This window comes from Physcomitrium patens, chromosome 10, assembly GCF_059467195.1.
Source record: "Physcomitrium patens ecotype Gransden chromosome 10, ASM5946719v1, whole genome shotgun sequence".
In the NCBI taxonomy this organism is placed as follows: Eukaryota; Viridiplantae; Streptophyta; class Bryopsida; order Funariales; family Funariaceae; genus Physcomitrium; species Physcomitrium patens.
Genome location: NC_143419.1, coordinates 3,974,272 through 4,088,020, shown reverse-complemented (window position 1 = coordinate 4,088,020; position 113,749 = coordinate 3,974,272). Strand labels below are relative to the sequence as shown.

At 36.4% G+C, this 113,749-nt stretch overlaps 13 protein-coding genes and 2 long non-coding RNA genes across 45 annotated transcripts; 8 read left to right on the top strand and 7 right to left on the bottom strand.

Moving 5' to 3' along the window:
* Positions 1 to 6,347: 6,347 nt before the first annotated feature.
* LOC112287315 (NADH dehydrogenase [ubiquinone] 1 alpha subcomplex subunit 1-like) lies at positions 6,348 to 7,983 on the top strand. The gene is made up of 3 exons (XM_073536680.2): positions 6,348 to 6,606; positions 6,780 to 6,863; positions 7,659 to 7,983. Exons 1-3 carry the CDS (start codon positions 6,508 to 6,510, stop codon positions 7,662 to 7,664), a joined length of 189 nt encoding a protein of 62 aa, XP_073392781.1. The 5' UTR covers positions 6,348 to 6,507; the 3' UTR covers positions 7,665 to 7,983.
* A 2,409-nt stretch (positions 7,984 to 10,392) lies between these two features.
* LOC112287784 (bystin) lies at positions 10,393 to 14,824 on the top strand. The gene is made up of 11 exons (XM_024531185.3): positions 10,393 to 10,948; positions 11,170 to 11,243; positions 11,498 to 11,627; positions 11,770 to 11,908; positions 12,089 to 12,143; positions 12,358 to 12,685; positions 12,933 to 13,012; positions 13,345 to 13,392; positions 13,745 to 13,891; positions 14,194 to 14,266; positions 14,454 to 14,824. The coding sequence occupies exons 1-11, from the start codon at positions 10,775 to 10,777 to the stop codon at positions 14,607 to 14,609; spliced, it is 1,404 nt and encodes a 467-aa protein (XP_024386953.1). The 5' UTR covers positions 10,393 to 10,774; the 3' UTR covers positions 14,610 to 14,824.
* Positions 14,825 to 16,863: 2,039 nt separating this feature from the next.
* On the bottom strand, positions 16,864 to 18,500 carry LOC141045820 (NADH dehydrogenase [ubiquinone] 1 alpha subcomplex subunit 1-like). The gene is made up of 3 exons (XM_073536520.2): positions 18,241 to 18,500; positions 17,984 to 18,067; positions 16,864 to 17,188 (listed from the first exon to the last, which is right to left on the bottom strand). Exons 1-3 carry the CDS (start codon positions 18,337 to 18,339, stop codon positions 17,183 to 17,185), a joined length of 189 nt encoding a protein of 62 aa, XP_073392621.1. The 5' UTR covers positions 18,340 to 18,500; the 3' UTR covers positions 16,864 to 17,182.
* Positions 18,501 to 25,074: 6,574 nt separating this feature from the next.
* LOC112287325 (RNA pseudouridine synthase 7) lies at positions 25,075 to 28,051 on the bottom strand (the record flags this gene model as incomplete). Its single annotated transcript, XM_024530226.3, has 8 exons — positions 25,075 to 25,491; positions 25,743 to 26,272; positions 26,440 to 26,622; positions 26,983 to 27,039; positions 27,179 to 27,244; positions 27,410 to 27,492; positions 27,683 to 27,761; positions 27,965 to 28,051. Coding segments are annotated over 8 exons (1,182 nt in total), but the record flags the coding sequence as incomplete, so codon positions are not given.
* A 1,763-nt stretch (positions 28,052 to 29,814) lies between these two features.
* LOC112287998 (protein CANDIDATE G PROTEIN-COUPLED RECEPTOR 2) lies at positions 29,815 to 35,379 on the top strand. Of its 3 annotated transcripts, none has more exons than XM_090253487.1 (3): positions 29,815 to 31,568; positions 32,319 to 32,602; positions 32,809 to 35,379. In XM_090253487.1, the coding sequence occupies exon 1, from the start codon at positions 30,370 to 30,372 to the stop codon at positions 31,282 to 31,284; it is 915 nt and encodes a 304-aa protein (XP_090109613.1). In that variant the 5' UTR covers positions 29,815 to 30,369; the 3' UTR covers positions 31,285 to 31,568; positions 32,319 to 32,602; positions 32,809 to 35,379. The 3 variants fall into 3 exon arrangements, with proteins under 3 accessions (XP_090109613.1, XP_090109614.1, XP_024387486.1); XM_090253488.1 differs by having other exon boundaries at positions 32,796 to 35,379; XM_024531718.3 differs by lacking the exon at positions 32,809 to 35,379 and having other exon boundaries at positions 32,319 to 32,668.
* On the bottom strand, positions 33,029 to 34,067 carry LOC141044304 (NDR1/HIN1-like protein 10). Its single transcript, XM_073536729.2, has one exon. The coding sequence runs from the start codon at positions 33,869 to 33,871 to the stop codon at positions 33,209 to 33,211; it is 663 nt and encodes a 220-aa protein (XP_073392830.1). The 5' UTR covers positions 33,872 to 34,067; the 3' UTR covers positions 33,029 to 33,208.
* LOC112287999 (uncharacterized) lies at positions 34,635 to 38,835 on the bottom strand. 10 transcript variants are annotated; one of them, XM_073536732.2, is made up of 9 exons: positions 38,300 to 38,834; positions 37,923 to 38,063; positions 37,091 to 37,172; positions 36,870 to 36,938; positions 36,538 to 36,674; positions 36,249 to 36,317; positions 36,012 to 36,100; positions 35,725 to 35,809; positions 34,635 to 35,472 (listed from the first exon to the last, which is right to left on the bottom strand). In XM_073536732.2, exons 6-9 carry the CDS (start codon positions 36,256 to 36,258, stop codon positions 35,375 to 35,377), a joined length of 282 nt encoding a protein of 93 aa, XP_073392833.1. In that variant the 5' UTR covers positions 36,259 to 36,317; positions 36,538 to 36,674; positions 36,870 to 36,938; positions 37,091 to 37,172; positions 37,923 to 38,063; positions 38,300 to 38,834; the 3' UTR covers positions 34,635 to 35,374. The 10 variants fall into 10 exon arrangements, 5 of the variants coding, with proteins under 5 accessions (XP_073392833.1, XP_024387494.2, XP_073392831.1 ...); XM_024531726.3 differs by having other exon boundaries at positions 36,446 to 36,674; positions 38,300 to 38,830; XM_073536730.2 differs by having other exon boundaries at positions 34,635 to 35,335; positions 36,446 to 36,674; positions 38,300 to 38,824.
* A 21-nt stretch (positions 38,836 to 38,856) lies between these two features.
* On the top strand, positions 38,857 to 42,713 carry LOC112287997 (mRNA-decapping enzyme subunit 2). Of its 3 annotated transcripts, XM_090253486.1 has the most exons (4): positions 38,857 to 39,621; positions 41,458 to 41,636; positions 41,770 to 41,849; positions 42,403 to 42,713. In XM_090253486.1, exons 1-4 carry the CDS (start codon positions 39,074 to 39,076, stop codon positions 42,439 to 42,441), a joined length of 846 nt encoding a protein of 281 aa, XP_090109612.1. In that variant the 5' UTR covers positions 38,857 to 39,073; the 3' UTR covers positions 42,442 to 42,713. The 3 variants fall into 3 exon arrangements, with proteins under 3 accessions (XP_090109612.1, XP_024387485.3, XP_073392829.1); XM_024531717.3 differs by lacking the exon at positions 42,403 to 42,713 and having other exon boundaries at positions 41,770 to 42,124; XM_073536728.2 differs by lacking the exons at positions 41,458 to 41,636; positions 41,770 to 41,849; positions 42,403 to 42,713 and having other exon boundaries at positions 38,857 to 41,049.
* Positions 42,073 to 43,376, bottom strand: LOC149988213 (uncharacterized). The gene is made up of 2 exons (XR_016505018.1): positions 42,811 to 43,376; positions 42,073 to 42,645 (listed from the first exon to the last, which is right to left on the bottom strand). It is a non-coding gene; the product is annotated as an uncharacterized LOC149988213 (long non-coding RNA).
* Positions 43,377 to 47,380: 4,004 nt separating this feature from the next.
* LOC112287996 (uncharacterized) lies at positions 47,381 to 49,661 on the bottom strand. The gene is made up of 5 exons (XM_024531716.3): positions 49,576 to 49,661; positions 49,286 to 49,300; positions 48,871 to 49,199; positions 48,488 to 48,560; positions 47,381 to 48,173 (listed from the first exon to the last, which is right to left on the bottom strand). Exons 3-5 carry the CDS (start codon positions 49,102 to 49,104, stop codon positions 48,007 to 48,009), a joined length of 474 nt encoding a protein of 157 aa, XP_024387484.1. The 5' UTR covers positions 49,105 to 49,199; positions 49,286 to 49,300; positions 49,576 to 49,661; the 3' UTR covers positions 47,381 to 48,006.
* Positions 49,662 to 73,452: 23,791 nt separating this feature from the next.
* LOC112288059 (ASI1-immunoprecipitated protein 1) lies at positions 73,453 to 76,975 on the top strand. 6 transcript variants are annotated; one of them, XR_002971465.3, is made up of 6 exons: positions 73,453 to 73,802; positions 74,953 to 75,051; positions 75,361 to 75,788; positions 76,027 to 76,288; positions 76,456 to 76,690; positions 76,845 to 76,975. XR_002971465.3 is itself a non-coding variant. In XM_024531857.3 (5 exons), the coding sequence occupies exons 3-5, from the start codon at positions 75,382 to 75,384 to the stop codon at positions 76,606 to 76,608; spliced, it is 822 nt and encodes a 273-aa protein (XP_024387625.1). In that variant the 5' UTR covers positions 73,453 to 73,802; positions 74,953 to 75,051; position 75,381; the 3' UTR covers positions 76,609 to 76,975. The 6 variants fall into 6 exon arrangements, 5 of the variants coding, with proteins under 5 accessions (XP_024387625.1, XP_024387620.1, XP_024387621.1 ...); XM_024531857.3 differs by having other exon boundaries at positions 75,381 to 75,788; positions 76,456 to 76,975; XM_024531852.3 differs by having other exon boundaries at positions 76,456 to 76,975.
* A 12,467-nt stretch (positions 76,976 to 89,442) lies between these two features.
* LOC112288050 (uncharacterized) lies at positions 89,443 to 94,789 on the top strand. 6 transcript variants are annotated; one of them, XM_090253485.1, is made up of 7 exons: positions 90,078 to 90,216; positions 90,380 to 90,495; positions 90,780 to 90,850; positions 91,187 to 91,590; positions 91,792 to 91,947; positions 92,184 to 92,939; positions 93,219 to 94,789. In XM_090253485.1, exons 4-7 carry the CDS (start codon positions 91,270 to 91,272, stop codon positions 94,248 to 94,250), a joined length of 2,265 nt encoding a protein of 754 aa, XP_090109611.1. In that variant the 5' UTR covers positions 90,078 to 90,216; positions 90,380 to 90,495; positions 90,780 to 90,850; positions 91,187 to 91,269; the 3' UTR covers positions 94,251 to 94,789. The 6 variants fall into 6 exon arrangements, with proteins under 6 accessions (XP_073392683.1, XP_024387603.1, XP_090109610.1 ...); XM_090253484.1 differs by lacking the exon at positions 90,780 to 90,850 and having other exon boundaries at positions 89,604 to 90,216; XM_024531832.3 differs by lacking the exon at positions 90,780 to 90,850 and having other exon boundaries at positions 90,049 to 90,216; positions 90,374 to 90,495.
* Positions 94,790 to 95,797: 1,008 nt separating this feature from the next.
* On the top strand, positions 95,798 to 101,370 carry LOC112288051 (glutaminyl-peptide cyclotransferase). Of its 2 annotated transcripts, none has more exons than XM_024531836.3 (12): positions 95,798 to 96,112; positions 97,017 to 97,385; positions 97,843 to 97,899; positions 98,188 to 98,223; positions 98,365 to 98,429; positions 98,974 to 99,037; positions 99,218 to 99,335; positions 99,448 to 99,545; positions 99,927 to 99,997; positions 100,181 to 100,208; positions 100,566 to 100,620; positions 100,877 to 101,370. In XM_024531836.3, the coding sequence occupies exons 2-12, from the start codon at positions 97,089 to 97,091 to the stop codon at positions 100,993 to 100,995; spliced, it is 1,008 nt and encodes a 335-aa protein (XP_024387604.1). In that variant the 5' UTR covers positions 95,798 to 96,112; positions 97,017 to 97,088; the 3' UTR covers positions 100,996 to 101,370. The 2 variants fall into 2 exon arrangements, with proteins under 2 accessions (XP_024387604.1, XP_073392685.1); XM_073536584.2 differs by lacking the exon at positions 95,798 to 96,112 and adding an exon at positions 96,351 to 96,488.
* Positions 101,371 to 106,582: 5,212 nt separating this feature from the next.
* On the top strand, positions 106,583 to 109,591 carry LOC112287717 (glucan endo-1,3-beta-D-glucosidase). The gene is made up of 3 exons (XM_024531046.3): positions 106,583 to 106,966; positions 107,656 to 109,080; positions 109,284 to 109,591. Exons 1-3 carry the CDS (start codon positions 106,876 to 106,878, stop codon positions 109,307 to 109,309), a joined length of 1,542 nt encoding a protein of 513 aa, XP_024386814.1. The 5' UTR covers positions 106,583 to 106,875; the 3' UTR covers positions 109,310 to 109,591.
* Positions 109,592 to 110,158: 567 nt separating this feature from the next.
* Positions 110,159 to 112,844, bottom strand: LOC149988212 (uncharacterized). Of its 7 annotated transcripts, none has more exons than XR_016505010.1 (3): positions 111,804 to 112,844; positions 111,260 to 111,372; positions 110,159 to 111,148 (listed from the first exon to the last, which is right to left on the bottom strand). It is a non-coding gene; the product is annotated as an uncharacterized LOC149988212 (long non-coding RNA). The 7 variants fall into 7 exon arrangements; XR_016505006.1 differs by having other exon boundaries at positions 110,703 to 111,132; positions 111,804 to 112,790; XR_016505009.1 differs by having other exon boundaries at positions 110,703 to 111,148; positions 111,260 to 111,390; positions 111,804 to 112,228.
* Positions 112,845 to 113,749: the final 905 nt, after the last annotated feature.

Here is a 113,749-nt window from a genome sequence, read left to right as displayed (position 1 = left end):
GTTTGGAATGTAGTGGGGAGAAACTATTAATCTTCCCTCCTTTCTCTTTGTATAAGTGAGATAACCATATCAATAAAACTTTTTCCTATGCATATGTGTGCATTTTATATGTGTATACACATTACTTCTAGCTACTCTTGTTTCACTTTCTAAAACATTCTTAACATGTTATCATCATGATTGTTCTTATGCACTAGTCTTGGTTCATAAAAATATATGTACACTTTATCCTTCGTTTTCTCCTCAATTTTTTTTCCTAACCTTATGTTGTTATTATTGTTATGTTGTGTTGTTGATGTTGTTGCTATTATTGTGCTATTGTATTGTTACCAAATTGCTACACCCTGTTGCATCTTGCCACCGATTGTCGCACTCTATCGTTGTCTGCAACATCTTGCCACCAACTACCGCACCCTACTGTCGAGTTGCAATGCCATGCCATAGTCCATCGCAAATCCTTATTTTTGTAGACAAAAAAAAAAAAAAAAAAAAAAAAAATCAAATTTTCAACACTTTTAATTTCAAGTTTCAACTTTATCATTTTATTTGGCTTTACATTTTAAGGTGCATTTTATTCAACCTTTTCTACTTGATCTTGTATTTTTATTCATAGATTTATTTATAATGAGTGCTTCAACATCCTCAACTACCTCTACTATGTTTCTAACTATCACCACTACATCCCAACATTTTCAAGCTCTTCTATTTCCACCATTGGCAGCTGATGGAAACAATTATCTATTATAAGAAAAAATGACAAAAGCAAATTTATTTGCAAAACAACGCTCGGATGCAATTCTATTTGAAGAATCTCTTACTATGAGTACTTCAATTCCTCTTGCTATCTGTTGGAAAGCACTTCTTTTCTTTTGTTGTCATCTTGTACCTACATTGTAATATCAATATTTAAAAATGTAAGATCTAGCCAAGCTTTGAGAGAATCTTAAATTTGGATTTGATCATCAAAATCCATTTTCCTTCCATATACACATCATGATTGGATACATTTATATGTCTTGGAATTTCCAAATTTAAATGCTTTCAACAATGAAATGTATCATATTATCTCAGAACTACAGTTATGTAGACAAGACATCTCTGAAGAAGAAATGATTGAAAAAAATCTCTCTATGTTTCTTCCTGCATCTACTATGCTTGCACAACAATATAAGAACATGAAATTTTAAAGACATCGTAATCTCGTATCCTATCTACTTCTTGCAGAAAAACAAAATAAGCTACTCTTGCAAAATAGAAAAGCTTGTCCTATTGGAACTACTCTTTTATAATCTCATATACTTAATATTTCAAATTCTAAGAAAAAATTATATAAACATAGAAAAAGTACTCACAAATACCAACTCAGTCATGGTTGTTACCATTTCTGCCTACATGGAAAGAATAAATATCTTACAATTAATTATAGTAGAAAACAAAAATCATAGATGCATTCTTGCCATAAATGTGGAATGATTGGACATTTGGCAAATGTATGCCATATTTCAAAATACTTTTTTAAAATATTCTAAAAAAATAAGAAACTTTGAGTTGCAGCTTATGAAGTTCATACCATGGATGTATCTATGGACTCAATTGGTGTTGATAATTTAGAAACTTATATGAATGACAAAACCTCTAATAATGAGTCAAATGATGCGCTCATTGATTCTACAACATCATATACTATCTTGCAAGGTAGATGATTTTTTTATTGAAAAATCTTCAACCTGATAAACTAGAAATTTGATGACTATGGTTGAAACAAATTCGTTTTGTTTCCAAGAGGGAATAAGAATGGTAAAATTACCTACAGACTCTATCATAAAATGTAAACATGCAGTATTTGCATTTTCAACATCTTGGAGTCTGATTAGGTACCAAAATGTGTGAGCTAATGGTTATCAATTTTCAATCACAATTCTATATAGGTGGGAGGTTTTGGCCCTTGAACAGAATCATAAAGTTGTAAATAAAGCCTTTGCTACGACAAATCGTTTATACCAAATTGCAATTCAACCTCCTTTTATATTTAATTTTACATCATTTATCTTAGAGAGTTGCGTTCTTTTTTGCCATGGAAAATTGAGACGCCTAATATCTACATTATTTTGGTAGATAATTCAATCTATAACTAAACATAATTTAAAACTTTCAAATGTAGATTCTAAAGAATTATGTCATGCATGTGTACAAGGCAAGATAATTGCTTGGCCTTTAATTTGAAAATTTCCATAAGAATTACCACTAATGCTTGAAAGGTTGCATGGTGATATTTGTGGTCCTATTAATCCAATATTTTGACTATTTTGTTATTTTTTGGTCCTTATTGATGCATCAGGCAAAGAATTATATATTTTATTATTATTAACTCAAAACATGGTATTAGCCAATCTTATATCTATGCTTATTTATTTCCAAGCATAATTTCTTGATTATTGTATCAAAACATTGCATATGGACAATGCAAAAGAATTTCCATCAAAGTCTTCTAAAGACTATTGTACTAAAATACGAATTGAGTTGACATATTATGTTCCATATGAACATGCTCAAAATAAACTTGCAGAATCATTTATAAAGCATAGACAACTCATTACCTAGCTACTACTTCTTTAGACAAATTTACTTACATCTATGTGGGATCATGCAATTTTGCATGCTGCAACATTAATATGCCTTTGTCCTTCTTTTCTTGAAATTATAACACCACAAGAGTTCATTTCAGTTTGTGTTTCAAATATATTTCACCTATGGGTGTTAAATTGCCATACTTGGATTCCAATATCAAAACCTTAATGACATACCTTTGGAGCTCATCGACAAGAAGGCATATATGTTAATTTTGATTCATCAAGCATTATTCATATACTTGATCTATCAAGTGGTACATTATTATGTACACATTTTCAAAATTGTTGTTTTGAAGATAATATATTTCCATCTCTTTGAGGAGGAATATTTAATCAATAAAGAAATACAACACTTGTATTTGGAGTACCAAAAACATCTACAATGAATCATGATCTTAGAACATCTTTAGCTGAAACTGAAGTTGTAAAGATTTTGTATCTAAAATAGATTGCAAATAAAACACCTGATGCTATCAATGATGTGCTTCAAATTACAAGAGTTCGAATTAATGAAGATCAGAATGAACTTGCTAAAATTACATTACTACTAATTAATATACCTTTACTTAAAACATCAAAAATTAAAAGGACTCATGGACCAAATAAGCAACCACAAAAAAAGAAAGCTATAATATGTGGTAATTCTGCTATTATTTTGTAGAAGTTCCTACTAAACCTATGGGACCATCAATTAATGACAATATGTCCATGCAAATTATACCTTCACCTCATGCAATAAAAAATCTTAAAATTAGGAGGTATAAAACTACGTTGAGTACAAAATTATTTGTTCTATATTATGCTACAATGACATTTGGAATAGACCATCTATTATAATAGATAAATCATTTGCATTCATGATTGTAGAAGCTCTTTCTTAGAAAAAAGAGGATCTTGAAGCTCAAACCATCCTAAAAGCAATGTGTTGCTCTTATTGGTTAAAATAAAAAAATACCATCAAGGTGGAGTATGATTCTTTGCCTGAGAGAAAAGTCTTTAGTCCAATTTTAGACACTCTTACTTCTTGCCTTGTAGGATATAAGATAGTATTAATATGCAAGCAAGATGCTAAGGGTCAAATAACCTGCTATAAAGCTCGTCTTTTTGCCCAAGTATTTATCCAACAATTTGGCATTCATTATAAATCCATATATTTTCCAGTCATGAATTTAATTATATTTCAATATATTATTGAAATGGCAACTCATGCCACCTTTAAGATGCATCTTATAGATGTGGTAAGTGCATATTTATATGGTTTTTTTGATTCAAATATTTATATATAAGTTCCACTTAGTTTAAAAGCAAGAACTCTAAATACACCTACTTCAAGATAATATCATGGTATTAAAATTCACAAGGCCTTGAATGATCTAAAATAATTTGGATCCATGTGGTATTAACATCTTAAAGATTATTTAATTATAAATAAGTTTATAAATGATCTACTAATTCCTTGTTTGTTTATCCAACAAGATAAAATTGGATTTGTGATCATCACTATGTATGTTGATGATTTTAATCTAATGGATATTAGATCTACATGCATTGCAACTATTAATCTTGTTATCTGTGAATTTGAGTTGAAAATGCTAGAAAAAATAACTTTTTGCATTGGTTTTCAGATTATGTATCTCACAAATGGTAGCATTTTTTTTCTATTAATTAACATATATTAAACAAATCTTACAAAAATTCAATATGATTGATGCTTATCCATTGCCAACACCAATGGTTGGACATGGTCGTGATAGCCATGATTCATATTATCTATGCAAGGAAGAGGAAGAAATATTGGGAGAGCAATATCCATATCTCACAGCAATTGGAGCACTTTTATATTTAGCCACATCTATAAGACCACATATTGCATTTGTAATTAGTGTTCTTGTAAGACACAATGTACATCCAATATTACGACATTGAAATGGCATCAAATATTTATTACATTATTTAAAAGGCACTAAAGATTTGGAATTATACTACACACAATCTGCAAATCTAAAATTGGTTGAATATTTTGGTACAGGATATAAATCTAATATTGCAACAATTAAATCTCAAATAGGCTATATATTCTTAAGACATAGAGCTGTAATATAATAGAAATCAGTGAAACAAATTATAATTGCAACTTCATCCAACCATGTAGAAATCATTGTCTTACATGAAGCATCTTGGGAATGTATCTGGTTGTAATCAATTGATAAACTCATTTAGACAATCTTTAGACTTTCTTATGATGATTCTCTAACTATCTTGTATAAGGACAATAGTACTTATGTTACACAAATTCAAGTTGGTTTCATTAAAGGCAATAGGAAAAAGTATATTAATCCAAAGTATTTTAATTATACCTATGATTTAATTACCGATCAACTACTTAAGATTAAGAAAATCAAATCTGCATATTACCTTGCTGGTCTCCTCACCAAAGTTCTCTATTTGTACAGCCATCACTAACTTACTTATGGCATTAGCATGCGGCAACTTGGTTTTCTTGAGGAAGAAAGTTAATGAACTCTTAAAATAATATTGTATTCTTTTTTTTTCATCTATGGTTTTGTCCTCAAATACAATAAGATTCTCTTAAATAAGGTTCTAATGATATATCAATTATTGATCTTACGAGAAGACATAAAAGTATAGATCATAATTCTATGTATATAAATATTATGACAAGCAAGGAAGAATATTGAGATCATAAAATGTAGTCGGCACTCTCAATACTATTTATTGTAGTGTATAGTAAATACTGTGGCTATAGTGTTTGGAATGAAATGGGAGAAACTATTTATCTTCTTCTTCTCCTCTTTGTATAAGTGAGATAGCCATATAAATAAAACTCTCTTGTGTGTGTTTTACATGTGTGTGCACATTACTTCTAACTACTCTTATCTCTCTCTAAAACATTCTTAACAAATTCAAAGCAACTCGCAGCTCATAGCAAATTCCAAGGTTGTCTAAGGAGGAAACTTAAGTATTCAATTTAAAAATGCAGATCACAGTACAACAATCAGTGCTTCAACGCCATGATAGCAAGAATCAAGCTAGAAGGCCATTCACGCCTTGAGGACCCACGGCTACTCACTCTTATTCTCTTAATGCGCACGCATTACAGAATCATGATACTGTCACTTTACTGAAGCATTTGCCCATTGTAATTTGCGATCACTGGCAATCCATACTATTGAGAGCATACTTGAATTTTGTGTATCAAAGAGCAGCAAGGAGCTTCGCATAAGGCAGTGCAATTTCGATACTTCTAACCTCGACTTAGTATATGGCTACTAAGTGCCAACCCTAATAAAGTTCAGACGAATCTAAAATGTTCACAATGTCACATCAACATGCTACGTGAGCACAAGAAATAGATTTTCGGCAATTGTATGAGCTTCAGCATATAAACTCTAATCTTTTTCGTAGTGAAAAAAATAATAATGGATAAAAAATAAAGTCATGAAACTATCCTTTGAAAATCCATGCACAAATAAAACTGTAATAGGAGTACAATAAGAATACTAACGAATTATACAGATTATATTAATTTCAAGACAGCAGAGAAGTTCACACTGAGATCTACGTTCCATATTCGTATCCGTACCCACACAATAAATACAAATACGATACCAACACCCATCCATACGACGTGGTATTATACGGAGAGTTCTTAAGAACTAAACGGCGAATCCGATTTCCAGCTGCAATTGGCTTCGTTTCGTGTCGCTCGTTGTGACCCGTGAGACAACTTTGTTACATCGCTAGGGTTTCGCCATATCCGCCAATTTCCCACCTCCATTCTCGTCTTCTTCTTCTTCTTCTTCTTCTTCTCCTCCTCCACGCATTTTTTTTTGGTGTGTATAGAACAGATATCGCAATGTCGTGGGAGGCCATGCTGCCCATGGGCATCATCTCCGCCATGATTTTTGTCATGGGGACGTCTCAGTACGTGGTTCACACGTCCATCTACGGCAAGGTGAAGCGATTTCTCCTCTGGGATTTGTGATTCTCCGGGAGTTTGAGGTTGAGATCTGACGAGATTGAGCAAGGAGGAGTGTTTTTTTTTTTTTTTTTTTTTTTTTAATTCGCTGCCTTGAAGCTCTGTGTGATTTTCTAGTTGGTTGACCTAGTTGTAGAATTTGTGGACAGCCAAAGCATCCCAGACATGATGCATGGGACCGGGCGATGGACGAAAGAGATGCTCGATTGAAAGAGGAGTACGAAAAATCTCAGGTTAGGGCTTGTTTTGTTTGTATTTCTGCAGACGATGTTCCTTTGTGAGAGAGTTTCCGGTTGTCATGGATCTTGAGGACTTACCTTCGGGTTCGGTTGGTTCCGAACGAAATCCTTCCCGTATCGAGAACGAATTCATGTGGAAACTTTGTAGGCGAACATTGATGTTGTCCTTAAAGTGAATCTTCCGTCCTTTTGGAAGTGGTGATAGAGAGCGGGCTGGAACTGGGGTTTGGCGTTTTCTGAGCGTGTAGGAATTTTTGGAGAGAGGCTTCACTTGGAAACAAGAATTAACTGTTAATCTCTCTGAACGACCGTAAACATTTCGGTTCTCCTTAGTTATCCGCGGGTGCTAATTTCTGTGACTTGAATATACTTGAAGAATTAGATGAGAATTTATGGAGAGTCGGGAATTTGTGGAAATCATCAAGGGATAGTGCATAGAAATTCGCCGAATGCACTGTGGCTAGACGCGTTTTATATTTGTTTATGTTTTTTATTTTATTTTTGTCGTTTATTTGTTGAAGTGCACCCTTGTGTCTTGGTAGTTTTGTGTTGAATCAACAGAAAGAGGGTTTTGGTTTTCAATGAGGACATGATTTTGTGGATTTTTATACCATTGACACAAGTAGTCTGAGGACGCATTGTCTTTGCGTGAAGGAAATGAATTGTTAGTGAGGGGGTGAAGAGTGCATCCAATGTGACAATTGCAGCTGGCTAGTCGTCAGGGTCATATTATGTATCGAGTAATGTGGAAAGAATATGACGATTTTCTCTTGACGTGTGCTCTTGCAGAAGTAGCCACTTTTTCAGCTTGTGTGAGAGGCATTCGGCGAGTTACGATGCAAAGCTTATTGCACATTGTATGCTTCAGCAGCTTGACGAGCTTCTGCATTGTGTTGCATTGGGAACTTTGCATGCATGCTGAGTAGTTACTTTTGACACGATACATCCTTGCCTCAAGGTTTTCATCACGTTTTCCTGTCTGGTGCTCGAAGGAGTTCAATGGGTTGAAAGAAATAATGTATTGATATTGTTAGGCTTCCATGTGTGTCCGTCTTCCGAGGTGGAGGTTCACACGACATGCTTGAAAGCTTTTGAAATGATTGGTCCTTTGAAACGTCCAGTGTCGAATATATGTTCACTGTGTCTATTTACATTTCCATGTCAAACAGGACTGTTTGTTGTGAATGAATGAGTTGATTTGGCAAGAAGCTAAGTTGTTTATTGAACCATAGACAACTTGGATTATTAAAGGAACTGTAATAGAGTTGTGGTGAGTAGTGAATTCTACGTGTTCATTGAGAAAAATGGTTGAAAAGGCAAACGAATTTTTGTGGGTGGTGCATATTTGAACGTAGTGTCATGCTCTGAAATAGCCTGTACGCCTGAAGAAGCCCACGTAGTTGACAGGCTTATTATTCTATCTTCTGAGTTGTGTTTGCGTCAAGTCGGCTTCAGAACGACCATTGGTAAACAGTATGTAGCGAAGATGTTCGAAGGGGATTAGAACTGTAGGGGACCAGGACGACGGTGGAACCAGACTGACAGTAGTCATCGTCACTGCAAGGTCATGGGCATAGTTCATGCTTTCTAATCACTTTTGTCAGCTTATTTGATGTTTTTGCTCTCCTTAAATCAACTCATTCATACTTTCAGCTTCATTCGAGAAGGAATAGATGTTGTGAACCTGGAAGTCAGTGGGTCTAGTAAAGATGGATTGAAAGAATCACATTCGGAGCTCTGAGAACGAATACTATCTGCATGGAAACGCGTGATCTACTGGTGGCTGTGATTAGGATCATTTCGCAGGAGGGAATAGTTTGCTTTTGGGCTCCACATTCGGAAGAGCTTTCACGCACTGAAGGGAAAGGCTTGTAACCGTCTTGTGTTTCTGAAACGTTCGTGAATATTTCACATTCGCCTTTAGTAGTGGACGGTGAGTGCATGTGCTCCGATTGCAACCGTGACTCGTCTCCTAATCTGTGTCACCGGGTGCTGAAAAACCTTATCTGAGAGTGCAATTGGCTGATGTGCGGGAACCCCAGTTTCTTCGAGTTAACAGATGTTTGGGAGCTTGATTCTACCCCCAGCCACTGCAACAACCAGATTTCTGAATGGCGTCAATGGAACTCATACTAGAGTTCAATACTACTTTCTTCAATACTTATTCTTAGTTGTGGAACTCTTTTGTTGTATTTTTTGGACATGAGAAATTTCTAGTATATTTTTTTAAGGACATGTAATGAAGATCCTACTCTATAATCTTAATGCATTCTTGATGTTTGTTACCAGATACATTATTTACTGAAAACCTTTCTTTTTGATCAAATAATACAAGTATTCATAGAAATAAAAATATAATTATGTAATGGTTTACCAAGAAATATACCACTATCAAGATTTTGCTGTGCAAAGCAAGATTTATAGTTTTTATGAATACTTCTGTAGAAATTTAACCTTTCTTTGGACTATTGTACAATTATTATTTTTTTCTAAATTTGATTTGGGATAACTACATACATTTCATTAAAAAAAAATTAAAGTTAAATGTACTATAGGTTTTCTAGACATTAGAATAAAGAATATCTTTCTTTGAGGGGATAAGGAAAAAAAGAAAAAAGAAAAATGCAATTTAGTAATTACAGTTGAAAATATATTGAAATATGCATATTTATTGAGATGTTAATGGAGAGTAAATTTATTATTTGCAATACTTTTAGAACTTAGGTGTGAATTTGGTGACATTCTTTTTAATTTGAATACCTTTGTTATTTGATATAAGAAATAGAATCTACAAACGATTTCTATTTTATTTATTTTTGCCTTTCAAAATCACATAAATATTTTGTTAATAATTCTTTAAAAAAATCTTGTCAAAGTTACAAAGGTTATGACATGTGATTTAAAAAATCCTTAATTTAAATTAAAATGTGCTTATACATACATACATATATATATATATATATATATAATACATATAGAATTGATATACTAATAATCAAATATAATACACAATTTGAAAAATTATTTATATTCGTTATTATTATTTTTTAGTTTATAAATATAATAAATGTATGATAAATTATAAATTTGAGGACAATCAAATCAATTACAATTACAAAAAATATAGCATACATAAATACATATATAACAGAATGTATCCATATTTATCATAAAACACACTGGAATGATTTTATATTAGAACAAACATGCTTACAATATATACATTCATGTATATACATATATATATATATATATATATATATATATATTCATGCATATAAATGGCCTTTAATTACAAATGCAAGCCTCTCGGCACAACGCACACATCCAAAATGAAACTTTGATTTTAAACTAGTGTGTAGTTACTGTACGTTCCAAAGGAATACAATACATGGATTGCGTACGAATGGCTCAGGAAGACCAGCTCAGCACTCTACTTGTCCAACTCAGCATGTCGTCCAACGCTTTCACACCCCTCACATGAATGAAGAAGGGGTCCTTAACCCAGGAACCTAATTCTACTTCAGGGTTTAGGGTTTAGCATAGCCTCCTTGGTCGCGCTGCCCTTGAATCCCCTCGCTTGTCCTTGAATTCCCTCGCCTGTCCTTGAATCCCCTCGCTTGTCCTTGAATCCCCTCGCTTGTCCTTGAATCCGATTTTCGTGAGGCACCTCAAGTTTGCGACTTTCGGCGTGTTCTCGATTTTGCCCTCTGTAGTAAGAATTTTGAGAACGAGCATGTGATGGGAATTTCGGGGAGGAAGACGGGTAATTCGGGAGTTGTTTTGAGGTGATTGAAGTCGGCAGGGACGGTGAAGAGAGAAGAGACGAGGGGCGGTCTGTTGTGAAGCCGTGGTGCCTGAAGGCCACAGAGTTCCCAGTGTTTTCAGCGGCGCAGTTTATTATCATGGCGAGCGTAACGAAGCCCAGGGGCCCTGGACACCATAAGAAAAAGCGAAAGGAGACGGGGCCTGAGAAACATGAACTTGGTCTAGCTGAGCAAATGGAGCAGAACCTTGAGGCTGCGCCGCCTAAGCGCAGAAATCCAAGGAACCGTAGCCGACAGCAACCGACTGATGAGGTGCGAAATGCTTTTAGTACTGATCTGCGTCGATTTTGCGGGAGCCTAATGTTATGTTGAGGCAGCGTTATCTCGTCGCGCCACTCGCTTGCGAAGTTCAATGTCAGGAGTAACTTCTCACCGGTTATGGCCTCTTTAAGCTGGTTTTTTTGTTCATCTCCTGTAGGATATTGTGTTTTTGTTCTCACCGCCGGTAAATGCATTTGTGTGTTTGGTTGCAGTATGTGACTCCAATGATGAGTAATAAAATTCTCAGCGAAGCACGGATGCAGCAGTTGGAAATTGATAACGAAAGGTAATCCTTGTCTTGATTTTTTGCCCTGGTAGACAGTCAGGCAGAGGTAACAAGTATCTGGTGGACAACTCAAGGTTGTTTTTAGTGTATTGCATCTGATTTTAATTTGGAAATTGTGATTATATTTTTGTCTATTTCCAGGCTCTGGAAAGTTGGATGGAATAAGAGCACATTGTTAAGCTGGCTTTCAGAATATTTCATGAAAGTTACACCTGGTTTGAATTTGTGAGATCTAAGAATGTATCATAATTCAGGGATGAAGAGACTGGTGTAGCAGCAACTAGAAGAGCCTTCTCTGCTGCTGTGCCAGATCAAAGGATGGATAGCGATAGCGATGACGAGGAGGGATTTTCTGATGGAGAAGAGCAAGCTGAAGAATTTGAAGTAAATTTCTACTATCTGTTAGGAATATCATATTGGAACGTTGAATCTATTGGTTGTCTTGGGACCTTTATGTCTACATAGTTGGACATGGTGGTATAGATACAGCGGTTTTATCTTACATTGATGTGAAACTGTATCTCAGGAAGTGACAGAAGAAGATGAAAGAATCATGTTGAAGTTTATGGCCTCTGATGCAACCCCACAACGAACATTAGCTGACATTATAATGGAGCGGATTAATGACATGGGCGGGAATGGAATGACTGCTGTTGAAACAGAAGGTTAGCTACATTTCTTGGTTAAACGTTTTAAACATTTACGCGCGAAAACACTATTTGGCGTTTGCCGAATGTGTTCAGACGAGTGTATTTCGAGAAGTAGTGCTGGTTAGGAGGGTGTTATATGAACAATTTTCTTCGATTGAAAACTTATTGAAATTTCCTTTGCTTGTTGCAATGCAGGTGAAGGCCGAACAATTCCAGGCGTAGATAGCAAAGTCATAGAGGTTTACCAAGGGTACATTTTCTTTCTACTCTATCTTCAGTAGATATGTGCTAGCTATGCGCTATATTTCAGCTATCAAACGCTGGCACGTATGTTGAGATGGTTTTCTGTGCTCTCTTATTATCAGTTTATTATAGTTTCATGTTTTATGAGACTTTCGCCTTCAATTGTGTCCTTGGTACCGAACAAACATCAATTACGTTAATTACTTATTTTGGTTGTACAGGGTAGGCAAGTTTCTGAGTAGGTACAGAGCAGGCAAGTTACCCAAGGCTTTCAAGATAATTCCTTCACTTTCCAATTGGGAGGACGTGCTATTTCTTACAGAGCCAGAGAAATGGTCTCCAAATGCCATGTACCAGGCCACTCGAGTTTTTGCCTCCAACTTGAATGCTCGTATGGCTCAACGCTTTTATAGTCTGGTACTTTTACCAAGAATCCGGAACGACATCAGGGTGCATAAGAGACTTCACTTCGCACTTTATCAAGCTATGAAAAAGGCTGTCTACAAGCCCTCAGCATTTTACAAAGGCCTATTGCTACCCCTTTGCCAGGTAATGTTATGGTTATGTTGCATATATATTATTAAATTTCTTAGAGTCTCACCCCAAAGGCATTTTCGTTTTTTGAAGTTCTTGATGGATGCTCCTAAAGTGCGTTTATCTCAATGACCAGTAGCTGAAGTTTACAATGCCAAAAGTCACGGTCATGGGCTTAAACGTTTCTGAATGCTTCCGTGTTGTCATGTGCATACTAAAGATTCTATGTCAGTTACATGTGTTAGCTTCTTGTTCCTTGCAGACCCGAACATGTAACTTGCGTGAGGCTGTTATTATAGGAAGTGTACTTCAAAAGGTTTCTATTCCTGTTTTACATTCCAGGTTAGATAAGATCTATCGCATATCAACTTTTTTTTTTTTTTTTTTTCGTTTGTTGTGAGCATTAGTCACCATTGTACCTAAGTGAAATTTTACAAGCATGTAAAGGATTGTAGCAAGCCCCACGGATATGGTGACGTCCTTCGATTCTGAGTCAATTTTGGAATCTCGCTGTTGAGCAATTTGCAGAGTGATCTATGTTGATGTTTAATGGCGTTTCGCAAACGGCACTTGCAATGTGAGAATGTAGGTTTGAACATAAAACGTAGATAGAATATTCAAATTTGACTTGGGTGAGGATGGTCATTCAATATGTGGTCTGCTTGTTTGAACAGTGTTGCACTTTTGAAAATCGCTGAGATGGAGTATTGTGGCACGAACAGGTACATTTTTTCCTTAAACTAGGATTGTATTTGGAATGGTGATCGGTGCCCCTTTCTGGTCAAATGCAGCATGAAAAAATTTCTTAATGCCAAACTAAACTTAGTAATTTGGTTTGTTCCTTGGTGCTGTTGCTACTAATACTGTCTGAGTGACAGTTTTAATGCTGGCCTTGAAACTGATGTAAGATATTTGTCATAGAAGCCAAGGAATGCTAAGAGACCAATGCGGAACCACAGTTCTTGACTAAAGCAGTGTATGGTTAGACATGCACATGCTCGTGTTTGGAAGAATTTAAGAACATTATTTACATCCTTGCTTATAACTAAGCACTCTGTTTCAATTGTATTGCAGTTATTTCCTCAAGCTTTTATTGGACAAGAAATATGCTCTCCCGTACAGAGTTCTGGACGCAGTTTTGTATCATTTTGTGAGTTTCGTTGAGGATGAACGTGACCTTCCTGTTATTTGGCACCAATCCCTGCTCACATTTGTTCAACGGTAATATTTTGAACATTATATTTGGTTTGGTGCTCAATAGGTTGGATTTTTAAACTTGGTTTCGCTATGCATGGTCTTCCTCGTTTTAAATCTTCAGTATGGTGAATATAGTATGTTGGATATTTTGGGTTTATTTTAATTTGTATTGTGGAAGATTGTATGCTCGGAGACACGGTACTTATCGTAATGGCGCGCTACGCACTAAGCTAGAGTCGAAACCATTTTTGTAGCTACACAACCGTGAATTGTGACCCTTAAGTCCTGCACCCTTAGGCTTCACATCTTCACACACATCATTGCAGGTATAAGAACGAGTTGAGTGAGGAGGACAAGGAGAAGCTGAAACAGTTGATGCGGAAGCAAAAGCATTATCTGGTATCTTATTTTCCGCTTTTTACCTACGAATGTAGAGATCATAGTCTATGGGGCTATTAAAGTTCTCTCCGACGTTTTAGCTTGTCATGCAGTAAACTTTCACACGCATACGGAAAAATTAGAATTGAAGAAATTTGTTTTCTGTTATTCCTAATCGAAGGTTGGACTGCGTTTTTACATTGTGCAGGTTACTCCTGAGATTCATAGAGAGTTACTTAATAGTCGAAATCGAGGTCAGAAAGACGACCATATGACAACAGTTCCCATGAAGATTGAAAAAGCTGTTGTCGAAGAAGATATGTGGAATCTACCAGAAGTTCAGATAGGCATGGATGAAGACTAAATCATCGATGTGTAAACCGAGTACGGAGCGAGTGTGAGCTTTCGTTCGTGCTCGGAATTGTGATAATGAGTTGGCTGTCAACCAGCCAGTTAGAATAGAAGAAGACGGTTTCTGCTTCTTTTAGTGTTTTTCCCACCAGCAGGCGGAGGGCACATCCCAAATTCATGTCCTTATCAATGTTACAGCACGCAATTGTGAGAATTTCTCATTTTTTATTTTCTTTGTTAAAAGTCTTCATATATTCCTCGCTCAAAATATTCCGACCTGCGTTCCGTTGCATGAGCGATTCTAGATGCCATGCACTGCACTGCATCACCATTGAAGAGTTGTAGCATGAGCGCGGAAATAGCAATACTCATTGTAATCTACTACTCAACCTACGGCCAAGTGCTAGAAAGTTTACTTGATGCCAAGTTAAACTAAATTACTTGCAGCACTTCATGCTGCTGCTGGCGATGCTGACACGCTCACCTGGGTCTCTGATAACTACAACCTCCTCGTAGTCCGTTACTCCCAACAATTCTATGTTAACACGGTCAAAGTGCCGGTAGTTGCCAGCCAGTAGTGACTGGCACTTCGCGCGTTGACGCGAGGTCGGATTATTGGACGGAAATGCCTACTTTATCGTGGCGCTGGTCGGCAGGACAAGCCGGGATAGAATCTTTTTCCGGCCCTCTTAATTACCGCATCTGCCCAGATTTATGTTCTATACAGTCCTCTCTTAGGGCCCAGGATTCCACTTCACAAGTACTACGTAAACCATACCTGGCCTGAGAGAACCCTCAAAACTTTGACGTCCTTTCGTACATTGTCACGCTCTATCTCTTGTCTCCACTCAGGTCAATGCTTCCGAGCTTAACAAACTTGTCTTCGCTTTCTGCACAAGGCTTGGTGGGAAAGATATTGTTCTCATTAATAGTGTAGATCGAATCCCGATCTGCCAAACCGAAATGCAGTGCCATCAGTTTTGCAACTGTTCTGCCCGTGATGATTCCTATACGTGAATCCCGATGTGAACACCAACGAAACCCCATCGATTTGTACTCCTCTACCAACAGAAGCATGTTCTTCATCTGCTCAGTGCCTTCATGGCATCGCACTCATGTATTCTGGCTTTCAACAGAAACACATACTTCGAAAGCTGTTGAGCGGAGGAAATTGCAGTTGTCCTCTCATGTAAATACCGAGATACCCGTTAGCAGTTCGCAGCGAAAATTGAAGAAAAAAGTTATCAAACTCAAGCGATAGTTTGACTGAAGCTATTCAGAAATCTGGCTGTAGCCATGCGTAGAATCAAGCTCCCAAACATCTGTTAACTCGAAGAAACTGGGGTTCCCGCACATCAGCCAATTGCACTCTCAGATAAGGTTTTTCAGCACCCGGTGACACAGATTAGGAGACGAGTCACGGTTGCAATCGGAGCACATGCACTCACCGTCCACTACTAAAGGCGAATGTGAAATATTCACGAACGTTTCAGAAACACAAGACGGTTACAAGCCTTTCCCTTCAGTGCGTGAAAGCTCTTCCGAATGTGGAGCCCAAAAGCAAACTATTCCCTCCTGCGAAATGATCCTAATCACAGCCACCAGTAGATCACGCGTTTCCATGCAGATAGTATTCGTTCTCAGAGCTCCGAATGTGATTCTTTCAATCCATCTTTACTAGACCCACTGACTTCCAGGTTCACAACATCTATTCCTTCTCGAATGAAGCTGAAAGTATGAATGAGTTGATTTAAGGAGAGCAAAAACATCAAATAAGCTGACAAAAGTGATTAGAAAGCATGAACTATGCCCATGACCTTGCAGTGACGATGACTACTGTCAGTCTGGTTCCACCGTCGTCCTGGTCCCCTACAGTTCTAATCCCCTTCGAACATCTTCGCTACATACTGTTTACCAATGGTCGTTCTGAAGCCGACTTGACGCAAACACAACTCAGAAGATAGAATAATAAGCCTGTCAACTACGTGGGCTTCTTCAGGCGTACAGGCTATTTCAGAGCATGACACTACGTTCAAATATGCACCACCCACAAAAATTCGTTTGCCTTTTCAACCATTTTTCTCAATGAACACGTAGAATTCACTACTCACCACAACTCTATTACAGTTCCTTTAATAATCCAAGTTGTCTATGGTTCAATAAACAACTTAGCTTCTTGCCAAATCAACTCATTCATTCACAACAAACAGTCCTGTTTGACATGGAAATGTAAATAGACACAGTGAACATATATTCGACACTGGACGTTTCAAAGGACCAATCATTTCAAAAGCTTTCAAGCATGTCGTGTGAACCTCCACCTCGGAAGACGGACACACATGGAAGCCTAACAATATCAATACATTATTTCTTTCAACCCATTGAACTCCTTCGAGCACCAGACAGGAAAACGTGATGAAAACCTTGAGGCAAGGATGTATCGTGTCAAAAGTAACTACTCAGCATGCATGCAAAGTTCCCAATGCAACACAATGCAGAAGCTCGTCAAGCTGCTGAAGCATACAATGTGCAATAAGCTTTGCATCGTAACTCGCCGAATGCCTCTCACACAAGCTGAAAAAGTGGCTACTTCTGCAAGAGCACACGTCAAGAGAAAATCGTCATATTCTTTCCACATTACTCGATACATAATATGACCCTGACGACTAGCCAGCTGCAATTGTCACATTGGATGCACTCTTCACCCCCTCACTAACAATTCATTTCCTTCACGCAAAGACAATGCGTCCTCAGACTACTTGTGTCAATGGTATAAAAATCCACAAAATCATGTCCTCATTGAAAACCAAAACCCTCTTTCTGTTGATTCAACACAAAACTACCAAGACACAAGGGTGCACTTCAACAAATAAACGACAAAAATAAAATAAAAAACATAAACAAATATAAAACGCGTCTAGCCACAGTGCATTCGGCGAATTTCTATGCACTATCCCTTGATGATTTCCACAAATTCCCGACTCTCCATAAATTCTCATCTAATTCTTCAAGTATATTCAAGTCACAGAAATTAGCACCCGCGGATAACTAAGGAGAACCGAAATGTTTACGGTCGTTCAGAGAGATTAACAGTTAATTCTTGTTTCCAAGTGAAGCCTCTCTCCAAAAATTCCTACACGCTCAGAAAACGCCAAACCCCAGTTCCAGCCCGCTCTCTATCACCACTTCCAAAAGGACGGAAGATTCACTTTAAGGACAACATCAATGTTCGCCTACAAAGTTTCCACATGAATTCGTTCTCGATACGGGAAGGATTTCGTTCGGAACCAACCGAACCCGAAGGTAAGTCCTCAAGATCCATGACAACCGGAAACTCTCTCACAAAGGAACATCGTCTGCAGAAATACAAACAAAACAAGCCCTAACCTGAGATTTTTCGTACTCCTCTTTCAATCGAGCATCTCTTTCGTCCATCGCCCGGTCCCATGCATCATGTCTGGGATGCTTTGGCTGTCCACAAATTCTACAACTAGGTCAACCAACTAGAAAATCACACAGAGCTTCAAGGCAGCGAATTAAAAAAAAAAAAAAAAAAAAAAAAACACTCCTCCTTGCTCAATCTCGTCAGATCTCAACCTCAAACTCCCGGAGAATCACAAATCCCAGAGGAGAAATCGCTTCACCTTGCCGTAGATGGACGTGTGAACCACGTACTGAGACGTCCCCATGACAAAAATCATGGCGGAGATGATGCCCATGGGCAGCATGGCCTCCCACGACATTGCGATATCTGTTCTATACACACCAAAAAAAAATGCGTGGAGGAGGAGAAGAAGAAGAAGAAGAAGAAGAAGACGAGAATGGAGGTGGGAAATTGGCGGATATGGCGAAACCCTAGCGATGTAACAAAGTTGTCTCACGGGTCACAACGAGCGACACGAAACGAAGCCAATTGCAGCTGGAAATCGGATTCGCCGTTTAGTTCTTAAGAACTCTCCGTATAATACCACGTCGTATGGATGGGTGTTGGTATCGTATTTGTATTTATTGTGTGGGTACGGATACGAATATGGAACGTAGATCTCAGTGTGAACTTCTCTGCTGTCTTGAAATTAATATAATCTGTATAATTCGTTAGTATTCTTATTGTACTCCTATTACAGTTTTATTTGTGCATGGATTTTCAAAGGATAGTTTCATGACTTTATTTTTTATCCATTATTATTTTTTTCACTACGAAAAAGATTAGAGTTTATATGCTGAAGCTCATACAATTGCCGAAAATCTATTTCTTGTGCTCACGTAGCATGTTGATGTGACATTGTGAACATTTTAGATTCGTCTGAACTTTATTAGGGTTGGCACTTAGTAGCCATATACTAAGTCGAGGTTAGAAGTATCGAAATTGCACTGCCTTATGCGAAGCTCCTTGCTGCTCTTTGATACACAAAATTCAAGTATGCTCTCAATAGTATGGATTGCCAGTGATCGCAAATTACAATGGGCAAATGCTTCAGTAAAGTGACAGTATCATGATTCTGTAATGCGTGCGCATTAAGAGAATAAGAGTGAGTAGCCGTGGGTCCTCAAGGCGTGAATGGCCTTCTAGCTTGATTCTTGCTATCATGGCGTTGAAGCACTGATTGTTGTACTGTGATCTGCATTTTTAAATTGAATACTTAAGTTTCCTCCTTAGACAACCTTGGAATTTGCTATGAGCTGCGAGTTGCTTTGAATTTGTTAAGAATGTTTTAGAGAGAGATAAGAGTAGTTAGAAGTAATGTGCACACACATGTAAAACACACACAAGAGAGTTTTATTTATATGGCTATCTCACTTATACAAAGAGGAGAAGAAGAAGATAAATAGTTTCTCCCATTTCATTCCAAACACTATAGCCACAGTATTTACTATACACTACAATAAATAGTATTGAGAGTGCCGACTACATTTTATGATCTCAATATTCTTCCTTGCTTGTCATAATATTTATATACATAGAATTATGATCTATACTTTTATGTCTTCTCGTAAGATCAATAATTGATATATCATTAGAACCTTATTTAAGAGAATCTTATTGTATTTGAGGACAAAACCATAGATGAAAAAAAAAGAATACAATATTATTTTAAGAGTTCATTAACTTTCTTCCTCAAGAAAACCAAGTTGCCGCATGCTAATGCCATAAGTAAGTTAGTGATGGCTGTACAAATAGAGAACTTTGGTGAGGAGACCAGCAAGGTAATATGCAGATTTGATTTTCTTAATCTTAAGTAGTTGATCGGTAATTAAATCATAGGTATAATTAAAATACTTTGGATTAATATACTTTTTCCTATTGCCTTTAATGAAACCAACTTGAATTTGTGTAACATAAGTACTATTGTCCTTATACAAGATAGTTAGAGAATCATCATAAGAAAGTCTAAAGATTGTCTAAATGAGTTTATCAATTGATTACAACCAGATACATTCCCAAGATGCTTCATGTAAGACAATGATTTCTACATGGTTGGATGAAGTTGCAATTATAATTTGTTTCACTGATTTCTATTATATTACAGCTCTATGTCTTAAGAATATATAGCCTATTTGAGATTTAATTGTTGCAATATTAGATTTATATCCTGTACCAAAATATTCAACCAATTTTAGATTTGCAGATTGTGTGTAGTATAATTCCAAATCTTTAGTGCCTTTTAAATAATGTAATAAATATTTGATGCCATTTCAATGTCGTAATATTGGATGTACATTGTGTCTTACAAGAACACTAATTACAAATGCAATATGTGGTCTTATAGATGTGGCTAAATATAAAAGTGCTCCAATTGCTGTGAGATATGGATATTGCTCTCCCAATATTTCTTCCTCTTCCTTGCATAGATAATATGAATCATGGCTATCACGACCATGTCCAACCATTGGTGTTGGCAATGGATAAGCATCAATCATATTGAATTTTTGTAAGATTTGTTTAATATATGTTAATTAATAGAAAAAAAATGCTACCATTTGTGAGATACATAATCTGAAAACCAATGCAAAAAGTTATTTTTTCTAGCATTTTCAACTCAAATTCACAGATAACAAGATTAATAGTTGCAATGCATGTAGATCTAATATCCATTAGATTAAAATCATCAACATACATAGTGATGATCACAAATCCAATTTTATCTTGTTGGATAAACAAACAAGGAATTAGTAGATCATTTATAAACTTATTTATAATTAAATAATCTTTAAGATGTTAATACCACATGGATCCAAATTATTTTAGATCATTCAAGGCCTTGTGAATTTTAATACCATGATATTATCTTGAAGTAGGTGTATTTAGAGTTCTTGCTTTTAAACTAAGTGGAACTTATATATAAATATTTGAATCAAAAAAACCATATAAATATGCACTTACCACATCTATAAGATGCATCTTAAAGGTGGCATGAGTTGCCATTTCAATAATATATTGAAATATAATTAAATTCATGACTGGAAAATATATGGATTTATAATGAATGCCAAATTGTTGGATAAATACTTGGGCAAAAAGACGAGCTTTATAGCAGGTTATTTGACCCTTAGCATCTTGCTTGCATATTAATACTATCTTATATCCTACAAGGCAAGAAGTAAGAGTGTCTAAAATTGGACTAAAGACTTTTCTCTCAGGCAAAGAATCATACTCCACCTTGATGGTATTTTTTTATTTTAACCAATAAGAGCAACACATTGCTTTTAGGATGGTTTGAGCTTCAAGATCCTCTTTTTTCTAAGAAAGAGCTTCTACAATCATGAATGCAAATGATTTATCTATTATAATAGATGGTCTATTCCAAATGTCATTGTAGCATAATATAGAACAAATAATTTTGTACTCAACGTAGTTTTATACCTCCTAATTTTAAGATTTTTTATTGCATGAGGTGAAGGTATAATTTGCATGGACATATTGTCATTAATTGATGGTCCCATAGGTTTAGTAGGAACTTCTACAAAATAATAGCAGAATTACCACATATTATAGCTTTCTTTTTTTGTGGTTGCTTATTTGGTCCATGAGTCCTTTTAATTTTTGATGTTTTAAGTAAAGGTATATTAATTAGTAGTAATGTAATTTTAGCAAGTTCATTCTGAGCTTCATTAATTCGAACTCTTGTAATTTGAAGCACATCATTGATAGCATCAGGTGTTTTATTTGCAATCTATTTTAGATACAAAATCTTTACAACTTCAGTTTCAGCTAAAGATGTTCTAAGATCATGATTCATTGTAGATGTTTTTGGTACTCCAAATACAAGTGTTGTATTTCTTTATTGATTAAATATTCCTCCTCAAAGAGATGGAAATATATTATCTTCAAAACAACAATTTTGAAAATGTGTACATAATAATGTACCACTTGATAGATCAAGTATATGAATAATGCTTGATGAATCAAAATTAACATATATGCCTTCTTGTCGATGAGCTCCAAAGGTATGTCATTAAGGTTTTGATATTGGAATCCAAGTATGGCAATTTAACACCCATAGGTGAAATATATTTGAAACACAAACTGAAATGAACTCTTGTGGTGTTATAATTTCAAGAAAAGAAGGACAAAGGCATATTAATGTTGCAGCATGCAAAATTGCATGATCCCACATAGATGTAAGTAAATTTGTCTAAAGAAGTAGTAGCTAGGTAATGAGTTGTCTATGCTTTATAAATGATTCTGCAAGTTTATTTTGAGCATGTTCATATGGAACATAATATGTCAACTCAATTCGTATTTTAGTACAATAGTCTTTAGAAGACTTTGATGGAAATTCTTTTGCATTGTCCATATGCAATGTTTTGATACAATAATCAAGAAATTATGCTTGGAAATAAATAAGCATAGATATAAGATTGGCTAATACCATGTTTTGAGTTAATAATAATAAAATATATAATTCTTTGCCTGATGCATCAATAAGGACCAAAAAATAACAAAATAGTCAAAATATTGGATTAATAGGACCACAAATATCACCATGCAACCTTTCAAGCATTAGTGGTAATTCTTATGGAAATTTTCAAATTAAAGGCCAAGCAATTATCTTGCCTTGTACACATGCATGACATAATTCTTTAGAATCTACATTTGAAAGTTTTAAATTATGTTTAGTTATAGATTGAATTATCTACCAAAATAATGTAGATATTAGGCGTCTCAATTTTCCATGGCAAAAAAGAACGCAACTCTCTAAGATAAATGATGTAAAATTAAATATAAAAGGAGGTTGAATTGCAATTTGGTATAAACGATTTGTCGTAGCAAAGGCTTTATTTACAACTTTATGATTCTGTTCAAGGGCCAAAACCTCCCACCTATATAGAATTGTGGTTGAAAATTGATAACCATTAGCTCACACATTTTGGTACCTAATCAGACTCCAAGATGTTGAAAATGCAAATACTGCATGTTTACATTTTATGATAGAGTCTGTAGGTAATTTTACCATTCTTATTCCCTCTTGGAAACAAAACGAATTTGTTTCAACCATAGTCATCAAATTTCTAGTTTATCAGGTTGAAGATTTTTCAATAAAAAAATCATCTACCTTGCAAGATAGTATATGATGTTGTAGAATCAATGAGCGCATCATTTGACTCATTATTAGAGGTTTTGTCATTCATATAAGTTTCTAAATTATCAACACCAATTGAGTCCATAGATACATCCATGGTATGAACTTCATAAGCTGCAACTCAAAGTTTCTTATTTTTTTAGAATATTTTAAAAAAGTATTTTGAAATATGGCATACATTTGCCAAATGTCCAATCATTCCACATTTATGGCAAGAATGCATCTATGATTTTTGTTTTCTACTATAATTAATTGTAAGATATTTATTCTTTCCATGTAGGCAGAAATGGTAACAACCATGACTGAGTTGGTATTTGTGAGTACTTTTTCTATGTTTATATAATTTTTTCTTAGAATTTGAAATATTAAGTATATGAGATTATAAAAGAGTAGTTCCAATAGGACAAGCTTTTCTATTTTGCAAGAGTAGCTTATTTTGTTTTTCTGCAAGAAGTAGATAGGATACGAGATTACGATGTCTTTAAAATTTCATGTTCTTATATTGTTGTGCAAGCATAGTAGATGCAGGAAGAAACATAGAGAGATTTTTTTCAATCATTTCTTCTTCAGAGATGTCTTGTCTACATAACTGTAGTTCTGAGATAATATGATACATTTCATTGTTGAAAGCATTTAAATTTGGAAATTCCAAGACATATAAATGTATCCAATCATGATGTGTATATGGAAGGAAAATGGATTTTGATGATCAAATCCAAATTTAAGATTCTCTCAAAGCTTGGCTAGATCTTACATTTTTAAATATTGATATTACAATGTAGGTACAAGATGACAACAAAAGAAAAGAAGTGCTTTCCAACAGATAGCAAGAGGAATTGAAGTACTCATAGTAAGAGATTCTTCAAATAGAATTGCATCCGAGCGTTGTTTTGCAAATAAATTTGCTTTTGTCATTTTTTCTTATAATAGATAATTGTTTCCATCAGCTGCCAATGGTGGAAATAGAAGAGCTTGAAAATGTTGGGATGTAGTGGTGATAGTTAGAAACATAGTAGAGGTAGTTGAGGATGTTGAAGCACTCATTATAAATAAATCTATGAATAAAAATACAAGATCAAGTAGAAAAGGTTGAATAAAATGCACCTTAAAATGTAAAGCCAAATAAAATGATAAAGTTGAAACTTGAAATTAAAAGTGTTGAAAATTTGATTTTTTTTTTTTTTTTTTTTTTTTTTGTCTACAAAAATAAGGATTTGCGATGGACTATGGCATGGCATTGCAACTCGACAGTAGGGTGCGGTAGTTGGTGGCAAGATGTTGCAGACAACGATAGAGTGCGACAATCGGTGGCAAGATGCAACAGGGTGTAGCAATTTGGTAACAATACAATAGCACAATAATAGCAACAACATCAACAACACAACATAACAATAATAACAACATAAGGTTAGGAAAAAAAATTGAGGAGAAAACGAAGGATAAAGTGTACATATATTTTTATGAACCAAGACTAGTGCATAAGAACAATCATGATGATAACATGTTAAGAATGTTTTAGAAAGTGAAACAAGAGTAGCTAGAAGTAATGTGTATACACATATAAAATGCACACATATGCATAGGAAAAAGTTTTATTGATATGGTTATCTCACTTATACAAAGAGAAAGGAGGGAAGATTAATAGTTTCTCCCCACTACATTCCAAACACTATAGCTATGGTATTTACTATAGACTACAGTAAATAGCATGGAGAGCGCAGGCTACATTTAATGCTCTCAACATTATTGAAGGGACTATAGGTATTGGTCAATTTCAAACTGTATTTAATGCTCTCAACACAATTGAAGGCACTATAGGTATTGGTCTATTTCAAACTGTAGCAATACCTGAATCACACTGCACACTTAATACACTTTAAAGCCATTTAAACCTCATAGTTTGAATTCCCTGTTTGCTTCAGATTTATTTCACCTAATCAAGGTTGAACTGCACATCTGGATTTATATTAAGAGACGGCAGAGTTTAGAATTGGAATGTAACTAATTAAATGCAGAATACTTTACACATTAAGCAAATAAAAACTAGAATGGGACAGTTATAACCTTGATGAAAGAGGTTAATCAGATTCTGGATGGAAGGGTTTTATCTACAAAATTCTTCTAGTTGAGAGTCCTGCTCCCACCATGGAACAAATTTCATAATATCTAAGAGTGAATATTCTTGGCGCTTCCTATAATAGAAAACTGAGCCCTTATCACAGAGCCCATTCGGGTAGAGGACATTCATAGGTCCAATTGCTGCCTGAGTAGCGGATGCAGTGCAACCACAGTCCTTCGTCGTCACCAGTATACCTGCAACCCCCACTTACTTTTCAGCCTCTCTGACCCCACAATAATTGTTCAAAAAGCACTCAAACATAGGTAATTTACGAATGAATAGCATCATGACAAGATCTCAAATTACACACTAAGTTCATGTCTAAGCTCATCAAGCAGCCAATATTCGAGCCTATTCAGGTGGTTGAGATGAAAATCGATATGAAGACTTGCAAACTCTTAAAAATGTAGCCCATCCAGAAATACAGGTCAAAGATAGTACGCACCCTGTAGGTGCCATGTTGGGGCAGTGGGTACACAGAGGATCGACCATGAAGTTTGGATTTATACTCTTAGAAACAAATTGGGAACGCTCCTTTTGCAGTTCAGGAACTTCATTAGCTTCTATTGACAGTGATACACCTGGCTCTAATAGATCACCACCATTGGAGCACGCGTTTTCCGCATCCTCACTTGATCGACGGTCGATAATTTCAGCATTCTTGCTATGCTCCTGAAGTTTCTCTCGTTCTGCCTCACGAGTATTATCACCCTGTTTGGTGTTTGTGACAGCAACACTCGGAGCAGTCACATTGCTTGAATCTAATCTCTCATCGCTGTAATTCACGTCTACAGAAACAGTAGAAAGAACAGCAATGGAGCTGTCTTTAACTTCTGATATGGTTTCTGGAACCTCCGGAATTTTAGCAGCTCTGTCTGCTGTCGTATTTGCCTTGGAACGCTTGGTGACGTTGGAGTGCAGGTAGAGATCATCATTTGCTATTGGAAAGCCCAAATATTGTAAGTGTACCCTAATCTGCAGAAGAAAGCACTATTATTAATTATGAGACTAATTATTTTTTACTCTCAAGAATTGATTGGAGAGTATGCTGCATGTTGACTTAGTTTTCATAAGTGAGAAACTTGGCACCATCATCTTGAACACATGGACTTAAAGTACTGCAAGTAACGAATGAATGTCACCTGGTGTGTGCGACCTGTTAAGGGCATGCACTGTACGATACTGTCAACACCATCGGTACTCAACCTCCGAAATTTTGTACATGATTCCTTGCTTTTAGCATCACTTTCTGGGGTCCTTTTTGAAGCTCCTTTAAGAGTTGATTCAATCTCAACTGCGATCTCTTTTGCAGGACGGGCTCGAACCTGGCGATCCAATTACAGCGTACAAAGTAAAAATGCAGAATTCGGAATGGACTAAAACTTGACAAATCTAAATCTATGATACAATTCGAAAGATACACGACAAACTATATACAAACATATTGGAAATCAACATCCAAGATGTCTCGTTTAATGTGCTGAAAGTTATTCAGGCAGTATTCAAAGATTTCCTGATAAACGCTCATGTCATTTGGCAGTAAAAACTGTAGTATTGGTTCGACCAAAAATCTACACAAGTTGAGAGAGTGAAGGAAGAATCGAGTAAAAATCGCATAGCATTGCTTTAAAGATCAAGATAACAAGACTAATAATGTTTACAAACACTTCAAGGTTGTTTTGTACCTCCACAGAACTTCTGCCTTCACGAGGATCATAGATCACTGCAGCATTCAGCTCCACCTGTGCAACAAACACATCATCAAGGTACTTAGATATGAAACGATTTCTTGCCTCTGTAGGACATTCATGATCTTCCAACCCATAAACAGCAAGGTTGCTCGTCAAAGTAGAAGGACTACAATTACAGAATACAATGTACCTCCTCTGCTGGGAAAACGCCCTTCACCTTAGCCACATATTGCTTCTGAACAACTCCAGCTTCAATCTGCCAATTTCAAACATCCTTGCATGACGTGATGAAGAAATAGGTTTACAAACTTAAGGGAACAAAGAAAACACAACATGAGTCTTGGAGAGAAGCAAATGCAACCATGTGACGGAATAAAATAAGTGACAACTAACATAAAATTACGGAAAGATGTGGTCATACCTCTTGCCGAAAAAAATCTGCTGTACGAGAATTCCGTGCTAAGATGAGAAGTCCTGAAACTAACCGATCCAAGCGGTGCACAGCTGTTATTTAATTTCCAATAGTAAAGGAGCTTCATTTCGGCTTTGCTAAAGATATTAAACTACAAACAGAAATATCACAGGTTCTGGAGAAACACAGGATAATATATCACGCGATGGTGACACAACCTATTAATTGGTTACACAGGTTATGGTACAGGTGACCTAATGCTGTGAAATTCTACGAGGATACGAAAGAGGGGACCGGTCTTATGTTCAGCCTCCAAAATGCTGATCACCGAATTCTTGCGATACTGACCACAAGGATGCACCTGCACAGAAGGAAACACCAGATGGTACATATCGAGTTTGAGATCTCTGTTGCTCAATAGAAGGTGCTTCAAAAATTCGGAATGAGAATTTATTTCAGCGATGATTAACCAAAGGTGAATTTCCTTCAACCAATCGTCCATGAAACTTCCTATTAATTCAAGTATGCTCTCAATAGTATGGATTGCCAGTGATCGCAAATTACAATGGGCAAATGCTTCAGTAAAGTGACAGTATCATGATTCTGTAATGCGTGCGCATTAAGAGAATAAGAGTGAGTAGCCGTGGGTCCTCAAGGCGTGAATGGCCTTCTAGCTTGATTCTTGCTATCATGGCGTTGAAGCACTGATTGTTGTACTGTGATCTGCATTTTTAAATTGAATACTTAAGTTTCCTCCTTAGACAACCTTGGAATTTGCTATGAGCTGCGAGTTGCTTTGAATTTGTTAAGAATGTTTTAGAGAGAGATAAGAGTAGTTAGAAGTAATGTGCACACACATGTAAAACACACACAAGAGAGTTTTATTTATATGGCTATCTCACTTATACAAAGAGGAGAAGAAGAAGATAAATAGTTTTTTTCTTTTTTTTAATAAGCGGATTCTTATAGTAGCATCACTAGTATTTTTTTCAGCTATTTTATATATCATACATCCAAACTCTTCTTACTACTATATCAACCTTACCCATTTTTTTTTAGGAGAGTTGATAATTTGATGAGATATATGAAAATAATTGTTGTAAAGAATAAGTATTTCAATAAACATATATATATATATATATATATATAGATTCCGAGTGAATCAAAATCATAAAAAAATGATGACAAATGTAATACCTTTTTAATTGAATAAAATATAAATTCAGGTGTGATTATCAACATATAAATGTAAATATTTGAATGCATAAGCACTTTTAATTATTATTGTAGATTTTAAAGCAAAGGTGAATCAATTTTTAGAGGGACATAATACAAACAAGATTTTCTACTCATCTCTTGTTTATTACACTGCATAAAGTTTTAATCAGAAAAGAGTGTTGGATGTAGCAATAATAAGTGGACATAATGTTGCCAATAGTATTTGTTGTTTAAGGGACTCAAATGTTTTTTTTGTAAAACATAGCAATTTCGTTAATTTATAAATTTGTTGAAGACTTTACTAGTAAATTAAGCACATCTATCACAACATCTTGTTATTTCTTAAATACTATATTATTAAAGCATATAGAAAGAGGACCACCTCCAATGTAAATGCCATCCTAAGTGTTTGGTATTTACTTTTTATTATTAGCTACAATATATTTAAAGAAGTCTAAAACTTTGCAAGACCATTTAATCTGTTTGAGTTTCTTTAATGTACATAGAGGAGAGCCGTTTATGTCTTTATAACTAATTAAAGTGATGAATTAAATGTATACTTATATATTCGAAAATTGGCTTAATTGAAAAACTTAATTGAAAAAGCTAAAAAGTTCTTGACATTATGATTTAGAAGTGGTAGAAAAAAGAGATTGGAAACCCTGAACGCATAAACAAGAGTCTACAAAAGAATCCTTGTCACTCCAAAGATATTCCTAAAAATAATTTTTTTTAAAAGTAAACAGTAAGGGGGACAAACTTAAAAATCCCAAAACCATATAAGCTCTTATATCTTTTCAGATCAACTGTAATATCAACACTGGTCCATATTTAATATAAGCCCTTGCCAATCTAAGAGACCAACTTATATCACCTGTAGAATGTTGTTGATATGCTTTGCTGTACCCCTCCTCATATTATGTTTTTTATTCTAAACGATCAGGTACTCAAAATTTTGCAAATATCTTTTGATATAAGAGGTGGGTATTTTGATATAAGTGCTTATATCCTTTGAAATCAATGCTGCCATCAGGAAGGTGTATATCATATGATATTAAAAAAAACCGTGACTGAGAACGTAGATGGTGAAGGGGGAGGGTGGACGGAGAACGAGGACGGAGAGGGTGGACGGAGAACGAGGACGGAGAGGATGGACGGAGAACGAGGACGGAGCACGTCAAAGGCGGGCATTCAGCCACATCGCTGCTTGAACCTCAAAGCTGCTCGATGTTCAGGTCAGTTGGGATACTCAATTGTGTTGCTTCACTTGAATCCTTCGTTCTGTCCGGTGCGTGCTGTCGTATTTTTTCAAAATCTACGTCTATTCCATTTGATCCGCTTCAGATAGATCGTGAGATGAGAACTATTCCAGTCTACGAGAGTTTTTGTTCCTGGAGCTATTAGGGTTTGAGGGCTCAGTCGATTGCTCCGGTTTCGATTGAATTTTTGTAGGGTGTGATGCTTCGATAACTGCGGATCTGTACCCGTGCAGCTCTTCGGGCGACTGTATCTTTGGGTTGTTTTTGATGTTGTTCGAGTGATTAGAGTAGGAGATTGCGAGAGATGTTATAGTTTGGTTGTCGGCGGTTAACTTGGGCGTGGTTCTTGTCGGCGTGAGACTTTCATCGGATGTGGCGGGGCATTGCTGTAACCAACGATCCTCGGCGGTATTAACGGATTTGGCAAGGGGTTGGATACGTGGGAGCTGGTTTTTAGCTGTAAAGGAATTTGAAATTTGAAGAATAGAAGCTATGGCGGGCTTGGTATATGATGCGCCATCATTTCCTCTTAGCCCCGGTGACAATCCTGAACAGGATCTTCCTGTTTGTTTGCGACTGATAAGCCCTCCAGCGACAAATGGGTTTACCGGGTTGCTGTACAATGTGGTCATGGCGCTCCCTGCATTGCTGTTTCTGCTATTTCTTCTCGCGCATCTACGTTCTAGTGTTAGGAAGCTTTTACATAGTCAGTCGCACATAATGGCAGCTTACTATGCATTTCTTTGGGTCATTTGCGTGCTCAATATTTGTTGGTGTCTCCTAGAGATACAACAAGCAAAAAATCATGATCAAGAAACAGCATGGAACATTATGTCTCTCCTGACGAGGTTTGGCTTGGTTCTTCTCGAAGTGAGCGTGGTCGTGTTTATGTCTCAAGGTTACCTCATCAGTGGTTGGGATGCGCTTCTTCGCACCCTCTTGTTTTCGGGAATTTTCGCCACGGTCGATGCCATAGTGAAAGCTGTGTACATATTTGGCCTTGGGATTCCACTTTTCACCAAACAAGAAGATGCTGGAGATTGGAACAAGTGGGGCTTCTGGTTGTTGCAGAACCTTTTCTTTTCTGCAGTTTATGTTATCATCTTGGCTCTGCCATACACACGATGGAGAGATCGACTACCAGCTCGTCCATCTTTCTACCGCTACGTCACTGTCCTGTTTGCCTTGAATGGAATTGAAGGCTTTGGGAGTTTGCTATTGGGAATTGGTGCCAGTTTTGGATACTGCGTCTATGGGTTTGCCAGCTTCGCATACTACGCCCTGTATCCGCCTCTCCTGTACTCGACTTTCCTTTCGGAGTTTTTGGGAGAAGAAGATGTGCAGATGGAAGATGCGTATTACTCGGAGATGAAGGATGCGGGGTATTTTGACGGGGATTGGGAATGATCAAATGTTTTGAACATGCACCACTTTAAGCCGGTTCTACTTCAGTATCACGAAGTTGACATTTACGGAGTTCGTGATCTCAATGTAAAGTGGCCACATCCGTTTGATTTATAGAGCACCTACACGTGGCTGTTGGTTGGACTGGTTACGAATCGCGAGGAATAAGCCCTCAAATGGATGATCGAGTCATTATTGGAGCGCCAAAGTTGAAAGGATCCGGGATGTCCTTGTTTTTTTTTGAGCTCTGCCTCGTCGAGGTTTTTGCAGCGCAGCGAAGAATACAGGTATGCCCGATTCATCTTTTGAACTTTTCGCTCAATTCTCCACGACTGAGGTGCAGCCTTAAATAGTGAACTCGAAATTTTCAGAGTTGTCATTTTATATCTGTGTTGGCACTAAATTGTCCGACGAGCTGGAAGTCATCAAGCATGGACCATGAGTTTTCAAGCGCGCTTTTATGATTTTCTTGTCTAATGCCCAGTTAATTTGGTCGCTCAATTTCTCGTAGAACCTCTACCCTAAAATTTGTATACACCTTTGTTGCGAATAAGCCCGTCTAAGATTGTTATCGTTATCATTCAACGTCTTCGTTTACAGTGTCTACTGTAGGTAACCATTTATTTCCAGCTTTCGATTAGCCTTTACACTTCATCGGGTGTTAAAACTGGATGAGACTATTCTAGGTGATCCGAGCCTAGTACTGTTGAGTTGCTATAGAAGGCAATTGCTTGTCGCGCTCTTTTTCTTTTGGCATTGCACATCTGAAATCACTTATCTTTCTAACTAGCATGTACCGTTTCACTAATTCTCAGTATGTTTTGCATGGTTTGGACACTTAACTTGAGAATGTCTATGCTTTCTTGGTTAGTTCGGGCATTCGTCGGTGATCGGCAGTCTTAATTTCGGCTGCACAAATTACGTCTTTGAAAGTGTGAATACGGCTTGCATGCCACTTACCACCTTTCATCCTATTTATTTGAACCTGGACGCTGTACTGGGATCGTTGTGCTGATTAGATGGTGTGTTGCGTACAGGTGATTGAAGGCTGTGAACCTCGACGATGTATCGAGCTACGGTCAGGATTTATATTTGAACGAGCAAATTGAGTAATTTAGTTCTACATCACATCAACGTAAATTTCTTGTTCATCGATCTGTGAAGAATTGAACTACACAGATTAAGGTTGTGCCGACCATTGTTGCCCCACATCTCCTAGGTGCTGATAGGTGCTATTTGTTGGGGGCGAAGGACTTATTACGTCCCTTCTTTTCTCCGCTCTGACACTGAACTCAACTCACACAAGTAGCAGTGCGGATGTGTACGTGTTAATCAATCTGTTTATTATATATATTTGTTTATATATATATATATATATATTAGTCAATTTGTTAATCAATTTATATGTTTATTTATAATCAATTTGTTATATATATATATATATATATATATTTTAATCTTGGTTTCCAAATCGTGATCCACATCATATTGACGGTGCTTGCTCACCAAAGCAGCTTCGTGCAACAGACGAGCTCTTACGCAACTGTTTCACCAACTCAGAGTACATACCTTGAAGCTTGCAGTGCTATCTGTCTTCTATTTGCATGATATATGAACAGTGACGCAGACATTTGAACATATGAGGCGAGCTGCTAACTGCCATCTAGAACCGTACAGATTTGACAGATTTGACACACAGCACCATCACTAAAAAAAAATGAGTATGCATATTTCTCTAAACGCATCGTTTATCAACCTTCTTGCTTGGTAGTCTTTATTCAAAAAATCGTTGTGGCATTCAAAGAAAGCGAGCAACAGTCACTGCATAGATATATACATGAAATCAATTGAACTGTTCTCAACTCTAATCAGTAAGTAAATAATCAGAAAACCTAGGCTAGTTTCTACATGAGGAAATGCGAGAGCTCTAACTTCGGCGCTTCAACTTGCAGGATTTGCTCTTGAGCAAGACGGGGTTCACCCCCATCGTCACGTCGCAGTCTACACGGACCTTGAATCCCGGGGACGTGTAACTTCCAATCTTGACATGGACTTTGGCGTTTGCGCGGAAGTGGAGCGGGACGCTGTTGCTCTGGATCTGTGAGGCAAGAGTAGTTGCGGAGGTTGAAGTAAGCGCGTAGTCATTGACGAGGACTTCAGACGTGATGGTCGTGATGTTCTGGTGACCTTGGTAGAAGCCGGGGATGGTGCTGCGCCCGAAGACTTGCCCGTCATACGAGGATTGTATGTCGATGTTGTCGTATTTGATGCCGATCTTCTTGTTGGGATTGTTAGCCGTGATAGTGTAGAGGATATCGGCATTAAGAGTGCTGTTCTGTCCCACACTGAAGCTACGAAAATCAACGTTGTCGAGGCTATATTTGGGCAAGTGGATGGGCTTCAGCACCAACCAGAGTACCAAAATCGTAATCCCTGCTAGAAGTAGTAACACAAACAACAACGAACAGAAGGTGGATAACAAGCAGCAGCAGCAGCTAGCAATCCCGCCGCGACGTCCACGATGGCGAGGTTTAGCGTATGTAGCCGGAGGAGGGATCGATGGCGATCCGGGGTGCACTTGGTCTCCCATGACTGCTGTAAATTCCACACTGCAAGCACTTCACAGTTTTCCGATCAACTCACGAGAAGACTCTTACCGAAGTCCTACTGCGCGCGAGTTTAACCAAGGGATTGTAATTTGCACCACGGGCTCCCTTTCCGCACAGAAGTAACTTCGAGCGCGACCTGTTCCCGCTTGCTCCGCTTAATTTCTCCTCAAACTCGTTGCTCAATAATGTGGAGAACCCGAGCTACGGCAGCTTATATTGGTTTACAAAGGGCGAAAGCGGCCTTGAGCGGAGATGTTGAGAGAGTGATGAACAAGCGCGTCATGTGCGGTCATGACACTGTCCAGGACGGTGCATGAAACCGCGGCGATTTAGATTAACTGGTGTCTGCGACGCGGTCCGGAATTAAAAGCGCGCCCGGATGCTATTTTAAGAACTATCGAAGAACCTCACGGTGGGCCTCGACGTCCGCGTGGATTCGGACTTTGAAGTCGGAGGTATTAGAGTTTGTGGGCCACGCTGCTTCCTGGTTCCATCACAATGGCGTAATCCAGAGGTGCTGCGTCGCCTTTGCACCAACTCCTGCAACAAATTCCACGAAGGCTACCGGCACACAAATTGCGTGCTCTCTGGAATTGGAATTTCGGGGGGTGTTCTGTGTGTGGTGGTTATTCTGTCAGCTATGGTTGCATTCATATGGTCAGTGTCGACATTGCAAATTATCGAAGGTTATCTTGGACACGAAAGCAAGGGTAAACGTGTCATGAATGCTCGTGACTTCAAGTGTTGACAACAGAAACTGTCATGTTACTGAAAGTTGCATGATGTTTACAATACCGCGCCCGGTGAGTAAAGACAAGGTATCACAACTTGTGTCATTTCAGCGCTCAAGAGTATACCACGCCATGTTAATCGTATAATCCTTGCGGAACACTTCTATTGAGTCTAATATGCACGTAAAGCTAAAAGTTCACGAGGTCGAAACTTTTCAAGACCCTTTCTAGGAAGAATGTCTTGACGACGCTCGAGAATTGAGAGAACACTTACAAGCCTTGGACCCAACAATTGAAAGGCTTTATCTCCGAGAGGTTCTTCTGGGGGTTGTGTACCTGATGAGTTAATGCAGCTCGTCAATCAAATTCTGGATTAGCTGGGCTTGCAGCACTGCATTTGTCATGACAAGGGTGCTTCTCCTATTTTTTCGACGTTGCTGCAGCGTGTGACGTAAAGCAAGCATCATGACTGCTATGCATTCCTCTACGGCATTGGGGTTGCTTGGTATGTAGATAGTTTTTCATTTTGTTCCGCGGTCCCATTTCTAAAAGTTCGAATCAGGTAGTACTTCATTGAAGTTCTTCGCTAATTGGTCTGAATTCAGCTCATGGATTTCAACTAGATTATAGATAGTCTGATCATACCAAATTGAATCCTCGAATTCTAGCAGCTGCTCGTGAAAGCCTTCACAGATTTGTCGCAGCAGGTGTTATCTGTAGAACGTGATAAAAAAGAACGACGAGATTACTTACTCACCTGGGCACACCAACAGCAACAGTGCAAATTTCCATCTGAAATTTTCGCCAGTCAACTTTCACATAAGAAAAAGTCGTAGTGATCCGATAAAATCCTCGCATTTTTGATAATTAGCCAATTTCCACAGAAATAGTTGTTGTGGTCAGACTTTGAAATAATATAAAAACACAGATGTCGCAGGCAAGAAAGAGATGTAATAGATATAGGGCAGCACCAGGTCAGAAATGCTCACCAAAAGCTAATATCTCGAAAAAAACCTTAGAATCTAACAATTCAGATACCTTAATGTCACGAATCACATGTACCACAGGACAAGCTCAAGATCTGGGCCAGCACTAGTTCCTACCATGTATCGGCTCAAGAAGGGCATTTGCACATCGCACGCTCAAACGACAGCTACTGTTTGATGACCGATGCTTTTTCCCACAAACCTGGACACGATACAAATCAACCATTTAGCTGCACGGTATTGGAATAAACAAATCTAATACTATAAATTTAATGGCCGTACGTAACAAAGTAAATTCGAGAGAAGTTCTCGCATTAATCATTCCATGGATCTTCAGAAAAGAGATTTAGCTCCTACAGGTTGGAGAAATTAAACAGCCGTAAGCTGATTGAATCGCCCCTCACCGTCATATGGTTCCTAGGTTGTTGTTGCCCGACAGAACTCTGGTCTGTTAGGGTCCTATCTGAGAGAACCCAATGGGTTGGCTTGAACACTGCAACAAATTTGAAAATATCCACATTAGCATTTCAAGTTATATTTCCATTTGTTGTTCCGCACAATTATGGTCAAACAACAATAAATAACATGATTCACTACGTAATTAAAGAATTTATGCTGAATGAGAGTTTGGTTCCCTGTACCATACATCATGAACGATGGAGAGCAACAATGAATGAAGTAGTCACAAAATTCCCGCGTTTGTAAATCAGCTGCATTTACAGGTGATGAAGCTTGATTTAAAAAAATCACTGCAGGTAAAAGTTACTTCTACACGAAAATAGGATGTGGTTGCGTTCTATCTGTTCTTAAGCTGGGTCCTCATTCTTGAAGTGTTTACCTTGCTGAAGCACACCTAACCGCGTTGTCATAGGGAAAATTTTAAGAGGTCCTTATCGCCCATAGAGATGCCACAAAAAGTGAGCAAAATACCAGCATATATAGTTAAGGGCTTTGTCTAAGAGCTGGTTTACTTCTGCCTCAACGTCTCACGCAATCCCCAAGCCGACGATTTCACAATGGTTTTCTTTGCAAGCTGCTAGAAGCGTGGCACGATTGGAATTTCAAATCTGCAATGCCTCTATTCCTTAAGATCAAAATTGGTATCATTGTCATCCAAATGCACACAATGAAGGAATGGAAAAGAAGATGTTGGCTGATCCTCAAAGGTACATTAAAGATTATGATGGTTCAATTATATTAAAAATCGTTGCTTCTCACAAGTGTGCAGTTGAGTAACGATATTGTAATGAATGCAATCTTACCTGGTGAAGCTGTTACTCTCATTGAAATCTACCACCTTATCGCAGGCTGAAACTGCCACTACCTTCGGTCTGCGAATAAACTGCACATTATTTTTGAGTACGTTGATAAGGCTAGCAAGAGCCAAGGAATTGATGGAAGCGCATCAAATATCTAGAGAATTGTTCTTAACAGAAAAAGCTTGTTACTCGAGATAACCAGCCGCCAGGTAGAGTTGTTTTACCACTGCGTCAGACCAATTTCTGCTGGTCGTATCCACTCACGCCCGCTTGAAATGCAGTACCTTCTTCCTGCATGTCGAAATTCTGCATCCACAAGCTCATCAAGTACGATGGACCATATTGAAAAAAATTCAAGTTTCAACCTAGAAATGACAACTTGTGAGATATAAATATAGGTGCTAATCTCTAATATTCCTGAGTAAACGCAAGACCATGAAACCTAAAGATGATCATCGCTGTTATTTCTCTAACAGAACCCCGATATATTAATAATGATCAAGCTGTCAGTAAACAGTTCTTTATTTCCAAAAGCCTTCTTGGAATTCCTCCGTCAGAGAGCGTCCGCATTGAATACAAAATTGATTCAATATATGTTGTATTAATTTCGATAGTCATACAGACAGTGTTTGCTGCATATACTTGAAGCTTCCTCACTACATTTCACCTTGTAAACTTTCAACCATACTCGATTAGCCACTGGGAGCCGCGACATACTTCTGCTGCTGTCATTGTACATGTTTTACAATTTTCGTGCTCATAACTTAGCCATGCTTTCAATTTCTACACCTACAACCCCAACCTCTTAAAGCTTCTCACTTTAGGAATAGCTCAAATACTTGACACAATTCTGAGTCTTTAGTCTTTTACCAGTAGAAAAGCTATACAAACGGTTTCATCTCGAGATGGTGCCCAAACAAAAAAAAAAGTTCTGACATGTTGATTACATCAATGGAATCAATCTCCATACGCATTCTCTTTTGAATGCAATACACATAATCAAGCAGTACTTGACGAAATCCCATTCTGACAAGCACATGGAAGTGTGTGTCCCACCTCCTGTTGTGACGTGGATCACATAGCCAGGCTGAAGGTGAAACAGAGAAAAGACGTCTCCCGCTCCAGCTGCGGCATAACTGGGTTTTCTTCTGGCCCATAGGGCTTCTACCATGGCATAACCATACTGCACAACCATAACTGCCCATCTCTTTTTCTTAACCACTGTAATAGCATCACCTAACATGACCTACAGAACCGAGAATGAAGCAACTTTTGGAGATACAGAATTTGAAGATTTAGTCACTGTTTTCAGGTTGATATCCAAGCTTTCAACACAGTGTTTTGCAGGCTCAATCGAACCATGACCATGGCGCAGGTCACACACTGACAATCTATCATTTAGAACTGAAGGAAAGGCTTCAAAACTTTCCAACCTTCAATATCGGAAAGTAGTAACCACTCTCCAGTCTCCAATCTCCGAAATAGGAACCACCAGGCTGTAGGTCATTATCAGAGGTTAAAGCGCCACCCATAACCCTGAGCCGAGCTTTCAGGGCATATTCTGTTTTGAAGTTTTTATACCCGACGCACTACTTGCCATGCGATGCACATTACGAAAAATCCAATGCAATTCAGCACATGATGAATCTAGAGGCAGCTGCGGCACGATCGCTACAAAACAAGAAAGAAGAGTACATTTCAGTTACATTTTCAGATTAAAATAACTTTTAAAAAGCGACGAGAGAACAAGGGATAACACGCCAGATTCCAACCAGCGATGAGCCCCGAACAGCGATAATCTCCAAGTAAAGCTATACTAAGCAAGAAAGCATTTCAAATTAGAGTAACACGGTCAATCTAAAACGCAAGAATATAAATAAAATATCCAAGATATGGGTCCCGAAGCTAAGCTGCCTGGATGGCCAATACGCTGAACTTATTGTCGATGCTCTGGGCTTCCGGGCATGGAGTGGCTTGGAACAGAGGTGAGGCAGGACCTGGTGTGGATGAGAACCAGGGGTGACTCAGTCTCGGGAGCGCGAATGGTGTTTCTGGATTGCGTTCATCCTGCTGATGCTCTCGTACTTGAACAGGTTTCTGGATGGTTTCGTTCTTTCTGGCCCAATTTGCGAAGAAGAACCAGTTTCATCGACACCCAATAGTTTTGGTTTCTGGGTTACCATAATTGCATTGTTTTTAGAAGTGGTATGTGCGGTTGCTGGAAGACGGGTGTCGGAAGATTGGGTGGGGAGTGGAATTCCGGTTCCAACGCGATGGCAGCGATGATAGTGCGGACGGGGAGCGGGCCGCCGCAGCGGACGCTGTTGCCGTCGCAGGAACTTCTGGACGACTTGTGCAGCCGCTTCGTGCTTAATATGCCGAAACAGGAGCTGCAAGCATTCGAGAGGATATTATTCTCCGTGGAACAGGCTCACTGGTTCTACGAGGACAATGCAATGGAGCAGAACATGTCGTTGAAGTCATTGACGCTGCGGGAATTCACGTCGCTCATGTTTCAAAGTTGTGTGGCGCTGCGGCCCTACATCACGCAGATTGACGACATTTACAAAGATTTCACGACGTACAAGACGAGAGTGCCAGTGATGGGCGCGATCATCCTTGACGAAACCCTGGAGAGGTGCTTGTTGGTCAAAGGTTGGAAAGCGGGCTCTAGCTGGAGTTTCCCCCGAGGGAAGAAGAACAAAGACGAGGAGGACTCCGTCTGTGCGGAGCGGGAAGTGCAGGAAGAGACGGGGTACAATATACATCCCAAACTGAGATTAGAGGATCATTTGGAAGTCGTAATAGGCCAGCAGCGAATGCGTCTGTATATTATACCTAGCGTGAAGGATGACACCATGTTTGCTCCTCAAACGAAGAAGGAAGTGAGCGAAATAGCGTGGCACAGAGTGGACGAACTGCCAGTCTCTAGCAATGAGTCAGTAGTGCACCATCGTGGTCCTACCGGTCTCAAATATTATATGGTATTCCCGTTTGCGACACCTCTCAATAAATGGATCGACAAGAAACGGTCTATCCACGCGAAGAGAGCAAGTCCTCTTCCTGGTGTTACTGTGTGGAAGGTGAAGAATAATTTGTCATCGGCTGGATCTGGCCCCTTAGCACAAAATTATGGGAATGCAGTGATCCCTTCAGTTCCTCCGGCTGTTGCTACACCTGTACTGTCGTCCGAGAAAATTCGGAGCTCCCCAAAAGTTTCTCCAAGGGTTTCTCCCATGAGCTCTCCTAGAATTATTCCTAGGGCCGCTCCTCAGACACCTCCTAAAACTCCGCCCAAGCGTCTTCCTAAGGCTGTTCTCAAGGAGCCTCCTGGTTGTGCGTTTCGAAACTTCAGATTCGATTTTGCTCGGATTCTTGAGCAGCTCGATGGCTAGCACAAAGACGGGCTAAGAGATGCTGCGCTGCTTGTTGGAATGCACGAAGTGGCGACGAAGTCAATCGATTGCCTGACTTATGGTTTTCCCCAGCAGTTGTGGTCGAGGCTGTAGAACTTGTATTTTACCACTCCCTGTGTTTTTTTAAATCCTCTTCAGAGTTTCTTTCATTTGGGTCATGTTGTTTGGGAGCGTGGCCCTGTAGACATTCTTGGAATTGACCTTACTTGGTCAGCATGACAACGGTCATGAAGAAACATTCAGACACGAGTTTGACCCTGCTCCAGCTAACATCTGACCCTTTCTATCCCTTTCTTTTTGTTTTCTTTCCTCTCTGAAGGAAAACGACGAGCGCAAGTACACGAGGAACAAGATGGGAAATGTAGACGACTGACGAAAATTATCTTAGTAAGCGAATTTGCGGTTGGACAATGGCTCACTGGTTTGGATTTGTGGGAGACTTTAGTAGTCTTTTTGTTCCTCCGAAGAGGTCATAGTCGACCTTACCATTGCCCTGAGTGGACACATCACAAGTGAAGGAGCAGCATTCTTCCTATTAGAAAAATTATAACAGAGCACTGCGTGACATCCGAGATATTGGAGGGTGATGAGAGATTCCACAATTTTTGAAGTGGCATCCTTGTGCAGTGTGAAGGGTTAGGGTAGCATCTAGTAGCAGCAGAGCAAATCGCTCGCCCGTTGGACTGCTTTGTAAAATTGAAATGCTTCGACATGCACAGGTTGTGCAATTTTACGATTGGTGGGAAAGAATGATGTCGTTTAACATCCTTTGAGCACCTTTTCTCAGGCAGATATGTTTCATAGTTCGAGCCTGCGGGAGTGAATCCTTGTATAGTTAGGGGTTTCATTCAACTCTCTGGACAATTTTAGGAAGATCTAATCTTTAGTTTAGAAGGTTGTAACCAAGAACATTCACAGCATAGATGTTACATAGAGAGGTCATTCTATTTGCCTAAGCAGTTTTATGGCTAAAGAGATGATACTCAGGCACATTCAAAGTACAGAAGATGAAGGATCTGGAATACAGGTCTATATAGATAAAGTACTTCTTTCACAGTGAAGACAGGTAGTTCATCCTGTGCTGTAATACGCTCTTAGGATGGTGGGTGACACTGTCGGATACATTTTGCAACTGCTACACAATCTGGTAACTGCAAATGTGAGTCATTTTGCAGCAAGCATTATTTATGCGAAGGTATGGACTTGATACAAGAAGACATTGACGAGCCGACTATGATTGCTTGGATTTTCTCTACTTCAATGTGGGCATATATTTCGGTTGAGACATTCGATGTTGACACACAGTGGAAGCTGATTGGATTGCTGGCAAAGTTCTGGGGCTACTTAAGCCGAGGTCAGTTATTTTCTGGTCTTGCGTACTGTAAACCATGATTAGTGTTGAACAGTTGAGTTTCTGCTGCCCCCATTTTTTCTAAATTTCTGAGATATGGAACTAACAATTTCTTTTATAATTTCGCGTTTTTCAGATTCTGCATGGCCATGTAACAAGAGGAATCTGTGGACACTTGGAAGACCCAATGCCCCAGAAATTTTGCAAATGTCAAAAGTAAAGTGCTCCTTTTCACACGAAGTGCTTGAGCAGTTTTGCTGGCACGGATTAGATTAGTGAAGACATTCAGTTGCTTTAGAAGACCATGAAAGTGGTCGAGAGGCATTTTTTTTTGTGGTTCCCCTTGACTCTGGACAAATGGGTTATGAACGCCAGAAATTTGACGATATTTTTGTTCATTCATGTGAAAATACGAATGCAATGTAACCTGTCACTCGTGTACTTTTGGAAACCTCTTAAAAGACCAGTAAAATTGTTTCACAATTTTTTAACCTTGCATAGACCGCCTCTGCATTTTAAACCTAAGATTAAGTATATTGTAATACTGGGATCTGGTGAATGTATCTTTACATGGAGATTCTGCTGTACTAGTGGCCTACCAGCAAGTTAGTCACATTTGTAAGTCCAGAATCAGTTGCATCTCAGCGTCGATCGCCGGGAGTTCTCCAGTTGAAGGAACACGGATGCTCAGAATTTGCCTCGAGTTAAGAGTGAGGACTGGCCATTCGTTGTGTACTTTCTAATGTGTTAGGTACTGACATCTGTGCAGGAGATATTTTGTTGCTGTACGGTACACTTCAGCAGGTGATGTGATCAGCAGCTCTGAGTTGCTAATGCGGATCTCTACACCTGCATAGATCAGCAAGTGATTCTGCTTATGTACTCTCCGCATTGATCGGCAGATGAAGGACCTAAAAGATCCAAGACATGCCCACCGAGCTGCCGCCCTCATCACCGCTCTTGAGATGCCATTCTTATCAACGTGTTTGGGTTTTTCATAGCCATGAATTCTCTGGATCAACAGTGTGCACCCAAAAACATTTAACATTTCAATTGATCATCACGCATTATTCTAAGCAACTATGCTTTCGCATCTTGTATGTGAACTTCAAAGAATGCGATGATATCACAATATAACGAATCCTTAAGGTCCATATGGGCAAACCCTACATTTTACCTCTATCAGGGAACGAGGGATTGTGAAGGATGTCAGAAACCACCATATACACACACCACAACTCAAGCTTTTCAGAAAATACTTCCGGAAACTGAATGCGGTCAACTTGATTTTCTGTTTGGGTGCAATTGCATGATAATGTGGTTGTGCTAAGCGACTGCACGATCAGCTGGCACGAGCGGTGAATGATACCAGTTCCAGCACCTTCACTCCATTATTGACATCAGATAACTGCCTCTGTTAACCTTCCACCTAATGCTCGAATAAGTATCTTGGACCACATAACCATCACGATGTACAGACAACCTTGAAGTCATAGTGGATACACCCCAAGAAACACAACCTTGTCTCCGACTGCATGCTTTCTCAAACTATGAATGCGAGGTATGGAAGTGAGATCCTCCCATGCAGGGACGGCATAGGGATGCGAGCAGGGAAGAGGTAGAACAGAGCAATTGATAACTGTTTTTCTTTTCTTCTCTTTGTATATATGTATAATATTTGTATATATTATAGTCACTATCTCAAACATTTGTAAGGATGCGCATACTTTAATTAAACGATTCCAATTTTGATCTTAGGTTATTTGGAATACATAGTTGATGGATTAGATTTTAATAAGTATAATAGAGATTATTTAAAAAGTTCTATCAGATGAATTATTGAAAATTATTCTTCAAGTAATAATTAATCTAGCACAAATTCATAAAGCAAATTAAGATGATTTAGAATTAGACTTTGATGATGGATAGAGAGTATATGTATAAGTTTTTAGCTCTAACACACATTTTTTGAAAATCATTTTTTATAGATTGTAATAATCTTTTGAATAGATGTAGATTTGTTTTTAGACTTTAACCATTATATTAAGGACAATAAGAAGTTGCATTAGACCACAAATATGTCCAACTTGGAAGCAAATAAACATAGAAAAGAGTAACTATTGATGCAAAGACAAAATATTCTACTATTATACAATAGCTATGCATATTAGATAGAACAACAAGATAATAGTAGTAAAATCAATATTAATTAAAATGTACAAGATAAGAGAGGGATATGTTTTAGTAGAACTAAAGAACAAGTACAAGAAGAGTTCAAATACAAGAAGTACAATACTAAGATATCTTTAATTAAATAAAAATATATTAAAAAATAATAAAAAAAACTAAGAAAAATAAAATGCCAATGCAAATAAATTTAATATTTAATGAAATCACATCAATGAAGACATAAGAGAATAGAAATAGAAAGGTGTGTAATAAAAAAATCCAATAATATTGTCTACAATCACTTGGTTTGCACAACCTTGCATACTTGCATTGCAAACTATTATAAGAATTGGTGGAAGAAGGCCAATAAATATATAAGATAAGAATTACAATCCAAATGATGTTTTTTATTAGCATTTGGGCTTCTACATAAAATCTTTAAAATCAAATCTTTTAATGAATATATAAAATTAAAATTAAATAAATAAATAAATTAGATTAGACTTTCTTAAGTAGAGTTGTAGAGTTGGGATTTTAAAATATAAAATAATTAGATGTAATTAGGCCAAGAAAAGCCAATAAAGAAATAGAGGCGATGAGTCTTAATGGAGCCAAAGAGAAGAAGAGATCTAGTCAAGTAGAGCCAACAATAAATACTAAGAATATACAGTAGAAGCCACCAACAACGACTACCAATTACACTGTATTATAAAGATGGACTTTGTCAAGGTAACATACTATTAAACTTTATTCATAAGTCAATGGATCTTAATTCTTTCTTTCTTTCTTAATGATTTAAATACACTTCTTTGGCCAATTGAAAAAAGGAATGTTAAGCCTAAAAGTAAAGAGATGGACTAATAGTTTCTTTACTTATCACCAATAATACAATTTAAAGAAGATAATTGTAATACATGACAAGATAAAAAATTCCTTAACTTCCTAAAAATAAATAGATCAAAACTTATAATTTTTTAAAATCGTATTTATGAATTTAAATTACATGTTATATAATCCAAGAATATTAAATATTTTTAATAAAGTTTTGAAGTTCAAGTGTTGTATTATTAGTCTATGATCTCAATTTAAAAAAATATTATTTAAATAAGAACACATGGTATATAATAAGAGAATCTAAGATTGAACCTTCTAAAGATTTTACCACTTTATGAGATCATATGTTCTAAGAGATAGATAATCTCTAAAAAGACTTATGCCTTTCATTATGTTTTACAAAGTTATTGGAAAGAATAGTCAATCCTTGTAATTTGTGGAATATCAAAAAATTAATTAATTAATTAATTAAAAAAATAGATACAAAAGCATAAGATAAAAATCAATTATTACTACTAGATTTAAGGCATTAACAAAAATAATTCCATTTTAACAAAGTCTATGATAAGAAAAAAAATGTACAATGCTACCAAAAACATGGAAAATGAAAAAGTTTTATATTTAAATAAATTATTTATAGAATTTTAAAAATCCTTCTAAGATATCATTGGAATTTTTTTTTGAATATAATTAATAAAAAGATAATACATAAAGATTTTATACTTATAAGTTTTATAATAATAATTTTTTTCTTGCACCAAGAGATAGAAATAAATAAAATAAAATAAAATAAATACCTATTACTTTAATCAACATATCTCATAGGATTTGTACTAAAGCAATCTAAAAAAAGATTGCAAATCATATTTTTTAAAATTATAAATCCAAATCTCATGACTTTTCTACCACCTTTTTGAAGATATCTTTGTATCTTTTATAAAAAAACTCTAAATCTAAAATAACTAATAATATTGCTTAAATCTGACATTTTAAATCTATTTATAATTATATAATGTAAATCATCTTTAATGCAATGAGAAAGTTAGAATTTTTGCAGAAATTTATTTTCCTAATACTCATTTTGATTTTTGATTTTTTTAAAATATTGTTAAAATTCAAAAGAAACCAAACACACAAGAAAATAGGCTAATCATAAATATTTAACCTCACATCAAAACAAATTATAAATTTTAATATATAAATAAATCTAATTATATAGATAAATATCATTTAAAAATATCAATCTTAATAGCAGACAATGCTTTTAAAATCAACTTGTTAATTGAAGATTTATTAATCAAGAAATGAAGGTGATAAAATATAAAAACAAATATAATGCAATTATAAACTTAAAATAAGTTTTATAAGTTTTAAAATAAAAATTATATTTTAATTAATGGTTTCTATCCACAAAAGTTTTAAAATTTTACTCATGTATTATAACTACTTGTAATTAATTTTGTATGCCAAATTTTGGGGATTTCTTAAATTTAATTTCAAAAATATTAAATATACTCTATTTACACTAAAATGTAAAAATGATATTTACTAAACTAAAAGTTAAAATATTGTATTTTAAATGTTCATATCATATACAAATGATGAATTTTTATTATGTTACCTAGACTTCTATATTTATGTTTTATTTAAATTGATAAAACTTTTGCTTGAGGAATGTTCTTTTTGTTAAGTCTATAATCAGCAATGAAGGTATAAAAAGCGCTATTCCATCAGTATATTGAACTTTTTCATAGTCATTGTACTTCTTTTTTTTCTTTAAAATATATATATATATATATATATAAATAAATAAATAAATAACATCTGATATCTTGACACAATGAATAAATTTGAAAGTAAAATTATATTCATACGTTTTTTAAAAAAGTGCTTGGCTTTGTTTATGAAAATTAAAGAATTGATTCAAATAGATTTCTCCTTTTGTATTTTCGGCAATCCATAATATAATTGTTCATTAATATTTTGATAAAATCTAGAATTTTAATTTTTACTATAACTAGGAACATTTTTATACAGATATTAAGTAAAAATGCTTTTACTTTTTTCTTTTGATTTGTGAACTTGTTTACTTGACACACAAATAAGTGTCAACTGGATGTTGTAGATAATATCTTGAATGCAAAATACACTTATATAGTTTACGACTTTTACGAAAATATATTTTAAAAAGGATATGAGTTTTTTATGACAGTGGACTTTAACTATCTAAAGTTTTGAATTTTATCAGGAATTGTTATTGATTAGAAATTCTAAGTTTAACTATGAAGCGATTTTTTCTAATCACCTTGAACAGAGATTACGAACTAGTAATAAAGTAATGTAATTTATCAAAATGAAAGTGTGATTACTGGATTGCTTGACATTGTTCCATGGCGCAAGTCTGCATCTCTCCGCTGACAATATTAATAGAAAGCTGCAGACGCCAAAAATAGAAGGGACAAACACAGAGTTGCGGGGATCGATGTATCACAAGTTTTTCATAAGAATATTTAGGACGCTGAGTCGGAAGTCACTGGGTTCTTTACCGAATTCATTTCAAGGTAATGGTATGGTTTCTGAGCCAACACATACCTGTCGAAAATGCGGTATAGCAGAGGTTGAGGAAAGAGCAGAACAACAAGAAGCACCAACTGAACGCCGCAAACTTTAATGCAACCTCCACGGATCTGATGCATCTGTAAAACACCTCGTTCCGAATCCGTGCAAGACATGACAATCCATCATTGGTTATGAAAACACACGTGTATTTCAGTACAACAGAGGTTAATATTGTTGACATCCCAAAACCTGATGCCTTCAGAGAATCTGCAAAGTCGTTCTGTTGAATACAGAAGCGAACTACACGAGCGTATAGCTCAGTTTACTATGACTACATCAAGCGCATACCTTAACCCCAAGAGCTTCCTTCACATCATCATATGTCTACTTCTACAAAGGTATGGTTCTTCTTCCGCATGTAGTAATTTACATCGTATGATGTCAGAATGCCCAGCTTCTTCCAAGTTCTTGAAAATACTCTAGGCTCAGGTAAACCTTCTATTTCTTTCTTCCAAAAGAGCTATCCTTACAAATAAAAATGAAACATGATTTTCGATGTCAACTCAACAGAACCATCTTTGAACTGCTTACAACCGAGTGTGTAACCACTTGGTACTCAAAAACAATCCATTACCCCCTCAGAATGCAAGCATCTTCCAAGTAGGTCTCAGAATCTTTACAAAAGTCGCATGTGTAGCATCGACTATGTTTATACTGCATTACCTTGCCGAACTCCTGCCTATCTTCACAATTAATACTTCTAAGATGATACGGCTGCTTGTACCTTTAAATTTAGATTCAAGTAAATCCTCTATAATTCGGCCGACTCTTTATCGGAGTGATCGGTGAAGACGCTGGTGCCATCTTGTTCCTTCGCGCTCCACACCTCATTTGCAACATCAGCGCCAGGATTCTCTGCAATGTGGTCTTTGACTGTATATGCCGACGGCTCCTCTGTGGGAGATTCCTCGTGATGTTCTGTGCAAGAAATACGAAACAAAATGAGACTCAAAACAAGGAATCCAAGTGAAGCATTGTCAGAGCGATTCACTAACCTGAAGGAGTTGCAAGCTCAAACCGATCATTCTTTAACTTGAGAAGCAAACAACTTTAAAACATGATTATTAAAAGCAAGACAAGAAACTTGGGTATAAATCCATAACAGACATTGGCACAGAAAAATATCAAGAGTAATTTGGTAATCGAGCGAACATAAAGTATCCTATACGAAAGATTCCATCAAGCGGTAGAAGTGCAAATGTCTGGATCAATGTCGAGAGCAAGTTGCTTACCAATTACATTAGACTGCTTGAAAAGCTCGTGGCTTGCTCTCTCGATAGCGTCCTCTGGATGCTCTTCAGTATCCTACATTCTCCAATGTTGAACGTTAAAAACCTGGACCACAAAGTGCAATCTCCTACGAAGTTGTCCACATATCTGAAATCATAACTTAAAAACATGGCACCAAATAAATCTCACGTCATATAAGCGAGTTATGTGCAAAAACTTTGAAACAATACCCTCAAATAGCATATAGTGAAATTTGTTTTTCGCGTATGCACTCTATTTTTCAAAGTGATGATGAAAAATAGACAAAATCATTGGAGGCGACTTCATCGATACATGGGCGACATGAATAGTCTTCGGAGAGAAACTGTAGAAGTTCAACACATACCTCAGTTTTCTTCTTTGCATGCTCGTCAACGAAACTTGAGTTTCTCATTAACCTAACAAAGCCAACACGTGACATGTCGCTCAATTCGACAAGGTCAAGACCATTTAGGAAATCATCCTTCCTTCCAACATTAGAGAAATTATTATGTACAATGGACCTGGCCGCAAGGCCATTGGAGCCTTCGGAGACCAGATAGAACAATCCTCTCATGTTTCTGCAAAACATTGCAGCCATCCTCACGGTTCGTCCTTTCGAAACTCTCCCCCTAAAGCTTGCGCTTCTTTCCAAACTGGAATCTCTCTCACCGCCTCTCTCTATTGAATACACCTCTGCAGTTGACAACACACACAGAAATTAGGAGGAATCAACGTCAACTCCGCATTCAAAAATTTCACGACACCTCCTCATTCCTCACCTGCACACGAATCACCTGGACACAAACAGAGAAAATCTTACACGATGACTGCGCAACACAAACGCACATGAACGACCACTGTATCGACTATATCTTTAAAATCTCACATCAAACATGTACAACTCCTCTAAGACACGAATTCTTACTCTTTATCAGAAACAAACAAGTCTCCTGCCCGAAACACACCATTCACTCAGGCAGAACATCACTCGAGTTAATTGTAACCCTCCACAGGCGCCAAGTGAAACCAAACGAAATTCGGAAAGGGAATGCGAGATACGGGCACTTACCTGATCGAGAGCTGTGGAATTGCAAGCGTGAAGGTGTCAGAGCCGAGAAACGCAGCAGCAAGGCGGAGAGCAGCAGAACGGGAGCAGACACGAGAGGCAGAAGGCATCACAATCGCATGGAATCTTGAGGAGGGTGAGGGGGACCATGCTTGCCACCGTCGACGTCTGCTCGACCATCGGCGACGAGGAATTCGAACGAAGCCGGGACGAGGTTTGAATTATTCTATGTACGTCACGATACGGAACTAAATACTGGGTAAATATAGGGTAGTGCTAATGTTACCACTACATGTCACCTTCTCAATACATTTTTTGAGTTTTGTTTCGATAAAAATAATAAATAATGAATTTTATTTATTCAATTTTGTATTTATTGCACCTTGAAGAAATGGTTGTGGTGGCAGAAGTAGAAGAAAGATTTTGAATTAAATTTTTATAGGATTGTGGTGGCAGTAGCAAAAATTGTGGTAAAATTAGCTCCACTCTAGATAAATTGTGGAAAATTGTTGGAAAAAAATAGTATAAAAATATTTTTTAGAATTCGGATACAGTAGTAAAGCATTCATGCTTTTATCAAATGTAAAATATTTTATAGTGATATATTATTTTTTTTCTTTAAAAAATGGTATAAAATAGAGAAAATATTTTAATAAATAATATATTATTATTTTACAATACCTTTTATAATTTTTATTATATTTTTATTTATTAGTAGACAGTATAATGCTAATTGATTATTGGAATTTATATAGTTGATAAATTATTTATTTCCTTTGAGTATTTTAAAGATTTTTTAAAGTAATTATATGGTTGATTAATTTTTAATTTAAAATATTTTAATTTATAAAAGTACATATATATGTATATATATTTGGATATTTTTATTTTATAATATTGTAATAATTGTATGTATTTGAATTGTTAATTATTTTTTAATTATTTACACAGACTGGGTATATTTTTTATATAATGAAATTCAAGTATCGAATGTGTGAGATTTAAATTTATTATAAAAAAATATTAGACACCTTTGGCAGTAACAATACTTAGCTATTCTTTATATTAATTCATCTAGTAAGTTCTTAATATTTTATTATAAATAAAATTTGATGTAATATGAGCAACTAAATTTTAAGCTTATAATTTATAAAAGATGTCTAAAATAAATTTAAATAAATAAATAAATAACTATATATATATATATGTATATATATATATATATATATATAGTACAAAGTATCAAATAACTAATTTTAAAAAAATGTATTAGAAGAAATATATGATGCAAATATGAAATAAAAGAAATATTGAAACTTCTTAGGCACATATTATACAATTGAAAAAAATATGCACTTGTAAAATTTAATTCAGATTAATCTTTACTTATCTAGCAAAATGCATTTGTCTACTACTTAAGTACAGATTATGTAGAAATATTTATTTATTTTGTGAAATTTTTGTTGTGAAGAAGAATTTCCTTAGATATTATATAATTGTTGGCAACTTGTATGTTCTGAATAACAAGTAAATTTTTAAAAAATCAAACAACTTTTGATGAAAGAAAAATCTGTTTCTAAAAAACATAAAACATCTACACCAAAACATTTAAGAATTTATTGTACAAGATTGTTGCCACTATATATTTTATACTTTTAAGTATGCAACCAATTACTATTTTTTTTTTTATTTTTCTTCAAAAAATTGCCCTCTTGCATTTCTTAGTTATAAAATCATTCTTATAGCTACTTGAAGAAGTTCTTACATTATACAAGATTCAAGTCCATTATTTAAATTCACAAATTTTTACTTTGTTCACATTCATTTGGCAAGTGTTTTGATTCATTGGCTAATTTTTTTCACTTTTTACATTATTGATTTGCTTCTATTAAAATTTAATTATGAATTTTATTGTATTAATTAAATTTTTTGCTTCTCTTGTTCTTCAAATAATTATATAATTAAATTTTAAATGAATTTTGTTTTAATATTTTTAATATATTCAAATTTATTCCAAAATATCATAATTATTAGAATTTTATAGTATATATTTTTTTTCAATCTCTACTAAAATCAAAACAAAAATTTTACAAATTTTTTGGTATTTAAAACTTCAATTGATAAAATTATTGGATATAAATGTCATTTGCTCATATTATTTTTTCATCATATTCTTTTCTTCTAGTTTCTAGTTCTTCACTTTTTAAAATTTCTTTGTCAACTTTGGATTAGATTTCAATACAACCTACATTATTACAAATATTAATTTATTTAATGCACTTTTTCGTTCCAATGCAAATTTTATTGTTTTTTTTTCTTTTTTTTCTTTATACTAAAATTAATATTTTTATCAAAAATAATAATAAATTTAATTTTGGCTCTTTTGTTGTGTATGCTTTAAATTCTTTAACTTAGCTTACATAAGCTTTATTATTTGTTGATATTATGTTGTAATAAGCCCAATCGGCTTATTTAATAAAAAAAGATAAAATTACATTTGATATAAGACATGCTTGGTAAATTTTTAGGATTTTTAAACTACAGAGGTAGAAGTTCAAGGATGCTTAAGATCTTGAGACTTCTCGGCTTAAGTGCCCTCATCAATTGTACAAAGTTTATTTAGGTGTGTGATATTGGAGTGGTGTCTGATTTGGCCTAACAATTGAGTCAAAGGTGATAGCATGTCTTACAAGGTTGCAGTTGTTGATTATGTCCTTGGTTTGTGTGGCAGAGAAGGAGAGAGTATTTATGTCCTTATTTATAAAGGAGTCATTTTGTTTTGTATTGGAAGACCATTGACTTCCAAATATGTCATGATTTAGGCAAATATCTCTTTTGTTTGTGCTCTTGCAAATTGATCATTGTTATGTGAGTTGTAAGCTCTCATGTTTGTAAGGAATCAAATTGTGAGTAGATGAGTTTTTATTGATGTTTGAGTCAAGAAAAGAATCAAGGCATGTGTATGATCATGTCGTGGAGATTTGGTTCCAATTGATCTCATAAGATTTATTATTCAAATCCTATTGTGGACTTATATCATTTATATGTGATTAAGAAATTTTTATAGGAAGGAATTAGTAAGTAGAAGAAACTTCCACTTAAGAAGTAAGCGGCCGAAATAGAATATTTTTTTATATTAAGATGATTAAGAAAGTAGTTTCTATTGTAACTTGTTGTCATGAACATATATAATTATTCAAATAATTACCTATATGATTAAATAGAATAAAATAAAAATAAATTAATTAGATAATATATTATGGAGAAGTATTATAGAAGCTTTATAGATACAATTTTGACTTTACACGTGTTTACAATTGATTGATAAATTAAAAACTTGGACAAAAAATTAGCCATGTATTATACGTATTGGTAGTTTGTAAAAAAAACTAACTATATGGCACACATATAAAAAACTTGTCTTGTAAGTTAACACATGTGTCACACAATTTGGACATGTATTGAAGGTCCTATAGAACGTTGCTATGTAGTTTTTAGTTAGATAATATATATGGAAGCAAGAGTAAAGGTTTTTTTACTCTTGTTAATATCTTTTTAATTCTTAATCTTGTTTCAAGACTTTTTTTGTCTTTTGTCTTTAGCAATAGCCATTTGAATTTAATAATATATCATCTTTGAGTGATTCTTTAATTTTTTCAAGTGACACAAGAATGTATTAATCTACAACTTTTTGAACTTGTTTGACTTTCTATGAAAGAAAAAATTATGATTGTTACTTTCTATGAAAGTGAGAATAGATTTGTAATTATTGTAGATCTTCATAAGCTTCATTATTCTTATGATATAAATTTTGAATATATTATATATATAAAATGAATCATGGAAGTACTATTCTTATGATACTCTTAAGATATAAATTTTGGATATTTCTAAAATGAATCATGGAAGTACTACTCTTATGTCCATGAAAGAAATCAAAAATAAAGTTTAAAATTTGTGCCAAAAAGTTGTGTAATTAAGAGAAGAAATTAGATTAAGTTCACAACTAAATCCTAAAAATCTTACTAATACAAGTATAAGAGAAGCAAGGATAAGTATGGACAAGAAGTTTGATAGAACAAGATCAAAGTTTTGAAGGTTTTTACAATAAGTAAAGTTCTATCTAAGGTTATTTCTTTTTCAATACTTTGATGGATTTATTCAAGTTGGATTTATAAGAGCACTTTTTTCTAAGAGTACATTTTTTTGATTTGTATCCTTGATAAAAAAAAGATTCAAAATTATTCTATAATTTAAACTCATTCTTAGAAGTATTTATGACTACATTTGGAAAAAGTCATCAAAAAGGGTAGTAGAGATCAAGCTTATATTTCTATGACAAGGATGATGTTCATCCACTATATATGTTGCTGAATTTCAAAACCTTATTTGTGACATAGATTGGAATGACAAAGCCCTTATCAATCAATTTTGATATGGATTGAAAGATAATGTCAAAGATTTATTGTTGACAAAAATAAAAACAAACTCATTGAAGCAATTTATTGCTCAAGCTATTGCATGTAAAAATCAACTCTTTGAAAGACATCATAAATAAAGATTTTATTAGAGAGGTACAAGTCAAGCCATGGAAATACCTTCTAAATTTTTGAAATCTTATTCATGCAAATCAAAGCTTGTGCAAATTTACATAGTATGTTTTCAACCTCTTTTTGAGCAAGAAAAGACTTGTCATTGTCAAAAAGATTTATACTTATATTATAGAAAGTCCAAATATATTACTTAATATTGTCCAAAGAAGCAATGTAATCACAAAATAAGAAGCTTAGTTGCCAAAAAAGACAATTTGTTGAAAAATAAGTTTTTTCAACTACAATAGAGATTGTGCAACTAAAATCTTATACAATACCTAGTAAAGGCTCTATTCTCTCATCAAATTCTTCATCTTGTTTCACAATAGATGTTTGTTTAATATTAAAAAAATCACAAAGGCTTAGCCTTATTAGATTTAAGAGCTTTAGTTTATTTTATAGACAAAGATTTTGTCAAAAAATAAGAAACTTCTTTAATTAAAAAAACCAAATTTGTACATGTAAAAATAATAGGTGGTTATTAATTGTCTATTGGAGATGTTTTCTATGAAATAAATTCTTTAGATATAAAAACTAATAGTTATAATAGCTTAGAATTATTTAATGTGATTATATTTCTTTTTAAGCCACTTATTTTAGGATTATTGTAATTAAAAAAGTATAAACTTTAATTAGATTAGATTTTTTGTATCTTTGATTTCTTTTATAGTTTAATCCAAGATTCTATTAATTAGATAGAAATCCATTAGTCTAATATATTCAAATTATTATTAGTAGGTGCAAAAACTATTATGCATGTTGTAAAAGAAGGATCAATTTTTGCTATATATGCCACATCTATTCTCAAAAGAAAAAAGATTTCAAATGGCATTTTAAGCCAATGCAAAGATTATCAAGATTTTTTTGAAGAAAAAATGTAGATATTCTTTAAGAAAATCGCTCCTATGATTGTTTCATTGATCTTTAAGATAGAGCTCAACCACTATTTAGACCAATCCATAATCTATCACAGAATGAGTTAGCTATACTTAAAAAATATGTTAGAAAGTACTTGGCTAAGAACTTCATATGCCTCTCTAAATCTCCAAAATGGGCTCTTATCTTATTTGTAAATAAAAAAGATGGATCTCTATAAATGTATGTAGACTATCAAGGATTCAACAAGATCACCATCAAGAAATAAATAACTTTTACTTTTGATTTCAAGACTTTTAAATCAACTCAATTAAACAAAGGTCTATATTGAAATAGATCTATGAAGAGTATACAACTTGGTATGTATTAAAGAAGAAGATGAATAAAAATCTATGTTTTGAACGATGTATGAATATTTCAAACATAATGTCATATCTTTTGGACATATAAATATATTGATTGCTTTTCAATATTTAAAAAATGATGTCTTTTGAGAGTTTCTTGATTACTTAGTTATTTCATATCTAGATGATATCTTAATCTATTCTAAGAATATTAAAAAGCATGAACTATATATTTTTTTATATCTTATAAAAACTAAAAAATAGAAGATTATATGTCAAAATAAAAAAGTATATATTATACACTATTCAAGTTGATTTTTTAGGATATATTATTACAAATGATGGCCTTTTGATGGATCCTAAGAAGGTCTAAACTATCGTGGATTGAAAGATCCCAAAAACAATAAAAGATGCATAATAATTTTTAAAATTTATCAGTCGTTAGAAGATTTTTACCAAGAATTTTTTTTAAGTTGTAGCATCTCTTATATGTTTGACTTATAAAGTCAAACTTGAGTGGAACAAAGAAACTAAAGCATCTTTTGAAGTCCTAAAGATAACATTTTTTCTACATCAATCTTGTATTGCATGAACTTCTTTAAGGCATTTTTTATGGAAATAAATGCATCAAACTTTGATATACGTGTAATGTCATGATATAATACGACTAATATGTGAAAAGTGTGAAAAAATTATTATATTATAGAAGATCTTACTTCAAATATTGTAAAAAATTATCTTAGAAAATAAAAAATAGTCCAAAACAAAATAAAACTAAAGGTGTAAATACTATCTTTTTGCAAAATAGATTTCTATATACTTTGTAAGGCCATAAATAAGGCAAAAAAAGGTATATTAAAAAAATAAAAGATATGAATATATGTAGAAAGAAGTGAAGAGTTAATTTTAATAAAAATTAATTCAAAAGAATAAAATTTGATACCTTGAGAAGTTTAGTTATCAACCTGGATCAAAATCAAACCTTGAGGTACAAAATCGGGCACCTATAGCAACTTCAAGGTTTTTTTGTAGATGAAATAATAGAATTTGAAAACAAACTTGATAAGAATTTTTTGAACATTGATTTTGAGTGATTTACAAAGTCATAGTTTTTTGTTACAATTTCCATTCTATCTTTCACAGCCATGTATATGGTGTATTTTCAAGCAAGACTTCACATAATACAATAGTGGTATTATCACAAATAGGAGTAGATAACAAGCTCCGCCTAGTAGGTTTCAACTCCAAAAAAAATTCAATAATTAAGTCTAAATATGAGAATTATGATAAAGAGCTTCTAGCAATCATGGATTTATTTTAGGTTTGGCATCATTATCTAAGAGGCATTTCTAGTCTAGTCAATATGCATATGAATCACAAGAACCTTGAGCACTTTATGTCAACATGTATTTTGAATTGTTGCCAAATTTACTACATCATATCTTTTTGAATATTTCATTTTAAGATTATTTATTGAATTAAAAAACAATAAGGCTTATTAGATTAATTTTTAGATGTTTTTATTGTGAATCAAAAGAAAGAGATTCATCTTTTGATCAATAAAGAATAATTTTAATTAAGCCAAAGTATTTTTATCTTTGAATAAAATCAAAATTGAATATTGATTTAACTTTTTTCAAGCAAGTTCAATCAAATTTGTGTCACAAATATATATCTACTGTAATTCTTACCTAGATAATATGAATAGGTAGAAATAAATAAAAGTGGATTAATTTCATAATACCTTCTAGAAAAAGCTTCTTAGACACTGTTTTAACTTTACATGTGTTTGTAGTTGATTGGTAGGTTAGAAACTTGATTGACAAGCTAATCACGTATCACATGTGTTGGTAGCTTATAGAACAAGCTAACTATGTGGTGTCCATATAGAAAACTTACCTTCCACGTTAAGATACATGTCATGTAAATTCAACATATTTTTGGAGGTCTTATAGAATGTCGCCACATAGATCCTAGGTAGATAATATATATAGAAGCAAGAAAAAAGCCTTCTTTAATCTTGTCAACTTCTTTCTTATTTCTAATCTAATTTTAAGAATTTCTAATTTCTTTGTCTTTTGGCAATAGTCATTCAAATTTTTTTAATATATATACTTCTCTATTATTATTTTTTCATATTTCTTCAAGAAATTCTAACTTTTTTATTTACTTTCATTGAATTCTTATCCTTGATAGATTGACAAGAAATATATTTATAATATCAATGCTTTTTTTTTCTTGATTAAGAGTAGACTATCTATTTTTCTTGATAAGAATTAAATATATTAAGAGTTTTAGATTATCGTCTTCTAAATTGATATTGTCCTTAGTATTTTTTTCTTTGTTTTTAAGTCTTCTTTTCTATTTATTTTGAGCAATATTAGATATCTTTCCTTCTCTAAGTGTTATCATGGCAAAGCTTTTTGAAATGAAGAGTGTCATGGCACAAATACAAGAGCAATTGAAGGAGTTAATAATTGCAATGCATCAACTCAATTTACTGCCACATAGAGCAACAACAATGGCAAGGAATAAAGATATAGAGATGATTGGAGCTGCTTTAATATCTGTAACAAATCATGTCCCTTCTTCTATAATTGAATATTTTTTTAATATTAGAAAACCAAGGATTGCACTACCTAAGAAGCTTGATGGCTCAAGATCAAAGTTTGATTATATCTATTGGACTCTATGAAGATCCATCTTATACTTTACGTATGTTTTTTTAGCCATATAAGACAATGAATATCTTGAAAAGAAAACAAATACTACCTCTTTCTATAAAAAAAAATAATAATGAAAAGTTCAATTTTATAAAAATCCTAGATTAAAAGCAATACCAAAATAGATTGAAATATCTTTTTGATTGGTACATGTATGATATTAATAAATATACTTAAAGGCTAATAAAAAAAACTTACAATTAAAGCAAAGAAAATTGAAGTTGTTTATTAATAACATTCATCAAAATTAATATGAAGAATAACAAGTCTTTGCAAGATCTTACGAAGATAATATTCTACTTTCTATCATTATTTGTAATTTTTATATATTTTTGGTGCTAAAATAATAAAGAATCAATAACCAAAAAATTAAATATAAAAGCTATTGTTTATAGACTTATCAAATAAGACATTATAATTGTCATAACTTTCAAGATATTGTAATCAAGATGAAGATCCTCAAAAATGAAATGTTCTTTTTTGAATAAATGGTAAGATATAATGTATTTAATATCACAACCTTTGAAGAGACTTCTAATGTTTGGTGATTTTATTGAAAGTAGGAACGATTCTTAATGGTCTTATGAATGTATTGTTTGAAAGAAGTTACAAAGGCTTCAATAACAATCAAATAATGGAATGATTTTCTTCCCTTGGAATGAAACATAATCAATGAGCAAGATGACCTATCAATTACTTTCAAAGATAATAAAGATCAAAGCATATATCAAATCTAATTTTGTTACGGCCATAATCATGTAAGCTAATAATTACATATAGAAATAGGTAGAAGTAAGTAAAAGTAGATAAAAGTAAGTTAATTCTATAATATTTAATATAGAAGCTTCCTAGAAACTTCTTAGATGCTACTTTGACTTCATAGGTGTCTTTAATTGACTTTTTGGATTAGAAACGTGGTCAACAAGTTGGCCATGTGCCACACATGTTGTTAACTTGAAGATCAAGCTAACTATGTGGCCCACACGTAGAAAAACTTGCCTTGTAAGTCAAGGCATGTGTCCTACAAAGTCAACACATATTGGAGGTCCTATAGAACGTCGCCACATAGCCCCTAGTTAGATAGTATATATAGAGACAAGAGTGAAGGCTTCTTCACTCTTGTCAACTCCTTTCTTGCTTCTAGTCTAGTTTCAAGGGTCTCTAGTTTTCTTGTCTTTTGTCAATAGCCATTTCAGTTTCTATTTCAATATATATACTTGTTTATATATATTTTGTTACCTCTCTTTGAGTGAAGGCTCGCTTGTCTGAATTGTTTTTCATCGAGTTCTTGTCCTTGACAGATTGACAAGAGTACATTTACAATATCAGAGCTTTGTTTTTTCTTCAGTAAGAGTGGATTACCCTTTTCTCTGGACAAGACATTAGTGTATTGGAAGTTTGCGGATTACCCACTTCTAAACTGATATTGTTCTTAATATCTTCTTTGTTATCAAGTCTTTCTTTTCTTTTGTCTTGAGCAGTATCAAACAAATTTTTCTTCTTAGTATTATTATGGCAGAGCTTGTTGAAATGAAGAGTGCAATGGCACAAATGCAAGAGCAAATGAGGGAGTTAATGCTTGCGATGCATCAACTCAATTCACCAACACAGGAAAGAACAAGAATGGCAGAAAGTGGGGATATAGAGATGATCGGAGCTGCTTCAACATCTACAACAAATCACGTTCCTTCTCCAATTGTACAATACCCTGTAAGCACTAGAGAACCAAGAATTGCCTTACCCGAGAAATTTGATGGTACGAGATCAAAGTTTCGAGGGTTCATCAATCAAGTACAATTGGCAATTGAACTTCAACCGCAAAGCTATCCAACTCTAGGATCACAAGTCAGGTTTATTAACACTCTACTTTCTTGTTCTGCATTATCGTGGTTTTCATCTTTTTTTGAACAACGAAATCTAATATTGGACAATTTGGAAGCTTTTTTGGTGGAATTTCGATCTATGTATGGTGAACACGATGCAACTCGTGTTGCAACAAATAAGATCCGAATTCTGCGACAAGGAAATTGCTCAGTAATAGTGTATGCTTCACAATTTTGACAACTTGCAATTGACATCAAGTGGGATGATGCTGCACTCATCAGTCAATTTCTTTATGGATTGTAATACGAAGTAAAGAAATTGATGCTCAACTTACCTGATCCTCAAACTTTGAGTCAAGCAATCGATTTTGCAATAAAATGTAATAATCGACTTTTCAAATTTCGATCCGAGAATCATTCACGGGAACCTCAACGTTATTACTCAATGGCAACATCAACATCTTTGCCAAACGTACATTCGAAAGTAGAAGACATGCAAATTGACGCGCTACGTTTTAAACCCCTAACTGAGCAAGAAAAGATTCATCGTCGTCAAGAAGGATTATGTTTATATTGCGGAGAACCTAAGCACACTGCTCAACATTGTCCAAAGAAATGACGCAACTATAAAATGAGGGGTACGACGGTCAAAGAAGACAACATGTCGGAAAACAGATTCGTCCAGCTACAATAGGGACCGTGCAGCTGGAACCTTGTACAATTCCTAATGAAGGTCCTATCCTCTCCTCAGAACCCTCTCCTTGTTTTATAATAGACTTATATTTAGGACCTAAGAATTACAAAGCCTCTGCTCTATTAGATTTGGGAGCCTCAGCATGTTTTTTAGATGAACAATTTGTTAAAAGTCGTAAAATACCCTTTGTACAGAAACCTAAACCAGTACATGTAGAAGTCATAGATGGTCGTCTCTTGTCTTCTGGAGATGTCACTCATGAAACTCATCCTATAAAAGTAACAATAGACGGTCATGATAGCTACATAGCTTTTAACATAATTAAATCCCCGTCCAATCCAGTTATTTTAGGTTTATCCTGGCTAGAAAAATATAACCCTCGAATAGATTGGAATTCGTGTAAACTTGACTTTTCTCAAAGCGTTATTAATAGTTCTACCAACCAAGTAAAAAATTATAAGTCTAGAATAGTAAAACCCGTACTGATAGGTACAAAAGCATTTATACACGCAGCAAAAGAAGGATCAACTTTTGCTATTTATGCTGCACTTATTTCTGAAAACGTAAAGACTTCAAGTGGCATTCCAAGTCAATATCAGGAGTATCAAGACGTTTTTGAGAAAAAGAATGCAGATATTCTTCCTGAGCATCGTCCATATGATTGTTCAATCGACCTCAAGGAAGGAACTCAGCCACCATTTGGACCAATTTACAGTTTATCGCAAGATGAAATGGCTGAACTCAAGACATATATTGACGAGAATTTAGCGAAGAATTTCATACGCCATTCAAAATCTCCAGCAGGAGCTCCAATTCTATTCGTAAAGAAAAAAGATGGATCTTTACGAATGTGTGTTGATTATCAAGGACTCAACAAGATCACAATCAAGAACAGGTATCCATTACCTTTGATATCAGGACTCCTTGACCAGTTGAATCAAGCTAAGATCTATACAAAAATAGATCTAAGTGGAGCATATAATCTAGTACGGATCAAAGAAGGAGATGAATGGAAGACTGCGTTTCGAACCAGGTATGGACATTTCGAATATAATGTCATGCCCTTTGGACTCACGAATGCACTAGCTGCTTTTCAACATCTCATGAATGATGTATTTCGTGAATTCTTAGACAATTTTGTCGTCTGCTATGTAGACGATATCCTGATCTATTCTAAGAACATTGAAGAACATGAAATACATGTTCGTCAAGTATTACAAAAACTTAGAGATGCAGGATTGTACGCCAAGATGGAAAAGTGTGTATTTCACACTACTCAAGTTGACTTTTTAAAATACATCATTTCAAATGATGGTCTCATGATGGATTCTAAGAAAGTCCAAACAATCATGGATTGGAAGATTCCAAGGACAGTAAGAGATATCCAATGTTTCTTGGGATTTGCCAATTACTATCGGATCTTCATCAAAGATTTCTCACGAGTTGCAGCTCCACTTACACGCTTGACTAGTAAAGATAAATTCCAATGGAATCAAGAAGCGGAAGCAGCATTTGAAGCCTTGAAGACATCGTTTGTCTCTGCACCAGTCTTATATCGTGTTGACTTTTTCAAGGCATTTTTTATGGAAACTGATGCATCAGATTTTGCCTTGGGTGCAGTTTTATCACAAATGGGATAAGATGACAAACTTCATCCGATAGCTTTTCATTCAAGAAAATTCTCAGCAGCCGAGCTCAATTATGAGATCCACGATAAAGAACTTCTTGCGATCGTGGATTCCTTTCAAGAATGGCGTCATTATCTAGAAGGCGCTTCTAGTCCAGTCACTGTGTATACAGATCATAAGAACCTCGAGTATTTCATGTCAGCACGCATGTTGAATCGTCGTCAAGCTCGTTGGAGTATGTCTTTGTCAAGATTCGAGTTCATTATCACTTATCGGCCAAGAAAACAACAAGGTTTGTCTGATGCCCTATCTAGACATTCTTATTTTGCACCAAAAGAAGGAGATGCACCTTTTGAGCAACAAAGAACGGTCCTCTTGAAACCGGAGCAATTTCATCTCCGAGCAATGAAATCAACATTGACGGTTGATTCAACTTTTCTCAAGCAAATCCAGTCCAGTATGTCCTCAGACCCTCTTGTTTATGATATCGAGAATAATTCTTCCAAGTCTCATGATCCTTCTAAGTTTGAGTTCAAGAATAATCTATTATATTTTGAAGGACGCCTATATGTTCCAGAAGGAGAAGCACGTTTACGTGTTCTTCAAGCATGTCATGACTTTCCAGCAGCAGGGCACTTTGGATATAATAAGACTTTGGAACTCATATCAAGAGATTTTTGGTGGCCACAAATGTGGAAGTCAGTCAAAGACTTTGTACAATCATGTGATATTTGTTCAAGATCAAAAATTCCTCGTCATCGACCTTACGGACTTCTTCAGCCATTACCTATCCTAGAACAACCATGGTCTTCTGTTTCTATGGATTTCATCACAGATCTTCCAAACTCAAGATCTTATGATTCTATATTTGTGATAGTAGATCGTTTCACCAAGATGGCACATTTTGTGCCATGTACAAAATCTATCACAGGTGAAGAAACAGCTAAGCTTTTCATTGATAATATCTATCGCTATCATGGATTACCTAAAGATATCATATCAGATAGGAGAACTCAATTTGTGTCAAGATTTTGGAAGACCCTTTTCAAGATTTTAAAAGTGGACATAAAGCTATCTTCGGCTTTCCATCCTCAAAATGATGGACAAACAGAGCGCGTAAACCAAGTCTTGGAGCAATATTTAAGGTGTACTATCAACTACCAACAAGATGATTGGACAATCCTTCTGCCATTGGCAGAGTTTGCTTATAATAATACGGTACATTCTTCCACGCAACAAACACCTTTCTTTGCCAATTATGGCTATCATCCACGACTTGATACTTTTGATTTTTCAAAAGTTGATATTCCTGCAGCAAAAGATATGGCAAATCAGTTGTCAGAGTTACATGCAATAATGAAGACGCAATTGAAGGAAGCTCAAGAACGACAAAAAATAAACGCAGATCTATATCGTAAGGAGCAACCACAAATCAACGCGGGTGATAAGGTATGGCTACTTCGTCGCAATATCAAGACTACTCGACCTTGTGACAAGTTGGACTATCGTAGGCTTGGCCCCTTTTCTGTTTCTGAACAGATCAACCCAGTTGCATATCGGTTACATCTACCGGAGTCAATGAAGATCCATCCTGTATTCCACGTGTCTCTTCTTGAACCATATAAGACAGTGGATATACAAAGAAGAAGACAAATGCCACCGCCTCTTATAGAAGTAGATAATAATGAAGAATTTGAGGTGGAAGAGATATTAGACTCAAGGCGACGCCGAAATAAGCTGGAATATCTTGTTCATTGGCGCGGATATGATATTAGTGAATGCTCATGGGAGCCATCCATGAATCTAGCAAATGCATCAGCTAAAGTCAAAGTTTTTCATCAACGACATCCATCAAAATCAAGTTGAAAATCTCTCTTATAAAAGAGACAAGATTGAGGCAAGATAACATTCAATTTCCTATCCTTGTTTGTAACTTCTTTGCATTTGTGACGCTAATTAGATGGAGAGCCAACAACCAGCGGATTCAACTCAAGAACCTTTGTTTGCTGACCTGCTAGACGAGACATTACGATTGTCACAACCTTCAAGACGATGCAATCGAGATGAAGATCTTCAAGAACGACATGTTCTTCCTCGAATAGATGGTGAGATACAACGCGTTTGGTATCACGATTTGGGAAGGGATTCCCGATGTTTGGTGATTTTGCTAGAGGTAGGAACAACTCCTGATGGTGTTCTGAATATTCTATTCGAAGGAAGTTACGAAGGCCTCAACAATGATCAAATAACTGGGTGGTCTTCCCGCCCTGGTATGGGACACTACCGATGGTTGAGAGGCCCTATCAATCATCTTCGAAGAGAACAGAGATCAGAGTATGTGGCAAATACAATTCGTCGCATCATAGATTTTTTCAACATATGATGACCGCTCTTTGTGGAACTCGTCTCTAGAAGGGGGGGTAATGTCACGGCCATAATCATGTAAGCTAATAATTACATATAGAAATAGGTAGAAGTAAGTAAAAGTAGATAAAAGTAAGTTAATTCTATAATATTTAATATAGAAGCTTCCTAGAAACTTCTTAGATGCTACTTTGACTTCATAGGTGTCTTTAATTGACTTTTTGGATTAGAAACGTGGTCAACAAGTTGGCCATGTGCCACACATGTTGTTAACTTGAAGATCAAGCTAACTATGTGGCCCACACGTAGAAAAACTTGCCTTGTAAGTCAAGGCATGTGTCCTACAAAGTCAACACATATTGGAGGTCCTATAGAACGTCGCCACATAGCCCCTAGTTAGATAGTATATATAGAGACAAGAGTGAAGGCTTCTTCACTCTTGTCAACTCCTTTCTTGCTTCTAGTCTAGTTTCAAGGGTCTCTAGTTTTCTTGTCTTTTGTCAATAGCCATTTCAGTTTCTATTTCAATATATATACTTGTTTATATATATTTTGTTACCTCTCTTTGAGTGAAGGCTCGCTTGTCTGAATTGTTTTTCATCGAGTTCTTGTCCTTGACAAATTTATTGCATCTTCAAATAAATCAACAATTTATGACCACTTCTCGTGGAACTCATCTTTAGAAAGAGGGATAATATCAAGAACATACATATTTACTATAATAATTACCTATATGATTATGTAGAAGTAAATAAAATTAGATTAATTAAATAATGTCTTATAGAAATGTTTTTTAAAAGCTTTATAGATGTGACTCTGACTTTACATGTATTTGTAGTTAATTAATAAGTTAGAAATTTAATCAACAAGTTAACCACATGTCACACATATTGGTAGCTTGTGAAATAAGCTAACTATATTACACACATATAAAAAACTTGTCTTACAAGTTAAAACATGTTTCTCACAATTTCAAGATGTGTCACAAGTCTTATAGAACTTTGTTACATAGCTTTTAATTAGGTAGTATGTATAGAGAAAAAAATGAAGCCTCCTTCATTCTTATCAATGCTTTTTTAGTCTTTGGTCTTATTTCAAGTCTTTTTAGTCTTACAGTCTTTGAAAATAGCTATTTTAATTAAATATTATATCAACTTTGAATGATTCTATAATCTTTTCAAGTGATATAATAATATATTGAACTTTTAATTTTTTAAGATTCATATGATTGATACATATTATTTAAGCATCTTACAATCTCTAAATTTTTGAAGTTCCATCCATGCTTCTATTTCTACTTAAATTATAATTTATCTTACTCAACATATGGCAACCTTTTTGTGGAATTGTTCATTTTTGAAGATTATTGTCATATTTTTAATACTATATGTATCAAAATTTGGTTTAACTAAATATGTAATTTATCCATGTCTTTCAAATTTGTTGCATGAGTAGTTTGTCTTTGGTTAATTATATAATTTTATTTTTAGAAGTAAATCTATGGTATTTTGTGGATGTGTCATAAGTGAGTTAGATGAGATCCTTCTTTTCTTTCTCACTACCATAGTCTTGAATTATTATTGATCTTTAATGTACATATTTTGTTGCAATTAATAAAAAAAATATGAAAGTAGATAATAGAGTTCCAAAACCTCAAAAGTACATTGGAAGTATTTTAGAGTGTTGCAAAGATATAAAGCAATGTCATCTACAAAATATTTGTCTTTCACTATAGTAATTTTTAGAAATTATAAGCCTTCTATTTCATATCTTAGATCATTAATTATATATGATAATGCATTCAAGATGATCAAGTAGAGATATAGTATTAGAGAATACTCTTATTTTATAAAGTATTATTATAACAGGGTATTAATAAGATAATTATATAGATAGTTAGAACCATGGAAGATTCTAGAATTGGAATTAGGTTAGTGGACCAGATAGGATCCATTGTGGAACATTCTAAAAAGAATTTAAAGTGGTTATTTAGGTGTGGCCTACCATAGAACATTGTAGAAAAGACTTAGGAAAGTTATCAAGGTGGAATCCACCACTTAAAAATATTTTAGAAAGTCTAGGGTGGTAAAACAAGGTATAAATAAGAGAAGCTAAGGCCTTCTGGGCATCTAGTTAAGTATAGCTTCAAACCCTTTTTTTTTAATAAAATTTGATTTTACATCCTTTTTTTCAATTTTGTTCTATTATATTTCTATTTATTCAATTTTCCTTTCATGTCCTACTCTATTTAATTCCATTCACTTCTATTCTGGTCTATTTTATCCTATTTTATAATGAGATTTTATATTGTTGTGGAATAGAACGAACTTAAATTTTTGAAATAGTTTGGTCTTATTTCAATTGCAAAATAAATATATTAGTCTTGTTATTATTAATAAAGATTATAAATTAAAATTATTCATAAATTATAGCAATCCACTTTGTCCATTTGTTAAAAAAACCAAGTTTGATCATGATTTATTACAAGAATGTCGAGTTGATCCAATTGTATGTCTTTGTAAAATCAAAGAAAAAGATAATTGAATCTTAGTTGTTTTCTTAAGCCCAATAGATTGAGACTTGTGGCAAAAATCTATAGTTGAAGATATATCTATCTTTAATAAAGCTTATCTATGTAAGGTGGATATAACTTAATAGGACCAGTTAGGGGCGATTGGCTAGAATTTTTGTAATTAGTTTGAATATTGAGAAGAGTACAATAATTGATTTGTAGTTGCAAATGTTGATAAGTGAATTATATTTGGATATTAAGTTGAATAAGCCTTACTTAAAAGTTCTGTGAAGCAATTCTTATCCAAAAGACAAATTGAAGTAGTTGATGAGATCTTATTTGATTGTGCTCTACATTTCTATGAAGAATTTTATAGCTATGGTATCTTTGTCAGCTACCTTAAATTTTAATAAGTTCATTGTTATTTTTTAGGACATTCTTTATAGTGATGGATGTGATAAATGTAAGATTCTATTTTCTTGTGATATAAGTTAGAATGTTGTTTAGGCATCCATCTTAGCTGCTTTGGTTTTTTTCTATTACAAAATTTTTTGTATTGAAGGTTTTATAAAATTAATGTATATATTGAGAGATTTATTTGTAAGATTTGGTAATGTCCATTGTTTATAAATTCTTAGATATCCAAATATTTATAATTTATTGAATTTAAAGAATTCTTCTATATAATTATTTTATACATAAAATTATTTAATTGTTGTTATATTTTTGGTAGCTTTTAGTTAGACCATCTAAATCTCCTTGAATAAAGTTTATACGTGATTGTGGCATATTTAAGCTTGAAGGTCCAATTAATTGATATGAAGTTCTTTTTTAGTATTCTAAATCTTTCATAATTATTTTCCATAAGTCTATGAGTTTATTTTTATTTTTATTTTTATAGAGTGTATTATTAATTCTATGTACTTCTTTAAGGCCAATAGCAACCTTCTTACTTAGGAGTTCTAAAGTAGTATTGAAAAGAGCATCTTGGACCTAAGCTTATAAATAAGTTTTCTATCAAATTGCAATTGTTTCTTAAATTTGAGTGTTTTGAGTATAATTGAGAGGAAAGTAATGTAGTCTAAGAAATTAGAAGCTTATAGCCTTATAGTATGGATGCCTCTAAAATTATATAGTTCTTAGTTGACATAGAATCAATCAATTCTAAACTAATAAGGTATGAAATTTGGTCTTTTCCAAGTAAAGCTCTTTTAAGTAGTCCTTTAATATGAATCAAAGTAGAATGTCTCCAAGATGGTGAATGTTAAGGAGAACTTTGTCCATAAGGTTTATTTTTTATGTCTCATGTTTGAAATATTGAAACTTAAATTTTTATTGTTATATATTTTTTTCATATTAAAATCTCCTAAAATAATTAAAGAGATTAGATTAAAGAATTATTGAAAGAAAATGTTTCAAAATTGTGCTTCTTGGCTTTTAGAATTTGAAGCATATATGTTCAGAATCTCCTTAAAAATACAATTAATGTCCAAAATCATGAATTGGACTTGTGTTTTAATTATGATTCCAAAAGAGAGAACATATAATGCCAATTTATATGATAGTAATGTGGTAGTACCTCTTCTGAAGCAACCTCTATCCATTACGTATGTAACATTGTTTAAAAGTTTTTTTTTGTGCTTGCATTATAATTGATTGATGTATTAGATATAATCATTGATATAATAATGATATTTCCATAATAGAATTATTTTTAATTATAGATGGACTTTTTGGAATAAGATATATAATTATATTTCCTTACAAATCTTTTAAATGCCCTAGCAAAGTAATCAGATATTTAAAAAAGTAATGACCATATTTTCTACATTCATTTGGAGAGAAGAAAGTTTGAAGATTCATGATTTTTATGATTGTTAATAAAATTGTTGTCTTTGCAACCAAGTTGGTATAACTTCTACTTTGGAGCCATTCTAATCTTTTTTTTGTTTGATTTAAAAAAAGAAGGATTTTTATTGTATTGGTTGTTAGCCAAAAAAGCCTTTATTGCAAATCTTATTAGAAATGAGAGTAGATGTAGTATATCTATGGAACTTGTTAATAGAATATCTCTAAGTATTGTGGCTAAGAATATTCATAGATATCAATATGACTTTTGGAGCTTTAGGTTGAAGAATGGTACCATGATGAATGCCATAGAAATACAATAGTTGATTTTTTAATCAATTGTCTGTCATCTAAATTCTTAAATTGAATCTTCCCACTTCCCATGAGGATTTTTGATATTTTATGTATTCTTTACTACTTTAAAGAGTGCTAGAGCCATTTTATTTTAATATGATAGTTTTTGGTTATTGAAATAATTACTTTTTTTGATCTTTAAGTATTAATATTTAATAAAATATAATTAGATATTAGCCTAATATACTCAAATTGGATAACATCTTATAGTAGTAATATTTTAATAGGTCATTTAATATGGTATAGAAAATTGAAAAGACTTTGTATTATAAGATTTGAATGTTAAAAAATGAAAAATAAATAAAAATAAATAAATACAATCTAAATGAAAATTATTAGAAGAAAGGTGGTATAATAGCCTTGGTTATTGAAGTTGATGTTGCTTGAGTTGATTAATGGAACATCCTTAAGTTGTTCACAAGTCTTCAGATAGAAATTTATTTTTAGACAAACTAAAACTCATCCTTATGAGTGGATTAAGAAGTATTCTCTATGTTTATAAAAACTTAAAAAGTTTTAAGTAACTTAATGTGTCTAAGAAGAGAAAAAAGAAAGAGAAAGAAAAAAAGGAGGAAGGGAAGAAAAAGAAAAAGAGAGAGATGTTCCTTGTTTCTAAGAAAAAAATATTTTAAGTAGTGTCACTTAGAGTATTGTTAGGTTTTGGCAAAATAGAGCTTGTAATATGGACTTTTATTAAGGTATGGACTACCATCATACATCACATTGTTTTGAAGAATATTACTTGTATTGAAGGTAATAGTAAGCTTGATTGTAGAAAGTTTGAATTATAGGTAATCATTAACTTTAATTGAAAAGATGCCAATATAAGAAGGTCTTTCTATTCATTGGATCTATGGTGCAATAGTGATCTCCTGATAATAAAGATGGTTGTAGAAGGAGCATTCTTATATAATTGTATAAATCCTTGGCTTGTTATTGATTAGAAGTATTTTTATTCAAATCTTTGATTCTTTAAAGATATTAATGTATGTGAGAATAGTCCTTAATATTATTGATAATAAGTATGGATTGTATTTGAAGTCTCAATATTGGACCTTGAAAGAAAAGGCCCTCTTAATTTTTTCATATATTCTAGCTTATAATTCATTACTTAAATTTATCAAAAGTATGTCCAAAGCCTCAACATCTAGAGCATTGGTTTGAATATCTTAAGACTACTATCTTATAGAAAAGTGGTGTGTCTAGCTTTGGACTAAAGAAGCTAATTGTTTTTTTGGTATCTTGATAACATCCCAAACTTGGAGTTTGACTATAGATCATGTTATTTTTATTGTATATAAAAATATTTCTTTAATTTAAAAAGCCTTATTTAATCAAGAAGGAATGATTTTGTAGACAATTCTTATGGTAGAGGTATTGGCTCAATTCTATGAATTGAATCCAAATCAAATATGCTAAATATTTGTATGATTTTTTATTTTTTGTAGAAAAGAAAATATTCTATAGAATAAAATTTGTCTCCTTATTCTTATATTTTATGAGGGACTAGAGGATGTAGTTTCCATCTTCTAATAACAAAAATGTGACCTCAAAGAATATATTGCCTATCAAAGACGAAGTCTACATTGAGCAATATAAAGTAGTATGACCCCACTCTTTCAAAGCAAGTTACTTTGGATTTTTGCTTGAGATTTGGCTAATGATAGTGAGTTGCATAGCTTTTTTTTGGATTGCATCTATGATAGTAAGTTTTTTAACTAGAAATATGACTTAAAAAATATTAAATTTATATTTTTACTAAGTTGCATTGTCCATAGTTGTAGGCCTTAGGACATTAAAATGCATATGCATCTAGTTGGTGGAGCCAACTTATAAGCTATATCTATTAAAGCATAGAAATTGCATCTTTTTTAGATCTTTGAGGATGAGTTGGCATTTAGGCAATGCTTCCTTATTAAGGGTGTAGCATTCAATTCTAATGCCATCTAGATCTTGCATTCCAAACAATGTTATGGTCATGGCTCCAAAAGATAAAGTTATTATTGTATAAGCCAAGTACTAGTTCTAAAAATTATTTATTTATTATTGACTACAAATATTAATAGCAAAGGTGAGTAATGTAATGCTAAACTTTCTGCAAAAACATGACTAAACCTATGAAAAAAACAAGATGCTACCATTGTTAAAGCTCTATGCTTTGTTCTTCATCTACTTCTATTATCTTTTCTTTTATTTTTAGTATTGTGCTGCTTCTTCTTCCTCTATTATCTTTTCTTTTATTTTTGGTATTATGTTGCAATAATGTGACTCTAAGTAGTAGTGCTAAAAATCAAGAACAATCCTTATTTTTGCTATAAGCAATATTTTTTTTAATGTTTATTTTGATGTGACATTATTATCTTCGAGCCCTCTTTTTTTTTTTCAAATGGACCATCCATTCTATCATTAAGCCAATTATGCTTATATCAATTTATCTTTGTATCTTAATTTTTTTGTAAATATTTTTTTTCTATATTATTAATAATTTTTGTATAGATTTGGTACTTTTGAACATATTAATACATATACATACATATTGGCTATTTTTGCAAATCTAATAGAAAATCTCTTTTCTTATCCCTATATAATATTTTCTATTAAAAATCATGTAGTTTGTAATAGCTTAAGTAAAAAAATATAAATAAAATGATTCTTGCTTCTTAGGCTATTTTAGACATTTTTCTAAGATGGTATTATTTTATTTAAAGACTCTTATATATTTTACATTCTTCATGAATCTTTCAACATTTTTCTAGTTGGATCCTTTGTATATTAGTTATTTGAATTGCTTTAATGTATTGAATTGCAATTTTGGCTTTTATTCACTATATTACTACTTTGATTTGTTCTATCCACTCTTTTGGTCATACAATGCTGCTTCTTATATATGTGTGCATACTCTCACCTAAATGCCTACAACACTCACTACTTAATTCACAAAGTTACATATACACATATCCACAGTCTTGACACACATAAAATTTCACCTTGAAGAAAGAAAGATAGAAAAAATTTAAAAATTTAAAATTAGATTTTCAATTGCTTCTTTTTTTAGTAAGAAAAAGAATAAATTAAATTAAATTAAATATCTTTTCTAATATCAAGTTGTACAAAATTGTGGTCAACTCAATAATCTTGTTGACTTCAATTTTTTTCACAACTTCTATTGATATTCTAAACATCATCCTATTTTTTTTTAAAATAACATGACAATATCTTTGAAGTTGATATCTTAGTAACTTAAAAATTAATATTCTTTTAAGAATATTTTTACACTACTACTTCTAAATTATTATTTTTTAACCATTTATATATATATATATATATATATATATATATATGAGTTGGTTTATTTGAACACCTTTTTAGAAAATCATTCAAATTACAAACACACTTTCTATAACTAATTCATATCACACAAAAGTTCAAAAATATTATTTCTTTTTCATAGTTTCACTTACCACTTTAAATTACACACTCTTTTTAAAAATTGAAAAAAATACACAATAAAAATATTTATATGACAACAATATTAATGATGTAAAACATTCAATAATTTATTTTTAAATATTTATTTAGAATATATCTTAATTTTTATAAAATTAATTATTATAAAATAATTTAAAATATTATTATTATTATTTTAAAAATGCAAAATGCATTAGTTTTATAGAAAATTTTATCATTGAAAAACTTTGAATTAATTTATAATTTGAAAATGCTTCTAAATTTCTAATAAAAACACAAATTTAATGAAATATGTACATCTAAGCAGAGTGGGTAAAAATTAAAAGTAAAAATTCTAAACATTAAACATATTAAATAACTGCAAGTTAACTTTGTCTTTTAGATATTTAAATAAGTTTTTTTTTAAATTACATAAATTTTAAAAAAATATTCACAAGTTATTTATAAAAATATAAAATTAGTTAAACTTTAATCATCATCTTGTATATAAATTCATAATCCTGTTCTAAACAAACAAAAACTGGCTTTCGACCGAGCTGAAATTTCTGGCTTATTCTTTAGCACAAGGACGAATGATAGAATCTGTCCAATCTTGATTTCATCCACAAAGTCGCATCCATCCATTGCATGTGCTCCGGCGGTTTGAACTCATTTTGCCTTCAGTGTCATTCAGCGTCGTCAGTGTTTTCGCTTCATTTTATGGGAGCTAGGGCTGCACCGAGTGTGCGCTTTTCACCCTTTTCGGCGGTTTCTTTCAGAGGTGTAGCTCCGGGATTCGGTTCTGAGGCGTTATGTCAAGTTAATTTAGGTTGAAGCATTTCGATTTAGAGCGGTTTCGGGCTGTTGCGAGCCGCATTGCTGAAGCCTTTCTGTGACGAGGACAAATTACGATGCGAGTCACCAATCGTTATGTTTCTGCAAGGCGTAATTGGTAGAGTTGCAAGGAGCAATGGCTTAACGGATTAGGAGAGGAGAGGAGAGGAACCAATACGGCGGGAGAAGAGGTAAGTTTCTTCTCCCTCGTGGGATGAAGGGTTGGTTTGTCACGATTCTGAAGCTTTGAGTATTGAAGTAGTTCCGAATACCAGGGTTTATGTACCTTTATTTCTACAGAAATGGAAATGTCTGTACAACGTGGTATGTTTTCAATTCTGAATTACGTTCATTTTCACCAACACAAATTCCTAGGACTCTGTTACTCGTCTAGGAAGGAAATTGATCTTGTGATTGTCATGAGTGATGCTTACAAGTGTTGATCGCTTAGCATGTGAAGTATACAGTCTTATCGTGAGATGTCTGTTTTGATGGGCTTAAGAAATTACTTCAGTCAAATCATAGTCTAATAATTCTCAGGTAGTTTCTGGAAGGCTCTATCTTATCGTTCTTTTGGAGCACCTTCTCTCGAATAGCAATATAAAATGGAACTTGGAAATGTTTGCTACAGAATGCTTTGCTCCATGTAAATGTCTCAGTAGAGAGTCAGAACGCTTCAGGAATCGCTTCAGAAACTTACATCTATGTACAACTCATCGATTAGAAACATGTAAAATTTTATCGCCGAAGAGTTGTTGAAATTAAAATTAATTATTGGTAAGTAGCTTTGGTCAATGTCATAGGATGTTCGACAGAGAGTAATTTTGTCGAGAGAATTTTTTTTATAGTTAGATAATTTTGTTTATCATTAGACAAGAGAAAGTGCGTTACTGGCAAAGTACGAAGATTTTTATTTCTGGGGTAAACTAACCCTAAAAAGTAATTAAGAAGTATGCATATTAGACAATTAATATCTCATGATTAAATTAGAGAAAAGCATGTTCGCATCGTTGAACTTGTGTATTCTTGTTTGTGCTTTTCTTGAGCGTTTTAGTGAGGTACCGCATGTGTCACAACGACATCTCAACTTCCTCTTCAGTTATTTCATATGTGGAGGTCTGTGTGCTTTAAGCCTTTCCGGGGGGAGCACTTACTCTGCAATAGGTACACCTGTAAACTTGCGGCATTACAACTGAGACGTGATTCCCCCAGCATCTTTCTACCCGTCATAGTTTGTAGGAGGGGACCTTTGATCTTTAACCAAATTTTGCGATACAAATTTTGCGATACAAATTTTGCGATACCAAGCTTTTTACAAATTCATTCAATGTTTTTATACAGATGCCTTAGCTTATGAGGATCGTTGACAACACACAGATTGTCCTTTTCGGGTGGTATCTGGATCAGGAAATTCGTTAGCGTATGTTAAACAATTTCAAGGTACTTACGATTTTGTAAAAATATCCTTACTCTCTGTACAAAAATCTCCCAAATCGTTGGATGTGGATTAAGTAATGAAGTGTAAAAACAGGGTTTCAATTCATTCTTTTGTTCCTCAGTTTTCTCTTTCGTGTAAGATTTGTCCCCAATCCCACCTTAGTATCGCGATCTACTCTCATCTTCATGTTACATAGTCTTCTGGAAATGGTAATTCTGCCACTCTCGAAATCTCCTATTTTACATTTTTTTTAAAGTTTTCTAGTTTATATTGATTAGCTGAATGTCTAACTTGTATTAAAAGGGAAGTAGTTGATGGAGTCAGTTACCAGGATGGACACCGAGGATGTTAAGACCAAATTGCACGAGATTAAAGAGGAAGAGGGCGTGAAAGCAAGAGAGGATGTGAAGGGCATAGATGACGTGAAGATCAGAGGGGATGGGAAGGCCATAGAGGACGTGAAGGCCACTGAGGATGTGAAGAGCAAAGAGAACGCGAAGCCTAGTGCTGAATCGTGGTGGGACTGGACCAGTGGAAAGACAAAATATTACCCCCCGGATGATGCTCCAGATTCGGAAAAGAAATCTTATCTTGATGGGCTTGTTCCAAGATGTTTGTTCATCGATTCAGTATCACCGGCTGTGACTGCAAATGTTCTTGTAGCTGCATTGGATCAGTTTGTGGATGTAGAGGCTGTCAAACTTTTGAAGTCTCCACTTACCCAAACTCAACAATCTGGGTATGCGAACACATTTAAATTTTAATTGACTAAAAACTGTAAATGTTTTCTTCTTTACTTTGTTACCCTTATAGGAAGACACTTTATTGTTTACTAAGTGCCCACTATGTAAGAATTAGTAAGTTAACATGTGTTATCATTTCATATATATATATATATATATATATATATATATATATATATTTTGAAGTGGAATCTGTTAGCCCTGATGTAATGAACTTGGTTTAAAATCGTACAGGTTAGCGATAGTAGCAGTGGCCAACCTGACGCAGGCAAAGGTTCTGAAAAATGTTATGGGAGACTCCTTGTTTATGATTGGTGGCTTACCGAGATCTGCTCGGTGCCATTTTGTCAAGGAAGCTATGCTTATGGACCATCCTTTCAGAATCAATAAGTGTGTTTTAAGGTTCGTGAACAAGGATGACGATGATGCTACCTTCGCCTTCGCAAAGCGTCGTAAATTTGAGAGGCACGATTTAGAAGCGTCTTGTCTACTTCAGGTGAGCATATCATTTATGTTGTAGCCTTCGTCTAGCTCAATTTCGGTGGGCACTGTTTTACCAACAACCCAAACCATTTATTTTGAATTGATGGACATGGGCTGTTTCAAGTAAATTATATTTATAAGATTTCAATCCAGATAAACATGGGAGAAATGGCTGTGCAGGCACAGAAACAACGAGAAGAAGATCTTGCCAGCCAGCAAGACGATGCATACTTAGAGTATATGAAAAGGCTCGCGGGGATAACAAAGAACCCTAATCGTGATGAATATCTTGAGCTAAAAGAGTTGTTTAAAAATTACAACTTATTAAGATGAGCAAAAAAAATGCCTTCGTTTCGCCACGTGACATTATTCTAAGAAGAGTTCTTCTATGGGTTCGTTCCTAAGAGGAGTGCTGGTAAAGCTTAAAAAGCCCATTCAAGTCGAGTGTCTAAATTTTTGAAGTGACCCATGTGAGCTCAGAAACAAGTGGGAGCTGTAATGAACCTTAATATCAAGACTCGTGAACTCATTAATACCCCTCATTCCAAGAATCTCCTGTTTTTTCGCAGAGAGTTTCACGGAGGAAATCAGAGAACTGATCAAATCGCTGCCCACCTGCGTCAGACCCTGCAAATGACAATGTGCCGCACTAGATTGCGCTGCTTTTACTGGAATTCATTGTAACATATCTCACCTCGTACACGTTGAAATTGAGACACGACTATGCATGTGGGCTGTTTGTATTGTTGTAATGAACTTTGTTCTGTTCAATCTGTTGAAATTGATAGCTGCTGTTCAAAATCGTCCGAATGTGAGATTGTACTTCATGAAGATTTAATCGTTTGTCCAGATGCTCCTATTGCTTTCTACTTGGGGTCAGTGAGTGGTAATTCCGATTTCTTTATAGTATATGCTCTGACGCAGATTTCTACTAATCCAGCTTTTCTTGCCTATAATAATCCTAAACAGAAGGAAGTAGCATCTGCAAACATGTCAAGTCAATCCTCTGCCGGGTATGTGGAAGTAACAAATGAAATCGATGCTTGCCCGTTTGAGGGTATCCATGGTATTTAGGTTTTTACCATCACATGTTGATTAGAAGTCTCAACTTGAATATATACTTTCGTCTGGTGGTAATTATAAACAATTGTTGACCGCAGCATATCCCTAATCCGACAGCATTTAAAGATTGCTTGTATAATGAAATACTTGAACAACAAGGTACCGATATTCAATATTAGTTTGTGCAAGTTTATAACTCGTTGAACGTGAGATTGCACTTCATGAAGTTTTAATCGTGGTTGACCAATTCGATCGTATGAACAGATAGAGAAGAGCAAACTCTGGACATTATAAGAATACTCAAAAGAGACTAGTACAGACGAATGCCGATTGGCGAGTCTAATCTATAACCTGCATCTAAGGTTTACTGTGAATATTTTATGTTGTGGGGTACAATACCACCGAGATTACGTCGGGACAATTAAGTGTTACCCCTGCAAAATATATGTATAATATAAAATAACAGAAAGAGAAGAAAAGGTACAAAAGTTCTGTTGCTTTTCGCTGTACATAACTCTTTTTGAGCCCAGTGGAATCTGTCGCTTGGTTCAAGTCACACTCATCGACGAGTTATATGCTTTCTATTCAATCTGATCGCTGGAGTCACGAGGGGAATTCAACAGTTTTCATTTCGTGGAAAATTCCACCTTCTAGGGCGTGGAAAGGACTTCCAACTTGAGCCCAGCCCAGTTGATTTTTCTCCGGAGAATGGGAGGAAGAATGGCTTTCCGTTTCCGATCAAGTCAATAGTCCAGATAGCATTCTCACCCCTTGGCGCTCATAGAAGTATACTGAACATGATTTGTATTCCCCACCGTGACCGGATAGGTGTTGGTGGCATCGTAGGACCAGTGCGAGAGAGAGACTTGCTATTCAAGTCCCCCTCGTCATGCGCACCATATCTTGTAGCATCTTTAGCATCGGAAACGCGCTGGGCGGGTTGCCGATGTCTCACAAGCCAACTGGACTCCATGTCCAAGTAAAGGAAATAGAGAAATGTTTCTTCGAACATTAAAGAATTAGATTATTTTGGATCGTTTGAAATGCACAAATAACCATGGAGATTATCATCGAGGAACCTAGGTGCTTATATCTCTTTTAAAATAAGACCGCAGATTCCAGATGCTTTGGAAACAGCCCGAGTTGCTTGGAAGAGCGACAACATTCTGGAAGCTTTCATGAGCACCCAATTATCTCTTTACCCAATTTTAGAGAAAAAACATGCTTGAAAACTCGACCTCACCCCCACCCGGTGAAGGAAAAGACCGTTGGTGTGCTAAACCTAGCTGTGCACTCCAAAAAAAAACACTAGTCTTCCACTTCTACTATCATTTTCGTATCATAAGCATATGCTTCAAAAGGCAATTATCAACCACAAATATTAAAAAAAATAATAATAATAATAATAATATGTGCTTTGAGTAAAGACGTGATAAACACTTGTTCGAACAGCAGGAGTAATTCTTCATACTTTAGCGTGTTATACACCATCTCGTTAGCTCCAAGCCTACTGCTTGCGCACACGTGGGAAACTGAGGTGAATAATGTGATAAGTCTGTTACGCGGATTGAAGATAGTATAAGTCATGGGCAAACTCAATGCCAACAGAGAGATATTATCAATAAGAATGAAAGATGGTGGCATGAAGTCGTCCTGCCCAATATGGGCACGTGTTTGAATCTCCCACAAATGATTGATTTTTTTCATCAAAGGTTGTTGAGGTGGTAACCGCTACGACTTCAAAGGGGCTAAACGAAATGCGGTTCCCACCTAAAGTCCCACTCACCCGGTAAAAATATTTCCACACAGGACTTCTCTACGTCAAAGACTAGAATTCAACCAGCGCCTCGCTTGACCAGGCCTGCAAATCCATCGTCAAAAAGCCTGTCACTCACTCTCTCTCATTTCCCCATCTCCACGAATTTGTGCCAGATCTGTGCCACACACACAACTGGGTCCCACTCGTGGAAGCAAAACTGAAATAGTCTAGCCTACCATCTGACCTGAAAAGCAACCAGGGGACACACCGAACCCCTCATACTACATGTTCTTTTTTTGTTTTTTTATGCCCTCTATCTTCCATGTGTTGGTATCCTAGAATATGCCGTATACCTGTTCGGGGAAATGCTGCACCAGAAGACAGCGTGTCACGACAACGATTGGCTCCCCGCGAAGTTTGTCTCCACACCCGCAATTCCATTGGCCCCGTGACAATGCAGGTTTCGTGGAAGATAGGAACAACACGATACAGTGTCTAGGAAATACGGCAATCCGCACCGTGCGTAAATTATTGTAGATCGGACAAACCAAACTGCTCTCACTCACACACACGTTCACACACACACTCACACACTCTCGAGTTTAATAAGTGTTTCAATCAAGCAATCAAAGAGGGTAGTTGCGGTTGCCTTCACACGGCGGACATTACCAGTGGGCTGCAGGGATGGATGGGATGGATCTGAAAGAATGGGGTCAGATGCGGTGGAGATGGCGAAAGCTGCAGAATTGTTGTTGTTGTCGTGGTGTCGTTGGCCGTGAAGTGTGTAATGTTATCGTTGCTGTTGTTGTTGAATGTGCTTGTAACGCACCCAATTCGGTTGCGTCACCGTGTGGAAAATTGTTTGTTTGATGAGTTTTAAAGTGCCACAAGCTGATGCTAATTTCAGCTCATAGTCTCTGAATACCTGGGCCAAGTGTAGCCCTCCTTCCTCTGCCAGTGCCGCTCTCCCTTTGCCACCGTTTTCATCTTCTGAACTGGCCACTGGGTTACTGCAAAATTCACTGCAACTTCTTCTTCACTTACCATTGAGAAACTGCTGCTTCACTACGAGCTCGGAGGATGAATGTCTTTCGCAGATGTCCATCCAAATTACGAATTTATGTGGGTTTACTGTGTTTTTTGTGTTGATTTTAGTGTAAGTGACGATACATCGTTTTAGAATGATGTAGCACATGTGTTTCATCACAGACGTAGAAAGGATGTGAAGGTTTTGTTAGTACAAGGATTTGAAGTATACACCTCTAATGAATTAAGGATCATATTTATCATTTCGACATGAATCATTTTATGAATTTGAAAGTCTATATCCAAAAAGATATTTTGCTCCAAATTCTACCTCGTAGATTACAATCCATTAAATAGTATTAAACAATGTGGTCAAATATAGAAGTAGTTTTGTTACAACATTTTTAATATGGACCATGTAAAAGAGATGATCAAAGAATAAGGACAATAATTAGATAGACTATGCAAATAGGCATGTGTTTTAAAGAAATATTTTAAGCAATTGAAAATAATAAGAAACCAAAATATGATTGCTTGTTTAAATAGCAATAAATAATAAAAGTACTAGTGATGTTCATAAATTTGTCAATATTTTTTAAGATTTTTTTTTTTTTAATAATATGAACAAACAAAAAATAATTCATACAAAGAAAATTTCTTTAGACATAATCAATCATATATATCTTTAGAAATTTAGCAAAGAAAATTAATTTTCATTAGGAGATTTCAATATGGTCTTCTTAGGTGAAATTTCATTTATGATTCAAGCTCAAAGTTTCTCATGATATTTTGCAACATCACTTAATACTTCACTAAATCACCCATCTCGCAAGGTGTTTGATTTTGAAATCAAAATATCAAAAGTTGATGGGGTCAAATATCAAAAACTGCATTGCTTGTCTCAACTCTCTTCCCTCTAAGACTTCATATCAAGGGGTAATATTAGAGGGTAATAAAGTTTGAACAATGATATTTTGGATTTGATATTTTGAATAATTTTGGAAATATCAAGTGCTAAATCCTAGTTATTTGGTTTTACAAAAGTGCCATATTTGAAATTCCTATTAAAGATGACTTTTATAATAGAAAAATAACACAAATCCTTATAAAAGTTTATTCAATAACAAAACATTTTGTCCAAATGAAATATATATATATATATATATATATTCAAGTCTTATTAGAAAATTATTAAAAATGATAATAATCATTTAACACTTTCTTACAAATGGAGTTTTTTACAAGGTTATTAGAAGAGGATTAATATTACTTATACTTAAAATGAAAGAGGAAATTTTAGTACAAATTACAGATCTATTACTTTTTAATACTTTAATTTAAATTATGTATGTAAAACTAGAAGAAATGTGAACAAAAACTATTTTTTTGGGATAAAATAGATTAGTTCTAATATAAAAAGTTATCTTTTATATAACATAGTATTAGCTCATGAATCAATAAACCAGATAAAAAAAAAGTCAAATTATTAAAGCTAATAATTGTTGAAACAAAAAATTGAACTTCAGAAAAAAAGAAATGATTTGAAATTCAAATAGAAGATATAAACTTACATCAAAGTAGAAAAGGATTTGTAGAATGTATGTATAGATAATGATAAATCACATTGGTTTAAAACCATATAAATGATTAATAAAACATGCACAAACAAACATACATATATATATATATATATTAGACATGATATGCTAGATACTTCAGTTACAAGATAGACTGTACATTGAACTACCCATACCCCATCAAGGTTCGAATATCCAACCCTAACTCGAACATTTAACAAACAGTCTCTTAGACCAATGTAACCACACTACCAATTATAAATGTTCGTTTTTGACGAATGTTTTATAAATTCTAGTATAACAAACAAAAAAAAAAGCAAAAAACAAAAAATCTAAGGATAGAAACCCATCGCGCATGGATTTCAGTTGATGAGAAACTGCGCGGAGGCAGCGCGGCGAAGAAGCTGGCCCTGCTTCGCGAGATGCCGATTTCATGGATCGCGATCGACTTGAAAAATATGCAAAATATGCAAAATAAATAAATAAATAAAATCCGATGGTGTGCTCGGATCATATCGTTGCTCGAAAGTCGGTATCCCTAGCAGCGATATCTGTGTCGTATTGCAGCAGCTACAGTTCAGTTTCCATGGAATCCAGCTTCCACATTTAGAAAATATGTTCTTTTGTCGCTGGGGCCCTTCTCCCGGCTCTGTGGCTTCGGGTGCAGCTTTCACGCCTACTGGGAGCCACAATTCCCTTGAAAACCTGCGAGATCGAAGGAATCCTCAGAATCTGCTCCGGTCTCCTATTTCGCCCAGTTCGACCTGCCCAACATTGCTCAAACGGCAAGTTAGAAAGGACACTAAAACAAAGGTCTCCACCGATCCTGATGCAAGGATGGGTCGTCCAGCTTCCTCGTAATTCTTGTCGTCGCTTGGCATTTTTGGTGTGCTGTTTCTCGCTGTTGATGAGGCCCAGCTCCATCGTCACCTTCAAGGCACCAGCGCCAGTGTCTTGCAGACGACTGGGATGCAGATATCTAGACAAACAAGTCTTTCGGAAGTGTAGGCAGGACTTGGGCCATTAGCTTGCTTCCGGTCAGACTCTACAGTCTCGGATTGCATGCGCACTCGCCCTGAATTTCTGGCGATGAAGAAATACACACCTCTTTTCAACGTTTTTCTCGTTTTCTCGTTTTTATTTTTATTTCCCCCTTACCGAAAATCCGAATCCTCCAACTGGGCTCGTCGCAAGGAAGGCATCCAGCGAAGTTCGACGCAATCCGTGCAAGCTGCAATGAATTCAGACCCACCGTTGAACAACACCACGTGAATCAACGACTCTAGAACCCTTTGTTTATGTTTTTACTTTTACTTCTATATTTATCATCTTTGACCTAAATTTTATAAACGTTTTGGTCTATTTTTCTTCGCCACCAACCAGTGCATGTTCACATCACTCCTGCTGGGGCTTTTTTATTATTATTATTATTATTATTATGAGCCAGGACACGGTGAAAAGCAAATATCAAGCGCCTAGTGGATGGGATTCGATTGCAGCTGGGGAGAGGCCAACTGGTAGATGGCGAGGCCTGCGTTGCGGCAACGAGAGGCGCAGCGTGGGTCACATTCACCACCAAACGCCTCTACCTCAGAAGGCAAGGGTGGGGATTCGTGTGAGAAATTGAGTGTATTTGTGAGGTCCGCATGGCAACAAGGATTTGCTTCGTTGCTGAAAATCTGCCGATATTTTTACTGCAAAACGGGGATTTTTTCAATGTTACGCTGGGCACCATCTCCCCATGTCCACACGGCTACCTTGCAACAAACAACGCCGCGCCATCCCCTAGTTTTGCTGTTTTCGCCTGTTTCCCACCCAAAGCTTTTTGGTAGTTCTTCACCTTTTTGTTGCTTCTTTTTCTGTTACTTTGCCTGCAATGTCAGCACAATACTTCTACCCCCAAACCCAGTTGGTGTTATTTGAAAAATCTGAAATAAATAAATAAATTAAATGAAATAAGAGGAGGGGTCAAGGATTTTGAGTTTCTTGAAAAGCCATCTTTGAATGAACACTGGTTGTGAATGGACCGTGCCTCCTCTTCCTCTCACCATCTACCCACAGAAATATGAGAAATTGAAGACTTAATAGGAGAGAGATCCAAAATGGGGAAAAAAATAGCTAACTGCACTCTTGTTGTTTAACGTGTCTAGTTTAATGCAAATCACAATAACTGAGTGATGTGTTGGTGAAATAATGCTGGGTTACAAGGGCTTTTTGTGGTACGTGTTCTTTGGCACAGTGACGTCTTTAGGATTTGTAATAATGTAAGATTCTATATTTTAGAAAAGAAAACACAACATTCTAGAAAAATGCACATGGTCCTTGGAACCCAATTTTTAGAGAATAAATAAATAAATCAATAAATGGAAAAGGGTAGGCATCAACAACAAACAGGCCTGTTTGACCATGGCTTAACATTCATTGGCCACAAAGCAATGTCTTCCAGTTGCAAGCACTAGTGCCCCAATGTTTTTTTTTCCCTTGGAATGCACAACAGTCTTTGTACCTTCAGCAACCTGCAACCATTCCTGTGGTGCCAATGGAAAGGAAAGCATGCAAGCAACCTCAAATGGATAATATTGTGCACTAAAAATGAAGAAGTAGTAGATGTAGAGGAAAAAGAAGAATGTGATTGAAGGTGGACAATGCAGACCACCAAACCCTAATCCTAAACCCATTCTTCATATCACTTGGTGGAGGAGAAGAAGAAGAGGAAGAAGAAATAAAAAGCTATTTGGTGGTGCTCTTCTTCCTTTTCCTTCCCATTTCCTTGATTTTGTTCTTTATTTCTCATCACCCCATTCTTTATTCTTTTGGTTTGTTGTACATCCTTTTCTTCTTTTCCATGCCGCTTGCACATGGAGTAGGCCCAGGTGCACCAACTCCAAAGTGATTTTATCCCATGCCTTGACCTCTTGCAACCAAAGATGCATTTTTTTTTTATAAAAATAATTAGAATAAATTAGAGAAATAAATATGAATAAAAATGGAATCCTTGCATGTATCCTCTGGTTAACATTCCCTTTGTTGAAAGTGTGAGAATAGCTTGAATATTGATTAAAAATGTGCAGAATGTGATCTTACACACCTGGTGTGAATTGACCCTTTTTTTTTTATCCAGGATATATAGAAAATAATGTTACCAAAGCAAATTTGCTATGCAACAAAAAGTACTTTCAAAGGATAACAAATAGTACTTTCAAATTGCTCTGTGAGGATATCCAATCTTCCATTTCCAGAGAAAAAAGGAGATCATATTTAGGGAAGATAGTACAATAGATTACTTTGAGTGAAAAACCACAAATATAAATAAAAATATAAGTAAGTAAAGTTTAACTATCACATCCAAATACTATTCATGTTTTAGATGTAATTTGTTTGAATGATGCATTCAAATCAACAACCCAGATTACAAAACTAAAAAATCATTTGTATTCTTGGCATGCTTGCAAAATATTGTATGATAATACAAGTTATAGTGCTCTCACTATTCAAAGTTGGGAAGATTATGCTTCAAGAGTTTTAGGTGTGAGTTTACATGATAACACACAAATATATATATATATATATATATAGATGCAATATTCATTCAAAATTTGACATTGAAGATAGTAATCATAGAGCCATTCCAAATGTTCATCCATGAGACAAGCTATAGAGCACTAAATCTAGAGAGTTAATATATATATATATATATATAGTCTTGAAATATGTTAAACTATCAAGAATATTCATGTATTCTTGATAATAGCAAATATATCCCTTACTTTTGTGATAATTGCAAATCTACCCTTGAGCTTAATAAGATATAATCTTATTCACATTTTAAGTGAATTTAGAGTCCAAACTACATGCAACATATGTTTTGGCATGACATTTTTTTGCACAAGTTGGCCCTTCTACAAATCAGACATTGGCACTATTACTACTACTCTCATCATTGCTGTGTCCCATTTGTGACTTATATCTAGCTCTATTGATGGCATTAATACTTTGTCACCTAGATAATCAAGTCCAAGTTTGAAAACCTATGAGCTTCCATATATTGGATCTATTTTCCATCCTCAATTCGTTATAATTGTTTTGATATTAATTCTCAAAGGCAAGAGTATTATTTCCACCTTCTCACTTGCATATATGAGTGGATTTAAATTGTAGTAAGATAAAAAAATTTAAGCATTTGGAAGGGTTTGGCTTTCATTTGGAGAAGCTTGTCCTTGATTTAAAGTAATTGAACTTGGATATTGATGTTTATTTAGTTGCTGCAAAATATGTTGTGATAAGTTATTATTCCCACCAATATTGATATTGGCTTTTATATTGACATCACCATTGTATCTGCATACATTTACAAATTAAGTGTAACTTTTGTATTTTGAGAATATAGTTATAAATATTTTGATAAAAAAAAAATATATGATCTTAAAAGTTGTCATTCTTTCTATACTTTCCTTGATTATAACAATTAAGTATGAAGATTTTGTAGCATTGCAACATAGACCACATATTATTGATTAACCATAGAAATAAATAATTTTATATGAACCTATACAAACTATACAATATACAAATCCTAAAATAGCTAAACAAGCTTGTCACTATAAACCATGAGGTGTATTTGCAATCACAGACATATCTATAGTTACCAAGATAATATGAATAGATAGAAGTAGATAAAAGTAGGATAATTTAGTAATATCTTGTGGAAAAGCTATGTAGAAGCTTCATAGATGCGATTTTCACCTTTAAACATGTCTATAGGTGATTAATAGGTAAGAAACTTGATCAACAAATTAGTCTCATATCACTTATATTAGTAGCTTGTGTTACAAGCTGAAAATGTGGTGCACATATAAGAAACTTGCTTTGTAAGTTAAGACATATGTTTCACAAATTGAATAGATGATGGAGGTCCTGTAAAACGTTGTCATGTGACTCTTAAATAGATAGTATATATAGAGGCAAGAGTGAAGCCTTTTTCACTCTCATCAACTCCTTTCTTGCTTCTCGTCTAGTTTCAAGAGTCTCTAATTTTCTAGCCTTTGGCAATAGCCATTCCAATTTTTTATTGAATATATTTACTTTCTTACTTCTAGTTTGTCATCTCTCTTTGATTCATTTTTCACTTGTTTATGTATCTTCATTGACTTCTTGTCTTTGGCACCTTCATGGCATTGTGAAGATCCAAGAATAATACTATTGCGTTTGAGGACTAACACCAAAATATATATAAATAACTAAAGATGGAAAATGGATTTAGTATTTGGAGGCTCATAGGTTATCAAGTCCAAGCTTGATCTTCCAAGTGGTACAGTGTTGATGCCATCAATAAAGCTAAGCATAAGTAATGAAGTAGACATGGCAATGGCAATAGCAGTGAAGGTAACAATAGTAGCATTGGCATCCAAATTGTGGAAGGCTCAACTTATGCTGAAAAGTGTTGTGCGAAAATGTGCACAATATGTGGTGTGGGCCTTCAAATTCACCTAAAATGGAAATAAGATTATACCTTATCAAGTTTTGCAATTATCACAAAAGTGAGGAGTATATTGTCTATAATCAAGAATACATGGGTATTCTTTGCACTTCAACATATTTGAGGGGTATGTATGATATTTCTCCAAAAAAAAAAAAAAAAAAAAAAACAATTAAGCAGTGAAAATATAAAATAAAATAAAAATTATCAATTTTAACAAAAACCAAAACACATGTATAAATAAATTAGTGTGAAATAATGAATGGACATTTTGGACAGAGTTAGGAGATATGCAGTAAACCACCCACATGCAACAATCATTGCAAAAGTAATATGTTTCCTGAAAAAATGATATATATCTCTTCTAATGAAGTCACACAGTTCCTGTCCTCTCGAGCACATCAAAGCCCTCTTGCCCCAAGAAGAAGAAGAAGAAGAAAACACACAAACCAACTAAATTTATGCGAGATGAGAATCATTAAATAGAGAGTCAATAAAAGTTAAGAAAAGGGAGGCTTATCTTGCTGTGTCTAGAAGATGCTCCCATCTTAAGCAGGCTGTCCCTTTTAATTATTTTGTTCTTATTTTTATTTATTTTTCATTGACTTTCCCAATAGAAGAGTCCACTCTCTGCCCAAATGGCTCCTTCCTGACCTCACCTTCACCAAAGCTTGCAAACAAGCAAGCATTTGATCACATTGGGCTTCTAACACCATAATGGGCACATCACGTACAGAAGTAAAAGAAAAGACAAAGAAATGAAAGATGAACGCAATGGAGGGGGGGTGCAGGATTCTGGCCACAAAACTCTAAAGAGAGTGTTGTATAAGTTTGTATGTGCATATGTGTGTGTGTGTTTTTATATTTTGTATTTTTGATGTCAATGTATTTATATGTGCATAATAAGCTTCCAAATGGTTTCTTTTAAGTTTATATATTGTGACTTTTACTCTATTGAATGAAGCAAGTGTAATGAGAATCTAAAGATAGTTTCAATTGATTTACCGTATTTATGTGCATAAATGCAACTTTGTACTTTAGTTGCAGAATTTTTTGTTGTAAAATTTATTCTTTTGTAAAAATAATTAACTCAATCGTAGGTGTGTCTATACATATGTATATAAAATCTTCCATGATTCCAGTGAATACTCTTATTGTTATTTTTCTTAATGCACAAATCTTTGAAATTTCTACAGTAGGCTTAAAAACCAAGCTTCCAAATTATGTATTGTAGGTTTAATATATTCACAACTCATAATTGTAGTCCAATGAAAAACATGAATAGTTTTGTTCAAACTTCTAACTAGTTGGCACACAATGTGTTTCAAGAACAAAATACTGGTAATACATTCAAAATGAAACTGAAAATACCTTTAGTTAAACACAACCACTATGATGGGAACCAACAAAGGTGTCCAATTTGGTGCAAGTTTGTTCCATTGTTTGTTTGTTTGTTTGTCCAAATGCACAACCCATTTTCATGTTTGATGATGGGTGTGTGCATGACTCACGTCACATGTTTTGTGATGCAAAACATCCGCATGCACACCCCCCCCAAAAAAAAAATCCAAGGAAAAGAAAAAGAAAAAAGGGGACAGAAGAAAAGGAAAAAAGAAAAAGACAAAACATGCACACGAACAAGAGGTAGGTACACAGCAAAGGGGACCAAATGTTTAAAAGGCGGTCGCCGCAGCCACCACCACCGCCACCCCCTACAAACCATCACCTTACCACTCTCCAGTAGTAGCTCTCTTGCACTAGGCTTCTTCTTCTCAGTAAAAGAGGTCTTCTTCCTTTTCTTTCTGCTTCTTCTTCTTTTCCTTCACCTCGTTATCTCCACCACCAGGCCTCTACTAATGTGTGTCTATTTCCCCCCACTCATGCCCTGTATCCTCATCATCCCTGCAACCCCCCTCCTTCCCGAATACGAGGCTGCGGCCCCGGAGGAGGAGGAGGAGATGCCCGTAACTTGCAAAATCTGATTCACTCACTCACTCACTTACTTCGCCCATTGTCGCACTGCTTGGCTCCTCCTGCACTATCGCCTAAAGCTCAGCTCAGCACAGCCTTGCCCAGCCTGGCCCGGCCCAGCCCCACCCAACCCGGCCCGGCCCGACTTGGCCGGACCCGATCTCATCCGACCCGACCCGACCCAACCCGACCTGATCCGACCCGGTGCTAGCTAAGTCGGTGTGGCGCCATAGTCCCGTCTTCATGTGGCACGTAAAAGCATATCAAGCCCCCGTCAGAAAGCAGAAGCAGCGAGCGTAAGGGGATGAGAGTTGAATCCAACAGGCTTCGCAGCAGCAGCACGGAGTGGAAACGTCGAAGAGAATAGACAAGAAGAAGAAGACGAACACATTTCCACCTCTCTCTCTTTCTCTCTTAAGGCAGGGCTCTACTTACATCCAACAGCGATGGAGGACAGGCAGGCTTTATTTGCGTTATTCGGCGACGCGGTGGTGATAGTGATGATGATGGTGGTGGTGGTAGTAGTAGTGGTGGGTGAGGTGTAGGGAGCTTTTCTTTGGAGGACCCCCCCTCTTCCTCCCCCCCGCTTTCTCTTTCGAAGCTGTCAGGCGGTGTCTCTTACACCCTCGGGGGTTTCCCACGCGGCAGTAGCCGCAGCATATGGGAGCGGTCTCGCGGGGAATGTGTAGCATTTCTTGCTCCGTGGTGGTGGGTGAGGTTGGCGTCGTCCGAGAGCAGTGTACGTAGATCGGGGGTTTGTTCGTTGCGGTCGCATTCCGACCTTTTGGAGGCTTGGAGGTGTTCAGGAGTATATTTTAGGTGCCGCGAACGGGCTCGGTGATTACTCGGGCTGCGGTGACAGGTTTCTGCTTAAGAGTAGACATCGGTTAGGGGGAGGACGGGCTGGTGTGGTAGCACAGGGGAACAGGGAAGCGGGATTATGAAGAGTGAAGTGGAAGAACAGCGCGATGATGCAGGTTGATTTAGGAGAGGTGACAGTTCCGTGTTGTGGCCATATTAATAGAGATTGAAGGGTCCGTATTTGAGCATCCTGGCGTTGGACGATCGAGGTTAGAGTTGGAATATCACTGTTTTTTTGAAATATTATGGCAGTGTATTGGCTGACTATGAGCGAAAAGTGGACACGTCGAAGCATTGGCTATTTGCGAATTTTGTAGACCTTTATTGTCATCGTTGAAGAGGTTCGTGGTTACTTTTTGGTCAAAGAAACAGGAGGAGTTGAACTCTAAAGTCTGCGTTGCTGTTGATTGAGGGTTAGTAGCCGAGGCCCGGGGTTTTATCCTGCATTGCACCGGAGGCATAATCTTGTCTGCGCGCCTGATAATCAAGTAAGTTTGCAATTAAACATGCGTAGTCTTAATTGGTCGAAGAGAGGTAGTGAAGCGAAACATTTAGCACCCGAAATTACTTGCGTGCTGTAGGCGTGGGTGCAACGGAAGGCAGGGGACTAGGTTCTTCATGCAATAGGCTTCGATTGCGGGATTGAAGTAGGAGAATATCCCTTTCTTGATGACGCAGTGTTCGATGTTCAGAGGTTCATGTGGTTATGTAACCTCGATAGCTAGTTAAGTGGATTAAGAGCGTCCTCCTGGTATGATGTGTTAATGCTCAGTATGCAAGTGGCGGTTCTTGAATTAAGAGTGCTGAAGAGTTCTTCTGAGTGCGAACGCGGCATTACGCTAGGTTGGTAATTACGCACGCGACAAATGTTGCATGTGAATATCAGAATAATGTCATGAGCTAGTAATTAGCCTTTTTCATTCATTTTCAGTCGGTGCTTTTTTCGGTGAATTTTCGGTGCTTATTCAGCACCTTTAGAAGTGTATTGATCACTTTTGGTACATGAAGCACGATTTCGCTCATATTTTAAATTTTTGTCGTGAAAGACGAATTTGGACTGGTGAATTTACGCTTAGTGAAGGATTATGGATTGTCCTCAGCTTATCAGTAAGAGATAAACGGAAGGTGTGACACAGTGAACCTGTGAGCACGGACCTTAAAAGCTTTCTTTCAATGCAGGTAGTTTGCGATCGCTTTGTGAAGCTTTTGGAACCTGAAGCGGGATACAAGTTGACTGTGATCGTTCCTTTGAAATCGTAACCATGGTTATTAAGGTGATGAAGTGGCCACTCCGCCAACTTTTCTCCAAGAAATATCAAGTCAATCTTGTATTGAACACGCTGGAAGGGTTACCTACTAGCGATTCTGATGAAGCCAAAGTGTACGTCGACTTGAAATGGAAGGGACCAAAGAGTGCTCTTGGATCCCGATTTCGAACTATGAAGCGGGAGAAGACCAATGCTTTGCGCGTGGAGAACAGTGGAGATGTAACATGGGACCAAGAGTTTGAACACGTCTGTGTACTTACTAACGACAAAGATGGTGTTTTTCAACCGTGGCATGTGTATCTGGTTCTCTGTAAGGTAAGATATTATATGGTAACAGATCGTCTAGTTTTAACTTTGGGACATTATTTCAAAGCTTTTGGTTGTGTTCAATTGTGTTGATTACGCTCTCTTTCTAGTGTATGATGCGCTAGGGGTTACCCGCCCCGTACTTTGCCGTGAAGTATATTAATTAGTCGTTTACGAGTTAATTTGCATTTGCGGGTTCCGATTGTGCAGGCATTGGCGGATAACTCCAAAGGCAAAGTCTCTGTGTTGGGTACTGCAGTTCTAGATCTGGGGGCTTTGGCTTTTTCCGGGACCTGTTCCAACAATTACACAGTTTTACCTGTGACATCCAAAAGCGGGGATTGTTACTCTGAAGCCTCCTTTCGGGTATTGATTTCAAAACTGTTCTGCATCCAACTCAGTTCATCGATATCTTTTGGCGTAGTAGTATCTAAATGCGCATTCCTTCAGAATCATTTCCTACACATCCTCATTAGGCTCTAGGATTGCAACAATATGCACAAGGTTGAACTATTGACTCGCTATTCTTCTCTCATTTGTCAGTTTAGTCGATTTTTTTTCTTATATCTCCAAAATTAAGATGCGATTCTTGCGAATTGCAGGTCACCTACAGCTTTTCAGAGTTGCGAACAGTGTATGAGGCTGGTTTTGAGAGCGTACACAGGTTGATGGGACCTGCGATGGCGTGTATTGGAGGAGCCCCTTATAATTGGGATCCAGAGGATGATGATGTGGTGAAGGTTCATCCGGATGTGGAGAAAAAAAAGAAATCCTCGAAGGAATTATCTAAGGAACAAGTCTTGGGTCTGAAATCTAAGAAAAACCTCCAACTTGAGGATGTCGATCCAAGTGATGGTGGAAAGTTTTCCCCTCGCAGCGATGGAAGCGTACAGGACGCTTTGGATCTTTTTGACTCGGATTGGGTTGATGATTCTGAAGTGGAGGAGTATGGCGAGGAAATTGAAACAGCTAACATTGGGCAGTTTGTCAGTTATGGAACACTAACTGGTGTTAACCTGGTGGTTGAGGGTGCGCTGCCTCACCATGCGGATGAAGCTGCCAATACTGCAACTGATGAAATTGAAGGTCGCGACACTATCTATAGTCGAGCTGCTTTCATGGCAGTTCCTAAAGTGAATGCGGCGCCTGAGGAGGTTTCAACGTCCGAGACTGCGGAGATTGCGTCTCAAGGTTCCTTAATGAGCATGCTTTCTTGGCGTAAGAGAAAGTTGAGTTTCAGGTCGCCTCGGTCTCGTGGGGAGCCATTACTGAATAAAGCTTACGGGGAGGAAGGTGGAGATGAGATTGACTGGCATCGACGGCAGGCAGAGTCATCTTCAGAATTTCCAGATATTACAGTGAGGGCCTGCTTCATATATATATTTTTCTTTTCATGGAATTTGTGTTACGCTGACACTTTCAAATCTCTATCGTTGCATATGTTTCAAGTGAAGTAATATGCGGAGCATCTTGCTGAATTTTAACAAACAGACCCGGTTTGTTTAGCTTATAATCACTGAACATGGTTATCAATTTATTTTGCTTGAACGTTAAATCGTTGTTTATTCATGCAACACTTTATTTGAACATGTCGCCCCTGGCTTTATCGCTCACTCCCTTTTTCTTGTCTTGATTAGCGTCGAAAGAGCGAGGATAGCCTGGCACTCGTCGCCGGAGCACTTGACTTTGGAGAAACGCTTTTTGCTGTCGGAACATGGGAGCAGAAGGATCTTATTAGCAGGGATGGACGGACACAGCTTTCGACAAAGGTGTTCTTTGCTTCCTTCGATCAGCGTAGTGAAAGTGCAGCTGGGGAGAGTGCCTGCACTGCTCTTGTGGCGGTGATAGCGGACTGGCTACACAAGCACCCTAGTCTTGTTCCCAGCAAAGCTGAATTTGACATGCTTATTCGGGAAGGTTCTGCTGAGTGGAGAAATTTATGCACTGTGGAAGCGTTCATAAATAGATTTGCAGACAGGCACTTTGATTTGGAAACTGTCCTCGAAGCAGCAGTACGACCCCTCAGTGTGGTGCCTGAGAAGTCTTTCGTTGGGTTTTTCGTCCCCGAAGGTGTAACTCACGAGTCCTTGGAATTCTTGCAAGATGTGATGTCGTTTGATAGCATCTGGGCTGAGGTTGAGCGAGCAGGACCAGCTATTTACATTGTGAGCTGGAATGACCACTTCTTTGTCCTCAAATTAGAAGAAGACAGATGCTACATAATTGACACTTTAGGAGAGAGGCTCCAAGAAGGGGGTGAGGAGGCCTATATTCTGCAGTTTGATGCAGAGACTACTCTTAGTCCTGCGCCAACTCCGAAGTCCGAAGATTCCAAGGTTGCAGTTCAATCAGAAGAGACTGCTGCAGAGGTGTCTGATTCTTTGGCATCAGTGAAAGTAGGATCCGGCAGTGAAACAATTTCCTCACCTGATACTGTTGCTTTAAGCAGCGAAACTCCCATGGAGCTAGTCGTTTCGGCTAAATCATTCAATGGTGGAAGATCATCGTGCTGTCAGTTTATCAAAGACTTTTTTGCTGCTCTGCCTCTACGTGAGCTTCAAAGTGATATCAAGAAGGGTCTACTTGAGAACGTTCCTTTACATCAGCGGTTGCAGGTTGAATTTCACTATACTACTTCCAGGCCCTGCTCGGAGTTAGTCCCTGTGTGAGGTGTTTGCTGAGGAGGTCCTCGTTAGTATTGTTCCTGATGTAATGGCAGAAAGCATTAGATCGAAGAAGACTCAACCATCGCACAAGAGTCGTTCTTCCATGTATGTTTCACTGTTACCAGCTTACACAGATGAGTGTTTATGGTAAGTTGCAAGAGACTTTTATTATGCTAAGGTATGGTACCTCCAAAATAATTTTGGAAATTTAATCAGTCATTCACGTCGTTGGGAAGAGTCCGATGCCAATGATTGGCTACTGAAGGAGGTGCTGAAAAGCTTTGGAAGGATTGACCAGTTTCAGATGACAAGAAGAAATAACTTACTAGCATGAAGTGGTCCTGCGTGAACACTTTTATTTGCAGTTGTACACTAGAAGCCAGCTTCTAACCTCTGTGGGTGATACTTTCAGACATACTTTCATCTGTGTAGAAGTAACAGCAGACGTAGGTTGGCTCTTTTGGGACTTTAGTGGCCTTAACGTCCTTGTACACGATCCATTTTTTTTTCTCTCGCATGAATACATCTGAAAATTGGTCAAATGAGTTGTGCGTGTTGTCTCTTTCTGTGGCTTTTGACTACTTTCTTCCGTGTTACTAGAGGTACATCTCACTACCACTGCTACCTGCAGCCATCAGCAAAAGAGGGAGAGAAAGAGACTATTCAGTATCTCCTCCCCCAATCGGACGTTAGTGATCCGGCATGTCGGACGTTAAGTTCTAGATGAGCCGTTCGTTTCGTGCCATTGAATCCTTATTGTATCGTATTAGTTTTACGTGATTTTTGATGTTTGCACGTAATTGCTAAAATCCTCATCTGCAGTTCGTAATACAGTTTTTTCTTCTCTGAACACCACATCACATTGATCCAACTTCGTGTTTACCATTAAAAGTCTCATAACGCTTTATTTAGGCTCTCTGTAGTGTTTGCAGAATACGGAGCATGCAAAGTGAATTTTACTTGACCTCGAACATTTATCAATTCCCTTTTCGATTGTCCTGATTCGCAGGAAAAGTCGCTTGCTTTGTTTTTACCAGGTTTTAACGTGCCAGGAGCATGATTCTCCATTCTACTTTAATGGCTTGTCTAACGTTGTACCATTGTGTGTAGGATCTTCAGTCGACTTCTTTGGTTTTAACAATTGCATTCATCTCCTTTGTCAAAGTTTTTGAGATTCTTACCTGTGGCATCCATGTTGCACACTGGGCAGAGAATGGATGCTCTACAACTTTGGCTAAGCCCTGAGCTGCTGATGGTAAGCGAACATTCTTGCTTAAAGCGTTTGACTATATCTCCAAATCAATATTTGTATTTAATTCATCTCAAACTGTTAATTAGATCAATGTTGTCTGGGCATGTTTTCTATGAGGAAAATTGCATATTGAACAAAAAAACTCTACTCGTATTTTATTTCCCTCAAGTTCAAGCTTCTCATAACAAGAAGTCCACCTCGTCTCACCTTTCAAACCTGTAGAACTTGGCAAAGTCGTTACGGAGCGATTCTGAAACATCTTGAACGTGCTGTGTAAACATATCATACTTCCAGTCCGTGAGCCTAGAGGCTCAGAGCTCTTCAGTTTATTAAAATTTCATTCTTCAAACAGAAAACTATTCTCTTTTAAAGTCGATAAGCCAAGCACGCAGTGAGTCATGGGCTTACGTTGAGATTCGAACATCCATATAGTGAAGAAAATCCAAGCTATTTGTTTTTAGAAGTACAAGTGATGCACCAGAGATACTCTTAGTCAATGTGGCACGCTGCATCACTGACTTCTCCTGGGCGAAGAAGGTGCAACCGTCTCCGTCTACCGCATGCTCAGATGCTTGACGATCGACAATCCACTGGTCTCAATCTGGACAGTTGGGTAGGTACCCGGGCGCATGAAATGCTTATGCTCCAGATTCCTGCTGCCACCTGACCGAACTATCCCATCTTATCGTCGACCTCCATCGGGAGTCGGTAGAATCGACCGTCCCTGTCGATCTAAACGTCTCTTAATTGCCGAGTGACGGAGCTTGGGAGCCAATGCTGACGGGTTCCTTTTTGGGTTCCAAACTTATGTTCGGGTGATCCCAGTCAAACATTTTTGTGAACAGATGTTTGTTCATGTAGAAATCGTGAATTGGTTATCAGTGCTACAGAACGTGACTGCAGATGTGTGCAGGAAAGCGTTGAATCGTTATGCCTCATAATGGACTTGGGTTCTGTCTTTGTCCAAACCAGAAAGTCCTGCTACTAAGGTTGTCTGTTGACGTTTTTTGTACCCAGTTGACGTTTAGATGCAATCCCATATGCTAGCGCTTGTGCTTTATTGCAGAGCTCTTGTTCATCGTGTGCAGATACATTGTATTATTTTGTTCGAACATGAGCACGCATCTCGTGTGTTGATTTGATGATGCATCAGAGCTGCAAAGGTCTTACTGCGTCGTGTCGTTAGTGCGAGCACTCAACACCCCACCTAATATTAACATGCTGATGTTGCTTAGGGTTTGTAGAAGATGTAAATTTACTGTTCAAGTCCATTGTGTAGCAAGGAGCTTGCGTTGGTATATGTCCTCGTCAGTTTATTTTGATTCTAGGGGTGACGGTGAGAGTTGATGACTATTCTTCTCAAAAGCTCGCAATGTATATCAGGTAGTTGAGGTGGAGGAACTTATAAAGCTGTTTTGATTAACGGAGTAGGACGAAACTGTGGTATTAGAATCGTCTTTGGTATCCCAGTTTGAGGAAATCCTGCTAGAGTTAAGACCTAACTGAAGCATTTGTAGATTGGATATGGCGAGCAAGTAAAACGCACAGATTGGAGGAATCCAACAAAGATTCTCGTTTAGCTGCTTTCTATGGGAGCAGATCATCGGAATAGAAGGAAGAGGAATTTTGCCGGTCAATCTGCCGCCGCTGAAGCGATGGTTAGGTCGAAGGGAAAAACTGGGTCTGGGTTTTTCCGAGCAGACGGTCGGAATGCTAAGGTGTGGCGTGATTCCGCAATGATTTCGCTCATTCTGTTGGTTGGAGTCTTTATTTTTCTTGGCTATAGCTGGAGTCGCAGTGTGCCTTCTCGCACAGGGCAAGAGTATCGCGTATATGGATACAAGATCGTTGCCGAGTATCCTCATGATCCGGCCGCATTCACTCAGGTTTGTAAGCATTTCTTCCTCAATGAATACCGTTGATGCGCATGTGATGATGCGAAAATTTAACCATCTGCAGTGTCTCCTTACTCTATCCTCTCAAAATGAAGCAGATCAGGACGAACGCAGTATAATTTAAGCCCTTCTGAAATCAACTAACGCATACATTAGAAGGGAAAAATGTAGACTTTTGTGATTTTGTTTTCCGCCCAGAAAGATTGTTCGGTTCAAAAATATCGAGACGTAGCTTTCATTGAAAACGAACGTGACATGAATGTCAATCAGCGTGTAGGAGACAATGCCGAACACTTGGGTAATTCTGCAGAGAACTTGACTGCAAGCTAGTAACCTAGACATTGTATCACTACCAAGCTTTCGCACCCTATTCACTCGTCATGGGGTACTGATACAATTGGTTAATCGTCAGTGCTTACCTCTAAACAATGCAATGTATGTTTGGCAGGGACTATTTTACGATGGAAATGACACATTTTATGAGTCAACCGGTCTTTATGGCAGGGTGAGGTTGTCTTCCTGATCACGAATATCAAATCCTCATAGCCTTTGTGTGCATTTCATGCTGTTACTTTATTACTGAAGTTTTGGCTATGTTGTTTAAAACAAAGAAATGCTTCTATGAATCAAAGTCCAGTGCGCTTTCGTATGCGAAGATCATAAATTGTAAGATCTTTTGACTTCAAGCTTGAATACACGAGGCGTGGTTTGTTTACGTCGTGGGATAAATTCTGTCCGTGCAAGTAAGTCTTTGATCCATGGTTAATGAACAGAAATGTTTTTGTTTTGCCAGTCTTCTGTACGCAAGGTGGACATCAAGACGGGGAAGGTAATCAATAGTTTGCCTTGTGCGGTGCACTAGTGTTGGCTACTACATGCTAGTTTGCAATTCATGGTTTTTTCCCTGTCCAGTAGCTTGAGGAAATTGTAAATGTGAACATTAATAATCTGCGAGTCGAGGTGAAAACAGGTGCTGCGAAAACGAGGAATGGACCGGACTATATTCGGGGAAGGGTTGACCCTTTGGGGTTCAAGGTGGGTTGTCTCATAGTTACTTCTCTAAAAGTCTTAGAGTTTCGGATTTCAGCGGTAGCTTATTTCTCGAATCGTGTTCATGGCGATGCACTCGTGTAGTGATGAGGTCTTGGTCGTGAAGTAATTGAGAAAGTGCGCCAAAGTTTGGTATTGAAGAAAGTGAAGTACTGCTGAAATTCTTGTTTGGCGTCAAGTTACAAAATAGAATATGTCGAACAAATGGTGATCGAAGCCTTACATCAACCTGCAGATTATTCTGCCAAATTTCTTGCAACAAAACGCCTTTTGTTGTTTTTTCTGACTACCTTGATTTGAGTGTGCGTGCGCATTAAATTTTAGTTTTATGTATTTTATTTATTTATTTTTGAAATGTAAGAAATTTCGTTGGGTAACAATTTGAAGTCCTGAATGACATTGTGTTATTCGAAACAGGTTAAATTTATCTTTATTGTACTTTAACAAGAACTATGCCTTTCATTTGGGAAAACGAGTACCTAAGAATCCAGTTTGTTTTTATTCGTATTAATAAGCTCCAGTTGTGCAGGTTGTTGCAAGTAACTTGGCTGACAAAAAAGGGATATATTTATGACAAGAATACTCTCAAACTGGTGAATTTTTCCTCCTTCCTCTGACAATTTACAAACTTCATGATCTCCTTAATGGGCCCTTGGCAAGAGGCTCTTACTGGCATGTTTCATATAACTGAAATCAACTTTTAGCTTCCAGTAGGTAGCACACATTAGTCAGATCTCCTGCACAATTTGAGCGCATATTTGTTCACTTTTCAGGTAGGCAGCTTCGAGCATCCCATGAAAGACGGATGGGGTCTCACTTCAGGAAAGGATCACATAGTTGGCAGTGATGGTAGTGCCAACATTTACTTTATGGATCCCTCGAATTTTAAAGGTATACCCTATTTGGGGTTTATTATCTTGTGATGAAACCTGAACACTGATTCTTGGTTGGAGTTTTCAAGTATCTGCAATGCGCTAATAGGTCCCGCGTTGGATATTTACAGAGACCAGGAAGGTATTAGTCAACGATGACGGCCAGCCTGTCCCTAACCTAAATGAGTTGGAGTACGTTAAGGATGAGATCTGGGCGAATGTCTTCCAGGTGCTTTCAGCTTAAACCCTTATCCGACTTCATTATCATATTGTGCTGTTGTGGCTTGCAGGTAGCAGTCACTTGGTTAGAAATCTGTCCGAGGATGCTTTAGGCGTGTTGAGAGATCGTGGACTAAATTCAGCCTCATGAGCAGTTATCTTAGTATTGATATTCTCTTAAGACTTGTGAAGGGCCAAGTTTCGGAAGTTAACAGAGACCTTCATTATTATTTTTCTCTCATATAATCGTAAACACGGGTTGTTTGATGAGTTCATTTAGAAATTCCCTGGAATCCATTGTTTACAACTAGTAGACTGTGCACATTTTGTGCACTTTTCTTTAGGGTGAAGTTTAATTTGTTTCTTCTTGGTTTTGCTTTATGGATTCCAGACAGAGTGTATCGCAAGAATTGCACCGCAGGATGGGAAAGTTAACGGCTGGATTCTTATGCATGGCTTGAAGTAAGTTGCCTTAACAAAATGAGTGATGCCAGGAAAGATTGATGATTCATCACTATTAGCATCATTTGACAAGCTTTGCTTGATGCTTTTTACTCATTTTCTTTACATAGTGATCACCTCGTGTTGGATAATTTGTATAAATTCTTTGTATTGAGAGCTAACTCATTCCTCAAAACATTCCAGGAGTGCTCTAATAACTCAAGGAGTGGTGGTAAGTGATTATTCCTGTGAACCTTTCATCGTGCTTGGAACTTTTTCCCAGAGCATTTTCATTAATGTCATTGCTCAAGTTAGAATGAAGTAGTTGGAAACTGCGAAATTCTAGAGTAGTTTTATGTGATTCGGTCATGACCACTTCTTCATAGCCTGCATTGTTTGTTTGTAGCTTGAGGTCACACCCAAATGTAAGAGGTTTGCACTGACGTGCACCAATCACACAAATCACACAGATCTTGGGAAGGATGTTTCTACTCACCTGCATTCAAAAATTAAGTTACCTTGCTCCTGTATCTATTGTTTTTCGTCGATCGTTATTTCCTGACATGCGGTTTGCATTTTCCAACACCAGGGACTAGATGTGCTGAATGGAATTGCTTGGGACAGTGAACGAGACAGGCTGTTTGGTGTGAACCCACAACTGAACTATTATATTCATCTATATTCAACTTGTTACACCTTTCATGCATTTCTGTTGTCGGTTAGGATTCAACTGTGCTGTATCTTGAGCACGGGTTGATTCGGTAATAAATAATTAAGAAAAGTTGCCCTTAAGTTGTGGTATTATCTTCCTCACATTTGAGCAGGTTTATTGCTACGTTCAGATGCACACATTCATTCTGAAATTATAGCTAAATTGTTTTTGTATGTGCTTTATTGCAGTTACTGGTAAACTATGGCCTAAGGTTTATGAAATCGAGTTGTTTGATCAAACAAGCCACTATAACGACCTTAAGGCCGTCCGAAAAATGTGCATAGGGGCGGAGTTAAACTGGAGATAGCTTAGTTGTATGTTGTAACCCCCATGCACAATATCACTTTAGAAGCGGGACCAGAATCTTACGAAGTTGCTATCACAAGATCAATTAGAAGAATTGGCTTGGGAGCGTCAGCCGGAAGTCGTTATCTTCCATTCGACCCTGCTATTACTCTGTCACCAATTGATGAAGCCATGAGTACAACCGTTCACGAAGCAGCTCTAATTTTAATTTGAGCAAATCCACAACGGGTTCAGACCATCTTGTATTGGTGAGTAAAATAAGTTTCACAGGATCCTACATTTGAAAAGCATCAGCAACGGATTGAAAATTCCCATTGTACAAGTGCTGTTCTTTCGAAGGTGATCAGTAAGAATGTTAAAGCAATGTTACAGTTAACTTCTTTGTCTCCAATTTATCTCCTTATTTAGCAATCTATTTAAGGTCTCTTAACTGGCATGTAGCCACAAAGAACGATTCACAAGGGCGTATATCCCACTTCATCTGAATCATTTGTATTATCTTGCTGTAATCAGCGACGTTGTTTGAGATTTGGCAAGGTTAGACAAAGCAGTTACACTGGGGAGCGAAGGAAGGAATTCCCCTAACTGCAATTTAAAATTAATCATGCCGCACCAGTTCTATATTTTTAATAGACAGATTGGTTTTCCTAAAGAGAATTTTCCTGCCACCCAATTCTCTATGAGACCCAATCCATGAACTCCAATAAATTAGTATTAGCTCTGCAATACATTGAATGCAAGTGTGTTGAATACGCACATTGCATCCAACAAACGGAAAATCGTGGAGAAAGATCACCCATCTTGCCGAATTCCATTACACTGGTGTACTAGGCTTCATTACTTCAGAACACCCCAGTAAATTTCATTAAAGTTGGCTGGTACACGGTGCAAAACACGTTGAACAATGTGCCAATTTTGACAGTCTCCATTCAGTATCTATGTGCCAGGTTTGCTGGAACTCCAGTCCCACAGAGCAACCAGTACATATAAAATACTCCAGTGATTCAGCTTTTCCCAACCTACACAGCTCAATAGTTTCTGAATTCCTCCCACCCACTTACCAACACCCCCAAGAACGGCTGTTTAAGTCACTCCCAACCAAGTTAAGAATTTCCACTAGTCTAAAGCGCGGAGCTTTTCGGTGACCAATTATCAATGAACTGGCAATTCTCCAGTCCAGATCGGAAGTCGAATCAATGTTTTAAGTTTCATTAAAAAAACCGAAACAAAAGTGAATAAAGTAAGCCAACAGGCAGGGATCCGAGGTGCCTCGAGGTGTGCAGGTGGGGCTTACACGCTTCAGATCTGTGATTTCATGAAGATGGAGGCTGCTGCCTCTTTTCTGTTGCTCCGGATCCCGAAGCCTCAAAAGATTGTGGACAATCCAAGACACATGCGAGCCTTCCATGGAATTTTGCACCATACACGTGAGTGTGAGTGAGCATATCAAAAGAATAATTTAAACTTAATTATATCTTTTCAAATCAAAAGAATGATTAAAGGTTAGTAATGAGTCTTACAACCTGTTCACACTAGTCCAGAGTCTACCAATAAGGTGAGAAACAACAAACTTTAAATCTTGTAATTGGTTGAAATGAATAAGCTTCATAATTTTAGCCGATCAAAGGATTTGAAAACCGTGGCGTAGAAGAAGAAAATGGGATTGAGAAATGACACTTGATTTGGTGTTACAAGAGATTAGTAAACTTCCACACAATTGACGTCTTTTTACTAATAAATTAGAAAAAATAGTTGGAAAATACAGGATGGAATATTTTGCAAAATTTTGATTGGATTGTCTTTAACTTTTCAAATGACAAAATTAAACCTTCTTTTGCTAAATAGTTGGTTACAGATCCTCTTCTAATTTAAAATGTTAATGAGATTTTTTCAAGCTTTTTTTTCTATGCTTAATTGTGTAGATACTGATCCATGACACAAAATTTATTCACAAAGCCTGCAGTCATCGCAAAAATCCTGGTCTCCTTCCTCACAAGAATCACCATTCCTTCATGGCCAACGCACAGTTTTTGCACAATACAACCAACTGACCATCGATGCGGGTTGTGAGTCGAAGATCAGAGGGTGCCATGAATCAGGTGGGAAAATAGAGTACTATCTCCTCTTCAAGTTTCAACCTTACCCACACATTACAACAACTTCCAAGACACTCTTGTCTAGAACCCCGAAGAGGCTGTGTCGACGTTGAGGCGTTAGTTCCAGCGCAGCAGTCGGGGTATTGTGGACAACAGCCTCTAGATCAGTGTTCAAAAGCAACCGTCGCAGTATCCTAGACTTGATAATGTAACTAGTACGTGTTGGTAACGCAGGTAAAGTGCGTGCAGTTGTATCGGAGACTTGCGTGGGTACAGTAAACAGTTGGTTTCTAGACGGTGCTTGCTCAGGGTTGCATCACTGCCATGTCCACGTCGAATGGACACTCTTCGGGGATACCGGTACGAATGCAAGGGTTGTATGGTGGAATAATTTTGCGTCTTTGGATTTTGTTTCACTGGGTTCAATGTTTGAATCTAGTCGAGCACATCGTGTGCGTTGTCAGGTCAGTAAATGAGAACAGTGACATCCTATGCGTGGGGTGGGGGTGGGGGTGGTGTCAGGCTGCAGCATCAGCAGCCCATTCACGGTGCTCGGAGCTGCGAAAAAGTCTGCCATCATGACTCAGAGATTCATCGCTGCAGCAGCAGCCTCAGCAGAACAGAACCCCTCCTCCACAATCTTCGAATTCACCATTTGCAAGTAGATCATCGGCTCTCTCTGACAATGTCATTTGCCTGCAAGCGCCGTCCCCATCAATGGACGGCACCATCGGAAGATGCGTTTACTAACAAGCCCATACAAACATTCGAACTTACACATATGATAGATTGTTTGTGTGTGTATATATATATATATATATAGTTGTTAATTAGTGGGCAAGGTTCTTTCCCATGCTTGCCCTTCATATATATACATATTATGTGTTCTACATAGTAATTTCTCTAATCCTTACAACTTTTTTTAACTGGTAAACAAAATATTAGTTTCATATTAATGTAGTGTAAATATATATATATATATATATATATATATAAACAAGGTTTGTTGATGGTAGCTTAATTATTCAAATTAAATTACATATCATATTTGTGGTTATTTTTATTAGAATACACTAACTTTTGATTTGTTAATAATTTCAAGCATTAAATACGTCCATTAAAAAAAAAAATCAAAACTTTAGATCTGTAAAATTAAAAAACTAAAAAAATAATTATGTATTCAAATGTAATTAAATAATTTAAAAATAATTCCTTAATTTTAAATAATATTTTTTATGTATTTAATTAATTTAAATATATATATATATATCTTCACAAAAAAAATCTAATGACTTAAAAGAGCATAAAAAGTCAAAATTAAAAAATCCACAAAAATAAACTATATTGTTTAAAAAATATATAAATAAATCAAATGATATATATATATATATATATATATATTTATATGGTATCTGATATTCCTTTCTTATTCAATAATATTTGTTATAATAAAGGTTGTTCTTAAGTTATAAACTTATAACCTTACTTTTTTGCATAATTAATATATTAATAACAATGAATAAGTGATATATTTTTTAGTCTTTTGGAACTTATATTCATTCTCAAGATGTACAAGTTAGCTTGTGCAAGGACTATGTTGATTTACCAAGTTTGTATAGATAAGCTATAACTTTATAAGCATGTAATAGAAAGTATCACAACAATTAGCTAAGCACTAGTTAAACTACTTGTTTGGGAGCTTATTTTTATGGTTAATTAGTTACAAGTTGCAAATTTCTTTTATGTAAGCTAAGAAATTGTCCAAAGTGCTTTCAACAAATAATAGTGCTATTATTTTATATTCATGTAAGTGAACAATACTACATAAGAAACTAAACCATATAATTACCTATTCATATGATTCAATTCTCTTCTACATTTTAGATTCATTTTTACAACATGTTCATGACCATCTAGGAATCAAAAGCTTTAATAACTTAACAAATCATACATAATATCTTTGTAAACAATGAGTTGTTTTCTATGGAAAAATCTTCTATTGTAAGTCCGACTTACTACTAGTTATACCACACATGGTGTTGAACAAAAAGAATGGACAATCTATACATCATGTTAAAACCTAATTCAAAACTCTAATATTGTTTTAAAATACATCTATATATCTTAAAACCTAATTCAAAACTCTATTGTTGTTTTAAAATACATCTACATATCTTAGGATTAAAGATAAAGATAAAGTTTTGTCTATGCTAAAATAAATATAATTGAAAGTTATTATATTATTTGGATAAATAACAATCAATTATTTAAATTATCTTGGGTGAAAATGGTCAAATGAAGAGTTTTAAGAAAAACTGCAAAAAAAATGTTTCAAATATTCTTAAAACAATTTAATTAGATTTTTTAACATATAATTTTAGTTTTATGTACCAATCTTATTTTTTCTAACTAATTCTTTGTAACATATTTAACAATACATTTTAAGAAACAAAATCAAATAATGCTTGGAGAACTACGTCTATATTTCTACGAGTAGCTATTTGATACAATATATAAACCGTGAAGAATCTATACAAATATATATTCAATCCCATTCACTTTATCTTTGTGCAACTTCACACAAAGTCATGTTAAAATAATTCCAACCGAATGAAGACTCTAAACACTACCCAAAAACAAAGTTTATTCAAAACTTGGGATCTGATTAATTCCTGAACCTCAAAGAAGGTGAACTCATATCAACAATAGAGTAAACGGCTGCGCCATACCTCTACATACAGCATCATTCTTCTTTTGAGCAGATAAACGGCATTTAACGGAAGCTTTCCACGACTACGTGCACATCGTAAACTCCTTTGTAACAGTTCTGTAACCGCATTGCAAACTCTGCACTACTGTAAACTTTGTAACAACATACTTAACTTCATTACAAGATCGAAATCTTCATTTCAAACAGGTCCAGAGTTACATCATTCATGGTGATAACCGAAGACATGTTTCGCAATGACAAGGTGGGCATCGGCGTCGACATTGCCACATGAAAAGACGATATCAGCACTGCATTCCTCTTGATCGTCACTCGGAGCTTGGCTCACGCTGGGCACTAGATACGGCGCAGAGTTTGTCAACCTGATAAACACTATTGCTGGGCAGTATCTTGACTCGATTGAGTCGTTTCTGTCCTGCGTGGTGGAGCTTGACTACACGCTGCAGAGACAGGAATGAGTACTGACAGGGCCTTAGAGGACGGCTCTGATCAATGTCCGCGCTCCAGAATTCCAGTATCAGGGTGACAGTGGCCGCCACCTGCCCCAAGCCAACTCATCGAGAGCATCCGTTCTTGCCGGAGTACTCCGTTTTTTTCCTGTGAAAGCGTCTGCCACACTAACGTCGTTCATCATCGTTCATCCCACCCCTAGCATCTGCAGCTCAGCTACCCCACCGCTTCATGCTCTAGCCGGTGCAAGTCCGGGCACTTTGCTTTCGTGTATTTGTAGCCCCCTTTTAGCATCTCTTGTGTGCAGTTGCTGCAGACATATCTGTCCATACATGCTGGCAGCATTGAACTTCAGAGCATGTGGGTGCCATTGCCACCGTTGGGTTAGCTGGTGCATGGTGTTGGAGGTGGGGCTGCATTATAATACTTTAGCTGCAGCAGATTATCTGGGGATTTGTGGGGTGCAGCTCACGTTGGGTGGAGTTACATGCTCATCAGTTGCGGGTGTCGATTCGTGTTCCGGCAATGTTAGCTTAACTAGAGAGTGCAGTGGTGGTGAGCTGGTTGTTAAGTTGAGGAAGCTGGGGGTTTAGTCCTCGTGGAGCTCATGAAGAGGATGGTGATGGTCGCAATGCATCGCATGAGCTGCATTAAGCTCGCGGTCGTACTTCTTGCCTGTTTCTCTGTTCCCCAAGCAGGTACAAAACTGTTCCAATATTTTCAATTATATCTGCCCGAGAAGTCGGTGATTGATAATTTACATGATTAATTTGTGAACTTTGCTGTCGAGCTCTTCTGAACAATAACATCTGCATTGAAAAATTGCAAGGGGTGGCTAGGTCAGGTGTTGATTCTGTTTGGGATGTTCAGTGTGGCCAACTCTAAATTAACTTTAGGTAGTCTCATCTTGTTTTCCACGCAATTGTTTGGGTTTCTATCCTGTACACTCGGCTCAACAGATTCCTGGTGCCCTCCACTGCCTCGCTTGGATTCACTATTCCGCAACTAATCGTAAATGTGATTCTAGCTCAATGTAGATGTACCCATTTCTATGTGGTTCTTTTCAAGGTCATTGCTAGCCATGTATCTATAGTAACGCTACTGATGCATTACAAGCTTTGATTTCATGGAGTGGTATTCCAAAGTACCCGCATCCCTTTAAGTCTAGTCTTCTCGTGATTACTTGAAGTTCACTTTCGATGTGACCATTGCCTCAAACTTCGTCCATGCCAAATCTGTCACGCAAAGATGTTATGATATACCTCTAGAACTCGATTCTACGTGGGTATCAAGCTGTACTTAGCCATGAGCAGTTCCTCGACTCGATCCGTCACTCCTTCATTTACTGCATCTGAGTTTTACTTTATCACTACTTTGCCGCTCACAGACTGTACTGGCGGCTCCGTGGGCGTCAATTATGGCACCCTCGGCAATAACTTGCCGACCCCAAGCCAAGTCGCCCAGCTGCTCCTCTCCACTTCCCTTCGGAATGTCAAGATTTACAACGCCGACAAAGCCATAATGGAGGCCTTCGCGAATACGAATATCAGGCTTGTTGTTGGAATAGGGACCGAATCCATCCCCCTTCTCGCTAGCAGTCCCGCCGCCGCGCAGTCCTGGGTGCAATCCAACATCGCCGCACATATGCCGGCAACTCAAGTGACCGCCCTAGCGGTCGGTAACGAAGTCTTCACCACCTCTCCCCAAATGTCTTCTCAGCTCGTCCCCGCTATGATGAACATTCACACCGCTCTGGTAAACCTGAAGCTGGACACCATCAAGGTGGGCACTCCCCACAACCTTCAGGTTCTGCAGAAGTCCTTCCCTCCATCATCCGGCACCTTTCGGGCGAACATTTCCAATGAATTGAAGTCCCTGCTCGCATTCCTATCGACTACTAACAACCCCATCATGATCAATTTCTACCCCTACTTCGCATATCGCGACGATCCCAAGAACGTGTCTCTCAACTATGCCTTATTTCAGCCCGATACGGGTGTCACGGACGTCAACACAGGCCTGCATTACGACAACATGCTCGACGCACAGCTGGATGCGGTGTATTCCGCCATGGAGCGGTTCGGCTACCACAACATCCCGGTGTTGATCTCGGAGACTGGCTGGCCCTCCAGTGGCGATCCTACTGAGATTGCCGCCAGCGCCACCAACGCTCAGATTTACAATCAGAATCTGTTGAAGTACATCGCATCCAACAAAGGGACCCCACTGAGACCTTCCTCGTCTGTCGACGCGTACATCTTCGCGCTGTTCAATGAGAATATGAAGCCCGGACCTGGATCTGAGCGGTTCTTCGGCCTCTTTAACGCCGACAAATCACTAGTCTACAATCTCGGCATTGTGACAAACACGTATCCACCGGCGACTGCAACTCCGCCTTACGTTTCCCCTATCTCCCCAACCCCTGTCCTTTACCCACCTCCTCCGACACCAGTCTTCCCGCCTCCGTTACCATCGATTCCACCGCCGGTTTACTCACCGCCTGTTTCGCCAGTCGTAACCCCAGTGCATCCTGCTCCATATACCGCCCCGGCGCAGGGCGGCAATCCGGGTAAGACATGGTGCGTGGCGAAGCCGGGTTCGTCTGAGAGGGACGTCGCGAATGCGCTGAATTTCGCTTGTGGTGAAGGTGGAGCAGACTGTGGAACCATTCAGCCTGGAGGACCATGTTACAACCCCAACACTTTACTGTCGCACGCTTCGTTCGCGTTCAACGTTTATTATCAGAAAATGGGCAGAAATTACTGGAATTGTTACTTTGGAGGAACGGGTGTGATCACCATCACGGATCCAAGTACGTCGCTCAAAATCCGCACCTTCCGTCAGTTTCCATGTGAAGAAGTCGATATAGTTGGCTGAGAAGTTATTACATTAATCATGGCAATGATATGTGACGTATGTCTGCATCTCGAATTCCAATCACACGTTCATCTGGCTTTTGTCGGATTGAATCCGTTTCCGAAGATTGTTCTCATGTGAGTGTCGTCGGGTGTGCAGGTTATGCTGGATGCAGCTTTCATTGAAAAATTAGCAGGAATTGAAACCGGATTAAGGTCAATGATAAAGAAACTTTAATGGATATATTTGCGGTAGAGGGGGAACTACGTTAGTGCCAGTCAGGAGACGGAAGCTGGTATTACTTATTGAAGATGAATTAGAGGCTTTAAAGTGCTTAAGTTTTGTAGAAGTCCTAATTCTCACTCTTGTTACTTAAGAACGTCGAAGATGGCGTGCGCTGTGCGACTAGGATAAGTTTGCAGCATCAAGAGGGATACGCATTCTGTGAAATAAATGTTTTTGTTACATTTCTACTGACCATACAATACTTCCCCAAGCAGTTTTTCATGCGGTTATGGCAATACTATCCATCTATCTTACCTAATTGGCTTGCAATTGGTTAGTTCTGGTATTCAGCTGTCAGGAAAACTTGTTCATACTAAAGCACAGACGAAAATGTCAGCCGCTGAATTACATGCCAACTATGGGGTCGTGCAAATTTCTTGCTTAATAATGAGAAAATTCAGTTAAATAATCGTATTACAGAGATATTCTTCCTGTCACTGATTAGACAGTCAATAAAAGCATAAAATCCTGGTACAATTTCTATTCTCCTTCGTTCAGCTGCAGGAGTAATTTAAAGGTGCTTGCTACGCTTTTATCACATGCATTTGAATTGTATATGCAGTTTACAGCATCCGCAGGAGGCATACACCTATTGAAAGGCAATTTCTCAACACATGTTGATTTTCTGCTGTTTATGGGAGTTTTGCAATACAAAAGGACCTAACATGCTCCAGTAGAGTGAACGCAAGTTCCACGTAGGCGCTGATACTTTACACACATTCATGGAACACTTCATCTTACAACATGAGGAAAGAGAACAAGGTCGGATGTCTTTCTGTTAGTAACAAAACTTGTTCCCCGACATGATGGGCAAAACTCACATTTTCCACATGAAGAAAATGCACACTACTCACTACGATGTAGACAATAACCTGGAAAATATCATACCTCCACGCTTCTGATCTACACACGGACTTATGAGAGCATTGTGGAAGTGAGAAAATGATTTTACCTTGTTACACACAAGGCATCCACTAAGTGGTTAAATGGAATCAGCTGTTAGGAATTATGTGCCTCGCTAGACTGCACACATGGAATAAACTTCAAATGGAATGATGACAATGTCCAATTCAGAGACTGACACGGATCACCGTCATGGTTCTGGGTTGGGCTTCAAATACTTCACAATACAGCAGTGTTCAGCAGACGCAAACAGTGATTAAAGGAATTCGTGAAGGAATTAACTACTACCTCTATGGATGTTGGCTTTTCGCTAGCTAAGCCAAAGACTAGCTTACTCGTACATTCATGACAAAGTCATTATCAAAAAGACCAAGCAACATTCTGCTCAAATTCACATGAATTTGTATCTTTGTGTCATCACAAAAGCCATCAACACAGTACAAGAAAGAATATTAAAGCTTGGAGCGATATGGGATAAACCTACTCAATCTCTCATCAATCTTACATCGCAGCGTGGGGCTTTTGTAATGTTTGATAGCTCATCACATCATTAGCAACCCATCCAGCAGTCCCCGCCAACAAAAAGAAATCATTTACAGATAAGCCAAGTACCACATGATGAACACAAGGATAGTAGGTAACCTCTTTCAGCAACTCGCGAGAGAACAAGTACGTATCACAAAGGAGACAGCCAGCAATGAAAGTCGTAGCTCCTGAACTTGCACTGAAGCCAAAGGTTGGTACTCTCCCAATGAGGTATAGCATCACGGAGCATTGTACTCTTCCAATCTTCGACAACATGTTGCTGGCCATTATGCTTCTGACAGATTAAACGCCTAACAATCAAGAGTCAGACACCATTCTGTAATTGATTCCACTAATAATTCTAATGAGCTGACTCACGAATGATTGACCTGCTCAATAGACAGGGCAATAAGCTTAGTTACCTGCAAGCGATGGAGAAAAATATCAAGGTCAAACCGAGATATGCTAGCCCACAGGTCCATCCGCATCGAGTTGATGCAATTTAAACATCAACAGGTTCGACAGACATCTGTCACTGCAAGTGGCCAATCAACTAAACTACACTGTCAGCATCATTGCATATCCCTAGTGATACCTTTCTCGGTAGTATAAAGCAACTGGTACGGATTTGATAGACCAGAAAGATTGTAACCACAGACTGGAACTGCTTCATGAAACCACATACTCGTCGAGTATATAATGAATCCAAATCACATTTGCACACACATTCAGGGAAGAATGATTTATACTTGAAGCTTAGCTTAATAAGTAGTATAGTCGCCTGGCTGATCTAACTGTTCAACCTCTACAATAATAGTTGGCGTTAATGCACTCCGGCCAGGAACACCAAATCCGTAGACTTGACTATCGCGTACTAATACAAAGTAGTTTGGCAAGTAGTTTTCGTACCAAGGTTGTGGCAGCTGACATTGCAGCTGCCTTCCTGTGTGGTGAATGTTTCTTTACCTCTTATCAGTGCAAAGCATGTGCTTCGGATTGGATGACGCAATGTATTCAGCGGAATCTTACACGTGATCTCCCTGCAAAGTTGATTCACTACAAACGTAAAAGTAGAGTTTGCAATAGTATTTGAAAGCGGCAGCACAAATATATGAGCTCCAATGTCTCAATTGTACGTGTGCTTCCTTCATCCACTACACTAGACACGTCCACAGTCTAGTCTTCGCCCTCCCCAATACCATCATAGTCTAACCCATCCTCAGCAACTTCAAAAGCCTGCGCCAACTCATTTCTCTTGACGAGAACAGGGTTACAATCCGTCCCGACAGCGAATCGTATACTTTCAGATCTTCCCTTGCGAATTAAGTTTCCAGCCGACGTACAAATTAATCCTTACAGTTCTAGAGCTCTAACGGAGCCACGACCCGAGCAAAGACCTCTGGAGGCACACCACTGGATCATCCACGACTTTAATTGCCCGCCGTTGCGAAGCACCTTAGCGGTAGAAAATTTTTAAAGTTTCTCAACAAGTTGGAAAATATAAATATACTTTTATATATATATATATATATATATATATATATTCATTTTGGATGGTATATGTAAAGAATTAATTGATTCAACCATTGCTAAGAACCTTTCGATCACATTTCTGCTTTTGCAAACAGCAACTCAATACACGAACGTGCAGGTAAGTAGACTCCAGCATCGCGATCCATTCCCGCTCGGAAGATAGAATACTTCAGGTCTGCTTGGCGTACGACCTCGTGTTAACATCACCAAACCAACGAACTCAAATGGAATCAAAGCAACGGTTAGAGTATGACATCGTTGGAAATTTCAGCAACAGAGAAAAGTTTCAACACAATCCAGCTCATTCGATCGAGCGAAACGGTATAAATTCTCACTCGGGCCTATTCATGACAGAGGGAAAATGAGGATTGGAGGTGGAGCTTCAATGGGACGCGCACTGCGCAACGACTACTGACTCTCTCCAACCGGCAACTCCTCTCATAACTCGTCTCGCATTCAGCCATATCCATCGTCCTCCGAAAACATCACTATTCGTAGGGTCAGACACAATTCTAGAAAAAGCCATGGCGGGAAAATCCAGCTTGTGTCAGAAGTCGTGGCGCGAAATCCAACTCAGCAACCCCCAGCAACTGGGAACTTGATGGGAACAAATTTGAAAACATGGGGAGCTCGTGAACACCGTCGGTCTCTAGTCGCGTAGGAAGTCCGCGACCTTGAAAGCATTGCCGGCGCCGTTGATCCTCGTTCCCGATTAGATTTACCCCCCACCCCCTGGAGCTAGATGTACGAAATTTCTTTCTCAACAAGCTCATCATTGGCTCTCCAATACTCTCCCTATCTTTTATCGCGATGCGAGAACTCCGCATACCGAATGCTGAGAACGGAAATAAATCATTACGTCACTCATATTTATCTTTATCTTTATCTACCTATCTATTAAAATCCTTTATCAAGCATGCCTTCGAGCCATAGAAGGGGGAAATTGGGAGGAGTTTACAATTCAACGGGTCACAAATTCCTCACTTTCATTTTATCATTCCACGTCAGAGCCTTTGGAATCCATGTATTTAATTTATTATTTTCACTAATAAGTCGAAAATTTTGACAAAATAAAAAAATAACAATAAGATCTTATTGTGCAGCAATTGTCAGCATTGTTTTTGCAAGTTTATTCCATACACGACTATCTTAACATAGTGTTGGGTTTGAGACTTGGATGGCGAATCCTGTATTGAAAAAATATTGCGTTGTTTTCCTTAAATTCGGGATGCAATCAAAACACACACATACACGCTTTTATATATATATATATATATATATATATGTGTGTGTGTGTGTGTAATTTAAATACATAAAAAATAATTCATTAATAAATCAATATCTAAGTATGTATTTGAATGATTTTGTCCATTCAATAG

What these genes read in the sequence shown, in the direction of transcription:
- LOC141045820 (XM_073536520.2), bottom strand. Translation starts at nt 18,339, where the DNA reads ATGTCGTGGGAGGCCATGCTGCCCATGGGCATCATCTCCGCCATGATT. An exon ending in ACACGTCCATCTACGGCAAG is followed by an intron (nt 18,068 to 18,240) that starts GTGAAGCGATTT and finishes ATTTGTGGACAG; the next exon opens with CCAAAGCATCCCAGACATGA.
- LOC112287784 (XM_024531185.3), top strand. Translation starts at nt 10,775, where the DNA reads ATGGCGAGCGTAACGAAGCCCAGGGGCCCTGGACACCATAAGAAAAAG. An exon ending in AGCAAGCTGAAGAATTTGAA is followed by an intron (nt 11,628 to 11,769) that starts GTAAATTTCTAC and finishes ACTGTATCTCAG; the next exon opens with GAAGTGACAGAAGAAGATGA. An exon ending in GGAAGCAAAAGCATTATCTG is followed by an intron (nt 14,267 to 14,453) that starts GTATCTTATTTT and finishes TACATTGTGCAG; the next exon opens with GTTACTCCTGAGATTCATAG.
- LOC112288059 (XM_024531852.3), top strand. An exon ending in ACCCAAACTCAACAATCTGG is followed by an intron (nt 75,789 to 76,026) that starts GTATGCGAACAC and finishes AAAATCGTACAG; the next exon opens with GTTAGCGATAGTAGCAGTGG. An exon ending in AAGCGTCTTGTCTACTTCAG is followed by an intron (nt 76,289 to 76,455) that starts GTGAGCATATCA and finishes ATGGCTGTGCAG; the next exon opens with GCACAGAAACAACGAGAAGA.
- LOC112288051 (XM_024531836.3), top strand. Translation starts at nt 97,089, where the DNA reads ATGGGAGCAGATCATCGGAATAGAAGGAAGAGGAATTTTGCCGGTCAA. An exon ending in ATCCGGCCGCATTCACTCAG is followed by an intron (nt 97,386 to 97,842) that starts GTTTGTAAGCAT and finishes TATGTTTGGCAG; the next exon opens with GGACTATTTTACGATGGAAA. An exon ending in TGGACATCAAGACGGGGAAG is followed by an intron (nt 98,224 to 98,364) that starts GTAATCAATAGT and finishes AGGTGAAAACAG; the next exon opens with GTGCTGCGAAAACGAGGAAT.
- LOC112288050 (XM_073536582.2), top strand. Translation starts at nt 91,270, where the DNA reads ATGGTTATTAAGGTGATGAAGTGGCCACTCCGCCAACTTTTCTCCAAG. An exon ending in ACTCTGAAGCCTCCTTTCGG is followed by an intron (nt 91,948 to 92,183) that starts GTATTGATTTCA and finishes TGCGAATTGCAG; the next exon opens with GTCACCTACAGCTTTTCAGA. An exon ending in CAGAATTTCCAGATATTACA is followed by an intron (nt 92,940 to 93,218) that starts GTGAGGGCCTGC and finishes TGTCTTGATTAG; the next exon opens with CGTCGAAAGAGCGAGGATAG.
- LOC112287999 (XM_024531726.3), bottom strand. Translation starts at nt 36,476, where the DNA reads ATGACAACGCGGTTAGGTGTGCTTCAGCAAG. An exon ending in GTTAGGTGTGCTTCAGCAAG is followed by an intron (nt 36,318 to 36,445) that starts GTAAACACTTCA and finishes CTGTAAATGCAG; the next exon opens with CTGATTTACAAACGCGGGAA. An exon ending in CCTTCTTGAGCCGATACATG is followed by an intron (nt 35,473 to 35,724) that starts GTAGGAACTAGT and finishes CAAAAATGCGAG; the next exon opens with GATTTTATCGGATCACTACG.
- LOC141044304 (XM_073536729.2), bottom strand. Translation starts at nt 33,871, where the DNA reads ATGGGAGACCAAGTGCACCCCGGATCGCCATCGATCCCTCCTCCGGCT.
- LOC112287315 (XM_073536680.2), top strand. Translation starts at nt 6,508, where the DNA reads ATGTCGTGGGAGGCCATGCTGCCCATGGGCATCATCTCCGCCATGATT. An exon ending in ACACGTCCATCTACGGCAAG is followed by an intron (nt 6,607 to 6,779) that starts GTGAAGCGATTT and finishes ATTTGTGGACAG; the next exon opens with CCAAAGCATCCCAGACATGA.
- LOC112287996 (XM_024531716.3), bottom strand. Translation starts at nt 49,104, where the DNA reads ATGGCTGCAATGTTTTGCAGAAACATGAGAGGATTGTTCTATCTGGTC. An exon ending in ATGCAAAGAAGAAAACTGAG is followed by an intron (nt 48,561 to 48,870) that starts GTATGTGTTGAA and finishes TGGAGAATGTAG; the next exon opens with GATACTGAAGAGCATCCAGA. An exon ending in CAAGCAGTCTAATGTAATTG is followed by an intron (nt 48,174 to 48,487) that starts GTAAGCAACTTG and finishes TTTCTTGCACAG; the next exon opens with AACATCACGAGGAATCTCCC.
- LOC112287717 (XM_024531046.3), top strand. Translation starts at nt 106,876, where the DNA reads ATGAAGAGGATGGTGATGGTCGCAATGCATCGCATGAGCTGCATTAAG. An exon ending in TTTCTCTGTTCCCCAAGCAG is followed by an intron (nt 106,967 to 107,655) that starts GTACAAAACTGT and finishes TGCCGCTCACAG; the next exon opens with ACTGTACTGGCGGCTCCGTG. An exon ending in GATCACCATCACGGATCCAA is followed by an intron (nt 109,081 to 109,283) that starts GTACGTCGCTCA and finishes TCGGGTGTGCAG; the next exon opens with GTTATGCTGGATGCAGCTTT.
- LOC112287997 (XM_073536728.2), top strand. Translation starts at nt 39,074, where the DNA reads ATGTGCGGTTGCTGGAAGACGGGTGTCGGAAGATTGGGTGGGGAGTGG.
- LOC112287998 (XM_090253487.1), top strand. Translation starts at nt 30,370, where the DNA reads ATGGCGGGCTTGGTATATGATGCGCCATCATTTCCTCTTAGCCCCGGT.